This window comes from Cibotium barometz, chromosome 52, assembly GCF_041138505.1.
Source record: "Cibotium barometz isolate CiBa-2024 chromosome 52, ASM4113850v1, whole genome shotgun sequence".
Lineage (NCBI taxonomy): Eukaryota > Viridiplantae > Streptophyta > Polypodiopsida > Cyatheales > Cibotiaceae > Cibotium > Cibotium barometz.
The window spans coordinates 1,382,788-1,526,966 of NC_141097.1; the positions used below are offsets into that span (position 1 = coordinate 1,382,788).

Below are 144,179 nucleotides of genomic sequence, written 5' to 3' on the forward strand. Positions count from 1 at the left end.
CATCCCTAGACTTCACGGAGGCTTATGTAAGCTTTCTGTAGGCATACTCTCCAGCTTTTATCCACTTAAGATTATTTCTTTTAGGGCATACCTGGTTGGTGCTATTGGGTAATCGGGGATTAAAGTGTTGAGATTTGGGTAATCGAGCACACATAAACTTCTGTGTTTGCCAAATCCTCCCCTAATTTTTGTTATTATCCCAAGTTCTTTGCATAGGGAGTCAAAATTGAGATAAACCCTATGCTAGGAAACCGATTTTGTGGTCTAATTCACCCAATTCTTTCAATTTAATGCTCAATTTGACTGTTTTTTATTTTTAAATTGAAAAAGAAAACCAAAAACCAAAAAATGTAGAAACCCTATGCTAGGAAACCGATTTTGTGGTCTAATTCACCCGATTTTGTGGTCTAATTCACCCAATTCTTTCAATTTAATGCTCAATTTGACTGTTTTTTATTTTTAAATTGAAAAAAAAAACCCAAAAACCAAAAAATGTAGAAATCCCAAATTGGACTTGCACATGAAATGTGGGAGAAGAATTAATCTAAATGCACTTGCTTCAGCACTCACAAGAAATGAAAAACAAGCAGAAATCGAACAATATGGAGGAATTGAACAATATGTAGAAATTACAGAAATCAACAAGAATGCAAACAATGCCACACAATGGACACATTTTTCAGCTATTCATTTCTACCCTTCTTGCAAAAATAGAAAAAGATAATTGTAACAGAATTCTTTTATACGTACACATGCATTGTGGCTATGTGGTAGGGCAAATCCCCGGTAGGGACACCATTTATGGGAAGCCCTTGCACCATAGAAAGAGTGCAGGAACTAGCCAATATCATGGGGGTTTGCCTCACCGCACTTAGGAGCATAAAATAGCTCAAACTGAGAAGTTAATCTACCTAACCTAGTCCACAATTGCATAAAAAAGATGTGTCACTCATCTCATGTGAATGCTTGTGCTCCGATTTTTGTAGGAGATGATGTTGCCGTGCAACCACACTCCAAGCTCCACTCCAATGCCACCACCACACTTCAATGGAAGCTTGACCCTCCTCTCTCACTCAATCACACACACTCACTCTCTCACATACATATAAGCAATCACAAAAGAGCTCAAACAAGCAAGAGGCAAGCAAGAAAGCAATAGCATAGGAGAGCAGAGAAGAATATCACTCTATTGATTTAGCATGAAAGAATGAATGGTGAGAATACACAATGACCCATTATCTTGGCCTCTAGCCTTCACACCGTCAGCAAAAATACTTAAAAAATTGGTCCATGGCTATCCACGAGGCTTATGCAAACACTTGATCTAAGAATACAATCTCCATAATTAATCCCATGGCACACTTTTCATAGACAAGCGATGATCGCACACGTAAAATATACAATGATTCTAGAGAGGTGTCTAATGAGGTCAATGAGGGTTAACAATCCACTTGGACTATTTCCCATCTTTTTCTAGGTGCCTCCATTTGGCCTCCATTTGTGCTCGACATTCCAAATATACCTTCACATTTGAGATTCCTTTGAGACTTTGAACCATAGTCTATGACTTAATTCAACTCATACATCAATTGAGGGTCACATGATACTCCCCCTTACTCCTAACTTTACCTAACATCAGGTTTGCTATTTTCAACACTCCCCCTCAAGTGATGAACTACTACCACCATACATATGCTATATCTACAATCTTAGTCATTTGCTAGAGTGGTCTGACACACAGATGCCTCATAGGCTACAATATTGGCTTAGTTCTTGACATTTTACAGAAGGGTAGGAATACAATGAGTGGGTTAAACACAAGGTGGGAGAGGTGTAGTCTTCTATCACAATTAGAAGAAGAAAAAGAGGAAATTTTTAGATTAATGTTTAATTAGGATGCTAATAATTTTGCTATCTAGGGTTGTCCTAGGGTGCATACATGATGCTGAAGGGATGATTGGTGGCTCTGATACCAAGTCGAATTTCATGCCTATGGAGAATTATGGGGTCTAGAAATAAATTAGCATCAACATCTTGACCTAATAGAAGTGCAAGAAAGAGATTAAGACTAATTGATAAAACTAATGTCAAAACTAGAGCACAATGATAAGGCAAGAGATTTTAGCAAAATGCTAATATGCTATTCCATTACTATAGAGGGCTTTACATAGGCTTGAGTATATCCCCATTTTTAAAAAAAAAATACTAAGCTAGAGGTGGGGATTTGTAGGTGTAAAAAAAGTGTCAATAACTACACTTGCCTAGTCCTACCTCCATCCTTGGAAGCAATGAGGAGTTGTCTTCGTCGATGTGGCAGCATCTTCAGCTTGATCTTCGTGATATTATCTCTACATATGCTGAAAGGTTGGACCGCCTTTAATCACTGTAGTGGCTTGCCATTGTTGCAGGTGAACAAAAAATTGTAGCTAAAAAGGATAAACTTGGAGCATGAACATCTCTTTAAATGCTCTCATCCTATAAGCTTCAAGAAAAAACTCGGAGGAGAACATCTTCTCTTTAAAGGTTCTCATCTTGTAAGCTTCAAGGAGGCTTCAAGTAACTAGACTCACGTGAACATCCCACATATTTATTGAAGAGTGGACCCAATGGTTATTTCGATGTTTATTTCAAAGGCGAGGGCTTGCACACGAGGCTCCTCATACTTATGCCACTACATGCAGACTTCTTTTCTTTGAAGTCTTGGAGGTAGATGTGAATGATGTCCGATAATTTGATGGAGGCTTATATTTTAATGTGGGGGACTTCTTGATAGGAGATGATGAATTGATTGATCAATCCCCACACATCCAATCTTCTATTGAGACCATGCTAAAGGGTGGTGACTTAAACTCTGAAAAGCTGAGGACTAGTTGGTTATGCTTCTTCTTTGCTTCCTACTCCTTCTAATGTATGTGCCTATGTAGCTGCCTATGTACATGGGATTCACTATCTAGTTTTTAACTAGCACAACATAATATGTGGCCCAATTGTCAGGGTTCTTGATGTATTAGAGTTGCCACCTTCGGTTGATTCTTCATTTTTGTGTTAAAAGTTTTTTCATTATGGGCCTCTTGTATCCTCCTCTTTCTTTGATTAGAGTCTTCTATTAAGTAATACTACCAGATACTTCTACACAGCCGATGTTGGCTGTCCTACAAAACCAATTTGATCATCAAAAATGCTAGTTTTCACTTAAAAGAATCTTGTAATGTATTATTTTGCATTTGTGATCTTCGCTTGTCTATAAAGGTGCACCACATGATTCTAGGTTAAGAGTGCTAGCTTTAGAATAGGTGTTTACAATGGACGCCCTTTAAGGATCTGCATGTAGTAATAGGCCTGGGGGATTATTTGGGTGGAGTTGCCCTGTCTCGCCGGATTGCTTCTCGCTCTATAGGTCCATGATCTGCATTTGGGTAGAGGCGAGTTCGATGTGGAGGGTAACATTCTTGGCCTCTTCCATGCTGGCGATAGCCAACTGGATGTCTTTGTTGGGTCTCGTTGGGCTTCTTTCACCGAGTGACAGGCCTCTTCCCTGTGACCTTGGTTTTGAGATCATCAATGTGAGCTTGCATCTTCCCCCTATCCTCAGTGGGTGCTATTCCTTGTAGGCCATCTTCTCATGGCGGCCATCTTGTCGTATAGCTCGTCATATTTCTTTTGGAGGGCCGTTGCATGTTCTTTCAGGAGGGCCATGGCCAAGTCTTCCCTGTTGGAAGTGGTTCTATCAAAGTATGGCACCATTGCTAGTTTCAAGTTCTGCATGCCAAACGACTCCTCCAAGTTCGGTTTGGGCTCTTGGATTGACTTCTTACCCCAGGGCGGTGAGTTTGGTGTTCTACTCTTTGTAGTAGCGGGCGAGCTCTTGTTCCAGCTAGTCCATCTTCAGGAGGAGGTCATCATGGCCGCCGGGGCGGAGGTGGATACTCTCGGGGCTGGGGACTGGGTTGGGATTGTTGGGGCTCTCGGTACAACTGACTACCATATGGAGCGGGCGTTCGGCATGTCGGCGCTCCGGATTGAGCATCACCTTCATCATCCGAGTCAGCGTCCTCCTTTGGTTAGATTGCCGACTGCTTGCATTGGCCGTTGAGGAGTAGGTGGAGCTCGTCCATGAACTGGTCCCAAAGACGATTCAGGTCATCTTGTAGAGTGTCGGAGAGCTCAACCAAAACTTTAGTGTCAATCTGGATGGTATTTTAGAGGGGCTGGTGTGGGCCTTGAGCTGGGCATCCAGGAAGATGATTTGGGATTTATCTTTGAGGGCTTAGTCTTTCAGAGAGTTGAGGATGCCAGTGAAGTGGGCGACAGCTCGGTTTTTGGTTTCCCTTGACATGGTCAGCTCCCTCAGGGTATCCGCTAAGGGTGGTGTTTTCCTGTTGGAGGCGATCAATGGTATCTTGTAGGTGGAGAGTCTGGGCCTTAGCTTGGTGGGTGCCAAACGAATCTTCACCTTGGAAGCACTAAGCCAGGTACTCAGTGTGCTGTGGGGACATCCATGGGTGGCCGTTGGGGATGGAGGGTCCTGCTAGGCTGGAGACCACCACCGAGAAAGACTGAGCCGGGGGGTGAGTAGGGCTATCAGGGGTTTGTCAGGGCCGACTTGGTAGAGGAGAGCTCCTACCAAATGCAATGTTTCTTTTCCTTAAAGATCTGCGAGGCCAACACCAGCTTGCGTTTAAATTGGGATGCCATGGCTGAGGATCGGGTGCATCCCATCTCGGTGTTGAGGCTCTGACGGTTCTCTCAGAACTGGCCACCTCGATGGGGTTTTGGGCAGTTTGGACCTTCGGTTGGGGTTCTGAAGGGTTTTTCACTTTGATGGGCTAGGGTAGGCTAGGTACTTCAGCCGATTGGGGCGGTTGCTATACTGGCCTGCTGCACCGACATTGCTATTGGTTGGCCCATCTTGGTGTGTGTGTTGCTCTTCTGAAGGCGGGTGGCTTCTTTGTGGCTTTTAGTGAAGCAAAGGGTGGCCTAGCTTATATCTTCCCCTTTCTTAGCCTTACGGATCCCATGGCTATGTTGCATCTTGTTCTACAGCTAGAGGGTTTCCAAGAACATCCTATAACAAAGAATGGTGGTAGCATTCTTATGGTTTCCCAGCTTACGCTTGCCACTGACACGGCCACCGAAGTTCCTAACCATATACTCGTGCTCGGTCGGGGCAAGATCTGTCAAGCCATCAAGGGGCAGCTTCAGTCGCTCAGCCACCAAAGCTTCTGTGAGTGTTGTTTCAATGTCGCGTAGGTTGATGGTGGTGCCTGTGCATAGCTGCCTCACTAGGTCCTCAGCTTTAGGATGATGCATAGGGATCGTGTGCAGGGCATGTTCAACCAGGTAGATGATTCCTAACCCCAGGGCGCACGTTAAGGAAGTCAACCAGGTGGGTGATTCCTAGCCACCAGTGCTGCACATTAGCGTTCTCAGTAGTGGGCTATGTTATTGAAAAGCTCAAAGGTCACCACCCATGGGGCTGTGAAGAAAGCAAATGTGGCACAAGAATAAAGAGAGACGATGATGATCAACATAGGAAAAAAATTTATTAGCTAAAAGGTAATGTCAGAATTTCTTCACGGCATGTACCATTCCTAAACCTTCATGCTCTATGGTGGTATAATTCATCTCAGCCTCACACAACTATCGAGATGGCTGGCAAAACTTATGGGGTAGTCTAGTTTATGTGCACCTGGCTGTGAGCTAGGATATATCCAATTGCAAATTTAGAAGCATCAATATGCACATGGAAGATACCATCTCAGTTTCACACTTATAGTTTAGGAGCACGAACCAAACCTTGCTTTAACATGTCATAGACTTGTTGACATTTTTATGTCCAGTCAAATATAATGAGAAGCTTGTACAAGGGATGTGCAATCTCGACATAAAAGAGCATGAATTGCTTGTAGTAGCCAATATGTCCCATAAACCTTTGGACTTCCCTATAGTTTATTAGCATTCGAATGGGTTCATTCTCATCTATGGAAATCCCATTTTTGGACACTATATGTCCTAAGATGACTCCATGTTTAACCTAAAATGGGTTGAGAGAAAGGCAATAAAGTCTACATCGTTCAAATACCTTCATAAACAAGATAAATGCTCCTTCCATGATAAATGAATGCACAAATCATCTAAAAAAGCTTCAAGAAATGTCCTTAAAAAAATCTTTAAAGAAGGCAGTGTTCATAAGCTATTGGAATGTGGCTAGTGCGTTTGTCAAGCTAAATGACATAACTCTATAAGCTTAAACTCCATGTTCTGTAATAAAAGCAGTTTTAGCTTGATCCTCCAGAGTAATGGAAATTTGGTTGGATCCTGAATACTTATCTAAGAAGATGTATGCTTCCTTGCTAGCTACTTGTTTAAGTACGTGTTCTGAATATACAATAAGGGATATTGACCTTGTCTTGTTGCATTGATCTTTTTGAGAACGACACGTACTTGCAAATTTTTTTTAGAACCATGATGTGTGACACCTAGTTTGAATATTCAATCTCATAGATGAATCCACATTCGATGAGCTTATCTATCTCTTCTTTAATAATTTTAGCATACTTTGGATTCATTGGATAAGGTCATGGACACATTTAGCATTTGGTACCATGGGAATTGTGTGCTGCACAAACTCAGTAGTAGAACCTCAGTAGTAGGTACTCCCTTCATATCATGGTAACTCCATGCAAAGCAATCATTATATTCCTTGAAGAGATCAATGAGTTCATCTTCTTGATTTGAAGTGAGTTCTCTTACCACTATAAAGGTTGGCTTAGGGTCTTCCCCAGGTTCAGCCAACTCTACTTCTTTTACTTCAACCAAACCATTATAGACTTTTGCTACCTCACTTGTTGGTTTTTGTATGACATTATCGAATAATAACTTGCAGTTCCCAATTGTAAAATATTTATAGTGCTATGGGACAGGGCATAAGTTAGGTGTTGGCTCCTAATTTTCTTCAGTTGCCTTAGCTATAGCTTTCATTTCCTTCTCTTTCTAGGACAACTCTTTGTTCTTCTTGTGCCTAAAGATTTGGTTCATCAATGACATCAATTTTGGCTATCAACTTAGTGGGAGGAGATAACGTTTTGTAATTCCTCTCCTTGTCAATAAACTTGCGATGTGCATCAAATGCATCAAATTTTGGCTATCAACTCAGTGGGAGGAGATAACGTTTTGTAATTCCTCTCCTTGTTAATGCATCAAATGCACTAACATACCACTGCCATTGGATAGTAGTTATCCTCTCTTGCAGCCTTCTATGATGATTGGTTGTATAACATTTACGTCTTTACCATTTTTGAAGATGCACCTTGGTGTTTTGAAGAGCTTCATCCCTTTATTCAAATTGGGACTCAGTATCAGATTCAAAGATACTCCCTATAGTTTCTATTTCACTTCCCATTATTTCTCTTGATGTTGTTAGCTTTGTTTTGCTCATAGTAGTAATTGAGTTGGTGTTGCTTCTGGTCTCTATTTCAGACTCCTCACCACCATTGATGCTTGTGTCAGAATCATCCCATGTGTACTCAAGTTCACTATAACCAATCCCCTCAGCATCAAAAGTAGAGCATGAATCCTTTATAATGGCATAACCTTGGGGAGCTCCTCACCGTCAACAACAGGTGTAACCCATGTAGATCCTCTGATTCCCCAACTATCAATTGTAGCCATCATATGCATCCACCAGCTTAGATCTTCCAGCTCAATAACTTTTTTGGCATCCTTGTAGAGTGGGTCCTTCCCTACATCTTCTCTGCAAGTATAGCAATATTGCAATGGGGACTGAATGAGTGGTGGTGTTCCATGATTTTCAAAGATTCCTCCACTTCCCATAGGATGTACGCGATCACAAGATTAACCCTAATGATGGAATCATCGAATTAGAGATAGACATGGTTCTTAAACTAGTTATGCACCATCTTTGCCTCTCTCATGAAGAGGAATCCTAAGATCATTTTATATGATTCGGGTTGTTTGGAAAAGTCTATAACAATGAAGGTATGTTTAACCCGATGTTTAAGAATCTTGATCTTTTCTATAGGTTTGGTGGCAACTACGTTAGCCATCTTGACAGTGATATCTAACACTTTCAGATGCGGCTTGGCCATCTTCTCCTAACATTTCTTGGTGATTATGCTCACTCCCGCACCACCATCTAGGACTCCCATTACTGTGATGCCAGTGTGACTGGTAGTGATGCATTAGAGACATCACCTTCAAAGTAATGTCCTATTTTATTAAGTGGAATTTCAACCATAGATTTGATATTTTTTTCTTCCACTAGGACTGTTGATTCGGGCACAACTCAAGTTATCTCCATTGTATAATGGAGACACGCTTGATGCATGTTAACAAAAGTAGTTATCCTACATTGAGTTCTCCATTAAGGAGAGCCCTCATTACTTTCAACAATTCAGGATATCCACTCAATCGGGCTGTTATTGTTGTACTTATTTGTGAGACCATAAAATCCAAAAATTTGGGAACGTTCAGTGGGAAAACTCATGACCTCATTTCCATAAGAATGTGGTGCAGTGAGATTGGAAAATCTATCTCCGAGATGGGCTCAGGGTTTCCATATAGTAGTTGTCCCTTAAACCAATCACCACGGCACATCTAGGGGTTTGTGAATCTCAATAGTAGTCATTAAGATACTAGGGTGTACAATATCTGAGACTCTCACTTGATTGAGCTTTGATTTTAGCTCCTCGTGTTTTTGCAACTAAATCACTGAATTCTTGGATTTTCTCAATCTCTTTCTGAGGGTTAGGATAAGAGCCAAGTTTTGTCATGTGGGATTTAATTTCAATAATTATAGGTTCTTCCCATGGGGTATCCTTTTCCATGCTCTTGGTTTTGGGTGATATCTCCCTGCCAAGTTCAGAATCAGCCCTTGGGTATAAGGAGTCCAAGTCCTCATCCAAGTCTCTAATGAAGATTGGCTCTTGAGGTGTTTCCAGATTTATTTTTTTGGTTTCTTTTGTTTTCCCATTCTTAATCAACTTTTTCCTCCTATAGCCCTTCTTCTTCTTAGACTTTGCTACTACTGAGGCCACATATCATTGCTCGAGAACATGTTGGTTTTGAGCTTTGTAGCTAGGCAATAGCATTCAAAGGTGTGGGATCTAGATTTTCAAGATCTACCTTTGGGTTTGATTACTTACCCCAATCATGTTTAGGGGTGTGATGGTGGGTCCCATATGTGGACTTGTCACCACACACTTGTTGGGGTAGTTTTTAATCTGATGATCTATGCCACAATGGTTACAGGTAGCTAGTGGCATGTTTGAGGACACAACTTGGTTGATTTCAAGAAACTTTATAGGGCATTCTAAAACTCGATGGGGACCTTAACAATGGTAACATTGAAGAGGCATTCTGCTTCCTATTGCATTGATGTCCCGGCCCCTTCCCATACCAGCAAGTTGGTAAACTAGCTTGATTCCCCCTCTCCCATCCACTACATAATAGTCAGGATGAAGCTCTGTGAGGTCCTCAAAGAGGTGTGGAATGGGTTTGACATTTACCTCATATTCTGTGTACTCACAATAGGCTCCTCGAAGTGTACTTGATTAAGAGGTGTCAACCTTGGTGAAGCTGGTTGTGGTTCTAAGTCTAGTGGATGTAATGGCACATTGGGTGCATTGTGTATGCCCTTTGATAGGAGTTATTACATGGGATGCTCAACCATTTCTTGATTTGTTACTACAGGACCAAGGGCTAATTTTTCTGGCAGTGCTAGTAACAAGGCTAGTTATGGTCTCATTGTGTTGGCAACAGCCTATAGGCATGCTCGGAAATCTCGGGCTTCATGTGACCATAGTGCCCATAAAAGTTGTAGTTACCATCATAAAAACGAGCCCTTAAAATGGGACACTCACTAGTGGTATGTCCTTGACGGTAAATGTAACATGAATGAAGCTCTCTGCTTGGGTACATGTGCACATTGTTCGGATCTTTTCTAGGATTCATTTCCTCTTGGTGGAGAGCTTTTGAAAAGTTAGCCCGTCATTTTCAATATGGTAATACCTTTAGATACAGGTTTCGTAGGTGGTGCTACAACCATTGGCTGCTCTATTAATGCAACAGACTTAGAATCTGAAGCTCTAACTCCCCTTATCATCAGGTTATCCTCAAGTTGGATGGAATTAGCTATGACATCCTCCCTGATGGTGATACCTCTAATGACCAAACCATTATGGATATCTTCATCTGTGGATAAATTGATCAAGTAGTTGATTGTTAGAGAATCATTCATGTAGAGCACAACGAGAGTTACAAATACTTGAGACGACTAATAAAATCTCTCACTAACTCACCTTCCTCTGTCTCAGCTTTGTGTAACTATGAAGCCACGCTCCACAACGCTCCCTCACTGCAAAAACTTCTTTAGGAATAACCATCGATGATTGGTACAGTTTAGACGTTCTTAAACTCTCAAGGTTTGATACCAATCACAAGCCTCGCCATCTAGTATAAGGCTAAAGGCATTGGTCTTTGCAAGCTCATTCCTCTCACTTAAGCCCTCGCAAACTTGATCGAAGACCTCGTGATGTCTTCTAGGATCACCCTCTTCATTGAACTTGTGCATGAGTTTTTGTGATTTGTGCACCCCTTCCAGAGCTACTCCATATGTTATCTCTCATGAATTGGTCCTATACTTTTGGCTAGAGCTCTCCCTTATGCTTGCGTTGTAAAAATTATTGGAATTGAGAGGGTTTACTGCTGCTGGAAGTATTGGAAAGTATTGGAATAACAGGGGAAACATGTGGTAGAAAGGGCACTGCCTGCGAGCGTAGTGGAATGAATCCCAAAGGAGTAACATGAGTCTGATAGGTGGGGATTGTACAAAAATTCCCATAATTACCAATGACATATGAGCCAATTCTAGTCATTTGTGAGGATGTCCCCCTTGCTCTCTAGGTCGCACTCATCTTCAACGACATATTCCAAAAATGGAATCTGTATTATCAAGAAGGAGGACATGTTAACTCTTGCCGGAGACCTATCGAGGCCAACCACCTCTTCACTTTCACTTTGTTTGGTTGTAGGCACCAGAACGGTCAAATTTCACTTAAATGGTTATGTATTGTATATTTTATTTGAGCGCTCGCCAACTGTCTATGAAAGGCATACCACCACGGGATAATTAATGAAGGCTGGCACCTAATTTTTAACTTTGGCTGCCTAAATGATGTAAACTCTAGAAACGAAGGAGATAAGGAAAAAGGAAAGGCCAACCCCTCATTGTCTTGTATTCTCTTATGCATAATCTAAGAGTGTTCTTACTCTCTAGTCTCTCCCTCTTGCCTCGCTGACTTGCTTGTATGTGCATTTTAAGCTTTCTAGTTGCTTGTCTATGCGTGTGTGAGTGAGTGAGTGAGTGAGAGAGGGATCCAGCTACAAGGTGGTTGAGCTACGATGAGTGTGTGGTGGTGTCGACGGCGTGAGCTCTCACAAGCTCCATCGCCTGTGCTACCCTACGAGAATCCCAAACTCAAGCTATCACGAGGTAAGTGACATACCTCACTTGTCTATTTGTGTGCTAGCTACGGTATATTAGTTCTTGATTAGAGCATTTTGTGCTCTCGAGGGTGGTGTGGTGAACTCCCCACAACAAGAGTGACTCCTACCATGGCACAAGGGCTTACCACACCACTTTACATCTCACACACGTGCGTGCACCCACTCTTGTTCATTTCACCTCCATTTACCCCACCCCTTTACATCTCATACACGTGCGTGCACCCACTCTTTTCCATTTACTCGTGCGCAAGGGCTTACCACACCACTATATATCTCACATAGGTGCGTGCACCCACTCTTGTTCATTTCACCTCCATTTACCACATCCCTTTACATCTCATACACATGCGTGCACCCACTCTTTTCCATTTCACCTCCATTTATTAGTGCGCATCCATTTAACATATGCCTCGCACATACACATGCACGCATATTTGCATCTCAAGCACCCACTTTTGCTCACACGTGCACGCGCACATCCATTCGCACGTGCACACTCTTACATATATACATTTCCATTGGCACATTTATCCATGCACACTCTTACACATACACATTTTCATTCGCACATTTATCCATGCACACACTCACATTTTCATTCACACATTTATCCATGCACACACTCAGCATACTCTTACATATATACATTTCCATTGGCACATTTATCCATGCACACTCTTACACATACACATTTTCATTCGCAGATTTATCCATGCACACATTCACATTCACACGTGCATACACGTGTACACAATACGTGGGGACTACACCCTATTCACATGCATATTCGCACCTTTGCTCGTGCATGCACCTTGCCTGCACACATGGTTGTACATCTCCACCACACCCCACACATCTTCATGCACCAACTCCTTTATAGCTCGCATGAGGGCACACATCCCCCTGCCTCTTCACACCACATAGCATGCAGACATGCGCACATCCATGTGCACCTCATCTATCTGTGCACGCCCGCTGTCCCCTCGTCTCAAAAAATCAAAGAGATTTAGCCCCCCTCCTTGTTTTATAAATTAAAAATTAAAAGAAAAAAAAAAAAAGAAAACCCGCCTCCCCTTTTTTAACTTTTTTCTCCCTTGCTTTCTTTATTATGATTATTTAACCATTAAAAAGATAAGGATGACCCTTCTCTTGCCTTTTTATTCCATTTATTTTTTTTAACTTTATTATTTTCCACGCTATAAAAAACAAAAAAAAAGAAGAAGAAACCCTCCTGTTTTCTTTTTTATTGAACCATTTAAAAAAGAAAGCCCTCCTTTCTTTTCTTTTAGTTTTAATTTCTTTTTTTTTAAATTTTTTCACTAACATATTTAAAAAACCATTTCCTTATTTCTTCTTTTTTTTCATTATTTTTATTTTCTCAAAAGATATATGTATATTTGTTATTTTGAAAAAAAAACTATCCAACTCAGCACCCACCATGTCGTCGTACGTCCCCTCCACCACCAGCTCGCCTCCGCTTTCAGTCTCCCCGCCCGTCACCCGCCTCTCCGGCTGCTTCAAATGTCCCCCAGCCACCATCTGCGCCCTCCCTGCCTCGCCATTTACACGTCGCGCCACTGCCAGCTCTTCCACGCATACATCTGCACATTCTCGGCCCGCCGGATCTAATGTGCTGCACCTTCTCTTGCCACCTCCTCTGCCAGGCCTACTTCCAAGCGCACATCCGCACACTAAGACTTTGACCGTCGTCCTCTTGGCATTCAGCAACCTCCCGCGCAGCAGTTCTGTAGCTCGGCCAGGGCAAAGCTTACATACTTCCTGAGCGCATTTGCTCACCTTCGACATGCATTTTTAGCTTTTTTGTTTGGATGAAAAGAGCTATCCAAACATGGCGATTACAATCACACGATAGAGATAAGACTCTCAAGGGATCTCTACATAATGGAAGGAGGTATTTATACTTGAAAAGGGTGTTGGGAGCCTCTACTTGGAGATAGTCTACTTCAATTAATTTCGAGTCATACCTACCATGCAATCCAAACAAACCATAGAATTAAGGAGCTAAAACTCAACCTTAGAATTACATGCATGTACTTTATCTAGAGTGAACTAATAGAGAATAGGCGACTCTTGTTTTGCATAAACTTTATACTACACATCACCAACAAAATATCATGGGTAGAAAAATCACCAGCTCCACCTTGTTTTGACCAAACCATGGTTTTTTGAACTTTAGAAGAATTAGCTCTTTGCTTGAATAAATTAAATTAATATGCCGAACACATAGTGAATTAACTCTTTGCCTCAATAAATTAAATTAATATGCATACACGCGGACATAGTTATTGTTAACCATTTCATACGTTAATATGGTTTCGCCCGACTAACCTACCATAATGCGCTTTGCCATCTTTCCCATGCGAACGAACACTTAAAACTTTTGTAAGATGATTGTGGAACATAAAAAGAAACCTTACCATGTGCTTAATGCCAAAAAGAAAAAGCGACCGTAGTGTGTAAAGTTTCCTAAGACTAGTAATAAAGACCGGACCATTTTTATGTTTTCAAAGGCTAGTAACAAAAACTACACCATTTTTAAGTTTGATTGACCTAGTGTAAATACTAGTCATTTACATATAAGCCGTTTTTATCAATATATAATACACAATCATTCCCTTGTAATAGTTTTCTTGTGAGCTCTCTATCTTTCCTCTTCTTGTTTGTTGGCATCCTATTGAAGCTTACTTGCTTGATGAATGCATGCTAGAGAGATTTGGTTATAGGTTTTCTTCTTAAAAAAGCTTCTTCTTCTTCTCCCACCTTTTTACGAGTGAACCATCACGAAGGACCATCTCTTCTTACCTCCATCTAAGCATTGAGAGGTTTTCCTTCACCGCTTTGGCAAGGAGCATTCTGCTGTCGCAACGGAGTAAGGATACGATGAACGAGCTAGTGCATCCACAATGGAAAGTTGCATTGGTGGCTCGAAGGCAAGACCTAACGACACAAGCTTCGACAAGACTTAAATAAGCTCGACTTAAACAACTGTGCATATCAACTAATTTTTCTACGAAATTTTAATTAGAAAGAGACACTTGACTTAATAACTTTTAAATTTTTTGAAATAAATTTATCATTTTTTTTCTTTTTAACCTACATTAAATCCAAGCGTGCACATGCATGTGCACCCAAGAATCTTCTCATTTATGTATGCCCATAAACCTAATTTTTTTCTTAAAAAATATCTATTTTTAAACAATTTATTTGCACATTTTCTCAAATGAATCACAAATATTTTTCATAGTCAATTAAACTTATTGATTTATAAGAGGGATCTTACAAGGTTTCTCAGTGGTGCCACGAAAGTTTTTGCATAATTCTCTTTGGGATTTGACACCATTGGTGGCTCTTCTTTGATGGGAACAAGGATGGGTAGGATCAGTACACATGGACAAGGTGTTAACTGTTGCTACTCAAAGTCCTTGGATTCTTTCAACTTCTTTGAATGTGGTGTCTGCACATGAGTCAAGGTGGAAGCCAATGCTTTCCATTCCTGCTTACGCTTTTGAGTTAGCATCGAAGGTATAGATTTTGGTTTCCATTCTATCTTTGGTCTATCATTGGACGGCATGGTTGTAGAGGCTTGTGGTGTAGGTTTCCTTGACTTTGAAACCCAAATATAGTTATCTTCATAGAAGCCTTCTCCTTCTAACAAGCTCGTTAGGACCCAACCAAATGTCGACTACTAGGCTCGAATTGGGATCCGAGGTCGCTACCTAACTCTTTGATTTTGGACATTCGGACGCAATCCGTGATATTTTTGGAAAGCAAACGAAAGGGTTTCCATCACGTAAAAGCCCTAAGCTTCTAACATCTTAACGGGGATCCAACTAGACTCAAGATGTCGGTAACACTCTGTTGCTCAGGGCTTCCGCGTAACAAATCTTTGCTCATGGATAGGTGGATGAAAAGTCTTTGCTTGGGCATCCTACTTTATTTGGCTAGCCATGGTACTCTTGAATACCCACTCCTTGGTAACCTCCCTAACGGATCGTCAAGGTTGACATTTGGGAAGTGATCCTTGTCCTTGCCGACAAGGGAGGTGATAAGCAGAGGGTGAGACTTGCGATGTTGGGAAGTTCAATGCTCCCTCGTCCACTAGAGGTACAACAACCATTCCATGAAGAAGCTCTAGTGTTACGATTCTTTTTTCCACCAATTAACTACATAATCAATGACTCTAATCCATCTCCTTCCAAGGATGATACTCATTTTTATTGTACCTATGAGTCTTATAAGATGCAAGTTTACTTCCAATATGACATTCAATCTTAGTGCTTTTGGCGCATGTCTAAAAATAATTTTAGACATGATTTTTTTCCCCTACTACGGTCACGTAACCAAGATCACGTCTCAAGATTCACATCCCCAAATTTATGCCTCTACTTTGACGCCTACAAGCTCACGAATGCAAGTTCATATTTACAAGCTCCCAAACATATTTGCATGTCTAAGTTCATGTCTCTAGACTCACATCTGTGGATTCATGTATGCAAGCTCATGCATGTAAGCTCACGTATGCAACTTCACATCTACAAGCTCACATCTTCTTTCTATGAATTCCGCCCACATACTCTCCCTTGTATGACACTAAGTCTAGGACACAAAAATCTAAGAACTAGATCAATGACAAGGTTGGTGTGCAATTATTGAGTAATGAGGGCATTTTAATTCCCTACACTCACGAAGGATAAGAACTTTTACCTTGGAATTTATAGTTGATATAGATTGTATGATAAGAAAATCTTATGTCCGTACAAGTCTTTATGGTAGTAATAATTAATATGTATCAAAGCAAGTGTCATTGGGTCTTACCTTACTGGCGCAAACAAACAACTTCCCTATGTGGGTGCACCACTAGCTCATGCGTCAAGTGTTCACTCCATGTCACATCGGAACGATCTTTTACCGGAGGGGTGAAGGGAGAGTTCTCTATGCCTAGATAGAGGCAAGAACACGATGGTTCTCTCTCACAATAGGCACGAAATAAAGGAGAAGTTAAAGCAAGAAAACAAACTACAATCAAACCTATCTAACATGCATCCATCAAGCAAGCAAGATTCAATGGCATACAAGCAAGCAAGAAAAGGGAAGAGGAGCATTTACAAGTAAATTATTGCAAGAATGATTGTATATTGCTATTTGTCGAAATTGACTTACAAGTGACTAGTTTTCAAACTAGGCCGACCTTTATTACTAGTCTTAAGCAAGTATGTGCACCAAGTCCTTAATTTCCCTACTTAAATCTGCTTTATATGTTCCAGTGCCATCTTACAAAACCTAAGTGCCCATTCGAGGGGTAAGATCACAAAGCGTGTAACGGTAGGTAGGGCACGTGAAATACCAATGGCATGGTTAACAGCATTTGAATTCAAACTAAGATACATAGAATATTCAAAAGAGTATAAGTGGTTAGTGGAACATCTTTCTCAAACTTGTGGTCTTCACAAATGTGCAAGAGATGGGTACGGGGGCTAGTTTGATGGACTGGGGATGCTGCTTGATAATGGCCCATGTGCAGTGATCCCTGCCTGCTATTTACTCCGTGCTAAGTGTGCAAGAGTATGTGTGCAGGTCCTCATTGAGACTAAGCTGTACCTTGCTAGCTACCACTCAAAATTTTATGAGGTGCCTAGTAGTTCTCATAGATTACCTTGTTCACAAATTGTTACTTGCACAATGATGCCTCTACAGAAGGAGAAAAGAAACCTCGAAAAGGTCAATCATCAGGGAGTGTGATACATGCGCCTCACTCCCTATTATAGATTACTCTGAAAACAAACTGTACATAACAAATAAATATGGATTTATACAGGTCTAATATCCCAAATAATCTAAAAGTTCTTGAACTGAGAACACCATGACTAATTTTAAGGCATTTAATCTCATTTCATTAAATAAGGAAAGGCTGCAAGAACATTTAATGGCATTTCACCAAATAAAGATTTTCAAGGACATCCTGCAGTTCTTTACTGGTTAGTCAAGCCTTCTAATTCCTTGATAAGAAGCTCCTTCTCCTCTTCGAACTGCTCATCTTCTGTATTAAAAGCATCACAGGATTCCATGAGAGTACATTTGAGAAAAGAGTGCAGGCAGCTTCAAATTTTTAACTTTCTGTGATCCACAAAGTTCAATGATAATTTATTACCATGTTACTTACTAGAGACCACAAGATCTATGAGACCATTGCAACTCATCAATAGAGTAACTGAAACAAGCACACTGGCATCTGAGAGAGAGAGAGAGAGAGAGAGAGAGAGAGAGAGAGCACCTTTGTCAAGGTGAAAATCTTCCAAAAAAGTCACCAACTTATCACGATTTTGTAAGAGGACTTTCACTATGGAGGGCGGCTTTCTTGGATTAGCAACGAAAACCTGGGAGAGTTTAGCACTTTAAGATGACAAGCAGCAGCTCAAAAATCCTACTTCCATCAGAAATATGACAAATCCTTAAAATGAAACATTTTATGCAAGAACAGCATTCAATTCTGATAGGAAGCCATTATACTTTAATACCTTTCTGCAGGCCACACCCACGATCCCTGATGTACCCAAATATATTTCATGCTTTTCATTTAGGACCTAGGCATGGATTACAAAAATACAGTTTGAAACAGTAAAACAACAACCATCTATACGATGTTCGATGATGATACAAACAAAATACAAGTTGCTGTACCCAAACTAGGTACAAATTGAAACAAGAACTACAGTGGCTACTTGTCGACCAAAACCACTCCTGTAAGGTTCCTAACCAATGAGATTTCAGATTTTATGGACCGGCTGGCAGACACTGGGTCACAGCTTGTAGAGGCAGGCTTCCCTCGCAGATGACCACCAACGAGAGGTCGAGAATGCCAAGGACAAGGAACGGCGTCGCCGAGAGTGGGATGACCACCTTGACTCCATGAGGATCAACGTCAACAGGAGTTCGAAGACTTGCTTCTAACAGTTCAACCTGCACCACTACCATCAAGATCACCGGCACTCTTGGAGGCTACATGTACATGCTCAGAACCCTCAACTGAGGTGGAAAAAATCTGCGGGAGGGTACTCCCTCCATGGCTGGACGCTCTCGGAAGGAACTACCTCGGGGGAAGCCAAACAGGCAGCTGTAGTGCCAAATGATCCTACCTCAGGGGAAGCCAAACAGGCAGCTGTAGTGCCAAATGATCCCGCCAGCCCAATCAGAAAGAAATGGTCCCTCACTCACACCACGTGTAATAAAGCCTCTCTCTGTGCGATCTGAATCGCACTGGAGCTTCCTGTTAACATTCATGGTGCCAGCTGTAGAGCTTGTGCAAAGAGAGATGGAGGTTCGAGCCATGATGAGTTGATGCAAAGAGAAAGAAAGAAAGACAATTATATTAAACGGCTTCCAAAGACCCAGTGGGTCTATGAGACCAAAAGTGATACAATAGTGTCCATGTAATCTCATCATGGTACAAAAGAAAACAAAGACTAGAGCTATGAGCTGGGAATGTCAAATCTGAGCCATATTAAACATCTCCTAAAGACCCAATGCATCTATGAGACCAAAGTGATACAAAGCTATCCATGGTATCTCATCATGGAAAAGAAAAACGAAACAAGTACAAATAACATAGCTCTCTGAAAGTAGAGGCTGATACAATGATCATGATGAGGAAGTACATCCACACTTCCAATCGCATGACATTGCATGCAGACTTACAGAAACATGAGACAGATCATGATTCACCATCGGATCTAACATTTCATCTTTTTCCTGTACCTGCAAACTTTCTGACTCTAATACTCTGTCATAAGTTGCATCCACAAACTCAAGACCTTGAATAGCTAGCAGGCGCCTCAAACCAAGGTAGAACCTCAGCTTCCTCTCCTTCATGCAAGCAATCTCAAGGGCTTCTTTCAAGCTCTTAGGTCTCTTATACTCCAACTTCTCCCTCAACTCAAGACTCAATTGACTGATCAATGTCTGCATCTTGAGAAACTTCATATAAGCACCATACAACTCAAGCAAAGACATCTCTTTAGCACGCATAACTGCTCTCTCCCATGAATGCCATGCTTTTTCAAACATCTGCCAGAAATCAGCCACACATTGATCATTGTGCTCATTTAAAGTCAATTTTCTTGCAAACCTCTAGAGAAACTTTGCTTCCAACAATGTCCAACTGTCTCTCACATCATCTTGTAAATCCTCATACCACCTGCACGCATGGTCCTCCAAAAACAAAGGAAATGCCTTCACCCACTCCAGTTCACAATCCCTATTCCTCATGAGACAAAACAGTTGCACCTGTCTCAGAAATCTAGCTGGATCCTCTCCATCAACTCCCCTCCTAAACCTTGGACAATCATGATCACAGCAAAAGGCTTGAGCTGATTTCCAGGTGGTTTCCAACCTGGCAAACACCGCCCTAAAGAACCTTCTCATCCTCAGTGGGGACACCAAAGCATGTGTGGTGGCTAGGTGATGGCCTCTACTACACCACTAGCAAGCACACAAGAAGAAAACACAATGAGATCAGAACTGGGAGACACTGAATTCCCTGCTCCAAGGGCACCAATCAACCAGGCTCCTGTCCTCAGCCCTCCAGCTGACTCAATTGGACACTTCAACACCCTCCCAACCTCCCTATCTGATCCAGCTGCCTCCTCAAACTGTCCTCTCAAGTCAGCACTGACTACCAAAAGCTCTGAACGTCCAACTACAAGCCTCACCTGACCTGAATAGCTCCAGCTCTCTTCCAGCCGACAAAAACTGACTCAGAATGTTGACACCTGCCCCAGTCAAAACGTGTCCTCTCCAAGCTCTCCAACCTTCCTCAAACCCCAGTGTCCTCTGACACCTCTAAACCCTCAGACACCTCAGAACTCACGAAGATACAGTACAACAAACCCTCAACTGATTGCAAACTGACTCAGACACTTTCAGCCCACAACTCAAACCTGACTGCTGACTACTTGACAGCCCAGACTGTCAAACCAAACTCCAAATAGGCTCCACTCAACTCAAATTGACTAATTCTCACCCTCTACACGCACAGCTGACAAGATCTAACACTTAACTGACTCAGCCTGACTCTGGCCTCTCAATTGACAGTGGCTGACTCAGTTCTGACACAACTGATTATGGACTTGCACTCACAAGGGTTCCTCCTCCATAAACTCAATCAAGACAACACAATTATAGCACCATGGCTCAAAAACTCATCCACTCACAAAGAACTCAAGCTCAACACACTATATTATTCATTGAAACAAAAACCACACAGTCTCAACATCCCTGAGACTTGGGGCTCAAAGAAAAAGAAGAAAAAAACAGAAAACTTCAGGGGTCCTTTGATAGACCTCGGCGACCACTCTTCACAGCAACATCTTCAAACTTCATTGAAGTCAGCATCCAGCTGACAAGCAGGAGCTACAGTTGAGCAGTTCCGATCTGGACCAAGTATCTAACAAAGATGTTGCACACAGAATCTAAGGGCCACACCTCTTAGCCAATTCTCTGATCTTCAGCCTAACCTCTGCTCTGATCCACCCAAACCTCTCACTCTGCACTGGATCTTTTCACCGAAATCATTAAAACATGCAAGAACTCTAGCCTGCAAACTGCTATCAAGAAAACAGACCTGCAGGAGACCACTCGACTGCAGACTGTGCTCTCCACTCTCTCTTGTGGTAACACGAACTACCTCAGCTTGGAGAGTCCCCTCAAATGAACTCAATTCTCCTTCTTGAACCCCGTCACCACCTTGCCTTCTTCCAGAATGATGGACCACCCGTCTTCCTTGGATCCACCACGCGCTTTCTATTTTCCATTTGCACACTTGCACTTATCCTTTTGATCGCCATGTTGCTTTCGCCATCTTGGATTCACCACACACCATCTTTTATACATTTTACATATCTACACATCAGGTTTTGAGTGGGCTTGAGATTCTCCTCACAACGTGAAGCTCAATCTGGATGTGTAAGGGCAGGAGGTGTTGAAAACCATGACCTTGGTTTTACCAAGGTTAACAGAGAGATCTCGTTGTGTACAATACAACATCCAGGTGTCTCTGAAGCCTCGTGGCTGAATCCGATATGAGCACAATGTCATCTGCATAGAGAGCAGGAGCAGAATGAGTATGCCTGCACGTCAAGCGCATGGCCTGCCTACTTTGTCAATGAAGCTCGAGTTCTCATCAATGTAAAGGCCAAAGAGTGGGTGATAAACGGAAGTCCTGTTTAACCCCAATAGTCATAGGACGGACTCTCACTCGTCCTATGACTGTAGCATGCAATAGGTTGATCTCTACATGTACTTATATGATGAGTTCTCCAAGTGGGTAAGAGGATTGACACATGCAGATGCTCTAAGGCTTGGGTGCCTAACATGTCCCAGACTGGGGCTCACAATGGGGTCACAGCATACGACGACATGTTCTTAAAAAAGGTAATCCTACTGTACAAATGTTCCACTGATGTAGAGCCAGTGTGTCACATAGTACTCCAATGCAGGGTGCATGTGACATTTCCTCCTTGGCTCGGTGTAGCAAGTTCATGGCTTCCAAGTAGTCTGCCAGGAGTTGGGGGTACTCTGGAAAGAACTCTTCATCGAGCCACACGGCTTCATGGGTACCATGCTCATCTAAAATATCCTGCAAAGCCGGACTAATGTAGGGCTTCAACCAAGAAACATGGAAAACATTGTGCATAATCCAACTCTTTGGAAGCTTAAGCTTCATGGAGGCAACACTGATCTTTTTGATGATAGGGAAGGGTCCAAAGCTTCGAAAGGAGAGCTTGAGACAATGTTTTCCCACTTGCTTCAATCTCTGCTTCATTATCTAGAGATACACCCAATCTCCTTTATAGTTGACCTCTCGTCTTGACTTGTTGGCTTGCTCGGCATAGGCTTCATGTGCTTTGGCAAGGGGCTCCTTGACGGACTCAATGATCTTGTTGGCCTCCAAGGACGGTGACACCATTCTGGTAAGAAGTACGAGAAATGGCAGCCAAATGTTGCATCATATGGAGTTGAACCAATGGTAAATGCATAGTTGTTCATGTACGGTTGTACGTTCGACGCAAGCACAAAAAAGTGAGTACAAAAAAATGGATAAGAGAGCGGAGGCTAGAATCTAAATCCTAGGACCTAGATGAAGAAGGCATCGCCGCATCACTATCAGAGCCCTCACTTAGATCATCTGTAGAAGAAGAGTGCATCTCCGAGCCCTCGCCGAAGTCACCATCGCTAAGGAGGTCGTCGTCCTTGTCAAACTCGGGCTCTCTGACCTCATGTGAGAAGCCAAGGGGAGCATCCTCCTCTTCAAAAGTGGCTGAAGAGCTACCGGAAACACGACGAATGGTGCATCCGCGGGTGTCTCTCCCACTAGGTGCACGCCCATAGCAAGTACAATTAAGTCATCGATCAACTCCCTCAAGCTCTCTATAGATCTCTACATAGATTCTCTCCTCCTCCTCATCCTACTCTTTATGAACACTCTCAAGAGTGTCCCCTGTCAGCTTGGATGCATCCACATTCACCTACAGTTTACAAATTACATAATTAGTGAATCACATTGATGATTATACACATATTAGTAAATACATTGCAAATTGCAATATCACAAGTTAAAACTTGACAAGCCTTATACCTCTTTAACCGATTCCATCTTGTGCATGGCATGCACCATGCGCAAGTTAGCACGGCAATACACTAACCGCTCTAGTTTTTGCGTGCTCAAGTGACCGCGTAGAGCCTCAAAGCCACCTTTTGGAGACGCCACTATGTTAAGAAACAGGAGATGAGAATGCAATGCTAATGATGGTTAATCACTTAGATTATAAAGCATAAACAAACTCATCAATACGCAAACACAATGCTAATATGATATGTGAATAGATGCATCTAGCACATGAGGGACTAACACACACCATGAAGAGAAATGGTAAACAATAAATACCATAACATTACTGTAACGGGAAGCGGACGCGTGTATTGGAATCGTATAAATGTGAACAAGATTCTGAGCACTTAACACTTGAGCATTACAACCACAAAGCTGAAAATGACAGTACACCACATAAAGGGGCCGATGACAGGCTGACCCCCCCCCCCCCCCCCCTTTAGGTTATATTACCAAAAGAGTCTGCAAAGTACAAGATTACGGGTGCCTGGGGATTCACCACCAGCCTGCACCTGATTCTTCCAAATACATTTCAAACAAGAGAATCTGTAGGTACATCCGCCCTACACACAGGTACATCCGCCCTGCACAAGCCTCTTCACAGGTACATCCGCCCTGCACAAGAGTATCACAATCCTCACGGGTACTCCGCCCTGCACAAGATGTAAATGGATCTTTAGGCCCTGTTTCCACGTGAGAAACTGATCCAGAAACCTGTGTTCTCCGCGAGCAAGTGTCCCCAATGCTTGCCCTAAGCACCTGCTATACCAGGAATCCTTGAGACACATCCATGCTCACATATTCCATTGCTGTCCGGCCTGTTTTGTGCAATAACCAGTCCAAAACAGCAACTTTCTGTCGCGAGAAATCCACCTGTAAAGGGTCCTACAGCCCTGTGGAGGTCCCTAGAGCTGTCCTGTACTATCCAAGTTGACTTTGGACACCTGTAACCAGCCCAAAACTCGCAATAACCAGAAATTGCAGGTCTGAAATTTACCAACCAGCCCTTTAGAAGAGTGTGGGGATCGTTGTCCAAGCTTGTGCGAGTCCGGGAAGGAAGCAACCAGCCCTGTAGCAACTCCCAAAGCTCCAACCAGCTCTCCAATATGTTGAATAATGAGTAAAACAGCCCAAAAGGGCCTCTTGAGGGAGGCGCCTTTTTCAGGTGCCACCTCAGGGGCCTGGTGGGTACACATGCTGGCTGACATGTGTCCCCATAAGGTGTCCAGGTAGGTGTCTAGCCCATAGTGCTCCATTTGTCCTGTTTCTATAAGTTTAGGTCCAACCAAATGGGAAATGGCCATAAGCTGTCCGGACTTCATTAATTTTGGTCCGCCGGCCACTTATTAATAAGTGTGGACCTGCAAACCAATAAACCTTAGTAGTAAATGAAGTAAGCTGTAAATTGAGTGTGGACGCACTTACCACCTGCAAAACCCATAAGCCCACAGTTTTAGGCCATGTTCCAATGATCTGGGAGTACAAGCCGAAATGCAACATCATTGAGATCTTCTCCAAGATCTGAAAAGGTCCATAGTACCTGTTGGAAAGCTTAGGGTACTTTCCCTCTTTCCCTGGCCTCTTCCGAAGGCGTGCCTTTTCAAATTTCAGAAAGACCCAATCACCTTGTTTAAATTGTACATCCCTTCTATGCTTATCAGCTGCCTTTTTATTCTTGGTTTGAGACCTCTCTATGGCTGTCCGTACCTGTGCAAATGCAGTATCCAAGTCTCTGACATACTCATCTGCTGCAAAAATCTCATCCTTTGTACGAAGGATGGGTGGTAGTACCACCTTGCCATAGATAATCTCAAAGGGCGCCTTGCCCGTAGAAGTATGTACCGTATTGTTGTAGGCAAACTCCACAAGTGGTAAATACTTCTCCCAATCCGATTTGCGGTCGGATACATAAGATTTCAGCAAGTCGAGGACGGCTGAATTTGCTATTTCACTTTGCCCATCTGTCTGTGGATGGTAAGCTGATGAGAAGTTCAGCTTTGTACCCATATTGTCAAACAATGCGCGCCAAAATAAGCTTGTGGTTCTAGGATCTCTATCCCCCACAATAGATTTAGGCATGCCATGGTGTTTGAATATCTGTGCCAAAAACATCCTAGCCATATGATCTGGCTTTATTGTCTTGCGCACGGGAATGAAATGTGCCTGCTTGCTGAACCTGTCAATGATGGTCCAAATAGCATCATTTCCCTGTGGCGTCCTTGGCAAATCCATAATGAAATCCATAGCAATGCTTTCCCATGGTTCATTTGGTATAGGCAAAGGTTGAAGCAATCCAGGTGCTTTATGTCGGTCAAACTTGACCTTGTGACATACCATACATTCACGTACATATGCTTCAATATCCTTGCGAATATCTGGCCAAAAGAAATACCTCTCCAAAGCTTGTGCTGTGGCCAAAATGCCTCTATGACCTACATATGGAGGAGCATGGCACTCATCCATAACCTTATGGCGAAGGTTCTTAACCACACACATACGATTTTGCATCATGAGATATCCATCTCTTATGACATAAGATGGGACAGCAATACCCTCTTGCAAATCAGCCCATACATGTGCAAAATCCTCATCCAGATGATAAGTATTACGCATATCCGATAAGTCCTCATGGTATGCAACTGTAATAGCATGAACCTGTGGTCGTCTAGATAAGGCATCTGCCACCACATTCTTTTTCCCTGGAGTGTGTAAAATCTGAAAATGAAACATTGAGAGGAAATTTGCCCATCTCATATGCTTCTCTGAGAGCTTACTTTGAGTCAAAAAGTATCTCAAACTTTGATGATCAGTTTTGACCATAAAATCAGCCCCTAAAAGATAGTGTTTCCAAATAGTAAGGGCATGAATTACAGCCAACAACTCCTTCTCATAAACCTGTAAGTGAAGCTCTGCATGTTGCAAGCGTCTGCTCTCATAGGCAATGGCATGTCCTTCTTGGTTCAAAACAGCCCCTATGCAGTCCCCACATGCATCACATTCCACCACAAAAGGTTTGTGCAAATCCGGAATAATGAGTGCCGGTCCCGAGATGATTGCACTCTTCAACTTTTGAAAGGCATCTCTCTCTTCTTGTGTCCATTTAAAGATTGCTTTCTTCTTCGTTAACTCATGTAACGGAGCGGCAATGAAAGCAAAATGCTTGACGAACCTCCTGTAGTAAGCACATAAACCAAGGAAGCTCCTCACTTCATGGACTGATTTCAGCTCTGGCCATTCTTGCATGGCTTGTATCTTTGCGGGATCCATGCGCACACCATCCTTTGATACAATGTGACCAAGATAGTGAATCTCTGGGAGGAAGAATTCACTCTTTTTTGCATTTATGTAGAGCTGATTTTCCTTAAGCTCTTTAAACACAATAGCTAGGTGCTCACGATGTTGGGCTTCATTCTTTGAGAATACAATAATGTCATCAAGAATATACCCGTGAACTTTCTATGCTTTCTGAACACCCTGTCCATCATCCTGTTGAAGGTAGCGGGTGCATTTGTAAGGCCAAAAGGCACCACCAAAAATTCATAAAGACCAAAGGCTGTCCTAAATGCAGTCTTGTGTACATCTTGAGGTGCCACTCTCACTTGATGATACCCACTCTTGAGGTCTATTCGGCTGAAACATGCCGAACCTTCAAGCTTGTCCAAGATGTCATCAATGCGCGGAATTGGAAACTGATTCTTGATGGTTATCTTGTTGAGGGCACGGTAATCAACACACATCCTGTAAGTACCATCCTTTTGAACAAGAAGTACCGGCGAGCAATATGGCGAGGAACTAGGCCGAATCAAACCCTTTTCCAAAAGTTCATTCACCTGTGCCATAATCTCTTCTTGTTGACTAGCACTCACCCTGTATGGTGGTCTATTAGGTGGAGAGCTACTGGGAATTAGATCTATGCAATGATCTTCCGGCCTCTCGGGTGGCAACCTTGCTGGCAAAGCATTCGCAAAACAATCTTTGAACTCATTCAAAAAGTTAAGCTTGTCTTGATCTAATGTACTAACATCAACACTAGAATGTTCAATGGTATCACGTACAAAAACCAAGTAAGAACAAGCTGATTTCTTTATTGCCTTATTAATTTGTACATGGCTTACAAGAGGTATGGTACTTCCAGTAGTACCAGCATCTATAGAAAGAAAGAAAGAAAGAAAGTTATATTAACGTCCACGGGAGGCCGAATCCGACCTATGGGACAGATCAGGTACATCCATTTACATTCCACTCTGGGTATCGATGCCAAAGAGGCATAAAACTGAAAAAAAATAACTCAAAATGAACTCTTAAGACTCTTAAGAGTTTAAATTACAATGGGTTCTATTGCATCTAGTTCGAAATTGAGGTTCAAAATAAAAATAGCTATATTTCATCCATGGATGGATTTGCTCTTGAGGGGGGTGGGGTACGGAATTCTTTAATGATTGCTTGTCCTCCTCTGTATATTGCCCATTTGCCATTCTTTCTTGCTTCTTTAACTTTATTCAGCTCTGCCGATCTGTTCTTGAGTTGTAGCGGGGTGAGTTCATCAGCTATCCATACCTTTGTCCCTTGGAGAGACCTTGTTTGCTTCATCACTGCTATTTTCTCATTGTTGTCCATATAGGAGACTTTTGCCTGTGTACCCTTTACTATAATAGAGATAGGGTCTCCTAAGTCCACGAAGGAGACTACTTTGCTCAGTTGTGCTGTAAGTACATCTGTATCTAATATGTAGTCTTCTCGAAGCTCTTGAGCTATGTCTGCCCTATCCCAGCCTTGAGGAAGACCATCGACTCTGATTACCTTTTTGTTACTTTCCATTCGTTCCTTTTCTTTGACTGCTGATATGACTTCTTTAACAAAATCTTGTGAGTTAACTGAATTTACCTTTGAAACATGGTTTGTCGTTTCTGTTTGTAGTGTTGTAGGTATGGGTCCTTCTCGTGCTTCCTCTTGCTTCATCTTCATGGCTTGCACTTGCACTTTCAGTTCGTTGATTTGTTCATCTTTCTTGATAGTCTCGTGTTTCAGTGCTGCTAATTCTCCCTGGAGTTTCTTCAGTTCTTGCATGAGGTAGGCTTCCCATGGTGTCGGCTTGCTCACGGGTGGAGGAATGGGCGGTAATCGTGAAGCGGTGACTGAGGCAAAAGACTTCTTACTTCCCATATGTTGCTGCTGATAAAGGAGAGGGCTGTTGGTGGAACGAGTCCCCCCTCAGGGGTACCCTCTGGGAGACTCAGAAAATGCGGCCTACAAGATGCTCAGCTACTACAGGTGCAGGGGAGAGTTATGTTGCTGCCTTGGGGGTCTGAGCAAGGGTGGGTGGGGAAAGGGCGGCTGGGCAGGCGCAGAAGCTAAGGGGGGCGGAAAGGGCAGCGAGCAGAGACGGGCGACTGGGCAGGCGCAGAAGCTAAGGGGGGCGAGCAGAGACGGGCAACTGCGAGCAGAGACGGGCGACTGGGCAGGCGCACAAGCTAAGGGGGGCGGAAAGGGCGGCGAGCAGAGACGGGCGACTAGGCAGGCGCACAAGCTAAGGGGGGCGAGCAGAGACGGGCGACTGCGAGCAGAGACGGAAACGGGGGGGGCGACTGGGCAGGCGCAGAAGCTAAGGGCGGCGAGCAGAGACGGAAACGGGAGGGAAGCTAAGGGTGGCGAGCAGAGACGGGCGACTGCGAGCAGAGACGGAAACGGGGGGGGCGACTAGGCAGGCGCAGGGGGACGGAAAGGGCGGCGAGCAGAGACGGGCGACTGGGCAGGCGAGAGAGAGAGAGAGTCTATGTACAAAGCTGATTTTCTTCTCTTTGTAAGCCTTAATAGGCTCTAAACGGTGATGCCAGGGCATCCCCAACAAAAACATCACAACCTGTAAGAGGAGCCACTAAAAAGCTCTCATGGTCGAGGTAGTCCTGTATATGTACACGGAGCTTACCAATGACCGGAGTTACATCAACCTGTTTGCCCTCAAAGGCGGCATCTACATTCATTTGCATTCCCATGTCTTCCACATTGAGACCTATGGCGGCAGCCATCTGTACGGATATAAAGTTATCTGTGGAAGCATCATCAAAAAGAAACAAAGCAGGCTGATCCTTCAATTTGCCCCAAACCTTGCATATGACTCTACTCTTGGGCTCATGCCCTGTATTACCCTGCACATCGGGTACAACATTCACAAGAGGCTTTTCCACATTAGGCTCAGCATTCTTAGGATTCTGTGGGCATTTAGGATATATGATCTTTACTGCCACACTTAAAGCATTTTCCAGCCTTCCTGTACTCTTCCAATTGCTGTTTTGAGAGCCCAAAATTGTGGTGTTTACCCCCCGGCTTCTTTTCGGAGTCATCCTTTGCATCTCGGCCATCTTTGGGAGCATTCTTAGGTGGCTGTCCACCCTTTTTCTGGTCATAACCAGCCCTGAATTTGCTCTTGTTTTGACCTGCAAATGGCTTATTTGTGGGTGCTTTCATGTGCAAGTTCTCCGCAATCATGGCTGAGTGTATAAGCTCTTGTATGGTCTTATTTGGGTACACTCCCAAGCTTTGTTGGATGATGTGATAGAGCCCCGATTCAAACTTTCTCTTCTTCTCGTCCTCTCCAATCTTCATGAAGGGAGTAACCTTGAGAAGGACTTTCCAAAACTTTGCTATGTATGAAGCAACGGACTCTCCCTCATCTTGGGACAGCCAATCCCACTCCTTGCGTACATCCTTTGCAAAGTTTGGTGGTAAGAATTGATCATAAAACTGAATTTTGAAAGAAGACCAAGTTGGGGCAGCACTTCCATCAAGTATTTTTGCAAGCCACCAATCACTTGCCGTATCCTTGAGATGCATTCCCACATGCCTGAGCATAGACTTTTCCGAAAAGTCTTCATTGCAAAAAGCTATCTCAAACTGTCTAATGAAAGCAAGTGCTTTGGTAGAGTCCATCCGTCCCTGAAAGTTTTCAAACTTTACATCCTTGTCACCGGACTTGAACTCTCGAGGCTTCTTCCTTCTATGTGCATCCCTATGTACATCCTGTTCATCTCCATGGTGATGATGCCGCGATGAAGATTCACGATCCCTCTTCGTTCTCTCTTGAGCCACACTCTCCGAATGAGTGGAAAGCTCAACACGAGAACGGATATGTCTTCTTGGAGCAAAGCGGGAATGAGTAGAGGATCCCTCATCCTTACTCTTCTCTTGACCTGCATCAAGCCTAGCACCAGGGACTCTTGTCCTTTCAGCATTTGGCACTTGGTGTGCTCTTCCTGCTTGTTGTGCATCATGTGCACCACCACGGGCAGCCATGAGGGGTGGCTTCTTGAAAGCCAATCTAACATCTGCTTCGGTGTATACATCACCCTTAACCATTAGGTATGCAAGTGCAAGCTCTCGGGGTTCCTCAACATCCATTTCCTTTGCAATTGCTTCAAAAGTGACTTCATGGACCGAAGCCTTTGCCTTCGCAGCCAACACCCTTTGTACATCCGGGTCATTTTTCAATGACTTGAGCTCTTCGGTTTCAACCCTATAGCGTCGCACTTGACGCCTCAAAGATTCCAAATCAGAATGCATAGTGTCATGAGTACCTGCATCTCCATAGACATCATTGCCTGCAGCATCTCTTGCATCCCTTGTACCATGAAATTCACGGTCCTGTGTGTTCTCCACACTGTCAGAAATGTGGCTGTCCATGACACTCAAATCAGGTCACCAGTTATAATTCCAAGCCTCAGACCGTTTTCCAATGAGGGGAAAAAAAATGAGCTCTAATACCAATGTAACGGGAAGCGGACGCGTGTATTGGAATCGTATAAATGTGAACAAGATTCTGAGCACTTTACACTTGAGCATTACAACCACAAAGCTGAAAATGACAGTACACCACATAAAGGGGCCGATGATAGGCTGACACCCCCCCCGATCTTTGTCCAAGCTTGTGTGAGTCCGGGAAGCAAGCAACCAGCCCTGTAGCAACTCCCAAAGCTCCAACCAGCTCTCCAATATGTTGAATAATGAGTAAAACAGCCGAAAAGGGCCTCTTGAGGGAGGCGCCTTTTTCAAGTGCCACCTTAGGGGCCTGGTGGGTACACATGCTGGCTGACATGTGTCCCCATAAGGTGTCCAAGTAGGTGTCCAGCCCATAGTGCTCCATTTGTCCTGTTTCTATAAGTTTAGGTCCAACCAAATGGGAAATGGCCATAAGCTATCCGGACTTCATTAATTTTGGTCCAACCAAATGCGAACGCATTATAAGTTGTCCGGCCACTTATTAATGAGTGTGGACCTGCAAACCAATAAACCTTAGTAGTAAATGAAGTAAGCTGTAAATTGAGTGTGGACGTACTTACCACCTGCAAAACCCATAAGCCCACAGTTTTAGGCCCAAACAGGAGTGCACACACGTGTCCACAAGGTGCCCGGGCGTCCCCGGTCCCTCGGACTTCACAAGCCAAAATAACAAGCATTGTCCAGGCAGCAAGACAATGTCACACAAAGTAAAATAGAGTTATGGCATGCATCATTTATGCATTGTGCACATGTAAACTTGGAGAACCACCTATCATCATTCTTATACTTGAAAATATTCCGCCTGCCATCATAACACACCATGTGTGCATAGCCGGAATCCACACGGGCACCGCCCGAAAGTCCACAAATGTCCTGCCATGTCCTTGGACTCATATGCATCCACTCATATGATCCATACACATGCCCAGGTATAATACATACATGCATCCGCATGTTTCTAGGCCTGACACGCATCCGCATGTCCCTAGAATATAGGGGTTTGTGACAATTACCTTGATGCAAGAGAAGATAGCCTTATGCCCACAAAGGATCCACCACGTATATTGCCAACAAATGGTAGCTTGCACTAAGCAATTACAAAGGCTCCTCTCATCACATCACAATGAGTGTATGGACTTGTTTATATAGGATACCTAGAGAGAAGCGCTTGAGCTCCCTAGGATGTCTCCACCTTCCCCTGATTATCTCACCAGACTCACCATAAAGTGACTCCACCATCAACGGTGCTACCTACCATGCCTACACTGGTTAACCATGGTAATTGGAGACCTTATGACCTTAGAACTTCCATCCCTAAGGTGCACATAGCATTTATCGACTAAGTACTAATACTAATGAATGCTAGATCACTAAAATCTCAACACCCTCTCTTGATCAAGCATCTATACCACACAGGGTGTGCTTGGATTAGATCAACCACTAAGATAAAGATTCACTGAGACATCAATAAGATAAGATGAGTGTCACACAAGCTCTAAAAAATATAAGTAGCACAAAGTTTTAGAAAAGTGTATCAGTGGGGGCCATATTGGCCTCATGATGACTGCTCCCAGGTTGCTTGTCTTCTTTCTTCTTGTTCTCCTCATCTCGCTTCTTCTTGAAACACACTTTGGCTTCATGTCCCTTCTTCTTGCAGTAATAGCAAGTCCTAAGAAACTTCTTCTTCTTCTCATCCATGATGAGAGTCGATTCCACATGAACCTGTGATGTGGACTCCTTGGAAGTCTTCTTGGCTTCCATTCTTGTTTCTTCAAGGATCAAGGATGAGGCAACTAATGCCAGGGTCATGTTGGTTTGGTTGGCTAGAGCAGAGACACATTGCTCATAGGCATCAAGCATGCTAGAAAGTAAGCTAAAGACTGCTTGCTCTTCATCAATGATAACCCCCGCTTCACTGAGCTGATCTATTAAACTCCGAACATTGTTCACATGGTTAGCCATTGTCTCCTTGTCATCCATTTCAAGTCTGTAGAGCTTCTTTCAAAGAAACATCCGTGGTGCTGAATTGACTTGGCCAAATATGGATCTAAGACGAGTCCATGCTTCATGAGGGCTCTTGGAGGAACTCACTTGATGAATCTAGTTATCTGCTAACCCACAGATAATAAATGATAATTCCTTTGAGTCGTTGCTTGTCCACTTAGTGATACTGTCAGGATCCCTAGAAGGCTTTCTCTCTGTGCCATTGACTATGGCCCAAAGTTCCCGATCTACCAATCCCATTTGCATTTTGATACTCCATGTGTGGTATTTTGAACCATCAAACTTCTCAGATTTCTCTAAGAAGTGTCCATAGTGATGACTTGATGAACTAGACATAGTGCAACACTATTTGAACTCACACACAGTGATAAGTGAGATCCTTTATCAGTAACAAGATCCTTGTGTAATGGTATGATCTCTCACACAGAGAGGAGCAACAAAATAAACTCTATCCAAATGCACACAAAGTAATAACCACACACTACAAAGTCAGAATTGACCTTCCCCAAATAAATGCATTTGAGTACACATAAGTTCTGAGAATTTAAGGGATTGTGCGAGGTGGTAGTAGTGGGGCAGTGTCTTTGCCTTTTTAATTTTATGAGAATCTTTGGATGCTTTGAGTTGTGCCTTGGTTGGAGTGTGAATGAACCTAGGCATGATGTACTATCTTCACTCAGAACGATGTGATGTGCTCTTTATAGACTAAGAGCATGTTACAAAATGATATTGTCACAAAGACATGAATATAATTTTAACTTAGGATGATAAATAAGACTAGGCCAAGGATGTGATGTTCACAAGAGTTGTGTTTAAATGATTTATACCTTAGCCTTATAAACCTTGAACCACAAAGGTAAATTTAAAAGTTCTTTCCCTCCTAAAATTGGGGAGGAAAGTGAGCAGGTGGTGGAGGCCAATTTCTTCCTCAATCCAAGGAGAAATGCGCGTTGTTTTGCTGGAGTAGTTCAGCCATCAGTTGCACCAGAGAAGACCCTTGAATACTGCATCGATTACCACCTAATTTCGGGTTACTTAGTGGTCTAATTAACTCCTGGTTTCTGTAGAAGAGCACAACAGACCCTGTCTGTAGAAATACTTCAATATGCTCACACAAATGGCTTTTCTGGTCAGATTTTTGTCTGAGCCAGTTCGCCCCTCACAGTATTACAGGATCCTTCGCCAAATACGCTGCAGTGCAAGGCTAATGAAAGCCACCAAAGACTGAGCTTTTCTTCTCCTTGATACTCCCACCTGGTTGATAGGCTGGAAGACGCAGATTTTTACAACTGTAATGCAAATTACATAGGGATAATTTGCTAGGCCTGAGCACTGTGAGTTGGGCTATTATGGACCTGACAAATCCAAGGTGATTTGGGAAAGAATTGCCTTCAATTTTAGCCTCAAAATAGGCTCATTTTCTACACTCACAGAGTTTGATTTTTCTGCACTGTTTTTGCACTTAGTAAACAGATTACTTATACCTCCACTTTCAACATCCTTTTGTTGTTGCTTCTTGAAGTCTGACCACCTTTTGATGTAGTTGTTTGAGCTGAATTTGATGAATCCCTTCTTCTCTTTCCAATGCCTTGAGAAAGTTCTTTAAGCAGCTCCACCTTTCACTCTTCTCACAAAGACTTGATCACACCCACAATGGCGTGGCCCTAGTTGATAAATCCCCTCTCAAACTTAACAATGCCACTTTATTAAGCTAGATAATGATGGATTTAGGCTTGCACAAAGCAATAATTACTCCCAGGGGCTTACTCAAAGATGGCTTTACTCTTTGCTACTCAAACATGCAAACTAGTGAAGCAACAAATGTTGTAATGAGGCAACAAATGCAAATGACCAGCCTTTACTTTGCAACCGCTGCTGCAAGTAACACATGAAATGTTGAAACTCTCACCACTTTTGAAGGCCTATGCACTGTTAGGGTTAGGGTTTAGAGATGCTGCAAACAGGCGTGGAGAGCAACAGAGAGAGAACACGACTTCTGTGTATTCAGATGATAAAATGTGAAGTACAATAGCCACATAATAAGTGACCTAAAGAGATGTGTTCACATGTCCGGCCATAAAATGTGTCGGGTGGACCAAAACACCTATAAACTGCTTATAAGTGAAACTAAGCTAAACTGGGGAAAAAAACCTCCACTAACTGAAGTAAAAAGTGCCCCAGTAATCTACTAATGATCACTAGCACTCCTCTGGGTGCATACACAGCATAAAACCCAACAAACCCCCCTGGAGTGATATGTGATCACTGTACATCATCCACCAAAAGGAAACAAATTCAAAGAAGTGCGGAATGCTTCGAATTTCGGATGTGGTAATGCCTTGGTGAAGATGTCTGCCACATTTTGATCTGTAGGACAGTAGATCAGACTGATATCTCCTGCCTGGAGTCTCTCCCGAACAAAATGATAGTGAATCTCAATGTGTTTCGTACGAGCATGAAACACAGGATTCCTGGCCACAACAATGGCACTCTGACTATTAGTATAGATAGGTGTAGGCTCCTCCACTGAAATATCCATATCAGTCATGAGACGACGCAGCCAAACACACTCAACAGTAGTAGTGTAGGCTGCTCTGTACTCTGCCTCACAAGACGAAGTGGCCACTGTGGTCTGTTTCTTGCTTAGCCAAGAAATGCATGAAGAGCCAAGAAAGAAACAATTTCCACTAGTGGAATGTCTGGTATCAAAATCACCAGCCCAATCTGAATCACTGTAAGTGTATAACTGCATGTCACCCCCCTCAGGATAAAGCAATCCAAGAGACAAGGTACCCTGCAAATACCGGAATACACGCTTTACAGCTTGCCAATGTGACAACCGTGGGCTGTGCATGAATCTGCTCAACTGAGAAACTGCATACTGAATATCTGGCCGTGTAGTACACAAGTAAATAAGGCACCCAACAGCCTGAGCATATGTAGTGGCATCAAAGAAAATACTGTCATCTTGTAGTGACAGTTTCATCCCAGGCTCCATAGGAGTACTAATAGGCTTGCAATCCTGAAATTTAAACTTCTCCAGAAGTTTAGCAACATACCGTGATTGCAACAACCCAATGCCTCTGTTATCCTGCACAAACTGTATGCCCAAATAGTAGTGTACAAGCCCCAAGTCAGACATGTCAAATGTCTGTTGCTGCAGTATCTCTTTAAAAGCTGCAATTTTGTCATCATTTGATCCCATGAGCAAGAGATCATCTACATAAAGACTGATGACCAACAAATCTGTCTCTTCTTTCTTTACATACAGAGTGTGAAACTCGCGGCGGCGGGTGCCCGGGAGACTAGGGCCTTTGACACACTTGTTGATACCATCAATGCATATTAAAACATTTAAACATGGCCACAGCCTTAACACATATCCATCATCACTTTGCATAAAACATAAAGCTGGACAAAACATCCACAAATGTTGAAAATGGAGCTTGCACGTGTGACACCGCATAGAGGCCGGAATGGGCCGACCCCCCCCTTGGAGTATTTTATTACCCAAGGAGAATAATATCATGTACAAGCTTTGAGGGCCTTACTCTCCCCACGGGAGATGCCGGATTATCCATATACAAATGCCATAACACAGCCCAACACAAGGCAACTGAGCCGGAACATAGGCTGTAGAAATGCCGAGCCAACAATATAATCCATATACCTCCGTGTGGGTACTGATTCTTCCCCAAAAACCACGGGTCTTCATGCAATAGAAAGGGTACAGCAAGTACAACTCTCCATTCAGCCGGTACAGCAAGTACAATGGCTGGTACAGCCGGTACAGTGGCTGGTACAGCAGGTATGGTGGCTGGTACAGCCGGTACAGTGGCTGGTACAGCAGGTACAGCAAGTACAGAAGCGGGTACAGCAAGTATAGTGGCTGGTACAGCCAGTATGGTGGCTGGTACAGCAGGTACATCAAGTACAAATGCTGGTACAACACATACAATGGCTAGAAATCATAATAAATGATTGAATACCCTTGCCTTCAGTATTTCTTCGCGATGGAAGCCTCCAAAACAGTCCCATACAGCCGGTATTCTTCATGGGCAGCCTTAAAGTGAGAGAGAAAGAGAGTAGCCATCATTAGAGAAGCCTTCAACGGTGGTAGAGGCTAGTGTGTAGCAAGAGAGCCTCCATTAATGAAGAGAGAGGGCTCCAATTTATAGATTTGGGCCTCCCATGAGCTAAAATGGCAAGAGAAGGCTACAATGACAAGTGGAGAGCCACACAATAGCTGAAGTGACAAGTGTGAGGCCACTTGTCTCACTTTGATCCATTTTCTAACAAGTGTCAGGCCACTTGTCTCACTTTGATCCACTTTCTTGCCACATGTCCCAATCTAAGAGATGGATTCTCCCATAATCTTTAGCTCTAAAAATATCCCAACCGGTAGACATTCTGTCATAGGCACTTTGCCAACTCTTGGTATCTGCGTAATTCCAGATGTAATGACGCGAACAGAATTTCCATCGGAGTCGGGCCAAAAATAGCAACTCTCCTAAATTTTAGGAGTGTGGTCCTTTGTATTCTAGGATAATCCCCCATTCCCAAAGCTTGTACTTTCCAAATATTTAAACATCCTGGAGTCCACTAGACCCCTTTCAGACTGGGAAATGTCCAGGCCGGTGACATCCTCCCCAACTTCTTAAAAGTTGTCCGCAACTTTAAGCTTCAAGCCATATATTCAAGATATAATCATGTCCCATCGATTGGGTGAGACGAGATAGTCTCAAAAAATCCAATATAAGTGAAGAATCCATGTCCCAAAGAAATGGACGAGACTAAATAAGTCTCCATAATACCAATATCAAAATCATGTCCCAAGATAAATGGGTGAGACAAAACAGTCCCATAACTGCAGATAGCATAATCCATGTCCCAAGTAAATGGGCGAGACAAATCAGTCCCATAAGTCCAGATATCATAATCCATGTCCCAAGTAAATGGGCGAGACAAAACAGTCCCATAAGTCCAGATATCATAATCCATGTCCCAAGTAAATGGGCGAGACAAAACAGTCCCATAAGTCCAGATATCATAATCCATGTCCCAAGTAAATGGGCGAGACAAAATAAGTCTCCTGCCAACAAGACATCGGTCCACATGACCCTTGGCATAGACATAAGTCCCGTCATGTCCACTTTACCACTTGCACTCCGTGTTGGTACTCTGACCACACACCTTGGATGAGAGGTGGGCTTACAAGAGACACACAATGAGCCAAAACGGCCGACCCCTCCCTTCAGTAAATTGTATTACTATTGGAGAAATTCAATAGATAGCTTCACGGGCATCCATTGCCAAATGCTCCATGCCAATGCATATGAAATTCAGCATTTAGAAAACAATGGTATGTCGATGTAGATCACCAAGGAGCTGCCTTGATGCCCGGCCCGACTTCAGTGCCCATATTCTCTACCATTGGCTCTATGTTCTACCAAGCAAGGTAGCAACATCTTGAAGAGCACTTAGGACAAGAGAAATACTACACAGGGCGGCTAAACAAGGAGTCCTGAAAACAATCACTCGCAGGCATAGATAACCTGGTGTTCCATACACATTTCTGCTACACATAGTTTATAGGCATTTCGGCCACCAATAGTTTGTAGGCATTTCGGCTACCAACTCACACTACCCTCTCAAGTGCCCATGTTCCCTTCCATCTGCTCTCTATTGTTCCACCCACACATGGTAGAAACAATCTTCAAGAGAGCACGTAGAACAAGAGAACACTACACAGGGTATGTTGTGCTCCACACTACCCTTTGAAGTGCCCATGTTCCCTTCCATCTGCTCTCTATTGTTCCACCCTCACATGGTAGAAACAATCTTCAAGAGAGTACGTAGGACAAGAGAACACTACACAGGGTATGTGAATCATGAGTTTCATAAGTCCAATGCATCCCAAATAAAGGGAGCCAAAAAGAATAATCCATCCCAGTAAAAGGGAGCCATAAACATAATCCATAAACTTGAGGATGGATCCAAATCCCTAGAAAAGAAGTCCAGGAATCCATAGACCTGTATACCATAATCTTTGTATACCATAACTCTTACCACATACTCCGTGCTAACCACACACCTTGGAGTAGAGGTGGACTTTATCCATAAAAGCATCATATCCATGAGATAACCAAAGATTTCTTCTCTATAAACTCGGACAGATTCGTCCATAGAAATTGCTTGTGAAGCCCAATATCCATATAAATCTCGTCCAAGAAAGAAATCTCCATAGATATAATCCATCCCAATAAAAGGAGCCATGAAAAGAATTCATCCCATTAAAGGGAGCCATAAACAGTGTTTCCCTGAAACCATCTCAAGGCAAACAACAACACCTTTCTCCTTGCATAGCTATACAAGGGTTAGTGAACATCAAAAACACTTCATAGTAAATAGCCAAAGCACCAACTTTGCAAACTCAAAGTATACTTAGCTGTTCTTTGCCAGGTTGGTCATGAAGCCAAAAGAAATATCTCCTCACCATATCCTTAAGATATCCCGAGGGCCGAGATATTTCTCCATATAGCTTGCCTGTAAGCTTGATAATATAATCCACAATATCCATATGGAAAGAGTGCTAAACGTGTGCACATAAAGTCAACTCCATACTTCCAAGATAAATTTTGTGAATTCATAAATCCTTAGACCAAGCTGTCTATTGCTCATGCTCTTGCTTCATAGGCTCTGAAGTGGCTGAATAGCAATGATGGTAAGTGTGGTCCCCACTCCAGATCTTTTCTCTTCCTTATTGATAGAAGGAAGCCTCCGCTTCCAAGAAAGCCTATGCTCTGATACCAATGAAACTCGCGGCGGCGGGTGCCCGGGAGACTAGGGCCTTTGACACACTTGTTGATACCATCAATGCATATTAAAACATTTAAACATGGCCACAGCCTTAACACATATCCATCATCACTTTGCATAAAACATAAAGCTGGACAAAACATCCACAAATGTTGAAAATGGAGCTTGCACGTGTGACACCGCATAGAGGCCGGAATGGGCCGACCCCCCCCTTGGAGTATTTTATTACCCAAGGAGAATAATATCATGTACAAGCTTTGAGGGCCTTACTCTCCCCACGGGAGATGCCGGATTATCCATATACAAATGCCATAACACAGCCCAACACAAGGCAACTGAGCCGGAACATAGGCTGTAGAAATGCCGAGCCAACAATATAATCCATATACCTCCGTGTGGGTACTGATTCTTCCCCAAAAACCACGGGTCTTCATGCAATAGAAAGAGTACAGCAAGTACAACTCTCCATTCAGCCGGTACAGCAAGTACAATGGCTGGTACAGCCGGTACAGTGGCTGGTACAGCAGGTATGGTGGCTGGTACAGCCGGTACAGTGGCTGGTACAGCAGGTACAACAAGTACAGAAGCGGGTACAGCAAGTACAGTGGCTGGTACAGCCAGTATGGTGGCTGGTACAGCAGGTACATCAAGTACAAATGCTGGTACAACACATACAATGGCTAGAAATCATAATAAATGATTGAATACCCTTGCCTTCAGTATTTCTTCGCGATGGAAGCCTCCAAAACAGTCCCATACAGCCGGTATTCTTCATGGGCAGCCTTAAAGTGAGAGAGAAAGAGAGTAGCCATCATTAGAGAAGCCTTTAACGGTGGTAGAGGCTAGTGTGTAGCAAGAGAGCCTCCATTAATGAAGAGAGAGGGCTCCAATTTATAGATTTGGGCCTCCCATGAGCTAAAATGGCAAGAGAAGGCTACAATGACAAGTGGAGAGCCACACAATAGCTGAAGTGACAAGTGTGAGGCCACTTGTCTCACTTTGATCCATTTTCTAACAAGTGTCAGGCCACTTGTCTCACTTTGATCCACTTTCTTGCCACATGTCCCAATCTAAGAGATGGATTCTCCCATAATCTTTAGCTCTAAAAATATCCCAACCGGTAGACATTCTGTCATAGGCACTTTGCCAACTCTTGGTATCTGCGTAATTCCAGATGTAATGACGCGAACAGAATTTCCATCGGAGTCGGGCCAAAAATAGCAACTCTCCTAAATTTTAGGAGTGTGGTCCTTTGTATTCTAGGATAATCCCCCATTCCCAAAGCTTGTACTTTCCAAATATTTAAACATCCTGGAGTCCACTAGACCCCTTTCAGACTGGGAAATGTCCAGGCCGGTGACAGAGTGGCTTCTGATGGACTGTTCACAAATCCCTGAGTGAGTAGGAAAGCATCTATTTTTGCATACCAAGCTCGTGGAGCTTGTTTCAAACCATACAAGGCCTTTTTCAGCCTGCATACTTTCCCCTCATGACCATGTTCTGCAAAACCCATGGGCTGATATACATAAACTTCCTCCTCGAGGTCCCCATGTAGGAATGCAGTCTTTATGTCCAACTGGTGAACAACCCAACCACGATGTGCAGCCAATGCAATGACACACCTAAGTGTCGACATACGGGATGTAGGAGCAAATGTCTCCTCATAATCAATGCCCTTCTTCTGTGCATAGCCCTTTGCAACTAGACGGGCTTTGTACCTGTCAATGGATCCATTTGCATGTCTTTTCAACTTATAGACCCACTTAGTACCAATTGCTTTCTTGCCTTTGGGCAGATCAACCAAATCCCATGTTTGATTCCTTTTAATAGAATCAAGCTCATCCTGCATGGCTTTATTCCAATGCACATTATCTCGTGCATCCACAAATGAATCAGGCTCATTATCATCCTGTAAACTAGCTGCCATAACCAGATTCAAATCCATGATGTGTGCATGCTCATTGGTCCGTGTCTCCCTACGAGTACGACCAGCAAGAGGACCCTCTAAATGGCTGTCCTGTAATGTCCTCAAATACCATCTAGGTATGTGTCTGACCTGTGGTGCCTGCTGCCCCATATTTGGTTCAGCTTCTGGCTCAATTTGCTGCTGAATTTCTGCACCACCTTCATCATTTGCTGGCTGTCCTATACCCTCATGAGTTGGATCACCAACTGTGGAATGAAACTCCATAGGTAGTAGACCTTCAAACACATCATTTTCAGCCTGATTTGCATCATAACCAGCCATGGATATTTCTGATTTTTCATCAAAAATCACATCCCGACTACTGAATATCTTCCTGGATAGTGGGTCATATAACCGGTAGCCCTTGCTCTCACGGCTATACCCAACAAAAATGCATTTTGTGGCTTTATCATCCAACTTCCTCCTCAACTCTTTGGGTATGTGTGCATATGCAAGACACCCAAAGATACGAAAATGTGATACAGAAGGCTTACGGCCATGCCAAGTCTCAAAAGGAGTAATGGAAACCAATGCCTTTGTGGGACATCGATTCAAAATATGACAAGCACACATGACAGCTTCCACCCAAAAGATATGTGGTAGCCTTTTTGCCTTTAGCATACATCTGGCCATCTCCATGAGTGACCGATTCTTCCTTTCTGCAACCCCATTCTGCTGTGGAGTATAAGGAGTAGTATACTGATGTTTTATACCTCTACTCCCAAGAAAGGAATTCAGCATGTGTGACATATATTCCCCCCCTCGGTCAGAACGGAGAGTCTTGACCTTGCATCCTGACTCTGTCTCAGCAAGTGCTACAAAGGCCAAAAATGCATCATATACCTGTGATTTCTGTGTTAAAGGATAGACCCAGCATATACGAGAGAAGTCATCAATAAATGTTGCAAAATAGAAGCAACCACCTAATGACTTCGTCTGCATGGGACCACAAAGATCACTGTGTATAAGCTGCAACTTTGCAGTTGCTCGTAGAGCCTGATCACGTGGGAAGGAAAACCTATGCATTTTTTCCAAAATACATCCTTCACAAATGTGATCTGGAGGCTTCTCCATGAGAGGTAGATCTGTAAACATGTTATGTCGCTGCATAAGCATAAGACTACCAAAATTTACATGCCCCATGCGAGCATGCCATAACTCCGCATCAACCATAGCTGGAGTAAGAGTGAATGCATTATAAGCAGACTGATCCACTGGCTGAAATGCATCCAACTGATAAAGTCCATGACATAATGTACCCGTAAGCATCAAGGTCAAAGCATTAGCTTTGTCTCTGACCATGCATTTATCATCATCAAAGTGGACTTGCATACCACAATGTGCTAAAGAAGAAATGGACAACAAATTCTTCTTTATCCCTGGTACATATAAGGCATCTGTAAGGCGGAGAATGGAGCCATCAATGGCTGTGAGCTGAATCTCCCCAATGCCACGAACTGGATATGAAGCATTGTTGGAACACTGAACAGTTTTGCCAACAGGGGCAGGGCCAACATGACAAAACAAATCCCTGCGAGATGTGATATGCTTTGAGGCACCACTATCAAAATACCAAGTACATGCATGCTCTGTCATACTGAGTGCCTGTGAAGACCAAGAGGCATCATAGCTGCATGTATAGAAACAGTAATCCCTGTCCTCAACAAAAGAAGCAGTCTCTGGAGGAGCTTTAGAAGCATCATTTATAGACATCCCAGCTTCCTTTGCCTTCTCTTTGGCAATCCTCTTCCTACATTCAGTGATGTAGTGACTTGGCTTCTTACAGTAATAACATTTGCCCTTCTTCTTGGGCTGTCCATCACCTTTCTTGGTATCCTGAGATGAACCACCATCACCTGAATTCTGATTTGAACTCTTTGGCTGAGTTTTTCCTTTCCCCTTTTGACCTGTAGTAAATGCTTGTTCAGCACTTGTGTTCATATTCATATTCTTCCTCATTTGCTCTTCTTGTAGCAAGAGAGCAACAAGTTTCTGATACTTAAGGGGTTCAACAGCATTCCTCATGCTTAGGTTCAAAGAGGTATGAAAAGCCAAGTAAGATCTTGGCAAAGAGTGCAAGATGGTGGACACAAGCTGTGTCTCAGGAATAATCTCATCCACATTGATGAGTTGCTCTCTCAAATCCTGCAGCTTGTTTAAGTGGCTAGACATATCATCTCCTTCATTCATTTTCTGATTTTCCAGCTCTCTTTTCAAAAATGAGATCCGAGCCTCATTACGAGCAGCATACATCTGAACCAAAGTCACCCATGCATTCTGTGAAAAGCCAGCTGAACGAATATGAGGTATAATAGACCTCTGTACTGACAATGCAATGAGTGACAAAGCTTGTGCATCCCTGGCATCCCATGTCTTTTGAGCATTTGTTCTTTGAACAGGCAATGGCTGCCCTGGAGCCTGTACCTGTTGTCCTCGTCCACGAGCACCCCCTTGGGGAGGAGTCTCTGGAGCCAATGGACCTGGACGTGGTTCATCACCACTAACAAAATCCCAAAGACCTTTTGCCACAAGCACATTTTTCAGCATAAAACTCCACAAGGAGTAGTTCGTGCCGTCCAATTTGTCGTCCTTAGACAAATATGTGAATACATCACTCTGCTCTTGATTTGCCATTATGCCTACGCACAATGTTGTACCTGTGTATCAAAAAACCCAATAGCAAGAACCCTGAAAACAACTGTACTCCACTGAATACAGTTCACCCAAATATGCCTGCACCTTCAATCCTCTGAATGTGCAGTTCAATGCACCAATGATTGAGTAGAGCAGCAAAGAATGGCTTACACAGTGCCAAAATGCCCCAAAAATATCCAAAATTACTGCACCCAATACCTTGCAAGAAACCTGTGGATTTCTTTACAAGAAAGTCTGCCTGTAGTGCCTGTAGATTTTCACAAAGAAAATAAAAATACCCAGTATTCAAAACTTGTGATGCTTACCACAGTGTGATGTTCTCAGTAGGTTGTGGTAGTTGTAGGTAGTTGTGCAAAGTACAGTTGACTGTACTGTGCAGGTACAGTCGACTGATGCTGTACGGAAGTGGTACTGAAGCAAGTACTGTACGGAACAGAAGGCGACTGCAGACAGATTTTCGTAGCAGGTACTGTGCAGGTACGTTTACTGTACTGAGCACAATAAGAAGCAAGTCGACCAAGTACAGCTGGTTACTTCGTATGTTGGTGCAGTCGACTGTATGCAGGCAGGCAGGTACAATACGATGGGCGCTGACAGATGCAGTCGGCGCTGACAGCTGACAGTTGCAGTCGGCGCTGACAGGTACAGTCGGCGCTGACAGGTGCTGAAGACGCCGCTAACAGTGTACGGGAAGGTACAGTACGACACCAGATGAATGCGGCGCTGACAGGTACGGAAGCTGTAGTACGGATAGCTGCTGCTGCTGGCAAACTGGTACGGACAGGTACTGATGTACGGGCTGGACAGAACTTGAAGGCGGCAGTGTATGGGCAGTGCAAGAACAGGCCTACAATGCTCTGATACCAAATGAAGGCCTATGCACTATTAGGGTTAGGGTTTAGAGATGCTGCAAACAGGCGTGGAGAGCAACAGAGAGAGAACACGACTTCTGTGTATTCAGATGATAAAATGTGAAGCACAATAGCCACATAATAAGTGACCTAAAGAGATGTGCTCACATGTTCGGCCATAAAATGTGCCGGGTGGCCCAAAACACCTATAAACTGCTTATAAGTGAAACTAAGCTAAACTGGGGGAAAAAACCTCCACTAACTGAAGTAAAAAGTGCTGCAGTAATCTACTGATGATCACTAGCACTCCTCTAGGTGCATACACAGCATAAAACCCAACAACTTTCCCACAAATTGAGAAGAGAATAACAATGTAGAAAACCTACAACACAAAGATGTGTCCTCTCAACACATGAAAGAGCACACTCCCATAGAAAGGGGCTCTGATACCAAGTTAAGAAATAGGAGATGAGAATGCAATGCTAATGATGGTTAATCACTTAGATTATGAAGCATAAACAAACTCATCAATACGCATACACAATGCTGATGTGATATGTGAATAGATGGACCTAGCATATGAAGGACTAACACATAAACACCATGAAGGAAAATGATAAACAATAAATCCCATAAGATTACCTTGATGCAAGAGAAGATAGCCTTATGCCCACAAAGGATCCACCAAGTATATTGTCAACAAATGGTAGCTTGCACTAAGCAATTACAAAGGCTTCTCTCATCACATCACAATGAGTGTAGGGACCTGTTTATATAGGATACCTAGAGAGAAGCGCTTCAGCTTCCTAGGATGTCTCCACCTTCCCCTGATTATCTCACCAGACTCACCATAAAGTAACTCTACCATCAAGGGTGCTACCTACCATGCCTACATTGGCTAACCATGGTAATTGGAGACCTTATGACCTTAGAACTTCTATCCCTAAGGTGCACATAGCATTTATCCACTAAGGACTAATACTAATGGATGCTAGATTACTAAAATCTCAACACTATGCACATACCCAAATGTCTCCTACCAAAAGAGAGGCTTAACCATTGATTCCCTCTTTCAACAAGTGGGAGATGCAAATGCGGCTTTCCCCCTTCGGTCATTGTAGCTAATGAGTTCCTCCAGGAAATTCCCATGATGCTCTTCTAGCATTGCTTTCGGCAAGAAAGCATCGTGGTCCTCAAGCAACTGCATGTAGCAAAACAGGGCCGCCGATTTGTAGGCCGGACGCAATAAGGCGGCTAGACTATGGATAGGTCTTCACATCCACTTCCACCTCTTCTCCACTATGGGCCAAAATATCTTCGCGCTTCTCCTTGTCGAGGGAAGGAGAAGCGTGCAACTCCGCAATGGCCTCTTTTGAAGTGAACGAGGAGGCCCAAGGCGGCCCCCTCCACGTCTATCATGTGCAAAACCTTATAGAAGAGCATGACCGCAATGATGATGGTACACAGCTTGCCAAAACTACTCCTTTAGGCAAAGTCGTTCCATGGCTTTGGCCACCTCTGATTCCCACTTATCTTGTTTGTTCCACATTGTCGAGACCATCGTTTGGCTAAGGGGAGACTTAACATCATAGAGCCACTCCACTAAAAGTCACATGTAGGCAAAACGTGTGGACGACGGCTTCCTCAACTCTAGCTTGCTATGCTCGCGGAGCATAGCAAGCACCTTCACCTTTGTTGTGAAGAAGGTGACAATGAATGAAGCATCCGCCATCACTTCCTTCATCCACATTAATTTGCCCATATCCTCCATCAGTGAGTCAATGCAATGAGAGACACATGCGGTCCACACTATGGAGGGATAGTCCTCCTCGATCAAGCGCCCCATCCAACGGCAATTGATGCATTGTTAGTGTCGACTTGCACCATATTCTCCGAGCCAAAAGCTACATACCACGGTCCACAAGTAACAACATACATCATTATGTGAGAGACGATTGTCGTAGCCAATCAAACTACCTATCCTATCAGGATTGGGTGATTCCTCGTACCTACGGGTTACTAAAAAAATAATCTTCTCTCTCTGAGAACCAAAAACTATGAGATATCTAAACATTCTCGTCATAAATGACTTTTAAAAGTGTTCTTATCAAGACCATGTCCAAGCCAAAACACCCATGATATAACTCTCGTATTGTACCATATCCTCTGCCAAATGCACAACTGCAAAATTGGTTTCACAGCAAGTCAATTCTTTGTACGGCTACACCTAGAACTACATCTTCAAGTTCTAATTCTCAAGGGAAACTTGGGTTCACACCCATACCAAACATCTTGTTCAGTATTATGATAGACAAATCTTGACCAATCAAATGATCTCTGAGTGCTGAAAATGTGCAATGTTCCACCAAAACAGATTAATCCTATGTGCTGCCTCACAGACTGAGAACAATTATCATCAATAGAAACCTATCTCATTTGAACTCTGACTTCTTGAAGTATCCACAAGTCTATCGTGTCACGATAAGCAAGATGCAAGAGAAATCCGTCAACATCAACACTTTCTAGTGGAAATGCATCGAGCTAAAATAATCCCATAAGTCAATACCTAGCTAGAAAACTCTGGATAATAGCCATAAAACACATGCTGATAACCTCAACATCTGCCTCGTCAGAGGCATGGCCCATAAATTATACATCTACCACGTCAAAGGTGTGGCTAATGAACTAGACATGTGCCATAGTTCACTCACCCTATGAACTAGCCATCCAACAATCCTAAGTTCTGGATAACTATCGCATCAGAAGCTAAAACTGTGAGAAAAATGTGCTACTCTTGTAAATCCAAAAACAGAGAATAAAACAGCATCATATATGTGTAGACAGTAAACTGCAAATGATCAAGAACCTAAATATGAATGAAGGTCCAACATGAGGGAGGCACGTGAGTGCTGGTATGTACAAGTCAGGGTTGAAATTAGAGATAACAATAGTGAGGAATGAGGAACCTATTATATAGGTCCTCAAGAGCTGGTCGGCCAAGTCCTACAGGCTGACCTGGAGAAAAATCCATAAATGCTCAAAAATGCAAAAAAAGGCAACCAAAAGTTGGTGCAAACATAGCAGAGCCAATATGCAGTGCAGGGCCTTATGAATGGGCCAGATACAAGCATGCAGAGAGTCCATCTCGGGATGAACAATATTTCCAACACCACCTCTTCAGCGCCAAATGGGCGGACAAACGCTGGCACACTAAAGTAAGACCTCCAAAGAAGCACGAGGAAGCGATTTGGTGAAGAGGTATGCAAGGTTGTCCTTGGTAGAACAATACACCAAGCAAAGAAGACCAAGTTCGATCCAGTCTTGAACAAAATGATAATGCACTTCGATATGTTAGGATCGACCACGAATGACCGGGTTCTGGGCCAAAGCAATAGCACTATAGGAGTTTGAGAAAATTGTGACAAGAGAATCTTGTGCCCAGCACAAATCTGAAGAATCCACAAAGCTTCAGTCGTGGAGAAAAGGTAGGACTTATACTCATCCTCAGTAGATGATGTAACAACAATCCTCTGTTTCTGAGACTTCCAAGAAACCATTCCAGATCCAAGAAGAAAACAATATCCAGAAGTAGATTGTCGAGAATCAACACAACCAGCCCAATCAGCATCGTGAATCCCACCAAATCAAAACCAGTGATACCATAACTGGATGTGCTACGAAGATACTCAAGAACCCACAAAGCAACTTGCCATGAGACTATCGAGCCTTAGAGGAGAATTGATTGAGAATACTCAAGGCATAAGAGATATCCGGACAAGTGTTATTGAGGTAGAGCAATGAACCAACCAATTGCCGATACTCAGCAGAATCAACCAAAGGAGAATCATCTTCTTTTGAAAGCTTGGAACTAGGATCCATGGGACAAGAGAGTGGAGTATAATATGTCAAACCATAAACAAAAAGCAATTTGCGTACATACTTCTCTTGAGAAATAAAAATGCAATCATCGCGCTGCCATACTTCAAGGCCAAGCCAGTAATGAAGTAATCCAAGATCAGTCATCTCAAACTCCTATGAAAGCCGAGATTGAACATGAGTGACCAACCGAGAAACATAACCTATAAGGATGAGATCATCCACATATAGCACAATGATACAAATATCACCATCAGAGAGAAGACAAAGGTTTGAACCTCGATAAGAGCTCTCAAAGCCAAGTGAAATCAAGAAGGCATCGATCTTCTGATACCAAGCACAGGGTGCCAATTTGAGACCTTATAGGGCCTCCACAATAAATAAACATGATCTATGTGTCCTTGAATTTCAAATCTTGGAGATTGCTCAACATATACCTCCATTCATAAAGGCAGAGTTAAAATCAATCTGACAGACAGGCCATATTCCGACTTTCCTTTGCCTCTCATCGAACACTTGTCATGTAGATGACTCACAACTTCTTCAAAAGATGGAAGAGGCTAGCGAAAGTAAATATGATCTTTGAAGGAATCAAAAGAGGGAGGCTTGTAGATCGGGTTGTTAATTATGTTCCCATATTCTTCAAGTTGCTGCTTGATGCAAGTAAAGTCCCCAATCTTATTTGTGATATTGTCAAATTCACTGATGGAAATCTTCTCAAGATCCGCCTTCAGCTTAGCAATCTTCACGGAAGAGACAGCACCAACCCTCCTCTGAATCTCAAGCCACATCTGTCGAGCATTACTCCTTGTAGAAATAAACTATGCCTGTATGGCAGGAGTCATGCAATGAATGATGGTGAGGCATGCACGAGCATCCAAAACTCCCCGTAAAGCTGGATCCACCAAGGCAGGTGTCATAACTGATGTCCAAACACCAGCACCTTCAACTAGCAACTTGGTATAAAAAGACCAAGTATGATAATTGGTCGCTGTAAGCTTCATGGAATCACTGATTTAGGGAGGAGCATAGGATGGAACATGAGAGAAAGAAGGGGAGAGGTTATGTGGGAGGGGAGAAACGAGAGAAGAAGTGGTTGTAGGAAAGGATGGGGGGGCACCAAAGGGGTGGAGGGAGAGGGTACAGATGAAGTGGTAGCCTGAGAAGTAGGGGATAGGATTCCCTGGCAAGAGAAAAGAAGTCCAGAGAAGTTAAAATATTGATCTCCATAAGCCATATCCTCCAAACGTAGAATCCTCCTCTTCAAATAGGACTAGAAGCAACTAGACCTCCTCCAAAACTGAGCACAGTTAGTATGAAGATGAAGAAGAAGGAATGCAGGGTGGAAGGGTGGGAAAAAACTAGAAGGAGAGAAAAGAAATGATTCTCCAAGGTTTAATGTCACCACAGATGCTGCAAACATAGCTCTCTGAAGAAAAACACAGCCTGCTTGAAGAAAACACAGCTTTCTGGAAACGCAGCTCCCAGATCTGAAAACGCAAGTCTTTATGTGCTGAAATCTGTAAACAACAGGTTCATGAAGGAAAACGCACGTCCTAGAGCAATTCTAGGCGCTCTGATACCATGTGAGAAACGTGTGCTACTGCTGTAAATTTGAAAACAAAGAATTAATCAACATATATGTGTAGACTATTATAGACTACAGATGATCAAGAACCTCAATCTGAATGAAGGTACAGCACATGGGAGGCCCGTGAGTGCTGGTATGTACAAGTCAGGGCTGAAATGAGAGAGAACAATGATGGGGAATGAGGCACCTATTATATAGGTCCTCAAGAGCTGATCAGCCAGGTCCTACATGCCAACCTGGACAAAAATCCATAAAATGCTGAAAAATCCAAAAATTGGTGCAAAAATAGGAGAGAAAATATGCAGTGCATGGCCTTAAAAATGGGCCAGATACAAGCATGCAAGGAATCCATCTGGGGATGAACAATATTTCCAACAAAAACATCTACCTCGGAGAGAACCTGTAAACCGCACATGTGATACATCCTAGCATCTCATACCACTAAAACATACCCCATACAAATTGAATCTTCTCAAGAGAATAAATCTATCCAAGAAACCTACTGATTTTAAAATTAGCAAAATTTGGTCTAAATCTCGATCTCTACAAAATATATATGCGCACACCAAGATCCATCACAACGGTCTCTGCGAAGCAAAGAAGCTTCACCTCACATCTAGCAAAGCATAACCGCTTTACCCAAAACATATAGACCCAATCATAGTTGCAAATACCAAGCAATAACATAACACTCTCTCCAATCATCTGCAATCCACAATCTCATTCTTCCTTCCTTCTTGAAATTGATTTCTCAAATCAGCTACTGCCGCTTCCCCTCAATCCATAAATCCACCAAATAGGAATATAGATGTATCCAGAAACCCTGCATGTAGCGGATCCTAGCATTCCATACCACCAAGATACACTCCATACAAGACCCCCTTTAGACGTAAGATTAAGTCAAGAATAATCAATTCCTTCCCAATCCTGCCTTGACACAATCGGACTCCCACCTGAAGGACACTAACTTTCAAGTTAGCCCAACACATCAATCTGCCCTATATGATACCCTCTTACTTCCTCCCATACTTCTCGGACTACCATAAATATAAAACACTCATCTATGGCAATCTTGCCCCAAATAGAGATCATAAGACTATTGTAAGTGTAGAACACTCATCCATAACAATCCTGTCTCAAGTAAAACTGTGTCTGTAGCAACTCTCTGGCCCACATCATACCGACATAAGGCTCGTCAAATCTTGATTATACTACCACATGTAAACCCTATGAACCTGCGTTCAAAACTCGTGAGGATAGTCTCAAGGAATACTACCTTTACACAAAATAGTCCCGCTTCTCGAAAGAAACCATAAATCCCATACGAAGTTACTGAACTCTCCCAAGGAACCAACCATAATACTCACTTCCACCTTTGTATCTACGTGCCAAAAAGAAACACAAGCCCCATCCAATAGATAAATCCCTGGTTAATCAAGTTATATACAAAAACCCCATCTCGCATGCAATAAGTGATGGAACAAAGGTAGCCTCTCTCATCTCGAAATCTAAGATGAAACAAAGGTGCATCCAAAATGCGTCCTTAAGAAACCTTCTACTATTACAGCATGCAAGAACTCCACAACACATGTCATCCAACATTTGGTATGATCCAAGGCTAGAGTACGTGCGTGAGCCAAAGGCATGAGGAAAATCAAGTATAGGCCATACCATCAATGCTGTGTATATCACACATCTGCATATCATGTCTCCCTCGAGTAACACCTCTGGTACTAAAACCTAGTACCGATCCAACTCCATAAGATAAACATGGATATCTTTACTCTACAAAACCCAAATTCGCACATTGTAAAAGTACCAGTATAAGCACTAGTAAACCTAGTGCACCTCAACGACAAAATACGGCACAATGGCCCATCCTCACCATGCTGACAACAATAAGTTATCCATGGTCACAAAGAAGCCTCATCATTGTAATCTTGTTAATAAAAGTCAAGACATGCTTTCCTCATGAGTCAAACTCATCCGAAAATAATACCCACATGAAGCTACACTAAATCCCCAGCTTAAAGCCACAAATTCTCTGTCAAAAGATGACTAAATAAACCGTCCCTAAGATCTTGTGCACTACATCCACGAAATGTGCTCGATCAAATACATGATCTAAGGCTACTGTTGGTAACTCAAAATACGCAGAATGCATGACGAACTCCTTCGTCGAAGCTTCCCAATTGGCGTCTATCTATTCCTAGATCACAAAGGAACTATCGATCATGACAACCCTGCCAACAAAATAAATAAGATGAGTGCATAGTAACATGGCACTATCAAAGTCATGCTATCGATCCTTCCCATACTCTCCTAGTTCCCACCAAGCAGCCTATAATCATAAGGAACCCACTTTTGCAACACACGGGTCACGGAATAAACACCAAAGTACATCCGCATCCAAGAGTTCATCTAATCAAACTCACGGTTACCTTGGCAAGACCAGCCAAAAAAGGCTATCTAGTCTCCCTAGTCAATGGTCTCTACCATAAATTCTTCTCTACAGATCAGGGATTGTACCCAAAACGAAAACACCCATTTACAACTGAACCCACTCAAATATTCCAAACAATAATCCATCAAATATGGCATACCAGATGGGACACCAAGGTACATGTCTCCAAGGTGTGTCCACATCAGCATCTTGTTCACATATCAGAGGAAGGGTGTACCAACGGTCCACATCAGCAGCTTGTTCACATAGAGGTAAACACAATTACTCTTTGCTTCCACATGCAAAGGGCTTTCCCTCCTCAGTGTATTGCTTTCTTTGCTCTCGGGTGAGACCAAACTTGTGCCTCTTCTTGGGGTTGTCTTTAGATAAAGTATTTTAAGTCTCTTCTCGGTGGATGTCCACCTTGTTGCAAGCTTTGGACAGCCCTTTTTAGCATAATGATCCTCGCCCAGACGCTGTAATTTTCGCTCGAATTGCTCATGGTAAGGGATGAAGCAATAAGCTCTTGCAAAGTTCGGCTTTTCTACATATCACTATTGGTAGATGGGTTGCAATTTGAATTCAAATTTCTCTTCTTTTCGGGCTCACTAATGTGCATAAACAGTGAGATCTCTGAGTGGATCTTACAAAACTTTGTAATCGATTCATTGTCCTTTTGATCTATTTTATACCACTTGCGGATGATCTTCTTCACGGTATTTGGGGGGGAAAATTGCACATACAATCTCTCTTTAAGCTCTTCCCAAGGGTTGATGAGATAAGAGGAGAGCAGCTTCATAATCCACCAATGTGCAGCCAACCCTTTAAGAAACATACTTGCATGTCAAATCTTAGACTTCTCCGTGAAGTCTTCGTTACTAAAGGCAATATCAAATTGTATGATAAAAGCCAATGCCTTGCTTGCATCATACTCATCATGATATATTTATGTTAGATGTTCCACTTTATGGCTAACCGGGGATGCCTAAGACACCGTTGTATGATGTATCATGCTAGTAGTTGGTATCATGGGTGATACCACATTGATTTTGATGGGCTAGTATTATTGGTATAGCATTTGGGACCATTCTAGTGTTATTGGTATTGGAAGTGATTTATCGTGTTAAATACAGAGCTAGTGTATTATGGGTGTTATGTGTTTGTGCCTATGTGCGTAATCATGTTGGAATTAAATGTAGGACTCTAGTTAATTGTTCTAACCAATGTGATTGACATGTGTGAGTAATAGGTGTTGGGCAATGCGAGGGTACCAATTGAGGTGTAGCATAGATGGCAGTCTGAGCATGGTGTGCAAGTATCAATCATGGTATTGCGTGGAGGATTTATGATAGTGTGCCAATTTTCATATTTAATTAACGTCATATTTTGGCTTGGCCAAGCGTTGTATATATACTGGCAGTTAATATTCCATGATTACTACATCATAGACATGTATGAGATCGATATATTTATTGTAACGGTAATGCACAAGGCACTAAGGTTTATTTTTGTAAAAGAAGACCCAAATTTGGATGAAGTATAGTCACAAGAAACGTTTTGAGGTTTTTTCATTTCGAGGTTTTTCGGGTTTTGTTTTGAAAGGTTTCGTCCCTTGGCTAAGAAACCACGAGGTTTCGAAAAAACAGTAACTTCATAAAGTATAAATACTTAAAGACCTTAGAGTAGCCATCTAAAAACAGTGTAATGATGAAAAAATGTTATCTTCTCACACATCTCAAGGAACCATCTTTATTTTGGTGAGGCATTATGGCAATTTTGTTTGATTAGATGCCACAAGTGGTTCAATCAAGAACTCTTAAGAATTGAAGAAGAGAAGGTAGAAATTGGGAAAGCTTTCAAACATTGAAGGATAGTGTATGAAGAAAAAGGGGAAACAAGAGAGGAGAAGAAGAGAAAAGGAGAAGAGCAAAGGAGAAGAAGAAGAGAAGAGAAGAAGAAAATGACGGAGGAGTAGAGGTGAAAGAAGTAGCAGAAGATGGAAATGGGAAGGAGGGAGGTAGGAGAAGGAAGGTGATGAGAAAGATATGGAAGAAAAACAAAATTAAAAAAATCGGCCGCTGGGAAGGGGAGTGGGGCCGGGGGGTGGGTGTGAAGAAACCTAAAATTTGGATGAAACTGCCGTACTGGAGAGGTTTCGAGGTTTTTAAAAACCATTTCGAAGTTTCGAAGTTTAGAGGTTTCGAAAGCTAGAAACACGTTTTTTGGTTACTATGGAATGGAGCAAGCTATTATTGGCTTCATGTGTCTATATTTTGGAAGGGAGAATAGATGGCGGTCTGAGCATGGCGTGCAAGTACCGATCATGGAGTTGCGTGGAGTATTTATGACAATGTGTCAATTTTCATGTTTGATTAACGACGTATTTTGGCTTGGCCGAACGTCGTATTTGTAATGGCAATAAATATTTCATGGTTACCACATCATAGATTTGTATATCTACTGCAAAAGTAATGCAATGCATAAGGCACTTAGGTTAAGAAGACCCAAATTTGGATGGAGCAAGCTATTATTGAATCCATAGGTCTATTTTTGGAATAAAAAGGTACTCCAGATGGGGAGGGAAGCCACCATCTAGAGAGGCCAGATTGGACCTTAGCGTAGCGATGTGAGTTCTTCCTCTTTGTTTTTGCACTTTGACTTCTATTTGTTGATATGGTCGCAAGTCAAGCCTTGTTAAAGTCTCAAATTTGACCAACTTGTCACTGGCCTTGAACTCCTTTTTGCTTTTTGGCATGATGCTCCTCCTCTTCATGTTTTCGTTTTCCCATTTCCAATGCAGCAGCCTTTTCGACATTGGGCCCATCATCGGTCTACGATGATGCATGTGCTCTTGGAGTGGGTGGCCTTGGCAACAGTGGCCTTCTTGCACGCATGGGTTTATCCCTTCTTGCATCTCCTTGCTCATGAGAATACTCTTAAGGCATGGGTATATGGGCTGCATGTTCATCATGTACATCACCTGCATAACAATGAAATTTTAGCCCATGTGTGGTCTCTCCACGAGCCAATTCAATAGGCAAAGTCCCATGTCCTACACGACGGCCATGTTCATCATGAAAGGCATAACCTACATGTCCACTATCATTGTCCATCTTCTTTGGCATATGCTGCATGCATATTTTTCATCCTTTGATCCATGAGGTGAAGAGGTGAATTCCTTTTGCTTTTTGGCATGATGCTCCTTCCCTTAGTGTTTTCATTTTTCTCTTTCCAATGAAGGTGCCCTTTCGACATTGGGACCATCATCCGTATGATATGATGCATGTGCTCTCCGAGAAGGTGGCCTTGGCAATAGTGGCCTTCCTGCATGCATGGGTATATTATCCCTTCTTGCCTCTCCTTGCTCATGAGAATACTCTAAGCCATGAATATCATGGGCTGCATGTTCATCATGTGCATCACCTGCATAACGAGAAAATTTCAGCCCATGTGTGGTCTCTCCATGAGCCAATTCAATAGGCAAAGTCCCCCACGACGGCCATGTTCACCATGAAAGGCATAACCTGCATGTGCATTATCATTGTCCATCTTCTTTGGCATATGCATATCTTTCATCCTTTGATCCATGAGGTGAAGAGGCATTGCAAGAAGTCACCGAAGGCTCCTCCCTAATGACAAAACACTTTATCTTGAGAGAAATAGCACCACCCGACTCTACGCGCGAGGCGGTTTCTCGAATTTCAGCTCACCCGCTTCACCCTACAACACATCTCCATTGCGGATGAGATATGTAAGAGCTAGCTCTCTTGGCTTCACATTAACTCCTTTACTATGGAGTCAAATGTGCGGTCCACCATAGATTCAGCTTTTGTGGCTTCAATGAGCCTGTGAACCTGTGGGTTCTCATGTGAAAGCCTCAATTCCTCTTCCTTTGCCTGCAGTTGCCTTCTCACATGCCGAATTTCAACCTTTATTGATGCACCAAGCTCATCTTCTTGCATGATCTCTTTGCATTTGGACGGCTCTCCAACCTTTGCATAATCAAGAGCACGTGATGTAGGTGCAAATCTATCATGCATAGATTCCGAGACATGTGTATCACTCTTGAATTCGGCACGTCACGACTCCTTGCTTGGCTATCCATAATGCTAAGTATAATATTTACGCAGTGTCCAAGCCCACAAGATCGTTTCCCCACTAAGGATAGAAAAAGTAATACCAATGTTATTCACCTAGTCAGATGTGAATACTATTTGGACACCGTCTCCACTTTATGAAATGGAAATAGCAAAAAACAAGAGAATGCTGAAAATGGAACTTTCCACAATGACACCACAAGTATATTATTAGAGTATTTTGTTTTGTACAATGTTCCATGAGCTCTTAGGCCAAATTTGCCATGAACAAAGTAAACGAATACATGTACCAAAAAAGATTGCTTGTTGGAGAAGAATTCCGTCAAGGTAGAGCCTTTCCAGCAACTCTCCACCTCTCATTGGAGTGAAGCAATCTCAAAACTCGTGCTCCGGGTCCACACGCGTCACTGGTGTGCCCATAGTTGCGCCTAGATTGCAGCCTCATGGTTATGGGAATGTTGAAAATGAAGAACTCGCACCAGAGGCCGCTCCCACGCACAAAACCAAGCAGCAATGAAGTATGTCAATGAAGTAGAGGGCGTCAAAAACAACCAATCGGTCACGGACACCATCCAGGAGCACAAATAGGCCATTATAAGGCCCAGAACAGCTCCAGGCAGCAAAACACAGCCAAGTGGGCCCTCTAGGAACAATCGCCTATCAATAGGGGCTTCCGAGAGCAGGCCGTGCAAGATATGGCAGGCGGCTTGATGACGTGCCGCCCCGTGCAGGTGGTTCAGCTGGGCAGCGGAATGGACAGCAACCAACACATGGAGAGGGGTGCCCTTCAAATGAGGATCACAGATATGCAGTCGGAATCGCAATCAAATGAGCGTAGCCTCTGGGTGTGAGCAAAAACGATGGAGAGCTTGTGTGCAAGAAAAATGACGATTAAGCTTGCAGCAGATGAGGAGTCATACATGGGTGTTTAGGTGCCCATACCAACCCTTTGCGACATGGGTGGTCACCCCTCACTTATGCGATGTCCAAGTGTCCAACACACACATCTTGGCCAATAGGGTACCCACAGGATTTGGGCCCGGGGCACTTTAGTAAAGTGTCCTCTCAAATTTTAATGAATATGAACTTGAAAGATTGTAAACATTACAAAGCATTTTAATAGATTAAAACAAAGGTTTAGAGTGCACTTAGCACCACCTGTTCACATGCCAAAAAACACATCAGAACACAAGGCATTTGCACGGTTCGTAGGTAGGCATCCCAGGCCCTATGAACTGACATTCATAGCAGGCAGTCGTGAAAACAATTCATGCAAAAACAGTTTCAATTATAGAAACATGTGTGCATGTGCACTTTGTTATGAACACATCTCCCGGTCATGGAACATTTACAGGTCCTCGCATTTCCGGACACATGTTTGGCACATCGAAAAGTGTGGAGCTAAGATCCCGGGCACTCAGATCCACACACTTGCCATAAATGGGTATGCAAATTGATATCCTAGGTGCTCGGATCCACACACTAGACTCAATATATTTTCTCTCATCTCTATGTGTTCTCAATACCGTGCTCTAGAGTAGAATCTACACTTCCAGCCGTACATCCTTGCAATTTTATCCTTGGCAGTTAGGCTTCTTGCCATTATATAAAATTTGGATCATGAATCATGACTGAACTCTCAATACTTATCTCTCTCACATCTCTCTTCATGTTTTCTCCATTTCCTAACAATAGCCTTTTAGTAGGAAGCCTCACAGCACCTTTAATTTGGTCTTTCAAACCTCTTCCACAGTAGCTTGTCAACCTTTCATAGCAACAGATTGAACCAAACCTTGAAAAGATGGAAAGCCAATGCCTGGATGTTCTTGCTTGTGTCCTGCCAAATAAAATAATACCATACCACACACCAATGTTTTTAGAAGCAGCAAGGTCTGCAAGTAAAAATTGGAATTGGTTACATAAAATTAGAGAAGCTTCACCTTGAGCAATGTCATCATCATCCTCAGGTTTCGGACTTCTGATATGTATTGCATCATAACAGTTGCATGTGGCTTTTCTAATAGGATATCACCCAGAAGCTGTGGTGCATAAGAAAACCACTCACTCACATTACAGATGCTGCACCAAAGAACAAGCCCTTAAACAAAGGTTCACTCTTTTCAAAAATTAGAAATAATATTTGCCGAATTGAATAAAATTGATTACTTTGAGAGACTGCCGCCTTGTGACATAATTAACTGAAGTAAGAAGCCGCTCATACAAACCAAAAAACTGCAGTGATTAAAATAAAAATAAAATTAGCTAATAGCTATGTGCATAACATGGAAGAAATAATGTACAAAACACTTCAAAATTTGGTAGCTGGCCTTTACCTTGATATAGTGAGTGTTAAGATACTCTGATACCACCGACTCATGCCTAGTCAACAGCTCCTGCAACCTCCAAGAGATCCAGGTCAAAACGCATTATAAATCCTGTTAAAATTGTTCATGTCCTCTTGAATCATTTAACATCCTCTTAAATTTATCTAAAATTCTCTTGTAATCATTTAAAATCCTCAAGAAAGTCCTGTAATCCTTTTACAACCTAACAGAGAAACTCTCATTAAGTTCAGACTTTTAAAAAAATCAAGCGTTAATCTCATATGCAAATACAAGAAAAGACCCTTGTAGCCATCCCCAACAACAATCAAATGTCACTAACCTTAAATGTTGCAAAAGCATCCGAAGCTACATCAAAATTTGGAAGCTCAACATAATTGAAAAATAAATCCAAGCTCGAAGATTCTAGCAAGTATCTGCAAGAGATAGTGATTTATATTACAAAGGTCACAAAAGGATTTTTCTTCACATGATAAGAAAAAGGAAACCGTGAAAAAAATGTGACAAAGTTTACAACCTACCTCCCACAAACAAGCCCCAAAAAAATAGCATGCGTTGCTCCTAAGAAGAAAAAGAACTCCTGAGCCAGATTTTAAGAAAAAATGAGACACAGAGGGCCTTACTTAGCAAGACTTGGGTATCGAGTACAATCTCTCAGCATGCTGCCAGCATTAAGGGCAGCATCCTTGTTTTGATAGCTGCAATAAAAAAATGGAACTTTGCATAACTTTTGACCTGAACCCATGTTTGTAAAGATGGAACTTTGAGAGGAAAAAAATGAGCATTTTCATGCCACTAAACTGTGGAAACTTCATAATGTGGTTTGAGTTTCAATACGAGAACTTAAAGAGTTAAGTAGTTTTTATTTGTGAGTCCCTAAATATCCCTCAAAACAAAGGCAGCATTAACAACACAAGATTATTTGAAAAGAATCTTTGTGAGAAATCCATGCACTTGCACTTAAGCTAATGCTGATATACAGTATTTTTGAAACAAGACAATGGTGCTAGATTTGCACAAGAAAACTTGTACTGCTACAATCTAAATGCATCTACCAATCTCACCAATAAATGCTAAAGGCAGATTGCAAGCAAGATGTACACCTCTCTCTCTCTCTCTCTCTCTCTCTCTCTCTCTCTCTCTCTGCCTGTTCGCTTCCGCCGCCCTCTCTCCCGCCTGCACCTGCGAACAGCATCGAAGAAGGAAAAACTCGCCGCCCGACTTCACCACCCGCCGACAAGTTCTCTCTCTCTCTCTCTCTCTCTCTCTCTCTCTCTCTCTCTCCATATCTAGCTAGTATGGTACAGGATGGAGCTAGCTAGGTTGCATATCATGATTGTATACTCCATGCATATAGCTTTGCATTCTCCTAGTAGTAGAGCTCCATCCCCTGCACACCCAGATTCAGCTTTTTTATTCAGTACTTTTTCATTTTGTTGGGATGACAGAGGATACCCCATACAGGTACTCCGATTTGTCTCATAGGCCGAGTTCGGTCTTTTGGAAGACGTTAATAAAATCTTTCTTTCTTTCTTTCTTTCTCTCTCTCTACCTGTTCGCTGTTCGCCCCTGCTCGCCACCCTCTCTCCCGCCTCTCTCCCTCTGTTCGCTTCCGCCGCCCTCTCTCTCCTCCATGCGCTGCTGTGTCTCTGTTCGCCGCCCACTAGCCCCCTGCGCTCCTTCTGTTCCCTGCGCTGGTTGTTCTCCACCTCATTGAGGTTGGAATCGGATGTCTTCTTGTTCTCCTTGATTAGGTCCTCGAGTTTCTCTTGGAGACTCGGGGCCATTCCTCCAGATCACTCTGCAGTCCTTCCCACAGGCAGGGAGGGGAGAGAGAGAGAGAGTTATGTTGCTGCCTTGGGGTCCTGAGCAAGGGTGGGTGCGGAAAGAGCGGGCGGGAGCGGAAAGAGCGGAGGGAGGCGGGCCATCATAGCGAACAGAGACACCGCAGCGAAGGGAAGGGGGCTAGTGGGCGGCGAACAGAGACACAGCAGCGCAGAGGGCCAAGGCAGCCAGCGCAGCCAAGGGAAGGGAAGAGTAGTGCCACTGATGTGAACAGAGACACAGCAGCGCATGGGGGCATCACGTTGTGAACCAATCTTAAAAGGTTCACGTCGTTGAATAGATCCAAAACAGTTCACGCCGTGAACTGGTGCAAAACAGCTCATGCCATGAATTGGTGCAAAATAGCACACGCCGTGAACTGGTCCAAAGTGCTTCATGCCATGAAACAGTTACTTTTTGTAGACTAATCGTAAGATAACACATGGCATTCTTCATTAATGTTGGAATTAGGGTTGCAGGAAAGCACACAAAGCTTTGAGAAGAAGAAGCAAGAATGCACACAACACACAATGTATTAGATTGTGTCAATGTACAAAAGATTAGTTAGCCCTAGAATAATGGACGCATATACAAGCCGAGGGAAAGAGCACCCTCTCCCCTTCACCAAAGCATGGAGAGCCGAGAAAGACTCAACACGCAAGCGAGCCCTCATCCTACAGTTTGCAGGAGAGACGGAGAGGGTCACCTTCATGAGAAAGAGGGTCATACTACGAGGTTTAGAGGGAGCTCCTATTTTCTTGGAGGATGATCTCACGAGGATGCAGCTTGAGCATAGGAGAGCTTGCATGCCACGAGTCTTACACGCGAGGAGAGAAGGCAAGAAGGCCTTCTATCGAGATGGTCGGGTCATCATTGATGGCCGGCCCATGGATTAGCGGTTTGGGGCCTATGGGACACAGACCAGGCCACTGACAGAGATACACATGGCAGTATGGAACTGTAATGGTTCACTATGGGTGCAGCCTGGACGATTGGAGCATGTTATGGTGGGGAGAGACACCATACTTCTGACAGAGACACATCAGAGCCCAGAGAGAGAGCTACCTCGAGTAGAGGGATTCCAGTGGGAGTCAGCATACAAGAGGACCACACGCCAGGGTACCTCGAGAGGGTCGGGGGGAGTAGCAATTCTATTCAGACGGGAGCTACAGGGGAGACTGAGAGTGGTAGCACAGGATCCAGAGGCCAGATACGTGTGGATCAACTTACTGCTCTCACAGGACAGGGTTATATACATAGCTCTATGTTACTTTTCTCCATCAGGATCCTCTTATGTCATTACAGAGGACATGCATAAGGAGGAGGAGACATGAGCCTCGCCATACACTTGTCTGTCCGAGGAGATTATGCATTATTCTACACTAGGGGAAGCATTTCTTACGGGTGACTTCAATGCCCACACACAGAGCAGACAGTGTGAGGTGTATGACTATGATGACATGCAGATCCTCCACCCTGTGGATCCAGAGGAGATAGGGGCTAGTCGGGCATCAGAGGACACTGGACCAGACAGAGGACATTATGGGGACCAGTTACTAGAGTTGGGAGCCAGGCATCGTCTCGTTATTTATAACGGGATGCTACAGTGGCCGGGATCAGGAGGGCTGACATGCTTCCCACATGGGGGTCATACACGGACCGGAGGCACGGTGGTAGACTACGTTATGGGGTCTTTGGAGGCATCACAACTTGTCACCTCATTCTCCATTCCACCTCGTCCTATTGGGGCAGATCATAGATACTTGGCATTTTCACTAGCCGGATCACCAGTATCACTGGCCCCCCACCCACTACCATCTACTTCACACATGACATTGCAGACATATACACTGGCAGAGTAGAGGATGGGCTCCTACTCATGGATCCCCTGGCACCTAAGGATACCATTACAGCCCAGCTAGCATCACTCCTACACACGGCTGCATTACAGAGCTTCCCACATCGTGTCCACTCAGGAGAGCCTGCGAGATCTGGGACTATGCCCCAGAACAGATGGTATGTGGTCTCTCTATCTGTGTCCACCAATGGGTAGCAAGGCCTCGCGCCCATACTGCTGCTCCATACATTAATGCCGGTGTGACTAATGTGTCAAATAGCCACCCCTTCGTCCGGGGTTCCTGAAAATGCGCCTGATGGCACTGTCTCTCTAGCATAGCCAATGCTGCATATCCCCGTGTCAATCTAGCTCTGGCTGCTGAACCCATGGTAAAGCGTGTGGCTGCTGCTGCAGAGAAGGTAACCCCTAGGTACACATATGATGTCACCACCTCCACCTGGCATCCTGCGAGAGTGAATGTCAGCTGACTCCTGCCCTGTCTCGATGTATGAAAGACCATAACCTTGGTTTTCCCAAGCTTCACAGTAAGACCCCTCTGTGTGCAGAAATCATCGAGTGCATGTAGATGCTGCTGTAGACCACCTGGGGACTCAGACACTAATACAATATCATCAGCATAGAGCATAATATGTACTGAGGTACCTGCTAAATCAACTCCATCTCCGCCTCCCCGTGTAATGAAGTCAGCCACCTCATCAATGTATAACCCAAATAGCGTGGGGGAAAGTGGGCATCCTTGCTTCACACCAATGGTAATAGCAATAGTCTCGGACATACCTCCTGGACATCTGACTCGCCCAAAAACCTGCTCATATAATGCATAGATGCCCCATGTCATATCTGCTGGTATGCCAAGAGACTACAGGCGCTGAAAGAGCCTCTCTCGTGGTACTGTGTCAAATGCCTTGCGGAAATCCACAAAGCAGCAATAGAGCTTTCTCTTCCTCACTCTGGCCTGATCAATCATACATCTCAAAGTGAATACATGGTCAGTGGTAGAGAAAGCTCTCCTAAAGCCTGCCTGCCCTGATGAGCGTAAACCTGCTCGCTCAGCATATAAGCTAAGCTCTTGCTCCAGCACTACACCATAGAGTTTGGCCAGCACGTGGCCAACCATAACCGTCCTGTAGTTGCTTGGATCGAGCATATCCCCTGTTTTGTGAATCGGCACAATGGTGTGCATCGTCCACTCCGCAGGCAAACCCTCTGCTAGTGCCCTGTTAAGCAGGTGTGCAAGAAAAGGAGCTAAAGAATCTACTGCATATATCAGATGCTCACCCTGCAGGCCCATATGGTCGGCGGCCCGTCCATGTTGTAGGCGGCGGATAGCTTCTTGTACCATCGAGTGGGTAAAGAAGCTAGCTGTGGTAGGTCGAGGCTCCTGTGGCTGAGGTATAGGTGGCTGCTATGGGGCATGGTATAGACCCTCTGCATATGTGTGCCATGTCTGTGGGTCTGCAATAGGTGTCGGGGTCCGGGGCTCTCTGAAGTGCCGCCATGAGACAGGGCTATCTCTACTCATGAAGAAATAAAAGATCTCTAGCTCCTGTATCTCTGCGAAGGCCCGCCTTTTGCGGCGAGTAAGTCTCCTCATCTCTCTCCTCGACTCCTGCCCGCCTTTTGCGGCGAGTAAGTCTCCTCATCTCTCTCCTCGACTCCTGCTCTGTGATGGCTCCCAAGGCTCTCTGTATGCGGAGTCGTGAGTACAGGGCTCTCCACTCGTCATCATACCATCTGTTCTGGGGCATAGTCCCAGGTCTCGCAGGCTCTCCTGAGTGTACACGATGTGGGAAGCTCTGTAATGCAGCCGTGTGTAGGAGTGATGCGAGCTGGGCTGTAATGGTATCCATAGATGCCAGGGGATCCATGAGTAGGAGCCCATCCTCTACTCTGCCAGTGTATATGTCTGCCATGTCATGTGTGAAGTAGATGGTAGTGTGTGGCGTCGGTATGTGGGGGGCTGGCGATACTGGTGATCCGGCTAGTGAAAATGCCAAGTATGTATGATCTGCCCCAATAGGACGAGGTGGAATGGAGAATAAGGTGACAAGCTGTGATGCCTCCAAAGACCCCATAACGTAGTCTACCACCGTGCCTCCGGTCCGTGTATGACCCCCATGTGGGAAGCATGTCAGCCCTCCTGATCCCGGCCACTGTAGCATCCCGTTATAAATAACGAGACGATGCTTGGCTGCCAACTCTAGTAAGTGGTCCCCATAATGTCCTCTGTCTGGTCCAGTGTCCTCTGATGCCCGACTAGCCCCTATCTCCTCTGGATCCCCAGGGTGGAGGATCTCCATGTCATCGTAGTCATACACCTCATACTGTCTGCTCTGTGTGTGGGCATTGAAGTCGCCCGTAAGAAATACTTCCCCTAGTGTAGAATAATGCATAATCTCCTCTGACAGACAAGTGTATGGCGAGGCTCCTATCTCCTCCTCCTGTGGCATGTCCTCTATATTGACATAGGAGAATCCTGATGGAGAAAAGTAACATAGAGCTATGTATATAACCCTGTCCTGTGAGAGCTGTAAGCTGATCCACATGTATCTGGCCTCTGGATCCTGTGCTACCACTCTCAGTCTCCCCTGTAGCTCCCGTCTGAATAGGACTGCTACTCCCCCCGACCCTCTCGAGGTACCCTGGCGTGTGGTCCTCCTGTATGCTGACTCCCACTGGAATCCCTCTACTCGAGGTAGCCCTCTCTCTGGGCTCTGATGTGTCTCTGTCAGAAGTATGATGTCTCTCCCCACCATAACATGCTCCAGTCGTCCACGCTGCACCCATAGTGAACCATTACAGTTCCATACTGCTATGTGTATCTCTGTCAGTGGCCTGGTCTGTGTCCCATAGGCCCCAAACCGCTAATCCATGGGCCGGCCATCAATGATGACCCGACCATCTCGATAGAAGGCCTTCTTGCCTTCTCTCCTCGCGTGTAAGACTCGTGGCATGCAAGTTCTCCTATGCTCAAGCTGCATCCTCGTGAGATCATCATCCAAGAAAATAGGAGCTCCCTCTAAACCTCGTAGTATGACCCTCTTCCTCATGAAGGTGACCCTCTCCGTCTCTCCTGCAAACTGTAGGATGAGGGCTCGCTTGCGTGTTGAGTCTTTCCCGGCTCTCCATGCTTTGGTGAAGGGGAGAGGGTGCTCTTCCTTGTAGCCGAGCTTCATGCATAGAAGCTGTCCATCTTTCTCGGGAGTGGAGTCGGGTGTCTCGGCTATACCTGTGACTCGAATGTTGAGGTGGCGGGCATGCCTCATCTTCTCCTCCTCAATGGTGGTGTGAATGATTTGGTTTTCTTCCCTTTGAGTCTCCTCCCTCACTTCTTTACGGATGTTCTTCTTCACCACCTCGACCCATCCTGACTGCTTGGCTTCGAGCTTTCCCTCCATATCCTTTGTGATCTCCTTGGAGATCTCTTCTTTGATGGCCGTGAGAGTGTTGTCATCGATCTCCCCTTCTTCCTTCTCAGCATTCTTGATGGCTACCATTTCCACTTTCAATGCACTCACCTCCTCCTTGAGTGCCGTGTTCTCTTGTTCGAGGTTCGTGACCCGTGCTTCGAGAGCTATGATGTGCCTGTGTAGTTTGTTTTCCACCTCATTGAGGTTGGAATCGGATGTCTTCTTGTTCTCCTTGATTAGTGCCTTCATTGCCATCTCGAGGGCCTCGAGTTTCTCTTGGAGACTCGGGGCCATTCCTCCAAATCACTTTGCAGTCCTTCCCACAGGCAAGGAGGAGAGAGAGAGAGAGAGAGAGAGAGAGTTATGTTGCTGCCTTGGGGGCCTGAGCAAGGGTGGGTGGGGAAAGGGGCCGAAGGCAGAGAGGCGCACAAGCGAAATGGCGAACTGGGCAGACCTAAGGCGGCAGAGGCGAACTGGCGGGCAGAGAGGCGCACAGAAGGCAGAGAGGCGCACAGGCGAAATGGCGAACTGGGCAGACATAAGGCGGCACAGGCGAAATGGCGAAGGCAGAGAGGCGCACCGGCGAAATGGCGAACTGGGCAGACCTAAGGGGGCAGAGGCGAACCGGCGGGCCTGAGCAAGGGTGGGTGGACAAAGGGTGCACAGGCGGAATGGCGGGGAGGGAGGCAGAGGCGAAATGGGTGCAGAGGCGAAAGGGCGAAATGGGTGCAGAGGCGAAAGGGACCGAAGGCAGAGAGAAGCGACGGGCAAGCAGCGAACAGTGAAGCGACGGGCACAGGGCAGAGGTTAATAGTGAGAGAGGGGGCGGCGGAAGCGAACAGTGAAACGACTGGCACAGCACAGAGAGAGAGGGAGGGAGAGAGAGAGAGAGAGAGAGAGAGAGAGAGAGAGAGAGAGAGAGGGAGCGGAGAGTGAAGCGACGAGCAAGCAGCGAACAGTGAAGCGACGGGCACAGGGCAGAGGAGAGGCGAAAAGTGAGAGGGGGCGGCGGCAGCGAACAGTGAGAGAGAGAGGGAACGGAGAGTGAAGCGACGCGCAAGCAGCGAACAGTGAGAGAGAGAGAGGGAGCGGAGAGTGAAGCGACGGGCAAGCAACGAACAATGAGAGAGAGAGGGAGCGGAGAGTGAAGTGACGGGCAAGTAGTGAACAGTGAAGCGACGGGCACAGGGCAGAGGAGAGAGGCGAACAGTGAGAGAGGGGGCGGCGGAAGCGAACAGTGAAGCAACGGGCACAGCATTCTCACGTTTCAGTCGGTTCCTCTCCACACGGGAGAGTCTCATGGTTAGATGGTCCTCATCATACTAGAACAGAGGGAGCGTGTCCATACTCATCCCATGTCGTGAAAACCATTGTAAAACCTTTGCATACCATGACTGCCGCCCTGATGCTGCTACTCGCTCTAATGACTCTAGGGCCTGTCTTGGTAATCTATCTAAGAAAGAAAGAAAGAAAGAAAGCTGTATTAATGTCTACTAGAAGCCGAACTCGACCTATGAGACAAATCAATGTACAATTGTCAATGTCTTATGTATGTCTAGAAAAAAAAAGGACAAAATTAACATGAAATAAAGTATGAAAGTACTGAGCTAGTGGGGGTGTGTGATGGATGGAGCACTATTGCTAGAGGCTTAGTATCCAACCTATATGGGTAGGGTGTACAAGAATGCAATGCAGATTTGTCAAGCTCCAACCAGTACCATAATGGAGAGAGAGAGAGAGAGAGAGAGAGAGAGAGAGCTGTATTAACGTCTACTAGAGGCCGAACTCGACCTATGAGACAAATCAATGTACAACTGTCAATGTCCTCTAGATGTCCAAAAAAAAGGAGAATAAATATGAAATAAACTATGAAAGTACTGAGCTAGTGGGGGGGGGTGTGATGGACGGAGCACTATTGCTTGGGTATACAAGAATGCAATGCAGATCTGTCTAGCTCCAACCAGTACCATAATGGGGGTGTAATATGCGATACATAGGCGATGGCGAGGCAAAAATCCCTTGGAGCATGATCTCCGGGTGTGAGTGTAAGTGAGCTAGCCGCTCTTGGATATGGTGCTTATGTCGAGCCTGTATCTCTGTAATCTCCCTCTGATGTAGTCTGGGAGTCTGATAGCCTGGTGCTCTCGATCTCCGTCTTGCTGCTCGGAGGTCCGCAGCTCGCTGAAGTGTACTCCCCTCCTGTGTCAAGGTACGCACTGGGATAGATCTTTGGAAGAAATCAGTGAGCTGGAGCTGTCGAGCTGTCGCCCACCTCTCCCTGTGGTACGAGTCCATAGCAGTGCCTCTCTATGGTATTGTGTCTCTAGCAAGAGCTGGCCAAATCTGCGCTGGTCTACGGATTCCATGATCTGGCGGAATGAGGGAAGTCCACTGAAGATGGTGGTTCTCTCTCTCTAATGTCACTATATGCTCTGCATCTGCATACATAATGCTCCTCACTCTCCACCTCCTCCTGGCATAGTCTGCATATCCTCTCTGCTCTGAGGATCCGTGCTGCCCTACTTGCCTCAATCTCAAGCTGGTGTGATGACACTCTGAGCTGGCCAATGAGACCAAAGTGATACAATAATGTCTATGGCATACCTCATGGAATGGAAAATAAAACAAATACAAAACATGAACATAGCTTTCTCACTGGGGTGATACAAAACTGTCCATGGAAACTCATCATGGAATACTAGGAACATAGAAACATGAGAGCAGCATCAGCCCCCAGTAGATGGTATACCACTCTCCAAAATATCAAGCATGGGGCTAATGAGTATAGTTGAGAGGTGTCTCTCAGCTATGTCACGTGGAAAGGTAGCTCAATGGCGGTGGAGCATGTCCTGGATCTGGAGCTGATGAGGGGATTGTGGCCGACGTCCAGGGGGCGGGGGCGTTGGGCACTCTGGGATGCGGAGGCCCGGTCCGAAGTAACTCCTCGGGGAGGGGGGGGGGGGGGAAGAGAGAGAGAGAGAGAGAGAGAGAGATTTTATTAACGTCTTCCAAAAGACCGAACTCGGCCTATGAGACAAATCGGTGTACCTGTATGGGGTATCCTCTGTCATCCCAACAAAATGAAAAAGTACTGAACTAAAAAGCTGCATCTGGGTGTGCAATAAGTACAATGAGTGGGGGGAGGGGATGGAGCTCTACTACTAGGAGAATGCAAAGCTATATGCCTGGAGTATACAATAGCTAGCTCCATCCTGTACCATACTGGGGGTATAAAATGGTATACATCAATGAAGGGGGTGTCCACAGCTCCCTAAAGAACATGCCTGGGTGTGCTCTAAAGCGAGCCAGTCGCTCCGCACCCTTTATGTGAAAGTGAGCTCTGATCTCTGTCATCTCTCTCTGGTATAGGCGTGGTGTCCGAAAGCCAGGTGTCCTCTGTCTCCTGCGGGCTCTGAGTGTCTCTGCTCTCTGGAGAGTAATTCCCTGCATAAGAGCTCTTAATATATGTAAGAGCATGAGACATACATAAGAGCTCTCAATATATACATAGAGCAGGAGAAATAAGCATAAGATAGCTCCATCATACATAAGCGATATCATGCATACAAGAATAAGAGCTATGCATAGTTTATGTACATAGCTCTCTCTATGCTTAAGAGCATGAGAGATCATATGTACAGTTACGCTTCAAAGCCCTAAAATACTAAAAGGAATGCAAGTGTGTGATCAGTTCCAAAAAAATACAAAAAAGAATACTAAACATTAAAAAGTATAGAGCTGCCATAGGTCCTGTCTCAATACTCTGTTCCTCTCACTATGAGAGAGACGGATATGTGGTGCATCCCTTTCTTACTAGAATGGTGGTAGATGATCCATGTCTAGGCCATGCTGTGAGAACCAAAGTGTGACCTGTGCATACCATGATCCTCTGTCTCCTGCCTCAGCCAGCTGTCTAGATGCCTCAAAAGCTCTGTATGACAAATCTGTCCTGTGGCATCTCTGTAAATCTATCTAGCAGGCATATAGTCTGAAATATGGCCTCTACCATCATAGGAGGCGCAGCAAACTCATCTCGGATAATGTCATGAGGTACTGACGGTTTGCTACGTATCATGCGTGCCATCATGAGGGCTTGTGGTCTCTCTATCTGTGTCCACCAATGGGTAGCAAGGCCTGTCGCCCAAACCGCTACTCCATACATCAATGCCGGTGTGACTAATGTGTCAAATAGCCACCCCTTCGTCCGGGGCTCATGAAAATGCGCCTGGTGGCATTGTCTCTCTAGCATAGCCAATGCTGCATATCCCCGTGTCAATCTAGCTCTGGCTGCTGAACCCATGGTGAAGCGTGTGGCTGCTGCAGAGAAGGTAACCCCTAGGTACACGTATGATGTCACCATCTCCACCTGGCGTCCTAATGTCAGTTGACTCCTGCCCTGTCTCGATGTATGAAAGACCATAATCTTGCTTTTCCCAAGGTTCACAGTAAGACCCCTCTGTGTGCAGAAATCATCGAGTGTATGTACATGCTGTTGTAGACCACCCGGGGACTCAAACACTAATACAATATCATCAGCATAAAGCATAATATGTACTGAGGTACCTGCTAAATCAACTCCATGCCCGCCTCCCCGTGTAATGAAGTCAGCCACCTCATCAATGTATAACCCAAATAGCGTGGGGGAAAGTGGGCAACCTTGCTTCACACCAATGGTGCTAGCAATAGTCTCAGACATACCTCCTGGACATCTAACTTGCCCAAAAACCTGCTCATATAATGCATAGATGCCCCATGTCATATTTGCTGGTATGCCAAGAGACTGCAGGCGCTGAAAGAGCCTCTCTCGTGGTACTGTGTCAAATGCCTTGCGGAAATCCACAAAGCAGCAATAGAGCTTTCTTTTCCTCACTCTGGCGTGATCAATCATACATCTCAAAGTGAATACATGGTCAGTGGTAGAGAAAGCTCTCCTGAAGCCTGCCTGCCCTGATGAGCGTAAACCTGCTCGCTCAGCATATAAGCTAAGCTCTTGCTCCAACACTGCACCATAGAGTTTGGCCAGCACGTGGCCAACCATAACCGTCCTATAGTTGCTCGGATCGAGCATATCCCCTGTTTTGTGAATTGGCACAATGGTGTGCATCGTCCACTCCGCAGGCAAACCCTCTGCTAGTGCCCTGTTAAACAGGTGTGCAAGAAAAGGAGCCAAAGAATCTACTGCATATATGAGATGCTCACCCTGTAGGCCCATATGGTCGGCGGCCCGTCCATACTGTAGGCGGCGGTATCTTCCTGTACCATCGAGTGGGTAAAGAAGCTAGCTGTGGTAGGTCGAGGCTCTTGTGGCTGAGGTATAGGTGGCTGCTGTGGGGCGTGGTATAGGCCCTCTGCATGTGTGCGCCATGTCTGTGGGTCTGCAATAGGTATCATCATCAAAGATGACTCTGCCAGGCTCCTGTTGCCTTGCAGGCTCCTTATACATACATGTTTCATCAAAAATGACATCATTGATGCGTATAATCTTTCTATTCACTGGATCCCAAAGTCTATACCCCATTTCACCTCTGTCACCATATCCTAGGAATATGCATTTGTGAGACTTAGGATCAAGTTTGGTGCGTATTTCCCTGCGTATGTGCACGTACGCAACGCAACCAAACACTCTCAAGTGCTTGTATGACGGAGGCTTCCCTGTCCATACTTCCTCTGGCACTTTCCCACCAAGCCTCGTGTTAGGTGACCTGTTTATAAGATGAACGGCTGTCATAACAGCTTCAGCCCAAAAACCATGAGGTAACGCAGCATGTGGCAACATAGAACGGACCTTCTCCTGAATGGTCCTGTTCATCCTCTCTGCTGTCCCGTTTTGTGGAGGATCATAAGGAGTAGAGAGCTCCCTCTTGATGCCTTTAGCATCACAAAAGTCCTGAAACTGTTTGGACATATACTCTCCACCATTGTCGGAACGCAAAGCCTTCAGTGTTTTGCCAGTTTGATTCTCAACATGAGCAACAAACTTTACAAACACTGAGAATGTATCACTCTTCAAACGAAGAGGATAAACCCACACCTTGCGTGTGGCATCATCAATAAAAGACAATATTTTGCCCCTCCCAAAGAAAGCTGAGGCATCTCACATACATCTGTATGCACAAGCTCTAACTGAGCATCTTTCTGTCCAAGAGCTTTCTTGTGGGGGCACTGGAGTTGCCTGCCATATATACAATGCTCACAAAACTGAAAACTTGAGAACTTTAGAGAAGGCAAGTAACCAAAACGAGACAATTGCTCCATTCCTTTGACACTCATGTGTCCCAACCGCATAGAGATTTCCGGCAACTCGGTTGCATTTACATTAGCATGGTGACAAACACCAGCATGCATGAAGTAAAGAGTGTCCACCTTAGAGCCTCTGGCACCAACCAGTGAGCCCTTACTAATCTTCCACTTTCCACGACCAAATGTGGTAACATAATCAGCATCATCAAGCTGTCCAGTAGAAAGCAGGTTCTTCTTGATCTCAGGCACATGCCTGACATCATGGAGCATAAGCTGTGAGCCATCTGAAAACACAAGCCTCACATCACCTCTGCCAAGAATCTTGCATGCATGGTTGTCACCCAAATAAACTACTCCTTCATTGCCAGCAGTATACCTGACAAACAAGCAACCTGTGACATGAAAGGAGGCACCTGAATCAATGATCCATGAGTGCATACCATGACCATCTCCTGCAAGAAGTGAATGGGCATCAAGTGAAGACGTGAATAGGACTTCATCCTCACTGTCACCTGCATGTGACACATTGACTTCTTCAATCTTGACTCCACTTTTGCCCTTTGGCTTTCCATCTTTGGCTTCATCTTTGTCTTTGTCTTTTCCTTTGTCCTTTTCCTTTTGATCATTCTTCCATTTGTAGCATTGCTTTTTGATATGTCCCTTCTTGCCACAATAATGGCATTCCAAGTCCTTTTTGGAGCGGGACTTGCTCCTTCCCCGTTCTTGGCTTTTACCCCTTTGCTCGGATCTCCCACATTTTCATTGCATTGCTGGGATCTCCCACTTCTGCATATGACAGCATGGCATTCGAATTGCTAGTGGCTGTCCTAAATGTGTCCCAACTCTCTGGCAAAGTGCATAAGAGAAAGGTGGCTTTGAACTCATCGTCCATTGCCAACTTTTGATTGATGACCTGGCTGACAACACCATTAAACTCATTTAGATGGGCTGTCATAGATGCCCCTTCCTTCATTTGAAGACCTATGAGTTTCTTCAACCAATACACTTTGCTTGAGGCACTTTGCTGGGCATACAAGTCCTGCAATCTTTGCCACATTCCCCAAGCTGTCTTCTCTTCACGTATGCTGAAAAGTAAAGTGTCTGACACAGACAACATGTGGTGGATCTTGCCAGCTCATCCATATCTTCCCATTCTTCAGCAGTAAGAGAAGCGGGCATTACACCCCTTTCTTTGATGGGCTTGTGCTGCTTCGTCTAGAGCAACACATTATAGCACTGGGTTTGCCAAATGTCATAATTATGTGAGCCTTCAAGCTTCTTGATGTGAAGCAATGAAGAGCTCTCACCTGTGGTTGCCATAGCAATATGCAACCTTTGACACAGTCAATGCCTGACTCCCTGCAAGATGTGCAAACACTGCACCAAAGCACACAAAGTGCTCCCAGTTGTTCTCCCAAAGTTTATCTCCCACTGCGGAAGCACAAATGCAACTCTACTCCCACTGAATGTGATAAAATCACCAAAATCTGGTTGCTGCAGATTTATGACAGCACCTTAGATGTGCTCTTTTCCCCTTCCAAAGTACTGTACAACAGTACTAAGTGCTCACCAATGATGTACCAAATCTGTACCGGCAAGTACAGCAGCTGAAAATGAGCCTTTTCTTCACTCAAATCAATGTACAGCCATGCCAAAACTTGTACAAAGTTGTACCAAATCTATACCAGCAAGTACAACAGCAATAAATGCTCTCCTGGCTGTCCAAATGAGTGAAAATCAGAATACCAGCAAGTACAACAGCAATAAATGCTCTCCTGGCTGTCCAAATGAGTGAAAATCAGACCCGGGGGGGCTGTGGGGGCGTCACGGCACGGCACCGGGAGGGCTGCGGCCCGCCACCCTTTCCCCGCCACCCTTGCTCAGGCCCCCAAGGCAGCAACTAATAGGGGAAAACATGTCTCAACCACTAGAGGGGGAACAGGATGGTGAGACAACCTTTCACACCCCCATGAAGACACCAAATGCCTACCGCAGAAGACTGAGGGAAGGAATCATGTCCCCTGGCTCACGAAGGTTTACGAAGATGGCCCGACGAGATGAGGCCCTTTATGAGGAGCTACAGCTTCACATAAGGACACAGATGAACACCATGCGACAGGAGCTTGAAAAGGAATGGACCGAGCAGATGCATGCCCAAAGGAAAGTGATATATGAAACACTGAAGGAAGAGATATATGTCCAATTGAAGGGAGAAATGCAAGCCCAAGTACAGGTTGAAATGGAATTAGCCCAAGCCTTGATGCACACGGAAATGAAAAAAGAGATTCAGAAATGGAAGGATGACATGCTCCGAGATATTGGCACAACAGTTGCATCGTACGAAGGCACTTTGAAGACATGTATGGCTGACCGCGAAAAAGACATCACAGAAATGCAAAACACTTTGGAATCATGTAAGGCAAAAGTGGCTGCAGGTGAGAAGGAAATGCATGCATGGGCTGAAATTGCCACTGCCACAAAGAAACAAATTGAGGAAGTCAACCCATGGATTGAAGTAGTAAAAAAACAGAAGGATACACCAGTCAATAAAGTAGAGGTAATGAATGCTACATTGGAAGAGGAAGCCAAGAGACGGGCACGTGCCTTACATGTACGTGTAGTTGGGTGGGAAGATAAGGGAAATCCCCAAGAGGATGCAAAAGCTCTTGCAACAAAAATTGGAGCCACTGATGTACCCATTACCGGAGCATGGCGAGTAGGCAGAGATGAAACCACGGCGAAGATATTGATCATCAGGTTTGGTGACTTGGAGAAGAAGAAGGCCTTCCTCTCCAAAAGGATGGCCCTTAAGGGGGAAAAGATTTATTTGGATGAGGACCTTACACCGGCACAGATAGCACACCGGAAGGAACACATGCCGCGTGTGCTTGAGGCAAGGAAAGAGGGGAAATGGGCGGTATACAGAGATGGCCGAGTCATCATTACGGAGAGGAGGCCCGCTTGACGGTGCGCGGCCTATGAGACCTTGCGATTCACGGTGTGGAATTGCAACGGAGCCCTTAGAACAGATGCAGGATACTTTGAGGATACTTTCAGACACAGTGATATTTGCTATGTATACAGAGACCCATCAGTGCACAAACAAGAGGCTTCCTGACGTCCACGGTTATAGATGGGAATCAGTTTTCCGCCCTCAGCCACGCACAGTGGGAGGTACCAGAGGATCGGGAGGAGTGGCAATACTTTACAGGGAGGAGCTTCGTGACAAAATACATGTGGTACACAGAGATGCAGATCGAGGTACATGTGGGTCCGAGTATGCAGAGAGGGGCTCCGCGAGCTATATGTGGCGGTGTGCTACTTTCCCCCAGCCCACTCCAAGTTTGCACCATCAGGAGAGTCGCCCTATATACCACTATATGATGATATCATGAGGTTTGCCAGCATGGGAGACATATTACTATTGGGAGACTTTAATGCACGTACAAGCACAGAGCAGACGGAGTTGTATGATTCTCAAGAGGCTATGTACCGGGAGATCATGGCAGAGGATGTAGGGTTGCAGAGATCAGCACAGGATGAGGGGGAGATTACAGATTATGGCAGGCATTTTCTCACACTCGGGAGTACACATGGGTTGGTCATATACAATGGCTTATTGAGATGGCAAGGATCAGATGCTCTCACACACTGGAACTCTAAAGGGGGAGCGAGCACAGTGGACTACTTGATGGGATCTCCTTCATTGATACCTGATGTGCGGGATTTCACGATTTCCAGTAGGCCCATTGGCATAGCAGCCGATCATGCATACCTGAGTTTCACACTAGTAGGTAGATCCCCGAGAGATGGGCCAGCCACTCATCTACCTAGGTACCCGAGATATCAGTTTACACGTGAGACAGTTAGGGTTTATCGGGCTGCAGTATTATCTGATGGCTTGTTCGCTTTAGACCCGCATAGCTCTCTGGACGAGATCACAAGAGGATTGGCTGGTGTTCTACATGCATCTGCCTCATATGCGTTTCCCTGCACTATGATCCCTTCCACCCACCCCCGCAGCACTGCCCCACAGAACAGTTGGTATGATGATGAGTGTCGTGAGACACGAGCACAGCTACATCGTGAGATTGCCATTGGGTCTCACACACATAGACAGGCCAGGATGATCATTCGGCGCCTTGTGCGGAGGAAGAAACGAGCCTATCTGGCTAAGCTAGAGGAGGAGATCTACCAACTCTTCCTGGGGAAGGACAGCAAGAGGGCATGGCAGATGTTTCAGGAGAGACAGCCTGGTACTCCGATTACTGCACCTGAGGCATGGCATACTTATGCTAGAGAGCTATATGATGCACCAGGACAGCCCCCCACCCCCCCTCCACTGGGAGCTAGACCGTCTAGCAGCACCTTTCTTACTATGCGGATGGTGCTAGATGCAATAGACAGGTTACAGAATGGAAAGGCACAGGATCATGATGGGCTAGTTGGAGAGCACTTCTCATATGCACGAGACACTTTGGCTCCGCTCATCGTACATGTGTTTAATCGTGCCATTTGTGAGGGTTTCCCGACAAGCTGGACAGAGCATATCATTGTACGACTCTTTAAGAGTGGGGACCCCATGGTACCAGGCAACTACAAGACGATCATGATTGGTCATTACTTGGCCAAATTATATGGCTCTATATTGGAGTCAGAGCTGAGCCGATGGGCAGAGAGGCATGGTCATCGAGCACATGGACAAGCTGGCTTCAAGAGAGGATTTACTACCTTGGATCACATACTGACACTTCGGGCACTTATTGAAGAGGGCAGGGCACAGAAGAGAAGGATATACTGCTGCTTTGTGGACTTCCGCAAAGCCTTCGATACCGTACCACATGCCAGGCTTATGCACAGATTGCATGACATTGAGGTACCCGAGGATATGCAGTGGGGGATATATGCTTTGTATGAGTCTGTGTGACAGGCAGAGTCCGAGCTCCAGGCGGACTATCTGATAGGGTGACCAGCACGATAGGGGTGAAGCAGGGATGCCCGCTATCGCCCACCCTCTTTGGACTGTACATTGATGCGGTCTCTGATTATGTAGATAGATTGGGAGGCCCAGGGGCATGCTTGGCAGGGGTGTTGATACCCATCTTGTTATATGCTGATGATATTGTTCTAATCTCAGACTCTCCGGGAGGACTACAGAGACACCTGGATGCATTACAGGCTTTGTGCGGATAGAGATCTGACAGTGAACCTTGGGAAAACCAAGGTTATGGTGTTTAACACCACACAGGCATGGGTGACGAGATCAGAGCCTCAGTTCACTTTCCGAGGGGAGCCGGTAGAGTATGTCAGGTCATATGTCTACTTGGGAGTTACTTTCACAGGACCGCGTTTCTCCCTGAAGGAGGCAACAGCAGCTAGATTAGCTCGAGGGCATGCAGCCCCTTGGGGGCACTTGAGAGGCAGTGTGCACACATACAGTTTCAAGAGCCACGCACCAAATTGTGGCCATTTGATACGCTTGTCACACCGACCCTCCTGTACGGAGCTCCAATTTGGGGGCCCAGTATACATCACAAATCTCAGAGCGCGACAGATGAGGGATGGAGGCAAATGGAGAGACCACTGATTATGATGATTGCCCGCATGATTCGGAGCAAATCATCAGTACCACATGAGATTGTTCGGGCTGAGCTGGGTGCCCCACCAATAGTAACCAAGGCCCTATTCCAGGCAGTTACCTTTTTACAGCGGCTATGGGAGCTCCCTCAGCAGAGGTACTCCCGTTTGGCATTGACCTCATCCATACAGTTGGCAGAGGATGGAGAGACTCATTGTTGGTACGCTCAGATGAGATCATGGTTTGACCTACATGGTTTGCGGATAGAGACACTACCACCCTTTCAGTACAGTTTGGATTGCCCATTTTTGGATCTCACCCGCTCAGAGCAAAACCGCGTGATCAAGATGGATATCATCAGAGTGGACACAGAGAGGACATGGACTAGCCCCCTTGAGCCCTTGGGCACGAAAATGACTCATTACAAGAGCCATTTTCTACACCTCTCACTGGATGATTTTATCACCCGCCCGGCGTACATGGATGTACACCTATCACATGGGATACGTTGTGCCATTGGACAGATCCGGACCTCATCACACCAGCTGCGGATTGAGACAGGGCGATATGTGCATCAGATCGTGGATGACCACATTTGTCAGCTATGCTACCAGGAGGTAGAGACAGAGGAACACTACAGTTGCCGATGTACAGTCTATTATGAGATCCGAGGGAGATATCACTGCCTCTTCCGAGAGGGTTTTGGGCCGTTACGCAGGGTCATGGAGTTTGAGGATCAGAGATGCCTCGGATTGTTTCTACTTGAGCTCAGGAGACATAGAGAGACCCTGTTGGCAGACAGGAGGCCGAGCCATGATGTACCTAGACAGAGGACCCTGACAGATTTCTTCGGCACCAGCACCAGCAACCCAACCCACACACCTCCTGATACCTCCTCCATTGGGCCATCAGAGCACCGACCACGCTCCCAAGGAATCACCACTGATAGAGCAGTTATCTTATGTCGTTGCTCGTCGGCCACGCCCACCAGGATCCCGACCACGGCATCCTCACCATCGCCAGATCAGAGCCATTATTGCTCGGCATCGGAGGCACCTACCTCGCTTCTACAACCTCTCCATTCTAGACAGCCCCATGGCGGAGATACTTGATCTAAGGAGAGGGCAACACTTCAATTGATCAGCATACATGGATCTACCTCATATACATTTTCGAGTATTTTTCAGTATTTTCTACTCAGTATCATCTCGGAGTCTTGCAGTTCTGTTCTTATAACTGTAGGACAATCAGTTTATTGTACTTTTTAGTCTTGTTCTCTTTGATGACACACCAACTTCAGATGTACTCTCAGTTTTGGTCTCATAGGCCATTATGGCCTCTTAGAGACGTTAATATATCATTTCATCTCTCTCTCTCTCTCTCTCTCTCTCTCTCTCTCTCTCTCTCTCTCTCTCTCTCTTCGCCGCCCCTGCTCGCCGCCGGTTTGCTTCGTTGCGCTACTGTTCGCCGCCCCTGTTCGCTTCGCTGCGCTACTGTCCGCGCCCCTGCTCGCTTCGCTATTGTTCGCCGCCCGCAACTCTCCCACCTTCTGTCCGCCTCCCTGCTCGCCGCACTCTCTCCCGCTTGGACTGGCTTGCTAGCTCGCTATGCTGGCCCCCAAGGCAGCAACATAAGCGTTAGGTCTCTCCGAGGTACATCGACATGGCCAAGGGTGCAAGCAAAGCGGAGATAGTCAAAATGGAGGATAAGCTGAACATCTCCATCAGAGAAAACAAGAAGACGGAGGACTCCGCCATCAACAACATCATGAACTGACTTTCCAAAGTCGAGAAAGAGATCGAAGCTTTACAAAAAGAGAAGGAAGCTTGGAAAAGGGAGAAGGAGACTTGGGAGAAGGAGAGGGAGAAAGAGAAGGAAGGAGGAAAGGAGGAGAAAGAAGCATGGAAAGAGGAGACAGAGGGATGGAAGAAGGAACGGGACACTATGAAGGAGGAAATCGACATCCTCAAAGCGGAAGTTGGGACCGACCACCACGGGAGGAGGGGGAGATTGTGGAAGTTGACAAAGAGGCCATCAAAGAGGAACTCACCAAGGCAATCACCAAGAGCCTAGAAGGTAAGATGGAGACAACAATGGAGGGTTGGGTAGAAGTGGTGAAGAGGAACATCAAAAAGGAAGTGAAAGAGGATGCCCAAAAAGAAGGGCTCCAAATCGTCCACACCACCATTGAAAAGGAGCGGATGCGACATGCTCGTAGACTCAATGTGAGAGTCACGGGGATTCCCGAGGTAGCCGACTCTACCCCCGATGTCTAGCAAGCATATAGTCTGGAATATGGCCTCTACCATCATAGGAGGCGCAGCAAACTCATCTCGGATAATGTCATGAGGTACCGACGGTTTGCTACGTATCATGCATGCCATCATGAGGGCCTGTGGTCTCTCTATCTGTGTCCACCAATGGGTAGCAAGTCCTGGCGCCCATACCGCTGCTCCATACATCAGTGCCGGTGTGACTAATGTGTCAAATAGCCACCCTTCGTCCGGGGCTCCTGAAAATGCGCCTGGTGGCACTGTCTCTCTAGCATAGCCAATGCTGCATATCCCCGTGTCAATCTGGCTCTGGCTGCTGAACCCATGGTGAAGCGCATGGCTGCTGCAGAGAAGGTAACCCCTAGGTACACGTATGATGTCACCACCTCCACCTGGCGTCGTGCGAGAGTGAATGTCAACTGAATCCTGCCCTGTCTCGATGTATGAAAGACCATAACCATGCTTTTCCCAAGGTTCACAGTAAGACCCCTCTGTGTGCAGAAATCATGGAGTGCATGTAGATGCTGCTATAGACCTCCTGGAGACTCAGACACTAATACAATATCATCAGCATAAAGCATAATATGTACTAAGGTACCTGCTAGATCAACTCCATCTCCGCCTCCCCGTGTAATGAAGTCAACCACCTCATCAATGTATAACCCAAATAGCATGGGGGAAAGTGGGCATCCTTGCTTCACACCAATGGTGCTAGCAATAGTCTCGGACATACCTCCTAGGCATCTAACTCGCCCAAAAACCTGCTCATATAATGCATAGATGCCCCATGTCATATCTGCTGGTATGCCAAGAGACTACAGACGCTGAAAGAGCCTCTCTCGTGGTACTGTGTCAAATGCCTTGCGGAAATCCACAAAGCAGCAAATAGAGCTTTCTCTTCCTCACTTTGGCCTGATCAATCATACATCTCAAAGTGAATAGATGATCAGTGGTAGAGAAAGCTCTCCTAAAGCCTGCCTACCCTGATGAGCGTAAACCTGCTCGCTCAACATATAAGCTAAGCTCTTGCTCCAACACTGCACCATAGAGTTTGGCCAACACGTGGCCAACCATAACCGTCCTGTAGTTGCTCGGATCGAGCATATCCCCTGTTTTGTGGATCGCCACAATGGTGAGCATCATCAACTCCGCAGGCAACCCTCTGCTAGTGCCCTGTTAAACAGGTGTGCAAGAAAAGGAGCCAAAGCATCTACTGCATATATGAGATGCTCACCCTGTAGGCCCATATGGTCGGTGGCCCGTCCATGCTGTAGGGGGCGGATAGCTGTCATGTGCATGATAAATGCCATGGACCTTCTCAGGGCTAATCCAGAAGGGGGCAGCCAGTAAAAGATCAGTAGAACCAGCATTTAGGAGCCTCAGGTGCAGAAACTGGTGTGGACTTGGAGCAAGGCATGGAGGTCATGAAAGAGGATGCTATCGGTTGTATGAAGGGGGAAGTGCCGGCTGGTTCTAGAAGCTGTCGGCTGTACCAGAAGAGCAAAGGGGGCTGAAGCACATCAAGAAGACCAAGGCGACTACTAGCGCGGGATATTCAGTGAATATTTGTCCAGTCAGCCAGCTCTCCATGAAGTCCAAAGGGACTATAAATAGCAAGAGTGCTCCTCTTTCAATTCATTCAATCTTCTAGGGATTGGGTCTCTAGGAGTCCCATAGGGGAACAGTTTTGGGTGATGTTCACCTTTTAGAAGAAGGCATCCTAGGGCTGTGAAAGAGTACCTTTTTGTACTATATGAATATACCTGAATTTCCAGCATATCCCTCTCTCTCTACTCTCTCTCTATATCTGCGTTTTGCATCAACATGTTGCCAGGAGTGTTTAGGGCTGAAAGAAGACTCTCAGAGCTTCTGCGTGTTACAATAGCTTCCTTTACCATCGAGTGGGTAAAGAAGCTAGCAGTGGTAGGTCGAGGCTCCTGTGGGGGCTTGGCTGTTGTGGGGCGTGGTATAGGTCCTCTGCATATGTGCCATGTCTGTGGGTCTCCATGGGTGTCGGTGTCCGGGGCTCTCTGAAGTGCCGCCATGAGATAGGGCTATCTCTACTCATGAAGAAATGGAAGATCTCTAGCTCCTGTATCTCTGCGAAGGCCCGCCTTTTGCGACGAGTAAGTCTCCTCATCTCTCTCCTCGACTCCTACTCTGTGATAGCTCCCAAGGCTCTCTGTATGCGGATCCGTGAGTATAGGGCTCTGCACTCGTCATCATACCATCTGTTCTAGAGCATACTCACATATCTCGCATGCTCTCCTGAGTGGACACGATGTGGGAAGCTCTGTAATGCAACCGTGTGTAGGAGTGATGCCAGCTGGGCTCTAATGGTATCCATAGGTGCTAGGGGATCCATGAGTAGGAGCCCATCCTCTACTCTACCAGTGTATATGTCTGCCATGTCATGTGTGAAGTAGATGGTAGTGTGTGGCGTCGATATGTGGGGGGCTAGTGATACTCGTGCTCCGGCTAGTGAAAATGCCAAGTATGTATGATCTGCCCCAATAGGACAAGGTGGGATGGAGAATGAGGTGACAAGCTGTGATGCCTCCAAAGACCCCATAATGTAGTCTACCACCATGCCTCCGGTCCGTGTATGACCCCCATGTGGGAAGCATGTCAACCCTCCTGATCCCGGCCACTGTAGCATCCCATTATAAATAACGAGACGATGCCTGGCTCCCAACTCTAGTAAGTGGTCCCCGTAATGTCCTCTGTCTGGTCCAGTGTCCTCTGATGCCCGACTAGCCCCTATCTCCTCTGGATCCACAGGGTGGAGGATCTCCATGTCATCATAGTCATACACCTCACACTGTCTGCTCTGTGTGTGGGCATTGAAGTCACCCGTAAGAAATACTTCCCCTAGTGTAGAATAATGCATAATCTCCTCTGACAGACAAGGGTATGGCGAGGCTCCTGTCTCCTCCTCCTGTGACATGTCCTCTGTAATGACATAGGAGTATCCTGATGCAGGAAAGTAACATAGGGCTATGTATATAACCCTGTCCTGTGAGAGCTGAAGGTGATCCACATGTATCTAGCCTCTGGATCCTGTGCTACCACTCTCAGTCTCCCCTGTAGCTCGCGTCTGAATAGAACTGCTACTCCCCCCGACCCTCTCGAGGTACCCTAGTCCTCCCGTTTGCTGACTCCCACTGGAATCCCTCTACTCAAGGTAGCCCTCTCTCTGGGCTCTGATATGTCTTTGTCAGAAGTATGATGTCTCTCCTCACCATAACATGCTCCAATCGTCCAGGCTGCACCCATAGTGAACCATTACAATTCCATACTGCCATGTGTATCTCTGTCAGTGGCCTGGTCTGTGTCCCATAGGCCCCAAACCGCTAATCCATGGGCCGGCCATCAATGATGACCCGACCATCTCGATAGAAGGCCTTCTTGGCTTCTCTCCTCGCGTGTAAGACTCGTGGCATGCAAGCTCTCCTATGCTCTAGCTGCATCCTCATGAGATCATCATCCAAGAAAATAGGAGCTCCCTCTAAGCCTCGTAGTATGACCCTCTTCCTCATGAAGGTGACCCTCTCCGTCTCTCCTGCAAACTGTAGGATGAGAGCTCGCTTGCGTGTTGAGTCTTTCCTGGCTCTCCATGCTTTGGTGAAGGGGAGAGGGTCCTCTTCCTTGTAGACTAGCTTCATCATGCATAGAAGCTATCCATCTTTATCGGGAGTGGAATTGGGTGTCTCGGCTATACCTGTGACTCGAATGTTGAGGCGGCGGGGGTGGTGTGAATGATTTGATGTTCTTCCCTTTGAGTCTCCTCCCTCACTTCTTTACGGATGTTCTTCTTCACCACCTCAACCCATCCTGACTGGTTGGCTTCGAGTTTTCTCTCCATGTGCTTTGTGATCTCCTTGGAGATCTCTTCTTTGATGGCCGTGAGAGTGTTATCATTGATCTCCCCTTCTTCCTTCTCGGTGTTCTTGATGGCTACCAATTCCACTTTCAATGCACTCACCTCCTCCTTGAGTGCTATGTTCTCTTGTTCAAGGTCCGTGACCCGTGCTTCGAGGGCCATGATGTGCCGGTGTAGTTTGTTCTCCACCTCATTGAGGTTGGAATCGGATGTCTTCTTGTTCTCCTTGATTAGTGCCTTCATTGCCGTCTCGAGGGCCTCGAGTTTCTCTTGGAGACTCGAGGTCATTCCTCGAGATTACTCTATAGCCCTTCCCACAGGCAAGGAGGAGAGAGAGAGAGAGAGAGAGTTATGTTGCTGCCTTGGAGGCCTGAGGAAGGGTGGGTGGGGAAAGGGAGGCACAGGGGCTACCGGACAAGCAGACGGGCCAGCATAGTGCCAGCAGGGCAACAAGGTGGAGGGGCTAGTGGGCGGCAGTAGCGAACAGCAGCAGGTGGCGAACAGAGAGACGGAAAGAGAGAGATGGGGGGGGGGGGTGCTGGGCACAACAAGCGAGGCGAAACAGGGGGTGATGGGCAGCGGGTGGCAGTAGCGAACAGTGGGAGGGGGAGAGAGAGAGAGGCATGTACTCCAAAAGTAGAGTAGCCCCCCCCCCCCCCCCCCCCCCCCCCCCCCCCCCTCTATAAATAACCTAGGGGCCACTTAAGGTTTTAAAATCTTTCTAGAGGCCACCTAAGGTTATAAAACCTTCCCAAAGGTTAAAAAACCTATTAAGTTTTAATTCTTTTGTCCCCTTCACACTTGGGGTTTCCACACATGTTTCCTTTTTGTCCGGGCACCCAAGTATGGACCTTTAAAAATTTATCCTGCTCACCGACCACCATGCTCACACTTATGCTCCACCAATTTCAGAGGGTCAAGTCTTTCTCAAGAAGGACCTTCAAGAGGAAATATACCACTATTTGCACTATTCCTATTCGCACTATTCTTGCCATTGCTGCTCACTTTTTGTGGCCCATTCTTTCAGATGGATGTCAAGTCTGCCTTTCTCAACAGGGACCTTCAGGAGGAAATATATGTTGCATAACCCCCTAGCTTCATCGGTGATGGTTTCGAGGACCATGTTTATCTTTTGCGGGAAGCTCTTTATGGCCTTAAACAGGCTCCCAGGGCATGGTACCAAAAGATTGGTGCTTTCGTTCTTTGTCATTCCTTTGAGAGAACTCTTGCGGACAATAACCTTTATGTTTTGATAGAGGAGGATCACATTTTGATTATCATTTTGAATGTTAATGATCTTATTCTCATTGAATCCGACCCTGACCGCACTGCTATGATTATGGATCTTCTAAGTCATACCTTTGAGATGACTAATCTCGTTCTACTTCAATACTTTCTTGGCATGGAGGTCTGGCAATGCTCACACGGGATATTTCGCTCTCCACAAAAGTACGCTTCTCAGATTTTGGAGAGGTTTGGTATGAAGGACGGTTGCTCATTATCTTGCTCTATTGACCCAAATCAAAAGTTGAGTAAAAATGATGACTCTCCACCCTATCACGATCCTACTCAGCACAGAGAGCTCATCGGCTCGCTTACTCATCTCACAATTACTAGGCTTAATCTTGCTTACAACGTTAGTGTCCTAAGTCAATTTCTTTCAGCACCACATACTTCTCATTGACAGGCTGTTGTTCATGTTCTCAGATATATACAAGACACCTTGACACATGGGATTTCATATGGCTCTAGTCTTGATTTGGTTGGATATTCAAATTCTGACTGGGCAAGTGATCTAGATTCCCAGAGGTCTACTACAGGCTTACTTGGTATTGGACTTATCTCTTGGCAAATGAAGAAGCAGCCTACATTTTCCGGTTCTTCAACACAAGCAGAGTATTGTACTTACTTTGAAACAGTCAAAGAGCTTCTGTAGCTTCAACAGCTACTTGATCATCATCATGTCCCTCCTCCGATGCCTACCGTTGTCTACTTCGACAGTCAGAGTGACATGGCGCTTGCACGGAACCCGGTCTTCCATTCGAAGTCCAAGAACATTGCCGTTCATTATCCTATGGTTCGTGACTACCTGGCGCTCGGTACCTTAACACTCAAGTCTTTTCCTACTAGGGACAATGTGGTGGATATCTTCACCAAGGCGTTTTCTAGACCAACTTTGGATCACTTACTTCCTCGCGCACCATCCATCACGAAAGATAGCTTATGACCCTTCCAATCTATCTATACATCATGGCTATGAAACCACTCTTTTCCTATACCACCGATCCCAAAATTGTGTGCCTGATAGCATGTTGACACAATACTGGTAATCACTTGGCTGCATCTCCACTCCCAACTTGCACAAGCTTAGCATTCATGAAGTTGTGAGTACTCCCGGGGTCAAAAAGAATGTGTACAATTTTCCCATGATTGACCCATACATCTATATTAGGTCCGTAGGACTAAAAACTTTGCAAGAACTCTGATCTGAAACATTTGTATATACGAAAGTAATCTTATCTTTAGCCTCGGCCGCATGGGCTCCTTTGACTATGACTTGCCCTTTGATTGCGAATAGTTCATCCAAATGTGCCCTTGATGACCAAAAGTGAAGCATCGACCCTCCTTAATGAACTGAAGAGTCTTCTATGCTTTCTTTGATTTCTACGAGCTAGGATCACCCGTAGTCTGTGATTGACTTTGGGTCTCTACATCCCTGGTGTGTCACTTAGAGTCGTTGGGGCTTCTTTGATTGTTTCTTCGCCACGGTCTCATCAAAAATCTTGGCATATCAGATGGCATCATCTAATGTTTTTCTTCAATTATTCTTAATCTGGAGTTGATATCCATTAGGCAATCCATCCACAAAGAATCCTAAAATACTGATGGGGTCCATGTGTCCAAAGGCATATTCTTCATTTTCAAGTTTTTAAACTTGGACACAATGTCGTACTCATCCTCAACCTGCAGGAACTCTCCCCGGAAAACCATCTACCCACGTCATGGGCTTTACTCTAAGCAAGGTGATCCTCGCATCAAAATCAACCTTAGTGACCAGGTCATCAACCATCACATCGTTGTCCTGATGGTCGTCGTCGGGTTGAACATTCTCATCCATCTCGCAATTGTTCAATACTTCATCAGCCATGACAAACCCATGAGTTGTCATGTGCATGATCAATGCCATGTACCTTCTCAGGGCTAATCCACAAGGGGTAGCCAGTAAAAAATAGGAAGAACCAGAATTTAGGAACCTCAGGTGTAGCATCTGTGGTGGACTTGGAGCAGGACAATTGGGATCATGGAGGGGTGATGCAGTCGGCTGGTTCCAGAAGGCTGTCGGCTGACTCCAGTGGGAGAAGGGACTGAAGCGCATTATCAAGGCGGCTGACCAACAAGGACTTGCGTTTTTGTGTTTATGGCAAGGCTGCTGGCCGACCAGCAGTCGGCCAGTTCCCCATGGATTCCAAGGGCTATAAATAGGCCCACTTGCTCATTGTTCTAGGTATTCACTCCCTCTAGGGGTTTGAGTCATTAGGGGTCCCATAGGGGACTGTTTTGGTGTATTCCACCTTTTCAAGAAGGCAGCCTAGGGCTGCAGACAAGTACCTTTTTGTACTATATGAATATATTGAATTTCCAGCACTTCTCTCTCTCTCTCTCTACTCTCTCTCTATATCTGCGTTTTGCATCAGATGGTTTCCAAGAGTGTTAAGAGCTGAAAGAAGACTCCTAGAGCTTCCGCGTGTTACATTGGTATCAGAGCATCAGGCTCAACAAAGCTAAACACTGATTCAGTCCCATATGATGGTGTACAGGTCCAAGGTACAAGAAAGTACACGGATACGAAGCCCAAGGCAAGGAACACACATCGGGAAGAGCTCCCAGGAGGTTTGTTGGTGGTGTTCCACAAAGCCAAAGGGGATGTCAGTCCTCTGAGCCAGATAGGTTCACGAGCAACGGTCCCAAGGGAGGTTTATCCTCCAAGGGTGATGTGAGAGTGCCATACTCATTTCTCAGGAATGAAGACCAAGACGGTGTTCGGAGTCAGGGCAGGAATGGATTGTGGACTAGATGGAACAGATGCGGGCTTTCAGAGAAAAGGGTTTGCCAGGGATGGATGGATGACAAAGGGACTTCGGGAAAAGGATTGGGATGATGACGATTATCCAAGAGCAGGTTGGATTCCTGTCATCAAGTTTAGCAGAGGGGGATGTCATGTGCATGATCAATGCCATGTACCTTCTCAGGGCTAATCCAGAAGGGGCAGCAAGTAAAAGATAGGAAGAACCAGAATTTAGGAACCTCAGGTGTAGCATCTGTGGTGGACTTGGAGCAAGACAATTGGGATAATGGAGTCGGCTGGTTCCAGAAGGCTGTCGGCTGACTCCAGTGGGAGAAGGGACTGAAGCGCATTATCAAGGCGGCTGACCAACAAGGACTTGCGTTTTTGTGTTTATGGCAAGGCTGCTGGCCGACCAGCAGTCGGCCAGTTCCCCATGGATTCCAAGGGCTATAAATAGGCCCACTTGCTCATTGTTCTAGGTATTCACTCCCTCTAGGGGTTTGAGTCATTAGGGGTCCCATAGGGGACTGTTTTGGTGTATTTCACCTTTTCAAGAAGGCAGCCTAGGGCTGCAGACAAGTACTATATGAATATACTGAATTTCCAGCACTTCTCTCTCTCTCTACTCTCTCTCTATATCTGCGTTCTGCATCAGATGGTTTCCAAGAGTGTTTAGGGCTGAAAGAAGACTCCTAGAGCTTCCGCGTGTTACATGAGTAATGAAGGATCTTTTCTTGGAAAGTTAAAAAACCCTTACAATTGACACTACACTTCAAAGAAAGCTTTCAAATCATTCATGGTTAGCCATGGATGTAGCATCATAGCCTATACGCCATAAACTCGGTGCTACTATTGATGTGTTCACATGCTTCTAGACTCAATAAGCCCCCTTATCCCCTTTTTGGATACTTTTAAATCATTATGAATCGGGCCTAGAAGAAATTAGAAAAATGGATCCACTAAAAAAAAGCATGTAAATTTACCATAATACCAGAAAGTCGAGTAAATGCATATGATTTTCGATATACTCAAGACAGCCGTTGCTGGAGCCCACCTGTCTCAAAAGGGCACCCCAGATCTGAGCAGAATCTTTCCTGGCCTATTAAGAAACAGCAAACAACACGGTCCAGGGTTGATGCACACATTTGAACATGACCTTAAACGATGCTCTTAATCTTCTACAATAATAAATTGAGAACCAACTTACATCCCAGGAAAGTATGGGCAGCTTCTGAACAAGAAAATCTATAAAATCCTCTCTACACGCTTCTGATACTATCTGAGTTATTTGTTCAAGGTTCGGCTCTGTCTCTGCATCACCAAGAAGCATCTGTTTGATAGCAGCCAAATGTTTTTCCACCTCCTCAAGAGCCTGCACGGAAACTAATCAAAGTAAGTAAAATCTGTAAGATCATGTGAGCACAGCAAGAACACACTAGGATGTGAAAATGACACACTAGGAACAACAAAAGCACTATTTTGTCATACAAAGCAAGTTGTGGGATGCCAGAGTTGGGCAGATTTCAGCATGGCACAGCTGGAGCAGGTTTGAGGCCTGACTCAAGGCCTTCTCCAGCCATTGGGCATCCCTAGACCAGACACAAGGCCTCGCATGTAAAAAGGTTTTTAAGCCCAAGCTAGAGACTTTCCCTTTTGTGTCCTCTCAAGCAGGTTGCTAACCTGATGTAAAGGGGTATAATATCCCTATAAAAGCAAGCTTTCCCCCCTCATCTCTGCATACATCACCACTCCAAGCTGAGAGTGTCACCAGTAGGGACACAACAAGACATGACCTCTCATTTGAAATTTTGAGTGTTAACAATACAAACACTAGAGGACATGATTTCTCAATTGGAATTAGTCCACATTGAGTTTTGCCTTTGGGACTCGTAGCCAGTTGAAACGCAGGTAATTGGGAAACATCTATGAGGACAATGCTCTCTCTGCTGAGTCTTAATCTTTGTAACTGCTCTTCAAAGAAAACAAGCCCTCAGTCACTAACCAGGGCAAAGCAATCACTGACTGCTCTTCAAAGAAAGCAAACACCCTCGGTCACCGACTCACCACCAGGGCAAAGCAGTCACCAACTGCCTTCCAGTGAAACCAAGCCCTCGGTCACCAACCAGGGCAAAATAGTCACCAACTGTTTTCTTGGTTTCACAGCTGTCCACACATTTGTGCAGTCCAACAGCCCCAAACAGGCTCAAAACAGCACTTTAGCCAAATCATTTAGCAGCCAGAGAGTAGGGTTGAAGCCAGACAACCATGACTCCAACATTTGGTATCAAAGCTCATGTTCCATTCTTCTCACTCTGCTAATTACTATCACTAAGCCCTCTTATTATAATTAGCATTTATCTCATTACTAAGCTTCTTTTCAATATCTCACTTTACCCCCTGTCAATGGAGCTTCTTGATCTCCCTCCACAAAGCATCTTTTTCCACGTCTTCTTCACCAGAAGAATCCTAAGACTCCCCGCTTGCAGCTACTCATGAAACCCCCTTCAATGAAGCTTGCCAGCCGGCTGATTTTCGTGATTGTAGTGGCGTTTTTTCCTCTGATAAATATGCCGAGCTTGATGGTGCAAATTGGGACACATTCTCTTGGCTCCTAAGGTTTGCAAGGATGCTGAGCGCATTGGCTCACGTCAATTTTTACTTTTGAGCACTCCTCCTAGGAGATCTCAGTCTGGGGCCGCCTCAGAGAAAAGTTTCAGTAAAGCACTCATTAATTACTAATTAATTGAGCTGATACATTGTTTAAGGTCTTAATCCTTGAGTTAACACACTGCTAAGCTAAGCCCTAAAAGCTCATTTAGTTGTGAGAAGTGAAACTCACAAAATCGTCACTCCAATAGGGCTCTGTTTTCAGATTCAAATATAGTGAGTTTCCTCGCTAGTTAGGGTTTAATCAGGGGTTAAGCTCCATCCTTTGGTTCAATCATTGATTAGAGATGCCCTCCTCTGCTGAGTCATCTAATTCCAAGTATGTCAAGGCCAAACAAATCATCAAAAAGAAGATTAACAAGCCCAAGCCCAAACCTCACTACTATGAGCATGCCAAAGCACTAGGTTTTCTGAATTTCTGAGCACTCATATGTGGAAATCGAAGCATCACTCTTGGAAGAGGAGAAAAAGCTCAAGCAGCAATACGGCATCCAAGAGGGAGATTTCTACAACAAAAGTGGCTCATTCACAAAAGCTGGATTCAAGACTTTCTCCAAGGGAGCTCAAGTGAAAAAGGATTTCTTGTGGGAAACCATGAAGAAAAAGATTGTTTCTACATAAACAAGGCCCAAAGGACCTACCTTGCAAGTGAAGTAGAATCCAATGAAGAAGCTGAGGAGAAAGAAGAGGTCTCACCTGCCAAGACCAACTACATGGAGGACAGCTGGGCTTTCTAAGCCTAACAGAACCAGCCTAACTGGAAGTCTACCCTCTATCCTAAACTTGATGTAAACATAACTAGATCTCTAGCATCAACCATCATAACTAGCATTGTAAGCCTCACTGAGGTAAGACCTATGCGCACCAGCATGGCCATCATAATCAGCATTGTAAGTTGTAACTAGGACTAGCATTGTCATCATCTATAGTCACAGATATTTTGTTGAAAGAGCGTGTGGAAATAAACACCGAAATATCATGGGGCTAAGGGCAATAGGTTCAAAGACAATAAACCATCAACTCCATCATGCATAGTATGGACTGGATACTATGACATCCACTTAATAAACCATCAACTCCATCCTGCATAGTATGGACTGGATACTACGACATCCCCACTTAACGTCATCAGTGCCCAATAGTGGATGTAGAACTTGGTATCAATATATGCTCCCACACACACACCCCCCACGCACACGCGCCCATAAGAGCATACATTCATACAAACGGCTGTGTTTTTTGCTGAGTCTTAATCTTTGTGGTTTAATACCTTAACCATAATGATTATATCTAAACCATGAGTTTCACCATTGTGTATGAGCCACCATGACTCCAACACGTACTAGTACCCATTCGAGTACTTGTATATGTTCGTATACCTGTACATGTTTGTGTACTCGTAGTAGGAAGGCTTGAGCCACGGTCTCTGCGAGGGTGTGAGCCAAGCTCTAGTACGAGAGCGCCTATTTGTGCGTGGTCTCAAAACAACAGTTTTGTAACATGCGGAAGCTTTGGGGGAGATCGGTAACTTCAATGCTCAGAAAAACAGCACACTTGTCGTGACGAAAATTAACGCACAAAGCTGAATAAAGAGGTGCAAAAAATAGAGAGAGAAAGAAAGAAAGAAAGATTTTATTAACGTCTTCCAAAAGACCGAACTCGGCCTATGAGACAAATCAGTTACCTGTGTGGGGTATCCTCTGTCATCCCAACAAAATAGAGACAGAGAGGAAGAAGAGGACACAGTATTGGGTCCCGAATACCCTCTGTAGGGCCCCCACCACGAATGGTGCATTTGCTTTTATTAGAATGATGCAAAACACTAAAATAAAAGACTGACTAAACCTTCTTGGCTGAGATGGCTCCTTGCCCTTGACCTTCAATCCTTCACCCCTTCTGCGTTAGCTTGTTCTTGGCTGTCCTAGCCCTTGGTTCAGCTTCAGCACTTGGTGATTGATGAGATCAATGAACTAATTTGAGCCTTGGGTATTTATACCCTCCAGGAAAGCCAGTCGGCTGTCCCAAAAAAGCTCCACGACTGAAAAATACAGCATAAAATGCTAATAAATGCTGCACATGACTACAATCAGGGCTAGGCACTATGCGCATTAGATATTGGCTGCTGGGCAGCCTATGTGGACTGCCCCACACTTGCCCTACAGTCCCTTAGGGCTGGGTAACCAGTCGACTACCTTTGCAAGAGCCCTAGGGTTATCCTACAGCCCCCTTATGGCCCTCCCATGGCTGGTGGGTACAGCCAGGGCCTTCTTGGCCCTTATGCCTTGTACCTGTCAATGGTACCATCAAACTTTCTTTTTAACTTGTAAACCCACTATGTGCCAATGGGCTTCTTGCCAACAAGCAAGTCTACCAAATCCCAACTGCTGTTTTTATGGATAGAATCCATCTCATTTTGCATGGCTTGCATCCAATGCTCATCCTCATGAGCCTCTTCAAATGAATTTGGCTCATCTCCATCACAAAGTGTACTCATGCAAGCAACATCTACGTGTTCTCTTGCATTATGTGAACCAACCTGTGTCCTGCTACCAAGTGGAGCTGAAAGTTTGCTCTCCTGTAAAGTACGGAGCAGCCAACGAGGCACAACTCTGGTCTCCTCCATTGCTGTCCGCTCTTGCTCCACTGCTTCCTCCACATTTTGAGGTGTAATGAGCTCATTCATGGGCTGATTTTGAGCACCCAAATGCTGTCCATTGAGCAAAGTTGTTGGCTGATCTGTTGAGCCATCAATTACCAACGGGAGAAGTCCTTCAAACATGTTATGTGGGCCCGAAAGTGGCTGTCCAAAAAATTCAGCCAATGGTTGGTCTGAATTTTCAGCAAATACAACATCTCTGCTGTCCAAAATCCTGTGTGGAAGGATTAAAGAGACGGTAGCCTTTACTGCCACTGCTATAACCCACAAATATGCACTTAGCTGCTTTGTCATCAAGCTTACATGTGCATATGCTATACATCCAAAAACTCTAAAGTGATCAACTTTAGGTTTCCTTTTGAAAGAGTGCACAGAGCGGAAGCAGAGTGGCACTAGAATGTGCTGAACAACAGAGAGTGCAAGAAAGAGAGAGAGAGATGGAGAGAACTATGCTGAATATACTGAAGCAAAACAGTCCCAAGCAAGAGATACTACCAAGAGTGCCACCAAAGCCAGAAACACCACAGACCCCCTCTGCAAAGGGGAAAGCCCACTAGAGAGGAAAGCGTAGCACACAGAAGGCTGCTGTCCTGAAAAAACAGGCCGCCTATGTCCAATCTCCACGTGGAAAAGAAAACGCTGATCAAAGAGTACCTAATGGCTGTGTCGGTGAAGCCAAACTGTAGGCGAAAAGACCAGCAGGTGATGTCCACACAACACAGCAGCAAAGGGCTGCAGATCTGAGAGAGAACGCAGAGGAGAGAGTGCTGAATCTAGGGCAGCAAAGAGGTTGCTAAACCGGGAGCTATGATACCATGAAAGAGTGCACAAAGCGGAAGCAGAGTGGCACTAGAATGTGCTGAATAGAGAGTGCAAGAGAGAGAGAGAGATATGGAGAGAACTATGCTGAATATACTGAAGCAAAACAGTCCCAAGCAAGAGACACTACAAGTCTCATAAGCGAGGGAGCAAAATATGTACAAGACTGAATGAATGATAAGAGGCCAGCCCCACCTATTTATAGGTGAGGAGGGCTGGCCGACTGGAGCTCAATAAGCTGGCCGACTGATAAAATACCAAAAGGGCTAGGAAAAATCCCAGAAAAATATGGAAAAAAGGGGTGGCCAGCCCACAATCAAGGGCCATACAAATGGGACCAAAAGGACACCAAAAATGGGCAGAAACTGGGAATGAATGTGCTAACACCTTTCGTACCAGGCCTCATATGGCGTGATGGTTTTCAATGCTTTGGTAGGGCATCTATTCAACACGTGTAGCACACATTATTGCCTTCATCCAGAATTTGTGAGACAATCCTTTGCCTTTAACCATGCCTCTAGCCATTTCCATCAAAGACATGTTCTTTCTCTCAGCAACACCATTTTGTTGAGGAGAATATGGCATCGTGCATTCATGCTTTATGCCTTTTTCTGCCATAAATGCTTTGAAAGCAATGGACATGTATTCCCCCCCTCGATCTGTACGCAAGGTCTACACTTTGCAACCTATTTGATTTTCAGCTTGTGCCACAAAATGCTGAAAACATGCAAACACATCAGATTTGGCCTTCAAGGGATACACCCATGCAAATCTGGAGTAGTCATCGATAAAGGTTACAAAGTATAGATGCTTTCCAAAAGATGGTGTCTGCATAGGACCACACACATCACTATGCACAAGCTGTAATTTCCGGACAGCCCTTGTTGTTCCATCTTTAGGGAATGCATTTCTGTGCATCTTACCCAATATGCACCCTTCACATACATGTTTTGGTGGCAGCTCTACATAAGGCATATCCTATACCATATTATATCTTTGCAATAGCATCAAACTGCCATAATTCACATGCCCAAACCTGGCATGCCACAATTCTACCTCGTGCATGGCAGGTGTAAGAGTGGTAACCACATGAGCATCATGTCTCCTGTCAAACCTATCAAGCTGATATAACCCATGGTAGAGTGTGCCGGAAGTGACCAATGCATAGCCACCTTCACGGTCTTTCACTGTGCATATGTCGTCCTCAAAGTTGACTATCTTTTAGCAAAGAGGAGACGGACAGCAAGTTTTTCTTAATCCCTGGCATATACAATACATCTGAAAGATATAAGTTTACACCATCTGCTGTTGTGAGGATCACCTCACCAACACCCTAAACTGGATAAGAAGAATTGTTTGCACATGTTACCCGCTTGCCTTCTGGGGCAGCCATATAGTCTTGTGGGTTGAATACCATGGGTATATAACATGCACGTTCCTAAAAGGTGAATTTGGGCATGTTCCTGGATTCATCTAGGTATATATATACATAAGCTTCGTAAACAAATCCCTCCGTGAGGTGATGTGTTTAGAAGCACCACTGTCAAAATACCATGTGTCGAGTGTTTCATTGACACTGAGAGACATATGCTCCAAAGATACATCATAACTGCCACTCATCCTGCACAAGATTTACTGATGCATCATCATTCCCTGCAGGTGATGAAGAAGAATCTACAGCCATGCCGCTTTCCTTTTTCTTCTCCTTTGCAAGCCTCTTTTTGCACTCACTCGAGTGATGACCTAGCTTCTTGCAATAGTGACATTTGCCCTTTTCCTTGGGCTTGCCTGCATCATTTTTAGCCTTTTGTGAAGGCTATCCCGAATCAGCCTTTGATTGAAAACTGTGTTTGGCTTTTCCCTTGCCCTTGTCTTGGACAGCAAAAGCCCCATCACCACGCATGCTAGAAGATTTGTTCTTCCGATTCTGCTCCTCCTGTAGCAACAAACCAACCAACTCTTCAAACAAGATTGGTTCAGGGTTACCCCGCACAGATAGAGTGAGCGATGTGTGGAAATTCAAGTAGGTTTCTGGCAAAGATGATAGTGTCTTGGAAACCAACTCCTTTTCGGAAATGACCTCATCAATGTTGAGCAGCTACTCCCGAAGATCCTGGATCTTCGTAAGATGATCAGCCATACTATCACCTTCATTCATGTCCAAGTTCTCAAGCTCTTTCTTGAGAAAAGCAACCCTGGCCTCATTCATTGCCCGATACATGGTTTCAAGTACATCCCAAGCTCGCCGTGAGGTCCTGCAAGACCGTATATGCAGTATGATTGATCGCTTTACTGACAAAGCAATCAAAGTCATCGCTTGGGCAGCTCGAGTATCCCATCTTTTTTGCTCCTGTGAAGGAGTGGGTACTGCTGCTTGTTGAGCACCACGGCGAGGCGTGTTAGGTGCTATGTTAACAGGGCGTACATCTTCACCTGACACATAACCCCATATTCCTTTGGCCACAAGTAGATTTCGGACCATGAAACTCCATAGAGAGTAATTACTGCCATCCAATTTGTCCTCTTGGGACAAAACCCCGAATATATCAGTCGTATTTCCAACCATTTGCTCACATCTCTTCACCAAGAAATATGCAAATACGTGCAACCAAATATGCTGTAAAATGCACCTGCATGCAAAATCCAAAATGCACCAAAGTGCAATGCCAGGCAACCACAATGTCCTATGCAAATGTTTTGCAGCTAATTTATGTGTCAATTGCACATAATTGACAAAAGCCCCAAAAATCTGTATACCAATGAGCTTCAATTTTGCGATTAAGCAATGATTTCACGAAAGCCCCAATTTTCTCTGTGTCCTATAAATGCAATTGTGCAAATTCTAAAAAATCCCCAAAATCTCACAAATCCCCAAATTTTTCCTGAATCCTGCACCCTAATGCTGCCCTGCTCTGCTGCTTGCACTTGAATCTTGCAATGAAGCAATGAATTCACAAAAGCCCCATGAACTGAAGAAAAAAATCGATTACCTTGTGAAACCCTGATTTTTTGCAGTAGAGTCCTTAATGTCGTAGTCAGCTGTTGCTGCTGCTGGTGGGCTGACGTGGCGAGAGCAGCTGCTCTTGGTGCAACAGGTGGGTTGTTGCTGCTGGTGCGACAGGCGGGCAGGAGACCAGGCGGCCAGTTGCTAGTTAGTTGCTAGCTGACCAAAGCAGTCGGGAGTGTAGGCGATAGCGACGGCGATGAGCAGGGCGTTGAAACTAGTCGACGTGTAGTCGTGTAACGACGACCGCAACATTGACTAGACGAGACGTCGTGTTGCGGACGGGCATGGCATGGTCAGATCTGTCACGTCGACAGAAAGAAGACCCAAATTTTCCACCAAAGTGACCTTTGCCACGTAAGGCCAAGGTGGGGCTGAGCTCTGCCTTGGGCCGCCTCACGAGGTGCGAGCTCCGACGATGGGTGGGGCGGTGGTGGAGCCCTCCCCACTAGCTCCGCTCCTTCTGGAGGCTGAAACGGGCAGCAAGCTTGGACGGGCGGTGACAGACAGATGGGATGCGGACAGGAAGGTGATTGCGACGACGGGACTGCAAAGCACCGGACGGAAATTCAAAGCGTCGGACAGACTGCACAAGAGTCGCCGAACGGAGCAGCGCCAAAAATTCGCAGGAAGTTGGGCGACGAGAACTCCACCGGCAGGGATCTGCAGCCAAGCTCTAATACCACTGTTGGGGGTTAGGGTTTGAGAGAAACAGAGAACACACACATACACAGAGATGTACACAGCAGCAAGCTCTCAAGAGAGAGAGAGAGAGATGGTGATAGCTAGTCAAAGTAGATAGGATACAAAGATGTGGAGCAAGTGAGTTGACTCCACAATATCAAAATACACATATAGTAAGTGTGATGTCCTTTCACAACTAATATCCAAGGGGAAAAACCCGAAGGGGAAAAAGTGCCCTTGGTTAGCACATGTTCACATGTGGCACTACTCATATCATAAGTGGCATAAGTCATAGCATATATGCCAATAGCAAATACATGTGGAACAACTGTCTTGAGGTACAGAGCAGATGCAAGAGGATGACCCAAATGTATTGAAAGCAAAGATTGAGCGTGTCAAAAGGAAGTTGTATGCCAAGGAAGAAGAGCTCAAGATGCTCTATGATAACCCCCAGGTTCATAAGCTTATGGAGGCCACAAAGGCTAAGTCTATGGTGGCACACACTATGGTTAAAATGGCGAAGGAATTGGGTTTGAATCCCCAAGAGGTAGCCCTCAACTACCTTATGCGCACGGGAGACTTGGTGATGAAGAGCAATGCAGGTAAACTTTGTGTGAAATAACTCCCACATGTGGAGACAGGTAATGCTATGTCTCGCAAGATAAAGTCTTATGTGCACAAAGATGAGGCTTCCGTGACTTCCAAGGAAGACTCCACCCCGCGTGGGTCGAGAAAAGAAAGGGATGTACATGGCAAAGAGAGTGGCAAACAGGAAGTTAATGTACATGTAATGTCACGTGCATGCCCATGCCATGGCAAAATCTTCAGCATGAACATCTTAATCCCTAACTAATCCAGCAGTTAGGACAGCATATAGGCATTAATCATAGCATCGTTTTCAGCATCAACACCGTCAGCAGCAGCAGCATTATTAGCATCACCATCACCATCATCATCATGGAGGGTCTAGGGCAATCAGAGGCAACCAGCCTACTTTCAGCAGCTATCAAGGGGGTCCTAGGCAGCAGGCGCCAGTCTACAGGAGGTCGACCAGCACATGGGACAGCATTACCATCAGCACAGCCATTTAAATGTTATTTTCAAGAATAATTCATGTCCAAGCAAGCCGACAGCATTTGCAGCTGGCCGACCAGCACCTCAAGCATATATAAGAGCATGAAGTCATTTATTCATTCAGCATTTCAGAAGTTTCATTCATCGGTTATCATGTAGAAGAGGCCAAAGGTCACCCCTTTGGGCCTGACCAAGGGCCTGCATCATGTACAAGCATTTATGTAACCTTTTTGTACCATATTAAAATACAAGAGAATCCAAACACCAATCTCACACTTCTTCTCTCTCCTCTGTCTTAATCATGTTTTTTTTTCCAAGAAAAAGATCCTTCTATTTAGTTAATTTAAAAAAACAGCCACGAAGGGCTAAATACAACCACGAAGGGCTACATACAAACTCGCCTCCATGTACGGGCGGAAATAATCACAAGGTGGAGAAACCTGCACTTCTCCTCCGGCTGGCTGCTCTATTAGGAGACAGCTATCTCATATAGGGGGAGGGCGAATAACCACACAAGTGGTGTGATGCCACCTCTATCAGTGAGAAAAGGGCCAGGCCACCAAAGCCTCAAGAAAGCTTCCCACCGCTTCCGCGTGCGGTCAGAACCACCCTGCAACTTCCCCCACTGACCGCAGAGGGTATGGATGATGTCAAGCCAAATGCTCCTGATGGACTCCACAGGCAGAGTGTGGGTACCCTCGATGGCTTCGCTACATCTAGCTATTCATATGTGCCAGGCTACAATGCTACTACAAATCTCCCATCTCTGACATGAGCCCGGTCTCTAGTGGTCAGTGGATGGAGCTGGGACTGGTACTGCCAAAATGCGGAGATGAGACCTAAAGGGTTAGCCCCCCACCATCCTCCTCATAAGCCCTGACAACCTCAGCCTCTATAGCCCAAGCGATAGTGCCCCTTGTAATGATACGGGTTGAGGTCCTGCCCATCGTGGAGACGCAGAGAATCCGCTGCCAAACCTGCGGAGCCTTCGGGCAATCCCAAAGACACTGTCGTTGAGACTCCCAAGGGTGGCCGCATCTCGGGCAAGCGGGTGGTCAACCACCAATGCCCAACCACGTGCCAACCGCCAAGCTCATGTGTGCCATCAACCAAATAAAGAGGGTGATCTTTCGAGGCCAAAAACTATCGAAGAGCCTCTTCCAAAAATCTGAGAGAAAACGCTAAGAGAGGCCCTGTGAACTGCCAATGTACTGCTACTGCCGAGGTGCCATCAATCTCTAGCATTTGAATCCAGCGGCCTAGCCACACTGTGTATGCAAAAAAGAGGGCATCCAGAGTCTTCTCCCGATTAGCGGGATCACGCCAAGTCCACTCTCCTGGGTCCCACTGGAGGCGCGTGGGAGGTTGGCTCTCCCAAATCCATAGCCGCTAGAGTCTCTCCTTGGCCACCTTGGCCGGCGGGGGGTCTATGTGCCACTCATGTGCCTAAAACCCAATCACCCTCACCCTCTGTAAGGTACAACCACTGAAATCCTCCAAGGGAGGCTCTGATCTCTTTGGGACCAATAGAAAAAGTGAGCAAACCACAACCCTCATCCGCTCCATGGACTGCCAATAGAATATCATGCCTCATAAATGCTCCTAGCCACTCTGGGGGAGTCTGGTCTGGGATAGGTGTCAGCCACTCCTGAGGGATAGCAGAGTCGATGTCAAGGTTGAGTCTGTCTCTACCCTAGATCCCTACCGGGCCTCTCTCCTAAACCTCTGGGGTAGCTGCCTGTGTGCAAGCCAATCTCCAAGGGACCTGGCAAGTCCTGTGCTCAACGCGCCCCATGATGCATGAGGTCGGGCCCCCAACATATGGCCACTGGGTAAACGGAGCACGGGGTTCCAAATCAATAGCTACCAAAGACGCTCCTCTGAGGCTACCGGAGCTAGCTGCATAAGGCCCTACGTGAGGTGCTCCCAAGGTCGAAGTAAGCTTGGCTGCAAATCTGTCCTCAAAAGCTAGGCTAAATCTACGGGCCCGCATCTCTGGGAAGATCCATATGGTACTTTGCGGCCACGGGCGCCCTAGGCTCGGGGTACGGGCTGAAATTCGGGCCAAGAGGAAGTCCTTCCAAGGCTCACCACCGGGAAGGAGTCCTCTAACACATCAGCTTGCCCAGCAAGGCGCGGCTCTGAATAGTGAGGTCAATGATGCCTAGGACCCCTCTGTGCCGTGGCTGAATGATCACTCTCCATGTCACCTTGGCCCAGGCAGGCCTCCCTGCCGGCCCATAAGTTCTGGATCAACCGTTGTACCTCACCAATGCACGCTCAGGAGAAGGCCCAACAAGAAGTAATGTACCACATGGTGGCAAAAAGGACCTAGTTTGCCACCACCACTCGACCGGCTAAGGAGAGCCTCGCAGAACTCTAGTACCAAAGCTTCGTCTGAATGCTCAGAAGAAGGGCGAGTTGCTGCTCCGGAGAGATATCGATGCCCACCTGGCATCCAAGATAGCGGACTGGAGTGCCTCTCGAAATCCACTGGAAAGCCTCAACTAGGCGTCAAGTTGGGGCAGGTGCAGAGCCTACCCAAAAACCACACGACTTGTGCCAGTTGATCAGTGCTCCTGATGCGCGACAAAAGATCTCGATCGCTTCAGCGAATCTCTAGAGATTCCCAACATCTCCTAATAGGTATGCTACTCTGTCATCTGCAAACTCTGAGTCCAGCAGCTCTCCTGTGTATGGAGGGGGAGACGCAATCCCTAGAGCCCCGCCTTCTAAGCTGAGAGAAAACTGCTCATGGCCTCGGCAACAAATAAGAAAAGATAAGGTGCCATAGGACAACCCTACAAGACCGAGTGGGAAAGGGGGAATGTAACACCTTGGACTCCCTGAATGAGAACTTGACTGTGAGACGCTGAGTACAATCCTAAAACACTATGCCACAGGGAACCCCATCCGGCGCATCATGCCCTCCAGAAAGCTCCAATCAACCCTATCATAAGCTTTCTCAAAGTCTAGGAGTAGCACTATGAGGTCCTACTGCCGCCGAAGCTGTCGCCTCCCAGAAGGTGAAGATGTTGTCTAGAATGCTCCGATCCTAAACAAAACCTGTCTGAGTGTCATGGATCAAGTTAGGAAGGAAAGGCTGAAGTCTTCGGCTGATGGCCTTGGCCAAGATCTTGTAGGCGGTCCCAAGAAGGGTGATGGGTCTCCACTGCCAGATCTCCAATCTATCACCACCCTCCTTCAGGATCAAGTGTATCAAACCGTATGAAAGCCTCTCTGGCATGGCTCTTGTGGTCATAATCTGCTCGAAGGCTGCCTTCCATGATATACTAGTGGCGAAGAAAGAAAGAAAGACATTCATCCTCTCGGGCGTGGCTACTATTAGCTTGAGTTCGACTCACCAGCAGCATCAAATCGAGTCGTGCAGTTGAGCCCCGTTGCATTGCGTACAGCCCAGGCCTTCTTTGCACGGTGGCAGCACGGCTTCGACCCCGTGTCCGACCCACACGTGGGCATGTCAGGCTTCCCAATGACAGTCTGCTTCCCAGGCCTCAGGAAGGAATACCTTCCTCTTCTCCCGGTACTCGGGAGAGTGATGGAATCTCCCCCCACTGTTGCCTCATCTCTCACACGGGCGGCCGAAATTCCGTCCCTTCGCATTTGTATAGCCTCGCCAGAGACAGTGCCCCATGTCATATATATCCCATGGCTTCGGGGCGACCCCATCATTCAGCGAGTGGAGTACTCGGGCCTTCCGGGCCAATGTTTCATTTGCAGGCAGATGGGCCACCTCGCCGGAGCTTGCCCTCGACGCCAGTCCAAGAGAGTGCCTCCGGTGGTCCCCCCCCCCCCCCGGTCCCCGTTCAGATCCTCACCAAGGGGTAGAGAGAGAGGCAAGCTCTCAGGCAGCGGAGCACCAAGATCCGACCGTGGACGACCGTACTGCCAAAGAGTGGCAAATGGTTGGCCCGCGCCCGGGCCATTAGCCGACTACTAGAGACAAGCGCCCACGCCGCGCGCGCCAGCCCGGCAGAGTACAGGAGGATTCAGTTCTGTCAAAGAACCTTTTCGAGCATTTATCACAACACCCACCTGTCGGTGATGGGCCCCCTCCAGTCACAAAGAGGGTCCCTCCGGCCCCTCCAGTTTGGCGGCCGCTTCCCCGCCGAGATTCCTCCTCCACCACTCAATTTCCAATGAGGCCACCTAGCCCCACTAAACCCCCGACGAGCCCCTCCCAGCAACCTTCCTCTCCAATGGATCACTCCCAGTCGCTCCCTTCTCCTTCCTCTCCGCCTCCTCACCCTTCCTCCTCCTCCCCCATCCTCGCCTCCGACTCTTCCCGCAGCAGTGGGCATGGGTTTAGATGGGGAATAATCACAATCAGCCCAGGGACAAAGGCGCGCCAAGTGGGCACGGATCCTATCCTCCATGTGTCGCCACTCTATCCGAGCGCGAGAGTAGGCATACTCCGAACTCCATCGATCACAATGGAGGTATCTGTAAGAAGGGGAGAGTGGTACTGCGACTAAGATATGCAAGAACACAAAGAGCAACACCTCCAGGCTGGAGGCCACGACCTCCTAGACTGGTCTCTATGGCCTGAGCCTCCAAGCTCCATCCTAGCCAAGGGCCAGAGGTGGGTGAGCACATCGGTGATGCGGAGTCCATGAAGATGGTGTGAAAGCTCAACTGCCTACCCTTGGATGGTGGCAGCCACCAACTCTGAGCCCCAGTCCGTCTTCGGGGTTGCACGGGTTGCACTCAAAGGAAAAGAAGAGATCATCGCGCCACTCTATGTCGTAGAAGGTCTGGAGTGATGAAACACCACACATATCCGAATGGGTGCTACTATCTCCTCAAAAAGATCTGTCCCTTCCACCGGAAGACATCAGAAGAAACTGTAATCCACAGGGAGCCCCAAGATCTTGGGGGCCCCACCTGGGAGCTTTGGCGGGAAAGCCCTCACCGGGGAAGCAGTGATGGTCATCTCAACCGGCTTCGAGAATCTCTGGGACATCTTTCACCTGGCATATATGTTGCACTCCTCCTGAGGAATCTCTTGGACATCTTTCACCTTCTCAATGTCAATTTTATCGACATTGACCTGGCGAGGCTCTATCAAATTGCCCGACTGCTCAATTAGGTGAAGATTGCAATGGCAATACACCAACCACTCCAACTGAGTAGTAGACAATCTGTTCCCCTTCTTTGTATGGAAGAGGGCCCAAGTGCCCCAGTTCCTCTCTGAAGCTGTGTCTCTCACATGACAGCAATCTGTCTACCAAATGCGTGGCTGGCATTCCGACACACTACTAACTAGCCGCTCATCCTCCAAGCGTCTCATAAGCTCCACGTCGCCTCTTGTCCATTTCTAAACGTAATCTTGCCATCCGTCTTCCAACTCTTCATTAACATACTACGCCTCACTCCGCCAAAGAGGATGCAATATGTGGCCAACCGTGTGGATTGGTCTATGGAACCAATCCCACCGGTCGTTCCAAACCCATCAAATGTCCTCAACCTTGAAAATTAGCCATGAATGATCAAAGCTCTTAGCTAAAGCCTAAGATACAAGTTACAACAAGAAGGCAAACTAGTGGGAAGTTGGAACTTGGCATGTTGAGTACCTCTCATCTGTCAAGAGAATGCATCAATCAAGAGCCTCTCCAATCCGGGCCATGAACTCGTACAAGGGTCCAAGAGTGTTGCCCTCCATGTCAGTGATGTGAAGAATACTGTAGATTGGTTGAAGAGTGCTCACCAAAGCCTCTGCCTCCTTGCATCACTTTGCGTGCAAAAGCAACTGCCTTCCAATGTTCATGCTCCTCCTAGCTCATCCATTCTCGGCAGACCACTGTGCGCATGAGTCCATGTCAGACTCTGACTACCCTTTCAACCACAATGAACATATCTGCAAACCTAGTTTGTGAGGACTTCTCAAGCTCAAGGTCACTATTCGCATGATACATTACCAAGATCTTAGGCCTCTTGGTAACAAGCTTCACCAAGCTACGCACAGGGTCAAAGATGTCAGCAATCCACCCAATCTTTCCAAGATCGTCAATGAGCAAGTCTAGGCTATGGAACTCATCCTATAGCATTCGTCCCATAGAGACACAATTGCTACCATTGTCAGCGACCACCTGCACTATGTTCTCGAACGCGTGAGCATATAAACTCTCCTCTCACCAATGTCCCAGGCACAGATGCATCAATGGCACACAAAAACATAGTACCCTTGCACGAGAACACCAAAACATTGTACACATTCCTCTTGCGTATATCTAATCACCCATCACATAACAATGTGCAACCATACTTGGTCCAAGTGGCTTTTAATGGCTCCATCTCCACCTCCACTTCTTGTTGCTCTCTTCTAAGCTCTTTAGTGCGCAAAGTCTCATAGAAGGGTCCCTCCCACCCACATCCAATGCGGCTAATCGCCCTCATGGCCTTTTTCCGTCGTGGGGTGTGCACAATATGAAAAGGCAAAGCACATGGGATAAAAAGCCTAGTGAGTTCCCTAGTTGCATCATTAATTGCCTACTTTTGCATGCTTGCTTGAATTCTTGCTCTCTTTAGAGAGGCTCTAGATTCTACAAGCAAAGGGCTTCATGTTGTTGTGGAAGTGGAACTAAATCCTGCTTGGCTATGTGCATCTTCCTCTAAGTCCAACTGTGTTCTCTTTGATGCATCACATGTATCCTCACTAGCCTCAATATCCTCAGGCAGAGGCCCACAACCACATCCTACCAATTGTTGTCTTTTCCACTCTTGTAGCTCGGCTATGATGTTTGCAGGTACCATTTGCATGCACCAATGTCTTCCGCGATTAAACCTGAAAAATGGACCTTAACACAGATTATGGTACCTCCTGAACAAACTCCACAAAAATTACATTTCCACTTTTGGGTGCCTGAACCACCATATCTTGATACATGAGTAACATGGGCCCACATGGCATCCCTAGTGCGAGGCATCTTGAAAAAGACATGGCAAGATTGGCACCCTAGCATGAAAACCCCCAAATTTCAAAATCTAAAATTTTTTTTGCAAAATCGAAGAAAAAAGACACAAATCAGCACAACCAACCTGCGAGATAGTGGACACAGAAGCTGAGAAGTGCGGGAGAAGCTGGAAGGGGCTGATTTTAGCAACGCAGGATCTCCTTCATTGGTTTTCACATGCGCAGGTAGACGAAAAGAACTCTCTGGATTTAAAAAACACCTAAATCATACTGCTAACATCTGAACCTAAATGAAATGTGTTTCAGTCGAATGAAACGTTTCGTTTCAAAAAAACTGAATGAAACACATTTCATTGCAACTATGCAACAAAATGTGAAAATGCATGACAAGATGTAGCACAAGTACAACCAAGCATAAAAGTAAGCTATTTGCTATCACGCAAAGTGTCAATCAACCAACAAGGTACATTTCTTGTCTCACGAATAGCTACATGTTCATTATCTAATGCATCGCCCAAGGTCTCTATGTGGCATATCAAGACCAATTTGAGTAGTGTTAGGTGGCTGAATTTAACATGATGTGATGGCTGTAAACAAGCCAAAGTAAACTCTACATCATCAATATGTGACTCAAATAAAGGCAAGAATGTATCAACGACATCTTCTGGTCCTATTGATGGCTGTTTTTGACATGAAAACAATGGCTGAGATGCAAACTCATCAAAGATAACATCGCAAGACACAATAATTTTGCCTGTAGTGGGCACATAAAGTTGATACCCTTTGCTTTCACAATTGTAGCCAGTAAAGATACATTTAATGGCCTTTGCATCAAGTTTATGTCTTTATTATGTTGGTACATGCACATAAGCTAGACAACCAAAGACCCTTATATGAGTAAGCACTGGGATTCTGCCATTCCACGCCTCATAAGCTGTCATAGATTTCAAGGCTTCAATGGGACAGTGGTTCAGCACATAGTTGTCACACATGACTGCCTCAAGCCAAAATCTACTTAGTAAATCCTTGCTTTTAAGGATACACCTAGCCATCTCCATAAGAGACCGTTTTGCTAAGGAGTATAAGGTGTAGCACATTGATGAGATATGCCACGAGACTGCATAAAAGCTATGAACTCATTGGATAAATATTCCCCCCTTCAATTTATACGCAAAGCAACAAGTTTATGGCCACAAGCATTTTCAGCCAAGGGTAAAAAAGCACGGAAGAATGCAAACACATCTGATTTGGCTTTCAAGCCATACACCCAAGTGAACCGAGTGTTTTGTCATCAATGAAAGTGACAAAATATAGATGTCCCCCAAGAGATGGAGCCTATATCGGGCCACAAACATCACTATGTACAACTGCAATGAACGTGTAACTCGCACAATGACATCTTTGGGAAAAGAATGTCGATGCATCTTCCTAAGTAAACAACCCTCGCATACATGCTTAGCAGGGAGCTGCAAAGGAGACAGCTCGTGAACCATGTTATACTTTTGCAAACACATAAGAGATGGAAAATTAAGGTGACCAAACCGAGCATGCCACAACTCAATGTCACGTAAAACTGTACGGGTAGAGACAGCCATAGCATCATGAGACTCTTTGTATCCTGTCATACATATCTACAATGTACCAGACATGACAATAGAAGCTACAACTCGACACTCATGAAATAAGCAACAATAATTAAAAAACTGAACTTTAAACCTAGTTTTAGCAAGTGCAGATATAGAGATGAGATTCTTATACGAATTCCAGGTCAGTGTTGCCAGGCGTTTCTGAAACGGCAGGTATGAAACGGGTTTCATACGTTTTGAAACGTTTCATAAAAGGTAAGAAACGGGTAGAAAAAGGTTTCATACAAAATAGAAAAAGTATGTATATTTTTAACTTGAAATATACAAAAGAAAAAACTGTTGACATAACTCATAAGAGACTACATTGAATTCATTTCAATAAAAACAAAATACATGTAAGATATGATGATATCACAAATCACGTGGGTGATGACTAAACAGAAATCAAAAGGATCACCACATGGGTGATGAGTCATGACTCAAAATCCAAGATCAAAATAAATAACATGTCCAAAAATAAAATGATGCTGGCAGTTGCTAGCTGCTATCTGCATGCTCATCCTCATCTGCATCCTCATGCTCATCCTCATCTACAGGCGGGCTGACACGAGCTTTGATTCGATGGCAAGCTAGCACACAAAATGGCGAAAAAGTACAGGCTGCCGCCACTGGGAAACGCACACAGAAAAGGTACGAAACAATTCGATGTGTCGGGCTGTAGCGTATTAAAATATTCATGATGAATAAAAAACGCGTTTCGTACAGGACGAAACGTTTCGAAACGTTTCGTACGTTTCAAACCTGTACGAAACGCGTTTCCATGCAACACTGTTCCAGGTACATACAATGTGTCATGTAGAGTGAAAATGTCGCCATTGCATATTGTCAAATCTACATTCCCAATGCCTTGAATGGGATACGATGCATTATTAGCGCACATGACTGTACCACCCTTAGGTGCATCCTATAAAGTAGCAAACAACGTCTTACATGAAGTGATGTGCTTTGTAGCACCGCTATCAAAGTATCAATCACCATCAGAAACTGACATACAAGAAGAAGGCATAAATGGAGTACATGTGACAAGCAATGCATAGCCATCATGAGCCAAGTTGGCCTCTTCCTTAGTGCCATCTGTGGTAGCAGCCAAACCACGCTTTCTGCATTCTTCAATGACATGTCCAAGTTTTCTGCAATAGTTACGTAGTTTCTTTTTGTCCCCACCCTCTTTTGATGCAGGAGGATCTAAACGGGCTAGTGCCTTGCCCTTAGGCTAAGCACTAGAAGATGTCCTAGATTTTCCTTTGACACGAAAAGAGACAGCGTATGCATGATCTACAACCCTACCACTCTGTCATCTCAATACACTTGCATCAGTGAATCATTGGACATCTCATAAGGTTGCCTTTCAGTGGACATTGAGGGTTTGCAGTGCATTGTGTAGCGACATTTGCTTGGGAAAGATTGTTAGTTTGCCCCGTCAAGCTTGTCCTCGGCAGAGAGCATCCCAAATACATCATTATTAGCCAACACTCAACACTCCTTTGCAAAGATAAGAGTACACACAACACTCAACACTCCATATACAAAGATAAGAGTACACACAATAAAAAGGTACTTAACCAAATACATACTAGGGTTCTCTATAGTGTGAACCCAACTAAATGAGCTGGCGCTATAACTATGCCAGTCTCTAGAATGGCTGTCACATAGCCTGTCATCCCACTGGCCGCATATCACCCATGATCTCACCAACCATGCCAGTGGTGTAAGTGTGGGGCCTATCCCCCAAGCGGGTCATCAGTGTCCGCCGGCTTACTAGATGAGCTCGATATCTCAACATCAAAACTATTCCATGTGGGCATATATGATGAATCATATACTCGTTGCAAAGAATTTATAGATATATGTGTCTGGTGTTGAGTTAAGACTTGTTGGTCTCGCACCTAGAGTTAGCACATCAAGGGGATCCACTGTTGAAACTAGTGATTCGGGTTCTAGTGGAAGTGCACCACCTACAGCTGTCCCTTCTATATAGGAACAACTCAAATGGGATGCTAAAGATGCGCAAGCTCATGCATTGATTGCTCTCTCATGTAAACGGTAAGGCATTCCTTATATCCATTCATGTACTTCAGCTAAGGCTACATGGTATATACTTGTCTCTTTGTATCAGATCCGCGATGAAGCTCGTGTAGCTTATCTCCAAAAAAAGCTTGACACGGAGCATATAATTGAGGGTGTTTCTATGGATGGGTTTCTCACCCGTATTAAGGATTTGCAAGAGCAATTAATCTATATTGATGAGGTGATACCTCACAGTCCACTTGTTTCTACAGTTCTCAATGGTTTGCATGGATCCTGTCAAGGATTTGCTACCACTCTTTGGCTCTTGACGAAGAGAAATTCAGATTTGTAGACATTTGATGATTTGGTAGCTCTCTTGTTCCAGGAAGAGCAATCCTGGTCCAACCAACCGGAACAACATGACTCCAGGAAGCGGCCTCCGATTTCCAACAAAAGTGTCCACCAAGGGATGGCTTCCCCTTCTATGTAGCAGCTACCTAACACAACCTTTTCTATATCTAACTTCCAACCAACAACAAAATAGGCCTCAAACTGATGAATCCATGAGTACAAAGTTGTGGGGTCGAGTTTACCATTATACTTAGTAAAATTCAATCTTTCGTGAAGGTGAGTCAAAGAAGTAGCTGGTACCGGCCTTGGACTCGGTGATACATGCTCAGCCCCCCTATAAGTTTTCCATGGTTTGAGCAACATGGAGGAAACAAGTAATTGGAGAAGTTGTTTACCAATCTTTCTGATTCTTGATACATTTTGATCAGTTGATAGTATAAATTCTTATCATTCCTTTGAGCCCAATTAATCTTCAGCCCAACCTAATCTTATTTGTGAAGAAGGAAGACAATTGTGTCTGAATTGTAAAGCTTTAGACCAAATCATCATCAAGAGTGAGTTTCTTAAGCCTCAGACAAAACAAAATGCCACCTAGATACATGATCAGCGTCCATCTCACACTATGCACATACACCTCAAACTACCCAAGAGCAATCCCACTGCATACAAGGCAACCTATGAGCTGCAAAACCCACTCAAGCAACTTCCTGGACACCACTTACAAGACCGCTAGTGTTGTATGCACTTACTCATGCGTAAATTCTTCTAGCCCACAACAAGCAACACACAATTAGGATCAACCTTCAATCCACTCGTCCATGTTTGTCTCCAAAACTACACAAGGTTCAAACATGCTCCATCCACCCGGGCGAGGCAGGGAAGCAGATGGTCACAACCACGGAGGTCACGGGGAAGAGACGGTCGTTGGAAAGCCGGCCTGCGGGTGTGAAGCCGGAGCTACACGCTTCCATCTAGACATGCATGCATGCATTCAAATCAAACAAGCACGAGAGCAAGAAACAAGAACAAAAAGAGAGTTCGAAAAGGCTTTGCAAGGAGCATATAAGGACCATAAATCTATACCCTAACCCTAACTGTTATTGCAATTTGATCATAGCTCTTGTGATTAATACGTTGTTTTAGATCTAATCGAGAGGAAACCTTTTCGCTGGCGGTTTTGGAGTCGAGTGCGAGCAGCGCGTATCTGGTGGCCTTGACGAGCTCCGACGCGGTCTTTGGCTTGGAGGGCTTGAAAAACGAGAAAGAAGACATGGTGTGCTTGGATTTCTAAGAAAGATGCTCTTTACTCACTGGTAGTAGTGGTCTGCACACCACATGAAAAAAGCGTTGGCCGCTCGTAAAACAAAAAACCACCCCCCCCCCCCCCCCCCCAAAAAAAAAAAAAACAAAACAAAAAAACAAAAAAAACAAGAACTTTAAAACACCTCTAAAAGTAGTTAGGCTTGCAATTTTTAAAGGGAAGTGGTGCTAAATATATATTGCACCCACAACGTTTTGTGGGTTGGGTTGTAATTAATTAGATTGATTTTTTTTTAAACCTTTGGTAATGGGAACGCTGAAGAGTGCATGCGCCAACAACACGTGTCACTTAATTTCCTTTCTAGATTGATCGTTTATTTCGGCTTTTTATTTGTATGTGTGATTTGTTGCATGCCCTTCACGTCTTATGTGGTTCGACATTGTGCTGTTAAATCTTTTCCTTATGATGTGCAACCGTCGGATATGTCCATATCAGAAGGTAATTGCCATTGTTCTTCTACACGTCCATCTCCTCCAAGCTTCATTTCATTTGCCAGCTTGTACGTGCATGTCGTCGTGTGACTGGTATTTTTCTCTATCTCCCATATTCGTCATGTGTGACGTTCTAGAAGTGCTTGCATGTCGTTTTATGATTCATTCTTATGTAGAACGTTCTTGTATGCGGTTTTTGGCTTTGTCGTCTATAACGAGCACCTTCTTGCTTTTCTAGAAAGCCTTGCGTGTCCTTGCATGATTTCGTTTCTGCACTACACAGTACTATCTTTGTTAATTTGTACTCGATCTGTTTAACTTGTTATGCCTTCTGCTCATCATGCCACCAAGGAGGAAGCCTTTTGATGATATCACCAACAACATCATGAAGTTTGATCGTCGCCCATCTCCGTCGTTGTTACTTTGCCCATGACGGACATGCTGGTCTGTCTTCTTCACCATTTATGTGTGATGAAGCGCAACCTTCTACATCAACTGTGCCTAGGGCTGAATGCCATCCCTGTCCTCAAACTATCACACCTCCCGAATGCACCTACACTGTTCGTAGCCTTCGTGCAGTCAAGAATAAAGGACGGTCTTCTGGTATTCGTCCATAAATAATTGATGTCTACATTTTTTGTAAACCCTTTGGTTAGTTCTTGCAAAATGAATACATGCATGTAAGTACCCATAACATTATGCTTTTTGTGTTTCTGTTATAGTCTGTGTTAATAAAGAGGTTTTGTTTAATTTATTTTTCCTGTCTCTGCATTGTGGAAGAGCCGCATGGCTTTCAATGTAATTTTTGTTATTTCCTCTTGCATTTGAAATATTCTGTCAGTTGTATGCAAATTAATTATTACATGCATGTATTCCGTGTGAACGTTTTTTTGTCTCCTTTTTAAAAATATGCACCCACAACATTTTGTGGATATTACAACCCAACCCACAATGTTTTGTGGGATGGGTTGTAATATCAAGCCTGATTGAAAACGTTGAAAGACTATTAGCTTTCCAATGCATGTCATATTTTTCAAGTATGAAAACGTTTAGGTTGCATCCTATTATTCGACCTTAATATAAAAAAGCACCTCAATAAATATATGCACCTTGAGTGTTTCGAAGGCTCAAGAAAATAAATTAAAATATGCACCCACTTTTGCGTATAAGGAGCCACATAAGCACTATGATTATCTAGGTTTCGAAGGTATTTTTTTATTTGTTGTGCATATGCACCCACAACGTTATGCATCAGTGCTTATTTGATAAGCTTTAGCTATACATACATCATGGATGTATGTAAATCATTGGCTTTTTCTTCAACTGATTTCATCCCTTTTTAATTTTCGTAAGGCTCCTCCGAGGCTGTCGTTTAAAGGTAAAAAGCCTTTATCAAATCCATGTCCACAGCAAAATGACAAGCACACAGAGTCAAAACCATATGTGTATAAGACTCCAAAGTTCCCAATAGAGAAGAGGACAGAGCTCTTTGAAGTGTCTGTCACTATGGCAATTGGAAACAAGGACATCGATGTTTGTTCCTGGGAACCACTGGAAGAATTTATGAGGATGGAATGCCTCAAGGGTTTATTCACGCTCGAGAAAAGAGGTACTCTAAATCATCTTCATTTTCAGATGGTCATAAGTGTGATGGCTCTGTCGCTCATCAGCATTGGCAAAGTCATCAAATGGACCTAGGATGGGACTTCTATAAATCAGAGGGTGCCATAGTTATGTGTAGAGGTCTGCACCAAATTTGAATGCACACATTTGAAGGTATAGTCGGTTACTACTTGAAAGACCTCCATGAAGCACATTTCAAATTTTTCTCACACAACATCTCCACAGAAGAAATCACAAGAGGGTGACAATTGTATGCACTGTACGGTCAAGTTGATTTAAAAACAAAGTTTGCTTGTAACCTCTAAATCTTTTTGAGAGATTATATGTTTTCATGGACAACTATGTAGCCAACAAACTGGGTGCATCACTTAGCACACTTCGGAGGATGGTCCGTACAGGCAAGTACTACCATGCTCTGTCGTGGTGGATAATACCAAAGACAAGAAACGAGATGAGCAGAAGAAGGTTGGTAGTAATCTGGAAAGTAATGAAAATACCTCACCTTATGCAATGCATGGACATTGATGAGATTTTCTTTGTTGACATGCTTGGTGGTAGATATTTTGATCCATTATACTAACATGCAAACACCAATGAAGATGAGAATGGAACGAGTAATGAAGCGCATAGTGATACGCAACTTGGAAGTCACATTAACCCTATTAATATAGATGATGATGATGATGACAGCTCTAATGCACAGCCAGACTATTGTGCATCTTACCTGTCTAGCTGGGAGAAATTACAAAATTTTAAAAAACCAATCATGGATGGCGATGACTTTGTGCCCCTGTCACCATCCATCTGTAAAATATGTTGGTTGGTCTTACAAAGGAAGAGGCATGTTTTTTGTAGTTTGTTGTCAGTGTGATGTTGGTTTCGTTTCTTCACTTATTTAATGTTCTGGTGCCACATGTAAATTCGACCACCATCCATCTGTAAATATGTTGGTCTTACAAAGGAAGAGGCATGTTTTTTGTAGTTTGTTGTCAATGTGATGTTGGTTTCATTTCTTCACTTATTTAATGTTCTAGTGCCACATATAAATTCAACCATTAATAAATGTGTTCTTTGCAATCCCATACTCTTAACGTGCTTTTCCAAATTTCATGATCTTGTGAAACTTTTCTTGTAATTTTGTGATTGTTTCTTGAAATAATTATGTAATAAATCTTCAGCCAACACATAATTTCCATTAACGTTATCTCGTAACATAAGTGGTGTTCTCAATAATTTTTCTACCTTAGTTTAAAACCTCACTTTAACACAAAATTTTCATTAATTAGCTGCACCCATGCAACTAATTAATGCACACCAAACAAAAAAGCAGTGAATATGCACACAAAAATAGGCACCCTAGTTGGCTTTTTCAAAGAAAAAAAAAGAGTAGCATGGAATATGCCTCTAGGATGTGGATCATACCATCCCCCTACCTACCCTCGCATCACATCTCACCATCATTCTCCACACATCACAGCTCACCATCATTCTCCACACATCTGCCACCAATTCTTGCATCTACACGTGCGAACAGTTTACTGCCAAGCCACCTTGCCATTTCATGTCCCAAAACTATTGGTACGATGATGAATGCTGAGCTACATGCTCTTGTCTTAGGCACGAGGTATGGATTCGGCAAATCACAATTCATCAAGTCAATGGATTTCTCAACGCCTCACCCAATGCAAGAAACGAGAGTTCTATGCTCGGAAAGAGGATGAGTTATACAACCGACTCTTCTTAGGGCTGAACTACAAAGAAGCTTAGAGTAAACTCTGAGAACATCACCCCCCCACACATATCACCTTCTAGGACACGTGGCACTTATATGCACGCTTTCTCTATCATATCCCCCATTAGCTACCTCCACCCCTAATCGAATCCCTGCCCACACCACCTCCACCTTCTTCACAAAAGGGCATGGTCCTCAAAGAGGTATCCATACACTATGTAATAGTAGGCCCAAGATCACAAGGGACTCACCACCAAGTACATCTTGCATGCCAATGGTACCGTGTGTTGAAATGAGTGATGCTAGAGTGCCAAGTCACCTAGCCAAGTTATCCCACATGAGCTATCATAGCTTTGTTGTACTCTCCTCATATAAAAGGGGTCCCTTTCAAGGAATGTATCACATCAACTCAACTCAACTATCAATATCAAGTAAGTCTATTTGGTTCATATTTGTCTATCTCTTTTGGTCTTGCCATTTAGTTAAGCAATCATGTCTAGCATTCTATTTGATCCACCATAGCCTAGCTCTCGGTCCATGTTTCTCAACATGGTATCAGAGTCGGGATGGCTAGGCTCGACTTAATAGGTCATTAGGGTTAGGTCCTTCTCTCTCTTCCACTCTTGGAAAGTGGTGCCACCAAATAGAAGTGCTATTGTTCAAGGTGGAGGGAGATTAGGGTTGTATTAGTTTTCTTTTTCATACATTTTTTTCTTGCAATCAGCACATTTCATTAGCCTCACTAACCCTCTCTTATCCACTCTCTTCTACGCATCTCCATAACCTTTAATAGTCACTAATCAACAACTCAGTTCATCACAAAGCTTTTAGTGTAGAGTCTTTTTTTTTGTAGTTTGTGTAGCATAGCTAAGCAAGCACACTTGCATCAAGGAAAGCACTACACAAAGTGCTACGCATAAGGGCTTAAAGAGTTGGCTGAGGCGGCTCACTATAAAAATTTACAAGACCATAAGGTTGACCAATGCAACATCAACAGATAAACAGCCACAGTAGAAGAATTCCTGTCAGTTGCTCTAAGCATCCAGCAAGCGGCCTTATTCGTTGGCTAGCAAGCGTTAGCACTACGCAATAGCATGTGCTTGAAGCGACTGTCTGCTGGCTAAGAAGAGGAGCAAGGAGCCAACTATCTGCTCTGGCCGAGAGAAAAGGAACAAGTAGTCGACGTATGCAGTTCTGCAGGCCGTAAAAAAGTCGGTAGTAGTTGCATTCCGCCACCGACGCCGCTGATTCGGGTGGCATTAAATAGAGCCTCAATTTTATTATTTTGTATGGTGCAAGGGATTTCAAACCTTATCATCTCCTAAAGGTGCATTCACACTTAAACTCGCCTAAGGCCTTGTTCACATGCTACCATTTCTTCTTGAATACTCACACTTGTTGCATTAACATCAACCATTTAGTCCTTAAGTTTGGGCATCATCGCATATTGTAAAAAGGGTTAGACACTGCTTGAGCACTAAAATCAAGGCTCAAGGTAAGACCCCCTTCTCATCATGGAGCATGTAGAAGTCGTCTCGAGATTTGAAGGTGATGGGTTTTATACATGGCAAAGCAAGACCATGTACTTACTTATGCATAAGGGGCTTTGGCACGTGATTGAGGATGAAGAAGTGGAGGTTGAGCCACTTCAAAACAACAAAGCATTGGGCCTCATCGCTCAAAATCTTGATGATGATGTGATTAGTCACATTGCTGGCATCAAGGATGCCAAGTTGGCATGGCAGGAACTCAACAAGATTTTTAGCATTGACTCAAAGAGCTCAAAGATCAACCTTCTCATGCAGTTCTACAAGCTTGACAAGAAGGAGACTAAGACCATGGCAGAACACATCAGTAAATTCAAAGGTATCAAACAACAACTTAGTGCATTAAAGAAAGTCATTGAGGAAGATGAATCTATTGTTGTATTGCTAAAAAGTGTTGACAAAGAACCTTATGAATCAATTGTTGCTACACTTAAAAATGTGCCCAACACTAAACTTCAAGATGTAGAATCATCTCTACTTGAACAAAAATCCAAATTCGAAGATAAAGAATCATTCAAATCACATTCAAGTGAGCAAGCACTGTATACAAAGGATGGGAGATTTCAAAGGACAAATTAATCAACATCTCAACTTTCGAGATGCTATCACTATGGAAAACTTGGTCATACCAAGAATGAATGTCGCAACCAATAAAGATAAACCAAAGCTTGTTTGTGAATATTGTGGAAAAATTGGTCACCTACTAGAAGAAGATTGCTATCAAAAGAAGAAGCATGCAAACTACATCGAGGCCAAAGCTGTCCTAGCTGAAGACCCTAGCTGAAGACGTGCTCTTCTAAAGAAAGAACCATTGTACTTTTCACCCCTCTTGTCTCTACAAAAAGTGTGTTATAATGAGCCTCTGAGGCCATATGATGCACTCAAGCTAAAATTCATAGCCAAAGTATCTATAATGCCAAAGTATCTATAATGCCAAAGTAGCATAAAGGCCAAAGTAGCCTAGCACAAGGGGAGAGAGAGGAAGAGTGAAAGCCTAAAAATTGTACCCAATCTAGCATCAAGGGGGGGTGTTGAAATGTGATGCTAGAGTGCCAAGTCACCTAGCCAAGTTATCCCACATGAGCTATCATAGCTTTGTTGTACTCTCCTCATATAAAAGAGGTCCCTTCTTTCAAGCAATGTATCACATCAACTCAACTCAACCATCAATATCAAGTAAGTTTATTGGGTTCATAGTTGTCTATCTCTTTTGGTCTTGCCATTTGGTTAAGCAATCATGTTTAGCATTCTATTTGATCCACCATAGCTTAGCCTAGATCTTGGTCCATGTTTCTCAACATGGTATCAGAGCCAGGATGGCTAGGCTCGACTTAATTAGGGCTAGGTCCTTCTCTCTCTTCCACTCTTGGAAAGTGGTGCCACCAAATAGTAGTGCTGATGTTCAAGGTGGAGGGAGATTAGGGTTGTATTAGTTTTCTTTTTCATACATTTTTTTCTTGCAATAAGCACACTTCATTAGCCTCACTAACCCTCTCTTGTTCACTCTCTTCTACGCATCTCCATAACCTTTAATAGTCAACACTAATCAACAACTCGGTTCATCACACAGCTTTTAGTGTAGAGTCTTTTTTTTGTAGTTTGTGTAGCATAACTAAGCAAGCACACTTGCATCAAGGAAAGCACTACACAAAGTGCTACGCAGAAGGGCTTAAAGAGTTGGTTGAGGCGGCTCACTATAAAAATTTACAAGACCATAAGGTTGACCGGTGCAACATCAACAGATAAACAACCACAGTAGAAGAACACCCGTCAGTTGTTCTAAGCATCCAACAAGCGGCCTTATTCATTGCTAGCAAACGTTAGCACTATGCAATAGCATGTGCTTGAAGCGACTGTGCTGCTGGCTGAGAAGAGGAGCAAGGAGCCAACTATCTACTGTGGCTGAGAAAAGGAACTAGTAGTTAACGTATGCAATTCTGCAGGCCGCAAAAAAGCCAGTAGTAGTTGCATTCTACCACACCGACGTTGCTGATTCAGGTGGTATTAAATAGAGCCTCAATTTTATTATTTTGTATTAAATAGAGCATGATTCGGCGGGTGGTATTAAATAGAGCCTCAATTTAATTATTTTGTATGGTGCAAGGGATTTCAAACCTTATCGTCTCCTAAAGGTGCATTCACACTTAAACTCGCCTAAGGCCTTGTTCACATGCTACCATTTCTTCTTGAACACTCACACTTGTTGCATTAACATCAACCATTTAGCCCTTAAGTTTGGGCATCATCGCATATTGTAAAAAGGGTTAGACACTGCTTGAGCACTAAAATCAAGGCTCAAGGTAAGACCCCCTTCTCATCACATGGAGCATGTAGAAGTCATCTCGAGATTTGATGGTGATGGGTTTTATACATGGCAAAGCAAGACCATGTACTTGCTTATGCATAAGGGGCTTTGGCACGTTATTGAGGATGAAGAAGTGGAGGTTGAGCCACTTCAAAACAATAAAGCATTGGGCCTCATCGCTCAAAATCTTGATGATGATGTGATTAGTCACATTGCTAAAGAGGATCCTAGGGAGAGAGTGCGAGAGTGAGGGAGTGAGAGTAGAGAGAGAAAAAAGCGCTCGCCATTTTGGAGGAATCGCTCTCGCTGGATAATGCTCGCCAAAAATATTTCCCCCATGATTGGCTACATATTAGCCAAACTCTATGGATCAGTGATGGAGGTGGATCTCAATTCATTTGCAGAGAGACAGGGATTCAAAGCCTTAGGACACGCAAGATTTCGGAGGAGCTACTTGCCCTTGACCACATGTTCACCCTTCGAGGAGGGTAAAGTAAAACATCATAGGATTTAGTAATACTTGTAGATTTTCTCAAAGCTTTTTGATATTGTACCCCAAGCCCACCTCCTACAACATCTACAAGAGATGGGATCTGAAATGGTTTGGAGCATCATCGCCCTTTGTGAGTCCATCATCACCAGATGAGTAAGTGTCCCAAAAGGTACATCGTAGTGTATTTTCAATATTGTTGGGGTCAAAGAGGGTCCCTTTATGTGATGATCCCGAATCTAGCCATATCTTTATTGTATAATTTAATTTAAGTAAAGATTGAAACTCACTTAAACGTGCTATTTCTACATAGAAATACAATCAAATCAACCCTCACAAATAGCAAAATCAGTATGCATGCCATATCCTAGATTCTTATCACATAAGAAAAGAATTATAGAATCTCAAACAAGCATTCACATAATATAAATCTCTATCAATTAAAGCATATCATCTCAATCAATTACCGTGTATGTATCTATCTCAAATATTCAATCATCATCACCATGCTTGACAACATGGTTAGTCATAATGACCAAAATCTAGCCAATCTAGGGCTTTCTCTGATGCCTGTCCACCCAACCTCCACACTGGACATCGCGGCTATCCCGAGTATACCTCTTTATGAATCTCGTCCTCTCTGGGTTCTATGACATGGCTCCAAGAGGACATAAATCGCGTTCTCTATCTGGCGTTCCCTGTCTAAGGATGGTCAGCCCGAATCTCAAAATCTTATCTCGAGTCTCATCATACACATGCATATAAATCATTCATTCTAAAATAAAGCAATCACAAGTCATACATATCATCCTACATTCACCTCTAGTCCATAATCTTTCAAGGCATGCATATTTAAATCAATCAAAATCAACTTCAAGTATAAAATAAGATTTTAATTCAAACAGTTCTTAACTTCTCTAGTCCATAATCTTTCAAGGCATGCATATTTAAATCAATCAAAATCAACTTCAAGTATAAAACAAGATTTTAATTCAAACAGTTCTTAACTTCTCTAGTCTTTTAAGTCACACGGGAGTCTTTGTTTTTAACATAATTAATTATGATGTTCTAACCATCCAGATCATCTCTAGTCACTATAGCTAAATCTTAACTATGCTTATGTGTTAGTCCATCCGGTCCATATAGATAAGATAGTCAATCTTGATAGCATTTTGTAAGGTAAAGCCTGGCAACTGGTCTCTTTAGGAAAGTAATATCTTCCAATCTATTTGGAATTAGAGAAAAGTCAAAACTACAAAGTTTTAGAACTTCTAATGCTGTATAAAACATATCTCGGTGATGGTTCTCTAAAAATGAGTTCTAACATCTATTTGAGAGTATTCAAAATGGCCAAAGTTGTGTTTTCAGCATAAAACTGTCAAAAATAGCCAAGTGTCCCACTTTGCACTCGAACAACTCAAAATAGATTTGGCTTTCTATAGTCTCATACACTCTTGTAGAATTTCTTATCCTCTAAAACTTTTATGTTTACCTCAATATCGGATTCTAAACACACGAAAGATAAACTCTTTGCAAAATAGCCCCTAATGAAGGTTATACCTAAAGTCTAGTCATAAACTAGTAAAATATTCTATCTTCTAATTCTTTATCCCACAAAAAGTGTTTATTCTATGAGTCGTATAGACTAAGAAAATCATGTATAATTAAGAAAGTTAAGAATTACTCATTGTTAAGCGTGCCCTATATCTACTCAGATTCTCAGTTATCAAAAACTAGTCATGTGGGTACTTAAAATTACCAAATGTGTGCAATCTACAACTATACATGGGCGAAATCACCAAAATCAACTGTATGTGAAAGTCAACTCCAAAAATAGGTTACGTTTTACTTTTTTTAATCAAATTTCGATTTGCATGTACATCTACACACTTAAAGGCTTCCTTCGAGCATAGTAACTAATCGAAAACTCAATCTTGAATTTTTCACTTAATTTCAACACTTAGAATTTTCACTATTGAAAAACTACCAAAAATCTGCGAATTCATTACTAAAATCTCTAGCATCCAAAACTTAAGATTATCTTTAGTCATAACTTGGTTAATCTCGGAGATATGTTACACTCTATATAACCCACTCTTTTTTGGCCTCTATATTTATGAGAGGTTAAGCTTCATTTGATAGGCGAGATTGGTCCCACATTGGCATGCATATTGATCCCCCTACTACTTTATGTTGACAACATCGTCCTCCTTTTAGATTTAGCCAAGGGTCTTCATAAATATTAAGATGTCTTACATGAATTTTACACCCAGCAAGATCCCATGTTAACATTGGTAAAACCAAGGTAACATTCTTCAATACCTCTCACCCCCTTCACATCCAGATTGAGAGCTTCACATACAAAGAGGATCCTATGGAGATTGTCTTATCCCATGTCTAGCTTGGTGTCACTTTTAGTGTTCCATGCTTCACCATGGTTCTTGGAGCACATGCCAAAGTGTTATGGGCTACCACACCTCCAAGAGGGTCAATGCATTCACCTTAGGGAAGAGCAATAGAACACAACTGTCGTAGGGCACTTACCAATGCTTCAAACTTGTGTCCCTTGAGGTCTCAAAGCTCACTTGAGAAGCTCCAATCCTCCAAGCTCCACCTCCACATTGTCACCGTAGAGTCGCTCACACCACCACATAAGGCAATCACTCTCTCTCACTCCTCAACACAAGCATGCAACATACAAGTATCGAGGAGACACAAGTGCTAGAATACTCTCTCTCAATCTCTCTCTCAAGACAAAAAGCAAGAGCTCTTAATAGCACAAAGGAGGATTGTCTCTTTTCATGAGAAAATGCCTTATATACAATTGGCCCTTATTCACACTTGGGCGCCCAAAACTTACTTATCTAAGGCCTTGGGTGGCCAATATCTCATAATGTACAACTTTTATAGTGCCTTTGCATGACACTTATTAATGTCCTCAAATGGAGGAGCATATTTGTTAATCCAAAATGGGATTAACATCCCCTCTTACCTGATGTAGGTTCTGTCCTGAGAACTTGTTACCGAGGTCGAAAGACCCGGTCGCCGAACTCGTGAAAGACCTGGCGATAGAAGTTACGACGTGACTAAAGCTTTTTTAGGGTTCTTTTGAATGCAGCGTGTGATCTCCAGAACCCAGTGTCGACTATGTTTTCGAATGTGACATGCATATAGGCTGGTAGACACCTTTGGCGATGATAATACAACATCATGCCTCTGTCGCTTGGTTAGGGATCGAACGTTGGCCATAATTGTTGGGTCCGAGATACGGCGCCATGCATGTATCCAATTCAGCATCTGCTTCCTTTTCTCTCCTATATCTGTAAATGTGATTGGCATGAAGATGGGGAAGTTATAACATACATGTGAATCCGGTTGCTTTGCCTCTTGAAACTCCAAAGGTGTCCATCTTCTCTTTAGTGGCATGTACAAGGGATCTACTCTTTGAGTTGGTGGCGCACACATATATTCATGGCTATATTTCGGGATTGTGAGGTAATCTTTTTTCCAATCTGGCTATATTCCGAAATCCTCTAGCTTGGGGTTGGCATCATCTGTGATAATTATTGTATAACCCCCTCTTCTGTGGATTGGATGAGCCTTCCTCCACCTGCGGAAGCAGTAACTGATCATAAATGTCACAATTCTTATTTCCAACAGGTGGATTTACTAGCTTGGTGTGCCTTGCCACGTTAGACCATAAAGTGCCCTCTCTAGCCAAAGGTAGGAGCTCTTCTATTTCTGGTCTAGGTGCTCAAAGAGGGTACGGTACATAGGGTTGCTTTGTCAGTGTGACATCTGAGTATGCTTCTGGTAGAATCTACTGAGTTGGTTCAAAGGGTATTGTTTGCATTAACACCTTGAACAAACATGAGTTTTGGTTCTAGTAGCGGATTCCCAACTCTTATGAATCCTTCGTACTTTACAGTAAGAATAGTATCAGTAGTAAAAGATTCAATGGTGTCTTGTGGGAGAGTGTGATGTACCTCTTGAGTTTCATGTGGGAGACGGGTCAGGTGCTGGTACCTCCTCGAGGGAGAGTGTTAGTAGGAAATTCTAAGGGAGAGTAGAAAAAATACAATCCGCTTGAGATTTTCCAATAGGCAGAGCATTTGGATATGGATTAAGTAATTTATTGGCAACATTAGAATATAAGGGGTATTAAATGATGAACTTGATGTTTCTTCTTGACCATGGCCTGAATTTGGGGGTGGGTGGCTAGGTTTGTGGAGCTTTATAAAGTCTTGGACCTTAGTTATATCCTCCCGATTTATGTTGGGATACTCAATATGTATTTTATCAAAAGTATAAAAGACATTGGTGGTTAACATGGCTTCTAGATGTTCGTAGATATTATGATATAGTTTTAGAATACCAAAAGGATGATATAAAGAGGATTCACATAGATTTAAGTGATGGTGTATTATATACCTCTAGCAACCCATGGCTTACGATCCATTGATAGCTTTGGGCTACAACCTTGTAGTTGGCCGGTGTGTCAGGAATATCATCTGGAACAAACATGTCTAATTTATCGATGCTGTTGTCTTGGATTACGGAGTTCTATAGCACCTAACACCAACTACGAAGGTTGAGCACAATTGGGTGCAAGGAATAAAATTAAATATATTGAGGATTAGTTAGTACTACGTCCCCTCAAAAAATTCCCATGATGATGGTGGGATCAGCATTACATTCTATGTTTTGTTTAATGAGTGTTAGTTCTCCTAGGCTTAGGTCCTCAGACAGGTTTATATCATATTGAAGCAAAGAGAGGGATAGTGTAGACAAAAAGAGAGGTAGAGTTTGAGGAGGGGCTTGAGGAGTTACTGGAAACTGACCTATCTTCGAGGCTTGCTCAAGGAGTAGGCGCATCTCATCTGTGAGTTCTTGTTTTCTTTGACCATCTTGGCAGCATCCAACTCCTCAAAGCGCCTTGTTGCTTCTTCTCGTGCTCATCTGGCAGTTACCTCTCTTCCTCGAGCCTCTGTAATCCTTTGAAGTCTTTCTTCAATCAATTTTTGACTTTCTTGTAGCTGCTGTGTGACTCGCACCATAGCTTCTTGGTGTGTAATCATCATTCTTTGCATATCAGACTAATGCTAATGATGTCATTGAGTTCTTTAATCTTCTGGGCATTTGCTTTGTTGATCTATTCTCTTTGTTGTTGTAATTGGCCCACTTTGTTTTCTGCTTCCTTCAGAGTCAAGGATAGTGTATGGAGTTGGCCTTGTAGCTCTTCTTCCTTGGCTAGGGAGGTGTGCTTTAGCTCCTGCAGCTGTTGAGCATGGATAGCCGCTTACTCCTGGTTATGTATGACTTACTTCTGAAGTTGCTCTTTGGCTTGCTCTCCAGCTGCGCTTTCAAATCTGTATTCTCTTTAATCTTTTGCATAATTGTTTGGGTTAGAATTAGATTATTGTTTTCTAGAACTTGGTATCTGGCTTCCTGCTCCTCAGTCACCTTTAAGCTCTTTAGGATCACATCCTTACGGGTTCTGTCGCTATGAGGTGTTCTTGCAATGTTTGTACTTGGTTGGTTGCCTCTTGAACCTGATCACAAAGGACTTGATACATGAGGCTCTGTAACTACCACACACACACAACTATGAAAAGATGCCCCTAGATGCAATGCTGAAGAAGAGTTCGTACAACTCTAATGGAGAAAAATATGAAAATATTAGGAATGAAGTCATAGAAAAAGCATGCAGGGGGCAATGTCACTAATAATGCAAGTGAAGCTAGTGGACAAGTACAACAGGGTGCCACTAAACAGAATAGCCAAGGTGCATGAGGAAAAGGAGGATGATTGGGCCTATGACATCCACAGAGGGATGGAGAATTATCTAAAGGCCCATCAATCAAAGATCTACAACCTGTACCTAATGACATAGGTACTAAATCATGTGGCCCAGAGGCCTCTTCTAGATCCAAAACCAGAAGAAAGAATGCAACTGGCACTCCTGACAGAACAACTAGCACTGACTACTATAGAAATGGAGGAAGAATAAGCTGTGCTCATGGAAACTAAAGAGATAATGAAGGAGATCAAGAGAGGAAGGAAAAAGAAAACTGAAAAAAGATGAGGGGAATCATACCAGATGTCGCTGAAGACACACAGAGGATTGAGGCCAAACTAGCTCAAGAATAAAGTCGTACTAAGAAGTACTAAGGCAGCAGGGAGCAAGTATCAGCGTGAGGCAACACATCATGAGAGCATGGAAGTACATCACCTGACTCCTTCTTAAAGCCCGACACAATTAATCTTCAAGAATCTGTCTCCCCTAAATAATTCCACAATGTCAGACACACCTGCGGGGTCACAGACAGAGCCTGAACGAGAAGCATTGCCAGTAGCAGAACCCCAAGGACTCCAAAAAGCTACATCGCTCCCAGTGCAATAGACAGAAGAGCCACTGGATACTAGAAAAAGACCACGGGCTGAAGATACACCAAGTCCCAGCAAAAGGAAACGTCTAGAGGATGAAGAGGTAATACCAAAAACATCCTTCCTACATAATTTGGATTATGAAAGATTCTTTCAAGAAACTGTGGAGGGACTGGATGAGCTCTTGAATTTGCCAAAAGCTAGACTGGAAGGGGCCGCAGTGTAACAAGTGCTTCCCTTTGGGAGCAAGAACAACGGGTATATGGTGGTGCCATCTCCTCACACGACCCACATGCTTCATGACCGCAATGCCACACTATGGAGGCAGCACTTGCTCCGTGGTGCCATTTGCTTTAGTCACTATTCCTCTCTTGGTGGCTTTGTTGTATGTCTTTATGTATTCCGCACATAGCTCTGTGTCTATGTTTTGGGGGAGAATCTGTGCCATCCACCCGAGGCGCACCACCTTCTCCAGCTTGTCTTTGACTTCAGCATCTTTCAAAATCTGGAGGCACTCAGGGCTGTGGTACTATAATGCCACCTTTCCATGCATCGTGTGGAGTTCTCTACTAATTATCGCACCATGGAATGCTTGGGCGTATTAACCTAGGTAGCTCAGCTTTGGGCCCCGTGTAGGTCTTTTCTTTTTGCTCACTGGGGATCCCGTTGCATTGGCTTGTGTAACTGCGGGGGTCTTTGCAGCTTCCGCTCGAATGTTGCTGAGGTTGACATCTGTACATTGAGAAAAAGGTAGTCCATAGACTGGTGGGGGCATGTGCCATGGCTTGTTTTTTTTTTTGGGCAGTATTAAGGTTAATTTTGATGGAAAGTGTGTTAGTGGTGTGAGCAACTAATGGGGTATAAGTGCTATGACATGACAGGGTCCAAATTCTCGTGATTGGATTAAGCACCGTGAAAGTGTAGGTGTTAAGGCTGTGAAAGGGAAATTTGTGAAAGTGCAGGCCGTGAAGGGTAATCCTGTGAAATGGGGTAAAGCCGTGAAAGTTAGTTCTGTGAACTGGGGTAGTTCTGTGAAGGTCAGTTCCATGAAAGTTAGTTTTGTGAAATGGTGGAATTTCGTGAAAGTGCAGCCTGTTGTTGGAATTAGGGTTGCAGGAAAGCACACAAAGCTTGGAGAAGAAGAAGCAAGTATGCACACAACACACAATGTATTAGATTGTGTCAATGTACAAAAGATAAGTTAGCCCTAGAATGATGGGCGTATATACAAGCCGGGGGAAAAAACCTCCTAAAGAGGGAAAAAGTACCCCGATGGTCCTAAGTGTGTTCACACACATCACTGCCTATATATATGGCAACAAATCCCCCTGGGAGTGATGGTGTGAACGAGAGCTGGCACTCATGTATAGGGGAGTGCCATGCCCGAAGTAGATCAATCCACAAAGGGGAGCAAGCCCAAAGCTTTGCGAAAAGCTTCGAACTTCTCATCACGAGGAAGTGCCTTTGTGAAAAGATCGGTGAGGTTGTCCTATGTTGGCACATAGGCCAAGCTGATCTCTCCTGCTGAGAGTCTCTCCCTGACATAGTGATAATGCACCTCAATGTGCTTTGTGCGAGCATGAAAAACTGGGTTTCTCGCAACTGCCAATGCGCTCTGACTGTCAGTGAAGATAGAGGTGGGAGACTCCTGTCCAACACCCAAGTCAGCCATAAGCCATCTGAGCCACACACACTCAATCGTAGCTGTGAAAGCTGCCCTGTACTCAGCTTCACAACTAGAAGTGGCCACAGTAGGTTACTTCTTGCTCAACCAAGATATGCATGAGCTACCGAGCATGAAACAAAAGCCACTTGTGGACACTCTTGTGTCATAGCAACCAGCCCAATCTGAGTCCGAAAAAGCATGCAAATCTGGCGGCAACGATCCCCCCTTGGGATAAAACAACCCAAGATGTATGGTGCCACTCAAGTAGCGAAAGATGCGTTTAACTGCCTTCCAATGCTGAAACCCTGGGCTATGCATAAACCTGCTCACTTATGAGACTGCAAACTGAATGTTCGGCCTCGTAATGCATACATAAATGAGGCAGCCAACAGCTGTCTGATAGAGTGTGACATCAAAGTGATCTCCAGTATCATGAAGACTCAACTTCAAACCTGTCTCCATTGGAGTAGCAATAGGTTTGCAGTCTTCAAGGCCAAATCTCCGTAACAATGTCTCAATATACTTTGTCTGACACAAAGCAATACCTCCATCACACTGCTTAAATTGTATTCCCAAATAATGATGTAAATGCCCCAAATTTGACATCTTAAAAGAGGCATTCAAATCAGCCTTAAAATCAGCAATATGACTCTCATTTGGTCCTGTGAGCAACATGTCATCGACATAGAGAGCAATGATTAGATGTACATCATCCACACGTTTAGCATACAAAGTGCTTTCTATTGGACTATTCTAAAAACCATGTGCAGTCAAATATGCATATATCTTTTCATACCAAGCTCGTGGAGCTTGCTTTAAACCATATAAAGCCTTTTTTAACCTGCACACTTTGTTTTCCTGCCCTCTTTGAACAAAACCACAAGGCTGCGATACATACACCTCCTCATGTAAATCTCCATTCAAGAATGCAGTCTTTATGTCCAACTGATGTACATTCCAACCATTATGGGCTGCCAATGCACAAATGCTACGAATGGTAGTCATACGACAAGTGGGAGCAAAGGTCTCATCAAAATCAATGCCCTTTTCTTGAGCATAACCCTTTGCAACAAGTCTAGCTTTATAGCGATCAACACTGCCATCTGGCTTTCGTTTCAACTTAAAAACCCACTTACATCCAATGGCCTTTTTACCAATAGGAAAATCACACAAAGACCATGTACCATTCTTCATTATAGCATCATATTCACTTTGCATTGCAGCCAACCAATTTTCTGATTTTTGTGCCTCATCATATGAAAGAGGTTCTTCCTCTTCACACATACTAGACACAGCCAAAGCATAACAATCTGATGCATAAGAGGCATGCTGAAAACCTGAACGAGTACGACTAGATATAGGTGCATCAATTTTACTATCACGCAAGGTTTGCACCAGCCATTTAGGCATACCTCTAGCCTGCTCATTTTCAGCCATATCCTCATGAATTACATCCTGTAAATCTGCATCAGAAATAGGCTGATCTATGATGTCATTTGAAATCTGCACAGGCTGAGTATTTGCCTCATTAGGACTTACATTTGAATTCCCACGTGTAAATAGAGGCAACAACGTATCAAATACATCCCGTGAGCTCACACCTGTCTCTTTGGTACATGATAACAAAGGCTGCACAGCATCTTCTACAAAAACAACATCTCGACTAATCAAGATACGCTTTGACTGCGGATGATACAATCTGTAACCCTTGCTCTCAGCACTGTAACTAACAAAAATGCATTTGACAGCCTTATTATCCAATTTTTTGCGTTGTTGCACCAGGCACTAAAGCATAGGCCAAGCAACCCAAAGACACGCAAGTGACCAATAGAAGGCTTCCTGCCATGCCAAGCTTCATATGGAGTAATAGACTGCAAGGCCTTAGTAGGACACCTGTTGAGTACATATGCAGCACACATGACAGCCTCAAGCCAAAACGTATGTGGCAAAGCTTGGCTCTTGACCATACATCGTGCCATCTCCATAAGTGAGCTATTTTTTCTCTCAGCAAAACCATTTTGCTGAGGGGTATACGGCACTGTACATTGGTGTTTTATCCTACGACTAGCCAGAAATGCATCAAACTCTTTAGACATGTACTCCCCCCCGATCAGAACGGAGGGTGCCCACAGTACAATTGGATACATTTTCAACCATAAGCATAAACTGTTTGAAGCACAAAAACACTTCGGACTTTGCCTTCAGTGGATATACCCATGCATGCCTTGAGTAATCAATGAAAGTCACGAAGTACAAGTGTTTACCAAATGACGGAGTTGCATAGGCCCACATACATCACTATGTACAAGTTGCAATTTGCGAGTGGCCCTGTAGAGCGGTTCTCTCTACCGTGCAATATAGTGCTCATAGAGTACTACCGATCAACAAATGTGTTAAGAAACACAATGTCAATCCGAGGACTCGACCCGATTAGTGCATGAAGGCTTATCCCATGAGAGAGAGCTCACAACACGAACCACCACTTGACGATTCAACCATTCAACACCTCAATCAATCTCTCAATCCCTTAAATCCACTACACTAATCAAGAGAACAAGCAATGCATGGCAATCTCTTAATCCCATTCAAACATTGATTAAATCTTAGCTTTCCCTAATGCCAGCAAACCCATAAGTGTGCATCTACTAACCCACAAGCTTAAGCAAGCATAGAATGTAACATTCACAAACCCACAAGCTCATAGAGAGAGTCTATCCATGAATAACTCATTGTTGCCAATGAAGTGGGCAAGAGCTTGCATCAATGGAGACTACACACACACACACTACAAGCATGTATACACAAGAGAAAGAAAGAAGCATTCAACTAATCATAGATTAATCTACTTCAATGATGCTAAAACAGATTAAGAGAAAGAAGTGGAGCTATACTCATTGGAGCTTGATGCTAAAACAGATTAAGAGAAAGAAGTGGAGCTATACTCATTGGAGCTTGATGCTCATTAGAGTACAATAGAGAGAGAGTTAGAGAGTTGCCATAGCTTGAGAGCTCAAGAGCTTCACTCAATAGCTTATGAGAATGGCCAAAAACGTACTCTTTCTTTAGCTAACATCTCTTTTTTATAGAGATGTCACTAACCCTAACCCTAGGCCTCTCTCACACATGGGCGGACAACCCCATAAGTGAGCCTTGCTTAATACACTTAGAACTCTCATTTAGAACCCACATTGGCCTAAAATGATTTACATTGCACTTCGGCACAAAAATATGGAAAAATTATGTGCGTCTTTATGTTCCCATGGCTACAATCCCGCTCTCTCGTATTAATTGCTTCCGGCCTCCTTCCATAATCCGTGTTCCCGTGAGTGTTCCCGTGGAACATTCCCCCTTCCTAAATCGCGTACGTCCTCGGGCGCGGTAGAAACAAAAGCTGCAAAAAACAATGGTAAAGCCTTTTATTGAAAAAAAAACCAGAAATGACAATCTCACACGTGAGCATGCAAGTGAAAGGCCGATTAGAGTTTTAAAGAGTGCTAAAAGAAGCGAGTAAAGACAAGTCAAAGTGAGACTAAGTGGTAGATAGTGCTATGCAAAGGCAAGTGTGTTTGTACACCGCAAGTTATGACCGCAGTCTCAATGTCCTACAAGTGTTTAAGTTATTCCTAAGTGGCAACCCTACTCCTAAATATAAGCCATGGTGATTGGACCTTTCTCTTTTTTTGTTTTGTTTTGTTTTGTTTTGTTTTTGTGTGTAAAGAGTAGAAGATTAAAGAGAATTATTATTTTTAGCTTGATAAAGAGGAAGGTTCCATCCCAATGAGACCCAAGCAATGGCCAAGAGACCTCCGCCAAGAGAATCTAAAGGCCGCTAAGTATCTCAAGGGCGACAGACCCTTTTCTTTCTTTTTGACATAAGGAGTACCCCATGAAGATGAGGGCATCGGTCTCGAGGGCCCATAATGTATCCAAATTCCTACCAGCATCTATCAAGGCGATAGAGTCCTTGTAGGTCTTCTTCTTAATCTTTTAGACGTCAGTGTACACTCCATGGAAACCAAGGCATCAGCCCCCCCAAGGTGCTAAAACAACCCAAGGTCCTACCAAGCATTCCACATGGCCGTAGACACGTCATGTCTCAAGTCACTTCTATATATTTTTTAGGGAATGTGTTTCGTAAATTTTTGTTTATCGTAGCTCCTAGCCCATACCTAAGAGGTAGCTACCACTAGGGATAACTAATATACTTCTAGAGCTTAAGAACTTGGCATACTCCGTTGGTATATGTCTTACACCGTCTTCAAATAGAAATACCTTCTACTAAGTCCTCTAAGAATCTAGAAATCACTCGCCAATAGTAACAACTAATTTAAAACTTAAACCAGCCAACTGTGTGTGAACATGCAAACAATATATGCAAAAGTGAAAAGCACATAAAGAACAAAAGATTATGATTTGAATACACCTGTTGTAGTGCTCGTTGATGTGGCGTGTTTGTCTTGATGCATTGCTCATGTAAAGTTGGGATTTGTCTTAGGTACACAAGTTGATGGTGGAAGTGTGTAACAAGGAGAAGTTGGGACAACTGGTGATTCAATACATGTTTTGGGAAGGTCAACACAAGGAGATTTGTAGGTGCTATCACAACCACCTATCCTATCTTGAAGAGGTTATGTTGATTTCCTTTGCACCCACTGATATGAAAAACCAAGAGTGGCTTTTGGAATCTTATTGATACACTCTTTTGGCTCTAGCAACCCATGGCATTTGGGAAGCCAAAGTGCTATTGCACCCTCATAATAGCCTTGTGCTTTAAGAACATGCTTTGGGACCCAATGAGTAACAATCTGAGGCTTAGGCTTGGAAAAGATATGTTTGTACGCATCTTTGGGTAGCCAAATTGACGATTCCTTCTTGCTTGGCCTTCTTTGAGCAGTGACTAGAGTAGTTGGAACATGCCAACCATGGCCCTCACTTGAGGACTCATCGATTATCCACATCATTTGTCTTGGAGCTTGAAGAGCAGATGTTGAAAGTGGGTTGTGTAAGGTAGAACTACCACCCTTTTGACATGATAAAACTCATGGAGCAGCAGATCCCAAGATGCAATCAGAATCAATTTGCAAATTGTATTGTCTACTATTCTAATCTAATGAACAATTGGTAGCACTTAACCATGATCGACCAAGAACAACCTTTACCACTGCCTTGGACTTACTAGCCACATAAAAGGGAACTGATATCTGGTGATCCTGAATGGATAACATAATGACACATTTTTCCTCTATAGGGTTATCTTCACTTGAGAAGCTTCATAAGTCAATAGGAATGTGCACAAGTGTTGGTTGTCCCAAGGCTACCCATGTGTCAAATGAGAGAACATTATAATCTGCACCATAGTCACTTAACCATGATCGACCAAGAACAACCTCTACCACTGCCTTGGACTTACTAGCCACATAAAAGCATCTGGTGATCCTGAATGGATATCATAATGACACATTTTCCCTCTAGAGGGTTATCTTCACCTGAGAAGCTTCGTAAGTCAATAGGAATGTGCACAAGTGTTGGCTGTCCCAAGGCTACACATGTGTTAAATGAGAGAACATTATAATCTGCACCAGAGTCAATTAAGGTAGAGACAAAGTAGGTAGTCTCATGAAGATGAAGACACACGTGAATATTGAAAGGATCGACATATTGTTCATCAATAGCCAACTATAAGGTCAACACAGAAGCCTTGCGACGCTCCTTGGCTTTTGCAACTCTAGCTTTAGCTTCTTCTTGAGCCTGACGTTTAAGTAGGTCATGTGCTTCTTTCCGTGTGTGGGCAGCATGCATTTGTTGAAGCATGGCTTCAGTTAATGGTTCATTGTATTTCTTGAGACGACTTCCATTAATGAAGTTAGTTAGGCATTTGCTCACCTTCTAGTGTCTCTAAATGCACTGCACCACTTGGAGTAAGCTCATTAATCACAAATGGTCCTAGGCCATGTTTCTTGAGCTTTCTCGTATGCTTCTTAAGTGTGTACAAGAGCACAAGGTCCCCTTTTTTGAATCGGCTAGTTGTTACATTTCGATCATACCATTGCTTTTGTCTTCTCTTCTCGGCATACATCCCCATCACCGCCCCAATAAGCGGGTCTCATCAAGCTTTTCCAATTCATCAATGTGTTGAGAAAGCTCATGACCAGTCCAGTCCAATTGTTTAGCAACTCGTAGAGTAGGTACAAGAAATTTAATGGGAAGAATTGCATCTAGCCCAAAAGCAAGCTCAAATGGGGTTGTGCCCACAAATGGGGTTGTGCCCACAAATGTTTTATAGGCTGTTCTATATGCCCAAAGAACTGAGTGCAGCTTTTGCTCCCAATCAGTCCTATGTCCCTCAACAATCTTTGTGAGTGCTGTGCATAGAATCTTGTTAGTACTCTCAACTTGACCATTGGTCTGGGGATGATAGGGTGCAGAACGTTTGTGAATTACCATAAATTCTTGAAGTAAAAACTCTATGACCTCATTCACAAAGTGCACACCTTGATCACTAACGATTTCAATAGGTAAGCCATAGTGTGTAAACATGTACTCATACAAGAACTTGGCTGTGGTTCTGGCATCATTTTTGACTATAGTCTTTGCTTCTACCCATTTGGTCAAATAGTCAGTTGATTGCGACTATAATATATTCGGCATGCGTGTGACGAGCTGGAGGTTTAATGGGACCGACAAAATCAATACCCCATTTGGCAAACGCACGTGTGCTTAACATAGGCCGCAATGGCATATTGTCCTTTGTGATGGGAGGTTTAGTCCTTTGACAATCGTCACAACGTTTCACATATTCTTCGGCATCCATTTGTAAGGTTGGTCACCAAAGCCCAGACCACCTAATCAACTTAGCTGTGGTATTGCCCGAAAAGTGTCCACCCCCAACACCTGCATGTGCATGAGTCAAGGTTTTCAAGTAGTCAGCTTCACATACACACATTCGCAAGTTGCCATCCTTGCCCCTCTTGTAGAGTTGGCCCTCTATCAGCATATAGTTGGCCGCTTCAACTTCAATAGCATGCTTTCGATATTTAGGAATTGTTCGATCAGTATGACCATGCTAAAGATAGTCCACAATATACTTGCTCCAACTTGGTGTAGTTGAAATTTGGAATAATGTGACATTATGAATTGGTTGTTGAATTTGACATGAAGCACAGTTACGAACAAATTTTTCAGCATCCGCATGCATGGTAGGCCACCATTGCCCATCCTGAGTTATACGTCGCACACAAGTAGTCGCACACAAGTAGTAGCTGATGCATGGATTCCACCAATACCCTCATGTGCCCATTCCAAGATCTCCTCATATTAGTCAGGGTTAGGTATAAGCCGCAACACTCCATCATTACCGTGACGATATAATCTCCCTGAGATTAACTTGAATGGTCGCCATAGGTCCACCTTAGGACCCGCTAGTTGTATCTGCCCACTTGTCAAAATTTCTAAGATGGGTTCAGACCATTTAGGAGCTGTCTCTACAAGGAAAAGTGTTGAATCTAACATATCATCATCCACACCCACAGGAGCTTTGCCAGAGGTGATTCGAGACAAATGATCTACCCTAAGATGAGTTGTTCCTTTTCAGACTGCCACTTCAAAATCAAACTCAAAAAGGATGACAAACCACCTCACAATCCTTCCAGTTGCACAAGGCTTATTCACCAAATATAGCAGTGCTTGATGGTCCACAAAAAATATAAATTTGTTTGCCAAAAGGTAATGGCAAAACTTTTTCACTGCATATATCATGGACAAACCTTCTCTTTCTGTTGTGGTATAATTCTTCTCAGCATTGTTCAACTGTCGACTAGCAAATGAGATTGGGAAATCCCTATTATGTTTCCCGATTGAGCCAAAATACATCCAATTGCAAAGTTTGAAGCATCAATATGGACATGAAAGATTTGGTTCTAATCTGGTGCCCGTAAGCTGGGTGCAGACACTAATGCTTGCTTCAACTTTTCAAAGGATTCCTCACACTCGTCAGTCCAATTAAACTTTACAAGAAGAGCATATAATGGTCTGGCTAGGACAGCGTACATGTAGATGAATCGACGATAATAGCCACAATGTCCCATGAATATTTGTACCCCTTTAGGGTTGATAGGCCGAGGTAATGAGACAATGACATCAATTTTATCCATATCTGTTGAAATACCATTGCGAGAAACAATATGGTCCAAAATCTTCCCTTGTCTTACCATGAATTTGCACTTGTCACAGGATTCAAGCATATACGATAAACTTGACACTTTTGAAACACAAGTATGAGGTGTTCTATATGATCATCATGCTCTTGTGAGTGAACACATAAATCATCCATGAAGATCTCAAGAAATAGCCTAAGGTACTCCTTGAATACATGACTCATTAACCGCTGAAAGGTTGCAGGTGCATTTGTTAGACCAAATGGCATAACACGATAGGCAAAGATGCCATCTTCAGTTGCAAAGGCTGTCTTGTGTTGATCCTTTGGAGGATCAATTGACACTTGATTGTAACCGGAGAATCCATCTAAGAAACTATATGCCTTTTTCCCTGCAACACGTTCCAAAACATGATCCGTAATTGGAAGTGGGTAATGATCATGTACAGTAGCTGCATTTACCTTCTTGAGGTTTACACATACTCGAAGTTTTCCATTTCTCTTGGGCACCACTACAATAGGGGAGACCCATTCAGTGTGTTCAATCTCATAGATAAATTTTACCTCTAAGAGCTTGTCTATTTCTTCTTTTATCTTTCGTGCAAAATTCTCATTGTAAGTATAAGGACGTTGCTTGGAAGGCTTTGCATCCTCTCGCAATGGAATTGTATGCTGACATATGCTTGGATCAACTCCTTTGAGGTCTTTATAACTCCAAGCAAAAACATCGCGATACTCATTTATTGTTTGAATTAATAACTTCTCCTCATCTAAGGACAAGTTTGTGGTAATCCACACATAGCGAGGCTCTTCTCCTGGCTTAGTGATATCAAATTTTTTTGCATCTTCTGGACCATCATATGAAACCCCTGGCATGCTTGGCTTTTGTCGCATGGGCTGTTGAAGAATAATCTTCCAATCTTGAAGAGTGTACTGTGTGAAGTTGGGGGGAACATTGAGACCTTGTTCTTGTCCGCTTGAGTCATCACTAATTGAAGACCATGCGGTTTTGAGCTCTCTTTTGCAATCTTGCATCAGAGTTTTTTGTTCAACCGTTATCTTTGTACTTCTGACACTCTCTTTTGAATCGGTTTGAGACTTGAGTTTTTGTTTTGGTCTCTTTGTTTTTTTGTAATTTTTGCTAACAGTTTTTAGCTTTTCTCTTGGGTTGGAATCCATCTGATTGTTTTACTTGGTCTTTGATACTATCTTGTGCTTGGACATAGTATAGATATCCATTCTTTCCTGAGAAGTGAGGTGGTGGTCGAGAGTGTTCATTCTTAAACTCCTCGTTTTCTTTTTGTATTCTCTCACGTCGTTCCCTCTTATCTTGTTTACAGATTCTCTTATGGCTCTTACAGCATTTACGTTTGGGTCGGCTTCGAGGGATCTCTATTTGAACCTCCCTTCCTCGCAAGAGTAGGCGTGCCTTTCCTAACTCTTCCTCGGGGATTATCACATCATCATCAAAATCAGAGTCCCATTCGTCTTCCTTATCAGCATCATTAGCCGATTCGAGTGTTAAATCCTCCACTGAGACTTCCTCTACATGCAGTGCTGTGAATGCAACCCCATAGTACAAATCTTCTAGAAGGTCACGTGGTTGTACCATTCGTATAGGAATAATGTCATATCCATCTGAGTCACAAAATTGAATTGGCTTAGGTAAAGCACATGTCGATAATGTTGCAAGGACATGACTCCATTCTAGGGGATCAATTAAGTGCTCAGGGAAGGGTTGTGGAATGTATGCCTCATCTGATACACTTCGATTACCCTTAAGTATTTCAGTGTTGAAATCCTTACATGAGGCTCCGCACATCCACAGATCTTCTCACCCATCTGACAATGTAACTCTTGAGCCCTCAGATGAAGCAGAATCAAACTCATCTATTGGAGACCGCATTACATCACGATATGAGTGATTCTTTAGGTTGACCCTTGTGATGATGACATAATCATGTCGAAGGCACAAATAATTGTATCCCCAATCCTGAATCATTTGAAATTGTCGCATGAATGGTCTACCCAATATCACTTCATAGTTTGGATGCTTTCCAAAATCCACTACTGCAAATGTGTGCTCATATTCAATCCCACATGTGGTGACCAATATGTTCTCTAGCAGCCCAATGGGATGTTCTAAGCTTCCATCTGCTAGCTGCAAGCGCATCCTTGTACTCCTAATAGCTGGTTTGCCCCACTTTTCCCAAATGGACCTTGTCACAATGCCGACTCCTGCACCACTATCAAGTATTGCAATTGAAGCTACTTTTCGCACTTCTAATGGGAGGGTAGCATTTCCCTGATCGTCCTCACAAAATTTTCCTACTTTGTTGATAGGAACTGGCATAACATGCTTTGTCTCAGGGTGTATAGTACATTGATGGTGACCCTTTTGTAGCAATACCTGCTCTGACAAACATGTGGCAATATCATTCCACAACTCTGGTTGAAGCTTTATCAAATCAAGCAAAGGTAAGGTACAAGCCACTGGTGCTCACAAAATAGCTTGCACGATACCCATATCCATCTCCTTTGTCAACCTTCTATGCATGGAGGGTATCCTCAAGGTTTGAGAACAGTTCTCATATTCTTCCAAATAAGATGGTAAGGTTTTCATTGTATGCTTACTTCTAGGAGAAACAATTGTTTGAACTTCCTCCTGGATGCTTGGGCGTCTAAAGTTGTTTTCTGTGCCCCTGGTAAAATCCACTTCAGAGAATGGAGGTGAAATAATAGAGGACATATTCTCATTAACTTTCTCATGAATTGTTGCCCACATCTCATTTGCCATGTCCTCGTTAGCATCAATAACGTCATCATTGCATGGGAAGGTAAGACTAGGTGTGGTGGTAGAATGCCTTCTTTCAATGGGGTGTCAATTGGTGCAGACTTCTCGCTATGAGCTTGTGAGATCAGCTCACTTTTCATTTCCCAGCTTGATGACACTTCTGGTATGGTTTCTAATGTTAGCTTAAGAGAGGTGGAGCCCCGAGGGATAGGTGGAGGTGGGCCCTCAAGTATTGATTGAGCTTCCCTAATGAGTTGCTGATGTACAGCTAGATTGATCTTCTCCTCACGAGGGTTTGGGTATTCTTGAAGCTTCTGGGGTAGCTCAGATAAAGCTGCAATGTGACTTCTATGAGCATCAATGATGGCATCTAGAGTCTCGTTCACCTTATCCACAAAAACAGAACCCCAAAACTATCCTCGGTTGTACTAGCCTCATCTTGTTTAGCACTAGGCCCAGTTGAGGTTGATGCTCCTCATGCACTTCTTGGGATGTAAAAGCTTGATCCTTCATGTTTTGTTTAGAGACTTCTTGAGAACTAGTGGATGCACTCTTAGTTTGCTTGTTGCGGTTCTTTTTCCTCCTAGTGGTTATTTTTCTATTGGAATGTAGGGTCTTGTCCACTAGATTTGCCTTTGCATCCCTAGTTCTAGGTGTCTCATCAGTCTGCATTTCGGCATTTCGTGTCTGTGATATAGTCATGACTCTAAGTGGCATGACATCCTCATTCTCTGATGAAGGTGGCGATGGAACTGCCTCTACAAAGTTGAGTGAGACCTTTGGTTGAGAGGTGCCTTCCTCATGTAGTTTCAGCAACAATCCTTTGGAAAGTGTTCTACACAACACCCTAGACAATATCTTTCAATTGGTGGAAACTGTGATACTGTTGTATTGGATCGAGCTGCTTGCCTTGGGCGATGTGGACAATCATGAGCCCAATGGAGTTCTCCGCACTCATAAACAGGGGCCCATTAGTTTGGCTTCTACTTTCCTTTGCTGCCATTGACCTAAGGGGCCTGAAGTCCTAGGTTGGTAGCCGCCTAGCAACATCAAAGAATTGTGTTCCCCCGGTTGAGGCTCCAGTGCTTGGCTTGGATATGCGGGACTTTCAAAGAGATTTTCCTTGGATAAATATGATGCATATTCCTCCTCCACATAGCTTGGGTTTACCAAGTCTCTACACATATTTGAATTGTTGTAGTCAACAAACCTCACAGGAGCAATCCCAGGAGCAGGAGGTTGAGCTCCAAGTACAGGTCGTGCTTGCTCTTGTGCCATCGGTGGCTTACGTTCAAAATTAGTGTACTGTTGATGCATTTGTGGAGCCACTGCACCCCTTTGCTGCTCACGTTCTTGTCTCATTCTTGCAATGCGAGTACATTGCTGTGTGGTGTGGGTATAATTCCAAGCACAGGCCTGGCACCACTTCTTTGTGGGTTGGTTGGTGACTAGAGGAGAAAAGCTATTACATTCTTTGGTTTTATGGTTACTACCACATGCTCCACAAAGATGAGGACCTGTAGGTAGTACACTCCTTATTCGCTGCTGCTGTTGTTGTGGCTACATGGATGGGCGATAGGTTTGTCCCAATCTCCTTAGTACTAGGTTAGCTATGTGGTCTGGATTTACTAGTGCGCTAGACCCTGAACTTTGGTCATCACCCCACTGATCTCTAGGTTGCACCTCAGGGCCAGTACCATCTTGGAATTTAAAGTTATCTGTGAAATCCATAGCATCATGGCAACACTCATTGAAATTTGTATGCTTCTTTGCATAGAGATGTGTGTGCAGTGTTGAATTTTTGAGTCCTTTTAAGAAGAGAGAAATAGGTCGACTTTGGGTGGGCTTCTCATCTTCTGGGCAACGATTAATGTACTGTTTCATCCTATTTACACAGTCTTTAATACTCTCAGTCTCACCTTGCTTGAAAGAGTAGATGTTTGCTACTGTGTCATGCTGAATCCCCATTAAGGAAAAAGCAGCAATGAATCTCTCTTCCAAAACTCGTAAAGAAGACTTGTCTCTGAAGCCTCTAGTGCCTGAAACCAAGCAAGGGCCTTTCCCTCAAGAGTGAGCCCAAACCCTTCAATTTGTGTATGCTTGTCAGTCACTTGCTCAGCTCGAACTGCTTGCCTAAATGCTGCTACATGGTCATATGGATCACCCGACCCTTCGTACTTCTTTACCAGTTTCTGAAGAGTTGATGGCCTTACTCGTCTTGAATACTCATCATCAGGCCTACGGCCTCTCACTCTCAGTGGTTCCTCTCTTTGGTAAGGTGGTCCATATGCATCCCGAATTGGTGTGGGTCTCCTATTACGTGCCTCACCAACCCTCTCCAAAGATCCTGTTACCCGCATTTCAGGAGGTGCATTTATGGGAGGCCGAGTTGGCTCCCCTACCCTCCGATTGTCATAGTGAGAGAAACGTTGTTGTGGTGTGATTTGTGGTCGCACTTTTGGTGTAGGATAATATCTTGGTGCTAGATTTGGGCTACTTGCAGTGGTCCACTTTGATGTTGATGGTCCCTCTCTAGTGAACTCTCGTAGGGGAGGAGCAACAGTTTCTCCAAGAAAGGCTGTCTCTCCTGGTTTAGCTATATTAGTAGAGAACACTTCCATGAATAATGGTTGTCCTCTCCACGTGAGCTCACGAATCTCCTTCTTTCCAATCTAAGGTTCGGTATTCATTGGCCCATTTATCAATGATTCGGTTCTTGTATCGTGCAAGCTTCTCGACTACCAGCGCAAGTGCTAGAGGAAGATCTAGCTTTGGCAATCTAGTTGTGGCATAATATCCTTCTAAAGAGTCCTTATAGACCTCTTGAAGTGGGTCATCCTGAAAGACCTTTGTCACTGGAATTTGTCGTACAAACTCCCATTGGTTCTCAGCCCCCTGATCCGCTTTACTCTTGCCTTTCCGGTCCCTTTCTAAATTTAGATCTACAAAAAGTAAACCATCTATGGATGGCTTTGAGGACTGGGCATTGGATGGTCCAGGCATGTCCGGCTCAATGAGCCAATCATCTCTAGACTCCCTTGCTCTGGAAGGCTTTGATAAATCTAGGAACTCACTCTTAGAGAGCTCTCCTAATTTGTGTACATTCTTTGGATGATAGGTGACTTCGTAGCGAACACCATCTCCACCCATGTACATGTTACCCTGGTCATTGACTAGAGGTGCTCTATCAAGCTCTGAGAAAAAGTCCGCAATCTTAATGAGATACCGTTGTTGTGGATCCCTAAAGATCTCAGCTCCTTGAGCATTCGTGTAGACATATTGAAGTCTCACATTGAGTGGTAACCCCATGGTGTCGGCTTCAAATGGATTAAAAGATCTTGTGGTGGGTGTCCTATTTGGGGCTAAGGTATGACTATTTGTTGATGGCCCTAGATTGTCCATAGACAATGAGCTAGTTGTCTTGGAAAGGGTATCAGATTGGGATTCGAAAAAGGTTTCAGCAATATCTGCCAAATTTCCTACCGATTGGGTCCCACTTTCCTGCGTAGGTACTCTAGAAGGTGCCCTAAACCCTATGGCAGTGTCTATATGACGTCCCGACCGCAAGTGCATAAGGTCAAATTTTAAGGTTTTTTTTCCAAAAAAATTCAAAAATTTTCAAGTTGGCTCAAACTTTGCTAGAACCCATTTTGAACCCCCTCGAACACATTAGGCCAAAAAATAGCGTATTTTTCAGGATTGAAAATCGCCTAAAATTTACGAGTTTCACATAATACTGACTCACTATGGGAAAATGGTTCAGGGACCGAAATTTCGACGATGGGTGTTTTCTAACTCCTCTCGAAAAGTTAGATAACCTGCCAATTTTTTGCGACAGAAAACGAAAAATTTTCCAGACTCTTTTTTTTGGGCACCCCCTTATCCGGTGCGGTGGCGGTCTTTATGGTGCGGTGTGTGGGTCTCTCCGCGCGGTGCACTGTTCACGCACAGCCGCCTTCTTTTACTATTATTATTTTTTTCCTTTTTTGAAGTGCGTGTGCAGTGAACTCAATGCGTGTGCAGTTGTGAGATTTGCAGCGAATTCAATGCGTGTGCAGCTGTGAGATTTGCAGCGAATTCAATGCGTGTGCAGCTGTGAGATTTGCAGCGAATTCGAAATGTTCAGTCTTCATGTGTGTGTACAGATTTCAGTTTCTCTACGGTTAACCGAGAAATAAAATGCAAGTTTAACAGAGAACTAAAATGCACAAAATTAAAGATGCAGAAAACTAAACTAAGCTAAGAACAGAAAATAAAATGAACATGCAAAAAAATTGAAACTGTAAAAATTATCCTCAAACAGAATGACAGAAATGCAAAAACAGGCCTCTCTCTTTTGCACAGAAATTGAAATTGGCAGGTTTAGCGCCTACCTCCAATCCTTCCCGTGTGTTGAATCCTTGTCCTGACCTCAAGGGAGAAGCGTAGCTAGCCAATCGCACTCAAATTGCAAGACAAATAAAGAGAATTTAACAACAGATTAGTCTAAAATAAGTACCAAACTTAGTCCTAAAGCCTGCTCTCCTATCCAACAGTTTTGCAACCGATTGAAGCTTAACAAGGAGTGGTAGTGTGTGTATGGTGCTCAACTAATGTAGGCACTTGCTCCCCGGCAACGACGCCATTGTAGAGCGGTTCTCTCTACCGTGTAATATAGTGCTCATAGAGTACTACCGATCAACAAATGTGTTAAGAAACACAATGTCAATCCGAGGACTCGACCCGATTAGTGCATGAAGGCTTATCCCATGAGGGAGAGCTCACATACACGAACCACCACTTGACAATTCAACCATTCAACACCTCAATCAATCTCTCAATCCCTTAAATCCACTACACTAATCAAGAGAACAAGCAATGCATGGCAATCTCTTAATCCCATTCAAACATTGATTAAATCTTAGCTTTCCCTAATGCCAACAAACCCATAAGTGTGCATCTACTAACCCACAAGCTTAAGCAAGCATAGAATGTAACATTCACAAACCCACAAGCTCATAGAGAGAGTCTATCCATGAATAACTCATTGCTAATGAAGTGGGCAAGAGCTTGCATCAATGGAGACTACACACACACACACTACAAGCATGCATACACAAGAGAAAGAAAGAAGCAATCAACTAATCATAGA

The 144,179-nt window shown here is 44.3% G+C and overlaps 1 protein-coding gene across 4 annotated transcripts; it reads right to left on the reverse strand.

Annotated features, from left to right (window-relative positions):
- Positions 1 to 17,174: 17,174 nt before the first annotated feature.
- LOC147608661 (Mo25 family protein) lies at positions 17,175 to 111,982 on the reverse strand. Of its 4 annotated transcripts, none has more exons than XM_086788259.1 (12): positions 111,762 to 111,982; positions 89,966 to 90,130; positions 89,742 to 89,857; positions 60,250 to 60,324; positions 59,949 to 60,042; positions 59,618 to 59,677; positions 59,451 to 59,516; positions 59,225 to 59,323; positions 59,077 to 59,121; positions 18,063 to 18,128; positions 17,819 to 17,921; positions 17,175 to 17,584 (listed from the first exon to the last, which is right to left on the reverse strand). In XM_086788259.1, the coding sequence occupies exons 1-12, from the start codon at positions 111,870 to 111,872 to the stop codon at positions 17,517 to 17,519; spliced, it is 1,068 nt and encodes a 355-aa protein (XP_086644385.1). In that variant the 5' UTR covers positions 111,873 to 111,982; the 3' UTR covers positions 17,175 to 17,516. The 4 variants fall into 4 exon arrangements, with proteins under 4 accessions (XP_086644385.1, XP_086644386.1, XP_086644388.1 ...); XM_086788260.1 differs by having other exon boundaries at positions 89,742 to 89,812; positions 111,762 to 111,954; XM_086788262.1 differs by having other exon boundaries at positions 89,966 to 90,141; positions 111,762 to 111,933.
- Positions 111,983 to 144,179: the final 32,197 nt, after the last annotated feature.

Coding starts and splice junctions, on each gene's coding strand:
- LOC147608661 (XM_086788259.1), bottom strand. CDS start 111,872: ATGTCTTCTTTCTCGTTTTTCAAGCCCTCCAAGCCAAAGACCGCGTCG. Junction 59,517..59,617: donor TTAACACTCACTATATCAAG/GTAAAGGCCAGC, acceptor TAATCACTGCAG/TTTTTTGGTTTGTATGAGCG. Junction 18,129..59,076: donor TGGCTTTCCATCTTTTCAAG/GTTTGGTTCAAT, acceptor ATCCATGCCTAG/GTCCTAAATGAAAAGCATGA.